Source organism: Diadema antillarum, unplaced genomic scaffold (assembly GCF_040938485.1).
Source record: "Diadema antillarum isolate AM-2024a unplaced genomic scaffold, OU_Dant_1.0 seq00001456_RagTag, whole genome shotgun sequence".
NCBI classification, from domain to species: Eukaryota; Metazoa; Echinodermata; class Echinoidea; order Diadematoida; family Diadematidae; genus Diadema; species Diadema antillarum.
The window spans coordinates 47,361-191,539 of record NW_027272202.1 but is presented as its reverse complement, the minus strand read 5'-3'; the positions used below and the strand labels follow the sequence as shown (position 1 = coordinate 191,539).

General features: G+C 38.0%; 4 protein-coding genes, 1 long non-coding RNA gene and 2 other non-coding genes across 7 annotated transcripts; 5 read left to right on the top strand and 2 right to left on the bottom strand.

The window, feature by feature from the left end:
• Positions 1 to 33,941: 33,941 nt before the first annotated feature.
• On the bottom strand, positions 33,942 to 41,569 carry LOC139709669 (uncharacterized). The gene is made up of 12 exons (XM_071621629.1): positions 41,557 to 41,569; positions 41,082 to 41,234; positions 40,457 to 40,629; positions 39,693 to 39,834; positions 39,285 to 39,485; positions 38,661 to 38,906; positions 37,987 to 38,171; positions 37,522 to 37,751; positions 36,687 to 36,982; positions 35,997 to 36,225; positions 34,701 to 35,740; positions 33,942 to 34,333 (listed from the first exon to the last, which is right to left on the bottom strand). Exons 1-12 carry the CDS (start codon positions 41,567 to 41,569, stop codon positions 33,942 to 33,944), a joined length of 3,300 nt encoding a protein of 1,099 aa, XP_071477730.1.
• A 14,687-nt stretch (positions 41,570 to 56,256) lies between these two features.
• Trnat-agu (transfer RNA threonine (anticodon AGU)) lies at positions 56,257 to 56,330 on the top strand. The gene has a single exon. It is a non-coding gene; the product is annotated as a tRNA-Thr (tRNA).
• A 5,552-nt stretch (positions 56,331 to 61,882) lies between these two features.
• Positions 61,883 to 68,746, top strand: LOC139709665 (mediator of RNA polymerase II transcription subunit 6-like). Its single transcript, XM_071621625.1, has 6 exons — positions 61,883 to 61,907; positions 62,387 to 62,546; positions 63,118 to 63,292; positions 64,186 to 64,297; positions 64,784 to 64,896; positions 66,671 to 68,746. Exons 1-6 carry the CDS (start codon positions 61,895 to 61,897, stop codon positions 67,034 to 67,036), a joined length of 939 nt encoding a protein of 312 aa, XP_071477726.1. The 5' UTR covers positions 61,883 to 61,894; the 3' UTR covers positions 67,037 to 68,746.
• Positions 68,747 to 69,979: 1,233 nt separating this feature from the next.
• Trnat-agu (transfer RNA threonine (anticodon AGU)) lies at positions 69,980 to 70,053 on the top strand. The gene has a single exon. It is a non-coding gene; the product is annotated as a tRNA-Thr (tRNA).
• Positions 70,054 to 76,835: 6,782 nt separating this feature from the next.
• On the bottom strand, positions 76,836 to 90,068 carry LOC139709668 (uncharacterized). The gene is made up of 13 exons (XM_071621628.1): positions 89,863 to 90,068; positions 88,605 to 88,839; positions 87,693 to 88,208; positions 85,956 to 86,664; positions 85,248 to 85,385; positions 83,508 to 83,658; positions 82,536 to 82,745; positions 81,283 to 81,610; positions 80,329 to 80,522; positions 79,659 to 79,790; positions 79,183 to 79,365; positions 77,544 to 77,669; positions 76,836 to 77,006 (listed from the first exon to the last, which is right to left on the bottom strand). The coding sequence occupies exons 2-13, from the start codon at positions 88,807 to 88,809 to the stop codon at positions 76,836 to 76,838; spliced, it is 3,063 nt and encodes a 1,020-aa protein (XP_071477729.1). The 5' UTR covers positions 88,810 to 88,839; positions 89,863 to 90,068.
• Positions 90,069 to 94,947: 4,879 nt separating this feature from the next.
• On the top strand, positions 94,948 to 103,360 carry LOC139709664 (uncharacterized). Its single transcript, XR_011709414.1, has 6 exons — positions 94,948 to 95,096; positions 96,571 to 96,595; positions 97,811 to 97,864; positions 98,537 to 98,611; positions 101,763 to 101,859; positions 102,368 to 103,360. It is a non-coding gene; the product is annotated as an uncharacterized lncRNA (long non-coding RNA).
• Positions 103,361 to 112,226: 8,866 nt separating this feature from the next.
• Positions 112,227 to 142,048, top strand: LOC139709667 (2-oxoadipate dehydrogenase complex component E1-like). Its single transcript, XM_071621627.1, has 21 exons — positions 112,227 to 112,461; positions 114,098 to 114,215; positions 117,918 to 117,988; positions 118,370 to 118,473; positions 119,372 to 119,479; positions 119,897 to 120,008; positions 121,364 to 121,525; positions 123,712 to 123,785; positions 125,599 to 125,748; positions 126,411 to 126,602; positions 127,394 to 127,585; positions 128,034 to 128,211; positions 136,100 to 136,161; positions 136,560 to 136,680; positions 137,372 to 137,511; positions 138,158 to 138,314; positions 138,844 to 139,046; positions 139,393 to 139,538; positions 140,053 to 140,216; positions 141,056 to 141,141; positions 141,779 to 142,048. Exons 1-21 carry the CDS (start codon positions 112,227 to 112,229, stop codon positions 141,881 to 141,883), a joined length of 2,880 nt encoding a protein of 959 aa, XP_071477728.1. The 3' UTR covers positions 141,884 to 142,048.
• The last annotated feature ends 2,131 nt before the right edge of the window (positions 142,049 to 144,179 follow it).

Genomic DNA, 144,179 nt, shown 5'->3' with positions numbered 1-144,179 from the left:
ATACAAACGAGCAATATCACAGAAAAAAACTCAAAACCTGTTCATTATACGATGATCATATAATTGCTTTGTGGAAAATGTTCCAAGAATGAGAGGAATATAATGAAAGGTGTGGAATTATGTGTATATGCAAAAGCCCTCTAAAAGTCCTGCAATTCCAGTTTGATGTATCATATTTCGCAACTACATTACTTCATTCAAGTGTGACATCACAAGAAAGCCTGTAATTTTTTAACAACTATACCATAACAACTCACTTGTTTATATTGATGCATTCCTGGAATGCATATTGACGACTGAGTATAAGGAAAGCTCAAATGTGAAAATTTGAGCACAAGTGTTGTGTTGTGTCAAACAGTACAATCCCCATTGTTTTGTCTTTTCAGGTTAGGCAGGTGCTTGAAAAAAATGCATTGCGAAATTATCGTTATATTCCAGGCTTCATCCATGAATCAAGATCTTCAGTAGTATCTGCAGATTAAAGTCAAAGATAAAGGTTGACCAAATAATCATCTGTATGTGTAGGAAATGGGAGTTTTTGAACGTGCTCACATGAATTAGCAGTGCTTATTCCACAGTGGTCTTTTCATCGACACAGTACATTATCAAAAGCAGAATAAATTTTGTTGTGACTTTTCACTTTTGACCTGTCCCCATATTCAGTTGTTTTGCACATCAAGGTATACCCAATCATGGCTAGTGATAGCCAGGTGTCATTTTAAAAATAATTAATCAGCCTTTCTTATGATGTCATATGTAATGAAGATGAACTTTAATTGCAGAACTTATTTTGAGGAGTAATGTGAAACCTCAATCTTGCTGAGCTGGTGTACTTGGTTATGGCTATGTAGGCCTATACCACAAATATTGCCAAAATTTCCTCGTTACAACAAAAGAAAATGAAAGGAATGGGACCTGCCAAATTACCATGTCATATCAGATATCTCACTTATCCGATCTATCATTGTCTGACCTCTGATAACGAGATTCCACTGTTATACTATAACAGAAAGGTGTAAAATGATCCAGGGAGGTGAGCACACCTCCCTGAATAATCTACCTCCACGGTGCTAGTATTTCTTCCGCCGGCAAACCGTTAGGGTGAGAGAAGGTGACTCTCTCCGGGGACCTGTCTTATAAAGACTTGTGATAGAAATCAATCATAAGTTTTGTGTGTGCTGCAATGCAAGTTGCGATTGATTTGGGGACTTGTGATCGATTTGAAGGCTTTATAAGACGGGGCCCGGGACACAGTGTCCCCTTGAAAAACGAAGACGCCTGTCTTGAAAATGATGATAACAAAATGTCTTCATGACGTGATGGTTCGTATGATATTTCTTCTTATTGCAATGTTTTGACAAAAAATATAGAAACCAATAAAAGTCTTCTTTTATAATGTATCTATACAGTGGCCCATAAGATACTTGGATCTGATGCAGTGCAGTGATGATATTGGTTTTCCCTCGTGTCTCCGACTGACCCTAACCTATAATGCGTTGAAAAACAACGACGACAACAACAACAACAACAACAAAACACACTACATCAATCAAACAGTGATTCGCAACGTAACGTGAGACGTTTTCGTTGTTCAATCCTTGTAGAAAAAGAAAAAAAGACACGTTTCCCTTCTCAGAAACATCGTCATTGAGCCCCGATAATGTGTAAGTCTGATGCATGTAAGTATGGTTGCCCATGCGGGAACTGATCCAAGTTCATCAGAGATTTAAGACCAAAGCTATTGAACTATACCGTATAATCATCCAACAGTATTGAGTGTATATCAATTGACGGTTTACATGTTGGATCTCATATAGGATACTTCTGTACTTATCGCGAAACATAGCGATACATTAAAAGTGTTAGATAGATGAATAAAACAACAAATTGAAGCAGAACAGTATCAAAACTGAAACAATGCAAAGAAGAGACAGAATGATGAGGCATCAACCTCTTTTGAATATACTATTTCAGGAATTTATCTAACAAGTCTCAACAACTCTCGCTTGACAGACAGGGTATACTTGTAAATGTCGATTGAAAGCGAAATTGGGTTGCACTGTCTTGAAAGTGTCATTTCAAGGTATGAGACAGGCGTATTTTACTATACCACTCACTATACATCACTATTACAATCGCCCACCTACTGACGTCCACGTTAATGCAAGTTGGATGTGCGGCGCAAAGGAACTGTTTCAGTTGCATTTCTTCAGAATTTGGAATGACGAAAAGCTTTTGATTCAAACATAAACATAAGTGCACAATTCTAAGATGATCGTCTATACAATATACATGTTATTTTGGTAATGAAATGAATTACTTCATAATAATTAGCTCTTCCTGTCTAGATTCGTACACAGAAAATTATGTAGTATAGTAACGATAATAATCTGTCTCCAGTGTGTGTTTCCTTTATCTGTCATTACCGATATATAATCATCAGTAAGATTTAAAAAAAAAGTTTTAAAAAGTGGAGAATGCATGACCTATATTCGGGAGGCAAAATAAAACGTTAATTTTCTCCTATCTTTGCTATCTTTTTTTATCTTGTCTCATATTACTGGAAAGTGATTGTGAGTTAAGAGAATACACATTCCTATTTTCATTCATTGAAGGTGTAAAGGAGATACAAGTTGTTGTTTTTTCGTCCAATTTTTGTCATCTCTTCATTCAGTTTCAACAACTTCCCATTCAACTCAGAGAATCTTACTGCTTTAAAGTCTAATCTGAAATTTTGTCAAATTATCATCTTTCATACATTCTTTTTTGTTTTTGCTCTTTGTCAATCAAAGTGAGGAATTAAGCATCCAATTAAAATTCATCAATTTTCAAACGTCATGATAAAAGAGAATACTAATTGGCTTACCTCTTTCGGAATGCATATATATATATAGGGAACATATTGCCCTCAAGACAGATTGTGTTTTTGATAAAAAGAAAAAAATAATTGCTTTTAGTCTGATTGTCTATATACACCGCCTATAATAGTGACATTACGAATTGTTACAGTCTTCATATCCAACGATTCCAGTACTAAGACGACGAAAAATTCTTAACTCTTGAATGGATTGTCCTATTTTTCCTCAAACTTTACACTGATATATCCTGCTATAATGCCTTGGATTAAACCACACATGTATATTTGGATTTCAATACCCTTTTAGGAAGTTTTGCAGTGATGAGAGGGAAAGACAAATGCGAATGGAATGTGTTTGAAGGATGCTCGAATCAGGCTTTTGTGAATGCAAAAAGCTGATGTGTATTTTGTTATGTTTATGTGCATTTACATCACGTGGAAATGCCGATATGTGATGCAGTGTCATATGAAGTTGTAGAGCTCAGAAAGTCAACACTCCGGCAATATCGAAACCAGATAGAACAACAGTCTGATCAGTGTTATTTTTTCCTACTGTACAACGCTTGTTCAAAAGTCGGACAGGCTTATCGACAAACTCTTGTGTTTGTAGAGATGACAAGTGTGTCATGTGTGCTGAAACTGAAGTTGTTGACTCGAAATACTGGAATTATCATACGATTTATACGCGATGCACCCGATCAATGTAAGAAACAGGTTACCTTACTTTGGTTCAGAGTGGGGTGGGTTATAGGAGCGATTAATAATACCTCATTGCTTGTACATCTGTCCCATTTTATGATGGCTGATGTTAACTACAAACGAGTTTAGTAATAACAAAACTAATGATGTCCAAAATGTTTCTCTAATTCAGAAACGACAGCCAAAGTTGCCCTCGTCGGAACACATAATGAAGCAGACTTAATGTATAAAATAACGCACTCCAGAATTTATGTAAATTGATTTATCACTTACCTTGGTAACATTGCAGCAGAAGAGCCACAGTAAGCAAAGTCCACCACTTCTTCATCATCGGTTTTTATTCCCTTCTCTCTATCTCTCTCCTTTTTTTTTCCTGTGTAAACAAAGTTAGTTCAGATTTCTTCGTGTAACACTAACAGATTCAATGGACTTCACTCGTGTTGTTGTTCTGACGAAGACTAGAATTTAATTCACGGTTCCCGCGATGTTCCCCTCCTTTTATAAAGTGTGGCATCCTCGGGAACATCGCGTTTACTTTGCCGTCGCCGATACGCACTGTGTGATGAATCAAGTCTATTAATAGCACGCGGGATATCCCCGTCCACCACAACGGAGTCCTGACAGTACAGTGTGTATAAAGCGAGTGCACACGTGCATGCGGTGCTAGTAAGCTTTCGGTTTGTAGACATTGGATACGCATGGCTCTGTTGATCAAGCTATAGTCTGTAGTTTTGCGCATTGCATAATGTATATTCCAGTTTTCCAAGATGAAGAAATTATGTCTTCTGTTATTTTCCATTTAAGGAGTAACTTCACTTGCCACTCTCTTTCTCTTTTATTTTCTTTAATTTGGCCATTCGTATCTGCTTACTCTGATTTCATACAGCATCAACTTGAGTAATACGCAAGACCTGTTCTATAAGCTGAAGGAACAATTGCAAGTGAATATCATGAACCCAGTAACAGTTTTCCCTAAGGAAGTTGAACTTTCCAAATAGTTTAAGTCTTTGGGAAAACTAACAAATAGAAAGTCCATCTTTGCACTTTTATTGTGTACATAGCCTTTCAAAATGATGCTTGTAAATGTTAATTTGAAAAAAAAATCGATCTACAATGATACATTAAAAGTGCTCCTTATTTTTTCCTATACTTTCACTGTATCAGATTAATATCTAAAGAGATAATTTTGTGAAAAACATCTCATGATCATTAATTGCATTACTGTTTTGGGTATCAGAATACTCTGTGGTCTCTTTATATGGTCATATTTTTAGATGTTTTAAGACAACCTTCTTTGCAATCCTATATTTTCATGTTTTATAGTGGAATTAGTGAGCTTACGACATATGTTGTTGTTGTTGTTGATGTGAAGAAAAGAAGAAAGAGAAAAAGATGGGGCCCTATAGAATAAATAATACTGACATGAAATTAGACAATGATAGATCTTAAAGAGATCAAACATTATCATTAGATATGTCTCCTATAGAGGGAGCTCATAATATAAGTCTCCACGACGGGAGCTCATGATAAGACAGGTGTTAAGAAATGTCCCCTGCATCCATATTAACCTCTACTGATATTGATAGGTCTACGTTGATCAAAATATATATCGCAGAGTTTTAATAGTTTAAATATATTTTTCTCCTTTCTCTCTCTCCACTCACTAAGTGTAAGTGCAACCTCCCTCACTTATCTTATATTTTCTCTTTCTTTTACAAGTGAGCTGCCTCGCGTAAACTTGTCAATGTGTGTATGTATATATATATATATATATATATATATATATGTGTGTGTGTGTGTGTGTGTGTGTGTGTGTGTGTGTGTGTGTGTGTGTGTATGTATGTGTGTGTGCGTACTATTCTGTGTCTCTTTACTTTCTCTCAGGTATTTTGCCCAGTTTTTTTTGTTTTAGTTTTGCAATTGACTGATTTTTTTTTTCAATGAGGAGACTACATATACTATGGACAAGACCTGCTTTTTAGCAGGTCCCGTCCTTTGTACAACTTTGTATTGAAATTTGCCATAAAACTTACAAAATGTGATATTTGTATCTTTGTTCACATTTCCTTGTTTTTTTTAAATTGTTGTACTGATTTCGTGTCATTGTGTGTATTCAATGTTTCATTGTATATATATTTTGTTGGAGATAAAAGAACTGTGAACTTGATTTAGATCTGAAGAACTCTCTTGCCTTTCTCTATGCCATCAGTGGTAAAGTCAGTTGAACTAAGCATCACAATGCCTGGTTTTATGCATCTAATTTTGGCTAATGTCCCAACTCATAGTAACAAAATAAACAATATCACAGAATAAAACCTCTGAGCCTTTTTCATTCACGAATATGATGGCCATTATAATTGCTTTGTGGAAAATGTTCCATGATTGAGAGGAATGAAATGAAAGGTATGGACTTGTATTTGAATGAAACCTTAATCTGGCTGATGTGATGCGTTTGGTCATGGCAGTGTATACCACGATGTACTGATATACTTATTTCAGCTGACTTTATACACGTGATGACATCACGGAAGGCAGGAAACATTTTCGAGGGGTTGAGCTCAGTGGGAGCAACATAATCATGAAGATTGAATTAAAGAAAAAATGATGCGCATTTCAATCAATGAAGTCCTGACTTTGTAATGTGAAGATCTATTCCTCGAAACTGAGGTTATCATTTGGACACAAGAACGGAACTGGAGTGCATGTCAAATGTGTAGCACGCAATTTGAAAATGTTCCATGCAAAACAACGCCCAGATTTCAATTCATTGTCTCTTGTACAGAATTTTCAAGATCTATTTGTATGATATAGAGAATTGACAAGTGAAAGCTTGTGTCTTCGTTATGTTGTTGAAGTGTTCCAAAACCCACACGTATTTAGTAGCCTCGCCATTGGAGAATTGTGTCATTGTAATGTTGGCTACTTTACATGGGACTGAAGACACAAAATTATTCAGGTTATAAATGTTATAAAACGTTCAGTTATTAATTTCATATTATTATTTTTGAATTATTCATTTTGAATAGTTAACAGTAAAGAGACAGAATTTGATATCAAAATATGCATAATATTAAGATTATTCGAGTTTTCATCATATTCTTTTCACTCCATCTAAAAAAAAAATGAATGGATTAACTGTCAATAACGTATCCACCCCCATTAGCATCATCCCACAGAGAACTGCACAACATTCCATTCATACAGGGTATGGTGGAGGGAAACCTCGTTATTACGTGCCGCTTATATTTAGGACCACTCAAGTTTCCTCGTTACAACAAAAGAAAATGAAATGAATGAGACCTGCAAAATTACCATGTTATATCAGATATCTCGCCATGTTGTCTGACATCTTTATAATGAGGTTTCACTGTAATTGTAGGAAGGTGTAAAATAATCTACCTCCACGGTGCTAATGGCGTCCCCTTAAAAAACAAGACTCCAAGATGATAACAAAATGTCTTCATGTATAGTAATTCTTGTGATATTTCCTCATATTGCAATGTTTTGAGAAGAAAAAAAGTCAATAAAAGCCTTTTTTTAATATAATGTCTCTTCTAATTGTTGCGCATCTAAAGTAGGCCTACTTGGCTCTGATACTTTTCATGTGAGAAGATTCATACAGTAAAGACATGATAATACATTGTAGCAGATTTATACCTTCAACATTCGCAATTTTTAGTCATGCCATCCGCTTGCTTTGATAACATTAATTTTCATTGTTTTTCCCACGGATACATCGTCTTTATATATACCTGCACCGCTGAGGCACGAATCGGTCTATGCTTAGAAAGAGTTCCAGTGTGATGAAGCCAATATTTCTTTTCTTTTCTTTTTTTTTCTTTTTTTTTGGGGGGGGGGGATGGGGGAGGCATAGCACAACCAGCTCAGCTTGGGAATGTATAAATTGGTTATCCTCTAAATCAGCATAATTCACGTAATGGTAAATCATAATTTTGAGGAGGCTAATAAAACAATATCATATACTAGTTGGAGATTATACCCGATACACAAGTATTATGTCTGCTCATGCATGGACAGCAGCAATTGAATCTGAAAGCATACAAGATACCACCAAAGAAACATTTTGCATCTTGCCTTTTTCATCACAAATTATGGAGATTGCTTCACTGTAAAGTGCAGTAATGTTGTAATTGGTCTTCCTCGTGTCTTTTCCTTGCCCTAACCTTGTGTTAAAACAAAACACAACACCGATCGAACAGTGCAATTTCAGTGTAACGTGAGACATTTTCGTTGTTTCGCCCTCCTTGAAAATAAAAAGAAAGCATACTGTGTATTTCCCCTCTCAGAAATAGCGCTATAATAGCGTTTAAACTCGTCACTGAGCCCTGATAATTGTGTAAGTCTGATGCATGTAAGTATGGTTGTCAAAGCTGGAACGGATCCAAGTTTATCAATGGTTTAAAACCAAAGCTATTAACTGTCTACTGCATATCATTTGATTTAGTACGGAGTGTATTTCATGTAGTGGTTTACTGCATGTCGGATCTTATTCTTCTGTACTCATCTTGAGAGATATAACTGATACTGTGAGAAGATTACAGAGAGAGAAGAAATTAATAAGAATCAGAGGCTGTTCTCCGCTCATCAGGGAGCACGACGAAACGAGACGAGGCGCAGAGTCCTGTAACATGATACAATCTATCCGTCATAAATATATACCAAATCACTTACGTAAGTATATATCAAATGAAACAATTAATGGGTAGGCTTTATATACTCGTTACGATTGGCAATCCTATATTAGCTTGGGTAATATATGAAAACAGCGCTAGACAGATGGATAAAGCAACAAATTTAAACAGAACAGTCTCAAAACTGAAACAATGCAAGGAAGAGGAAGATGAGGCATCAATTTGTTGTGAATATATTTTAGGAATTTAACTAACAAGTCTCAACGACTCTCGCTTGACAGACCACTTTTGGTGTCGATTGAAAGCGAAATTGGTTTGTACTGTCTCGAAAGTGTCATTTCAAGGTACGGAGAGGCGTATTTTGCTATACCACTGACTACATCACTATTTACACGAATTACAATCGGCCGCCTACTAACGTCCATGATAATAATGCAAGTGGGATGTGAAGCGCAAAATAACAGTTACAGCATTGTTATAGCTTCTTTTTTTTTCAGAATCTTGAATGACGAATAGCTTTTGATTCAAACATAACCACCAAGCCTGTGCACAGCAATTATTATCAGATGATCGTCTATGTGTTAAATTATGGTAATGAAATGGATTACTTCATAATTAGCCTTTTCTGTATCGATAGATTTGTATCCAGAAATTCACTGCCAGCATGCCATGGCCAGTCTAGTAATTATCTGTTTCCAACTAATGTGTTTCCTCTTGTGTTGTCCGGGCCTTATGAAGACACCGCTTCCGTCTTTGCGGATTTATACTTGCTACTTTTTAACTCGTCAATTAATAAAATGGAACGCATGCAATGGCTTATAGTCCTGTGGTAATATAAGACTATTGATTTTTCTACCTTGTCTGGTATTATGATAAAGTGATTGTGAGTTATCAGTAGACACGTTTCTACTTTCGTCTCTTCAACAGCCCAGCAAAAATAACATAATGAGATGAATCTGCCGCTTCAATTATTATTGTGTACAAATTGATTTAACGTTTAGTGGAGATACCAGTTTGTTTGGTTTTTTTTTCAGTCCATTGTCATCATCTCTTTATTCAATTTCAACAACTGTCCAGTCAATTCAGAGAATCGTACTCTTGTAAAATCCAATCTTTTGTTTTCTCGAATTGTCATCTGTATTCGTTTTGTGTTTTGGTCCTTTTGGGTTTTTTTCTTCGTCAATCAAAGTGACGTAAGAATTAAGCATTTAATTCGTCCATGCTCTAGCGTCATGACATAAGTGAATACTTGGCTTATATTGTGTCAGAATGCAAGGGGAACGTTGCCTTTGACGTTATGTGGGTAACAAGTGGAAGGAATGTGTTCTTTTTAATTTAAAAAAAAAAATCTTTTAGATATTGCCTTTTTTTTCGCTTGGCGACATTACGAATTATTACGGTCTTCATATCCAACGATTGTATCGTACCAAAACGTTAAAACAAGAAATCTTAACTTTCAAATGGATCGTCCGATCTTCCTCAAACTGCACTGGTTATATTCTGCTCATATCAATGTTTGCATTCTGAGTTTTATTACCCTGCAGTTTTGACGCTGAGAGGAAAGGCATGAATGTATGTACTGAAGGACGCTCGAATCAGGCTTTTGTGAATGTAAAAAAAGCTGATGTGTTCTGTGTGCTGTTATGTTCGTGTGTACATTTTGTATTTGCATTGATCATAATGAAGTTGTAGAGCTCAGTCAACGCTTCGACAATATCGAAACCAGCTAGAAAAACAGCCTGACAGTGTATTTTTTTTTTTGCTACTGTACACGCTCGTTCAACAGCGTTCAAACTCGTTCAAACTCAAGTTGTGTTTGTTCAAACTCATGTTGTGTTTGTTCAAACTCTTGTTATGTTTGTAGAAATAACAAGTTTGCGGGGTGTGTTGAAACTGAAGCCATCGACTCTGAGATATTGGAATTCTTATACAGTTTTTATACGCGTTACACCCGATCCCTGTTACCAACAGGCTACATAACTGTTTCGAGATTGGATGGGATTTATCCACACAGTGTGATTATTTAAAGTATAATACCCCCGTATTCATCAGACATAATAATATACTCATCGTTTGTCTGTCCCTATTCATGACGTAGACTTCGTCTCATTTAGAAGGTCTGCTTTTAATGAGCTTATGAGAGTGCCCAATTAATAAACGGACGCGTGATAATTATATATCTGACTTTTTGTGTGCTCTTCGTCTGGATATGTGAATTCTGACACCGATTACCTAATATTCTCTCTATAGAATGCCGATCCGGTTTCTTTAGTGGCGGGAAACTTAAATCGTCCCGCATAATGTTTAACTTTGTGACTTTTATATACTACAATGTTCGATATAAAATTATCAGGTCTAATTCATGGTTTCTGAAAAGGACACGGAAGCAATACGAAATATAGAAACTGAGATAATTTGAGGTCATTTCCGGTCATTCTCAGTACGGTAAAATGTCATGCAAGAATATTCGGGACCTGCAGGAAATCCGCGCAGTGCATGCATGCTCCTCGAGCACAGAATATAACATTCTAGCATGCTACGAAATATCACCATTTTGGGAGTTTTGATTAAGGTGTAATTTGACAAACTCTATCTACAAGGTTCCAGTCTCCCCACAACCGCACTATATATTGATTTTTTTTTTTGTCAATCGTATACATACCATAAAACGAGTTGAATTTTTTGACTCTAGGTGTTTTCCCGTGTTTGATCCTCCTCTTGCCTTTACAATTACAGATATCCGAGTGCGCACGTTCGCAAGTTCTGCTTGTTGGTTATTTTTTGTAACCTGTATATCGTATATAGTCTATAATGACTATAGCATGTCACATACATGTGCTTTTGGTCATACACTTCTGTATGGAAATTAGAATTCTCAGCGCACAATGAAAAGTTAAGAAAACACATGTTGCTGATTTTAGCTGCAAGAAATAATTTTTGATGTTTTCCCCATTTTTATTGTTCCTCTTAAAATGACACAATCACTCCATGACATTAGTGACAGCACCGGAATCATCTAACTAATGTATTTTCTCTTTTGTTTTTAATATCTGAATCTTTTCTTCTTTTTTTCTCATTGATCTTCTTTGTAACTTGTTCAGTGTTTGTTATTTATTGTATGTCATTGCATATGTTTGCATTTTTGCCGTGTGTATGTATACTTTGTTATTCGATGTGAAACACGGCCTTGCTGAAAAACAGCTGTCCAGCTGAAAGCAGGCTTTTATTTCCGTGTATAAATAAAATAAACTCAACTCAACTCTATATATTGACATGAGTGGCATTGTGGACATATGAATCCAACTATGAGATGAATTACCTGAGTGTGCACTGTTGTTGTTATCGACTTCCGCTGACGTTCGTGTGTTCAACACAAGTCGCAAAAGTACGTCATAGTAATGTCTATACCAATGCAACCCATTTCAGCTCTTGAAAACTTTCACTTTTTAGCTGAAATATTGGTAGATTGTGGATGATTTTCTTACACTGTTAACATTCACTCGTAGATGCGTCAACTCTCTGTATCTGATAACGAAAACTGTATTTCACAGCAACGAGCACAATACCCGGGCATGTAAAGTACACTTAACCTTTCTTTTCACTCCCTCGACGCTGTCTTGGATAGCCACCATGCATGCATGGTTCCATGACATTTGCTCTTGCGACAATTGCTGCCGTGGGTTAATATTTGCACGCTCAGCCAAACATAAATTCTACCCACAAACTAAATCCTAATCCTCACATCAAACCAAACCTAAAACCCTATCACAATCCTAACCATAACCCACAGTCCTTGGAGAAGGTAAGACAGGAGCAATTGTCGCAGGAGAAAATGTCGAGTTGCCATTGCAGTAACCGGTCACCGTATATCTCAAATTTAAGCGAAAGCAAAATTAATGCACATGTGTACGAAAATGCAGGATCTAATTTACCTTGTCGTGTGACATTATAGGTGAAACACTAATTCTAATCCAGAGAAATATTGGACCTACTGCGGTATGTCTGAAATTCTTGCCTCGTATGGCAATGGCAGTTCACGATGTCTAATAAGACACCATGCCTCCCTAATTTCCGAGGTGGTGATGACTGGGGTCAGCACTACCTCCCTGCTAGGGTGGTGATGGCGCAGAAGGTGTGCCATTTTACACCTGGTTGTCAGAATTGAATTGATATTCAAAACAATGAGAACATGTGATTCGTTGTGGTCTTCTCCGATTCCTGATTTTTTTTTCTACTTTTGATTTGGCGTTAGTAAAACATGTAGGCATATATATCACATCACCTGTATTCTGTATACATTATTGATTGCGAAACGAATGCTATCTGTTGTTCGAGATTTCTTGACGTTCGACCTTCGCACCTCTTATCTTGCTGCACGTCCTTTACAAACTCTGCCATGTATAGCGGCCGGGATTGGGCAACGGAGGTGTGAAATATTTATATTTTGTATCTTTTATTCTTTATAGCTTTTATATATCTCATTGAAAAAAAAGTCGAACTGAATTCTTGCATAAGGTCATTGATAACCTCTACAACTAGAAGGGCTTATCACCTCAAAAGAGTTCTGAACTTGTGCTCTTTCATTGATGTATATTAAATGTACAAAATTTTATGAGTTGATCATTCCAGCCACATGGTTGACGAAAGTCACGTTCCACATAATAATAAATAGTAAAAAGTTTGAAAGATACACAATGTTTGTACATTATTATTTCGAAGTAAAATAGGCCAAACCTGTTCATATGCGGGTTATCAAGTCTTAAATTCCTTATTGTTCCAATGCATTCGCTGATTTAGAAAAGAAATTGTGTTAGTATAGTCATGCAATTTGCCAATTGAAAAAAAAAATCAAGGTTCGTGAGGGAAACATTTGAAGTTGACAATTGGTAGACCAGCAATATAGAACTCTCACAAAAATATTATTTTCAAAAGGAATCATTACAAGGAAGTTTCGATATTACCATGTTCTCTATTCCTGTCAAAGAACATGCAACAAACAAATTAAAACTGAAAAAAAAATCGCTTATGTCATTTTAACAAAGACAAAAAAAAAAGAACGTATTATCTAGAAATGTCAATAGTCTCGGCTTTATGTTGGCAAACCTTTATTGAATCTCTAGTTTTTACACATGCCTTGCGATCTTCCGAAAAAAAAAAAACTAATTGTAGACCACTCGTTTTTGTTTCCTTTTCTAATGTCTATCTGTGGTTTGTTCTTCCCGCCAGTTCCGTTCTCGTTTTCGTTCTAGTCGACCCTTGTTATATCAGGGAGGGGTCACCTCCCTGGTTATTTATAGTCCTTTTTCTATGTCCGTTTCGTCTGACGTCATAATGTCAACATTTTCGCACATAGAGTCCTTGACAGATCTCGAGATGTCCTTATCTTCTGGAGTAATTTACAGAATTTACAAGTTAATGCTTTTCTTATGGATTTCTCTTTTCCGTAATCAGTTTTAAAAACATATAATTTCAATCGCTTACTTGTTCATTTATCAAAATATAAAGACAAAATTGTTATACCTACTAAGTAATTGACATTTGTGTGATTGGAATTCTTTACTTATGTAAGCGTTATGTATATTACCTTGTATTACTGTATAATGGGCATTAAGATTGTTTGAATTGGATTGGATTGTATTGTATTGCATTGCAATGAATTGAATTGAATTGAATTATTTTGAGTTGAATTAAATTGAATTGAATTCATTTGAGCTGAATTTTATTGATATGCAAAAACAAAGAGAAGGCAGGAGAGAGCTCGAAAGACTTGCAAACCAAACACACCCGATACATCTATATAGGAGAAATGACACGAGCCAACGTGGGTAATAAACTGCATTACTACAGCTTGTAAGAAAAGTTCAGGAAAACACACATAACTCCAAGTTTAATCTAGATGAAAGAAATTTATCAGGAACTATCGTATGATAATGGGGGGTAAACTGTAAAGACTAGTGTGCAAAATATTCAAGAAATTAGTGGTTAACTAACATATCGTTTCCTCTAGACTTTTGTGGAGTGATAATTGTACTCGTTATTTTTGACTACTTGTTATTGCGTGTCTCTAAAAGGCATCAATTTGTTATTATCTATCTTACAAAACTTATTGGTAATGCGTTATATACTTCACTTGTAGCATGGAGAGGTGAATATCCAAAGTAGGCAAAAAAAAGGGGGGGGTCGGAAGCTGAAGATAAGGATACTTATTTATTTTCTGAGGTTGAAAAGCGCGCGTCATTAAATTTTATCCGTAGTATACTAGAGTAAGTCCGTTCCTGAAATATCTTAAATGCATCGGAATGAACGTCAAATCCGTCGAAATTCCTATCCATGGTTGTAATTATTTCTATGGTCTCCCCGGACAGGCAAAATGTAGAGTACAGTGATGGGAAAATATTGAATGTTTCACGTTTGTCCCAAGTTCAGAGCCGCACTGAAGTGTGCCTAACCGTTGGGGAAGTACCTGAGTGTATTTTAACGCAACCAATGACGGTTCTTTCATTTTTTCTGTTGACAAAAGCATGTGACGTCAAGGCATTGTTCACCCCCCCCCCCCCCCGTTCACCCACCCGCCAATACAGACAGGGATAGCAATCAGCAAAGAATCGAAATGTATTTTTCTCCGTCTTTTCTTTGCATAGACCAGCCGAGCAGAAAACGAAACGATCATTAACTCCTGTTCGCATTGATTTGCCCCGGATCCAAAGCGGCGTACACATGCAGGGCAGTGCATTTTGACGTCAGTCGCAGTTATCATTCTGATTAGAATCCGCAGAGACCTTGCAATACACTCATTACTCAATTGCATTCACCAACTTCTCAAATGTGTAGTGATTACCATAGTGACGTTTACATCCAATTAATGTTTTATCGTCATTTTAGGTATCAATGATTTTACACAGAACGCCGCACCCTCATCATATTCCTTCCTTTTTCCTGTTTATGACTCTTTCTTAAGAGGAAGGGAATTGCATGGGATTGTCTTTTTTTGAGGGGGGGGGTGTTACACTAGAATGGACATCATTACTATAGATAGCGTTGTGCTCTTATGTTAATAATATTGTCTCAATGGAAGTGAAAGGTGAAGGAAATTGCGTACCAGCAGTGAAGACATATACGGCCTTGAGGACCAATAGTGATGCAAATTCATCGAGATAAAAGCTATTGGTATTCTTCAAATCGCGAAAATAATTTGCCATGCTTGTGCTGTTTGTAAGGTAGATAGACACTGCTTGAATGTACGATGGCTCAGAGTTTGGTCTTTTCACCAGCCGCTGGTGTAGCCAAGCTATTTAAACCCGTAATTATAGTGCCAATATCTTGAAGTAGTATTCTCCATTCATGCCATTTGCAGATACTTTTACTAACAAGGTTTACATTAGCGATTATGTAGTTATAGTGGTCAAACGAATGAGGTCAAAGGGCAAACACGATAATGATGGTGAATACTATTGAAGATTATGCTGATGGCGATAATAATATGAATGATGATAATAGTACAAACTTAGTAAAACCTTTCTCAGCGCCCACCTATACCTTTAAACTGCTCTACAAACTCAATTGATGGGGAGATATCCTTTGTATAGAACCTTGCCTACAGCGACCACCTGTCTTAAACGCAGCCAACGGCCACTTATTTGCCTTCTTGATATTCGTTTGGGAGTGGCTGGTAATTTTCTCTGGTATCAGCAGATTTTTATATCTTTATGGAACAAAGTATATATGCATGTACTGACTGGCAGTGGTTATCTAGGGAATTTGGGGTTCATGTGGTCAAAGGTCAGGGGTCAAAGGTCAAGGGCAATACTTCAAAATTTTACTATTTTCCTTGTATTTATGCAATGCCAGCAGGATTATTTTTTTAAAACTTGATGTATGCATGTATAACCCACTAGAGATTGTCTGGGATTTTTTTTTTGCCAAGAAGGTCAAAGGTCAAAAGGTCAAAGATCAAGTGAAAGTGCTGAACTTACTTCTTTCTCCATATCTCTGAAGTGGCTCAAGTTATCTTTAAACTTAGTTCATATTTATGTATGTTCTGCCTGACATTGATTCTCTTATAAATCAAAGGCCAGATGAAAATGATTACAATTTACTGTTCAATACAGAAATTGCACTTTTTCTCCATACCTTGACAATTACTCAAGTGCGTAAACTTTATATGAAAGGGTCAAAGTTGAAGTTAAAGTTCTTAAATCCCTATTCTTTCTTTTGATATAGAGTCCGAGGGTATATGCATTGCTATATGCACAATATTATCACGCCTCGCTTTTTAGATCAAATAACTATTCGCTCGAGTTTGAGGCTAGAATAGAGACTGGGCGCTGTGAGCAAAACTTTTTCGAGAGCTTCCATAGAAATAATCATAATGATATAGTGTCACATTTCATTTTCCACGTTGGCGCTGAGAGTTCTAGGTAGTAAACATGCAGCTTCTGTTTCATTATGACTATATATTCCAGGATGTTATTGTGTAATTTTGCATGAAAATCAATCGGAAACAATATGAAGTCAATATACAGAGTATGAATCTTTTTCGAAGAAAAAAAAAACAAACAAACATGTTATATATTAAGAAAAGTGAGACTTTATATTATGAGTCACAGACAAAGTGAGTTTGAGTTACTACCTACATGATTATTTACTTTATTACAGACAAAATAATGATTTGCAACATTTTATGGTAAGTGTATAACATGACACATTGAGAACACCCTGGATGACTTGCAGTCGAGGGCTTTTGCCACTTACAAGCATAGCACTCAGTTTCTAGAGCGCGTTAACGTCCATAATGTACGACGCTCAATCCAAACCAAATATAGAGCAAGACATGAATATAGACTACACCACCAAAAATCTACGCCTCCGGAACCAAATGGATGCTACTACGCCCTGCTTCATATTAAACCAAAGGTAAATATCATGTCCGTCCGGAAGGTTTTCCGGAGAATAGATTTCCGGAGAATAGAAAATAACTTGAAACTAGGAATGCTTATCGTGAGGAGGAAAACCACAAGAAAATAAAACAGTGCGCCCGATGATCGGAAGTGATAATTTGACGACATTCATCTAAAAGAGAAACTGTTTGCAGGAAAAAATAATGATAATAATAGCTAAACTTTCGGCACAGTGCGGTTATAATCATGACGTTGGCAATGGTTATACGTGTACCAGTGATAGCGGAATATCATTAGGCTTGATTCCGTGAATTACCTTAAAAGGATATTGTCTGACTACTATTCTGACATAAGGTAAAAAGTGTACAATTAACGATGAAAGAATGATTATCATATAGTGTTATCATTTGTCTTAACAGAACTATCGTGTAAGCATGTTCATAATTTCCATTGTCTTGATGACTATTTCAGTGCATCGAAACGGATGCATAAACACTAAAATGACTTTAAAATGTATAAATGTGGCGTCTGTGACATTTTATGAATGTGTGTCAATGTATAGACATTTATACAAGAGTTCTGGGCCAACAAAGATCTCTCTGCTATACCCCTGGCCTGTCAGATGGCAGGGGAGAGGCGGGGGTGGAGATGAGGAGCATCAGATAGTGTTGGGGTTCAATCTTTCGTATTGCACACCGTACGATACCGAGAGCGTGAAGGAGTCAGCACGATGACCCAACCATGAAACTAAATAATTTTCATGGAAGTGGGGGTTGCATCGTAATGTCCACGGTCCTGTGGCTTTCTACACATATCGATAGTCGGGGTAAGGTCACACAGAAGAGTGATCGTAGCGAGTTCTTTGTTCAAACAGCTATTCATAGTTTGGTTTCAGTGGTTTTCGATTATTGTTCCTCATGCCCACGAATATCCGCTATAACAATAATGAGAGGAAATGTCAGACGAATGCAATTGCCGAATGGCGTTATATTTACACTGGCCACGACTAAACCCTGTTTCCGGTGTCATAAGGTAACAACGATTCGTGTCTGTCTGGAAGAAAATACCTATGAATGCAGAGCAACGTATGGCGCGATACGAAACTACATACAACAATAATGCAGCTCTAAATACATCAAGTTACAAGCTTCGTGTGTTGGAGGTTTGGATGGAGACCGTGGCAAGCCTCCAAGAAATACGCACGGTGGTGTCAGCAATTTGTCCTCTTTCGTCGACAGAATCAAACAAAATCAAAAAAGATTTTGTCATTTTGCGATTAGTCGACGTGACATTTTATGTGATCCTGACTGATGCTGACTCTACGTGAGGTTTACTGTAGGCTTTATGTTGTACATAATCATTGACTGCTTTCCCTGGGTATTTTGATACAATATTGGCCCAGGGTTCTCAGGGGTGTCTATACATCCCAAGGTCCAGTAATATCCACCCCCACCCCGAATATGCCCCGAATTAAAGCAGCTCATATCTGTTCAATATCTTTTTATACCGAATTAAATCAAATTAAATTTTACTTCGTCGATCGCGCTGGCCAATTCACACATCTGCCATGCGAGACATTGCGATCGCATATAAGTTTCCACTCACACATGCCTTATATGACATAGCCTATGTCATAAGTCAAAGCCAAATCTAAGGGCTTGTTTGTGGAAATGATCTTAAAGAGACGGTTCCTAAAATTGTCTACCAAGATTTGCTTTATTTCAGAAGAAAGTCGTAAAAGGCATGTCATGCTGTCAAGGAACCAGTGAAAACCAAGAAGTATGACGAAAGGAATATTATTATCCTCAGGGTCAGTACGTTCAATTACACTTTCGTTTTGTGTTTTTACACGATCTCTGAGCAAACATTGAATGTCTTTGTGAATGCTGAATTCAACAAAACAAACAATTTCGAAATGTACATTCAGTCTCCATTTTAGTTGTACTTTCTGGAAGACTTCGCAGGCACTAACCACATCTGTAGTTGTTACAAAGCCTGATGAAAGCTCTCGTCGCTAATTTATTGTTGATGGTCTTCCCCCGAATTATTTTTTGCCCGCAAATTACGGTATTCTTATCATCATCTACAAGCGGGGTCAAGGCCTTAGATGATCTTATTTTTTTTTTTCAAATGTGAGAGTTGTAGGATGTGTGTCACGGTGAGGGATACTTTGAGAGTGACACTGTATCACATTACAAAGTCAAAGACAGCCTAATAGCCACCCGTCGAATGACGTTAGCCGTGGGGATATAACAATAGGTATCGAAAGTCCCCGTTCACGCGTCATAGAATGTTTTGTGTCCTATATCGTCTGTGTTAAAGAGTCCCCTCGTTTGCATGTTGCAATACACATCCAAACGAACGCTTTTCTGTCGATGTTTAGAACTTAAATATGAAAAAAAAAAATGTTAAATGAGGCAGAGGTAGGGGGTTATATATAGGATGACGAAATAATTATGTGAATGGAGGGATGAATAGGGAGAGATATGGGTACCAAAAATAATCATCATATCAGGAGTACCAGCACTGTGGGTTATGATAGAATTACAATTTAGGAGCGACAAAGAGAGAGAGAGAGAGAGAGAGAGAGAGAGAGGGGGGGGGGGGGGGGTCGGCCGGGACACCGCAGTTATGGCGCTGCCCATGCCGATAATACACAAAGCGCGTCACAGAATCGGTCAATACACAGTTCAGCGCCCTATTAAAGAGGAAATCCAGTCCAAATATAAGTTAGTCTGATAAAAAAAGAGTAAAATTTTACGAGTTCAAGGGTAAAACTATGACTGAAATCGGATGAAAAACAAGGAAGTTATGAAATTTTGAAGTTTTGATAATTTCTCCAAAACAGTTCTTGTACAGTGGGTATGAATATGCAAATTAGTGAGCTAACCACATCATACCCTCACAATTTTCCATTGATCGTGTTCAAAATAATTGACAAAAATTCAATGTTTCTGTCACTGAAGTATGAAACATGACGTTATTCTGGGTTGAATAACTTCAGAATAGTGATCATTTAGATATATGAGGATTTGAGCCATGGGCATAATTGCGTTTGAATGAAAAACTGGAAATTTCAAAATTTGATGCACACACTAGGCCTATATGGTAAGTTGTGAACGAATGACATGCTCACTTTGCTATTTGCATATTCATATTGACTGTTCAAGAACTGTTTCCCCCCAATTTTTTTTCTTTATCCTCCTTCGAGGGACTTTATTTCATTTCAAATATCTAAAAAAGTTCACAAAGACATATAGAGAGCAGGATGTACGAACATAGAAAATAAGGGTGCGAACAATTAATTGTCAAAATCATATCATCACATAAATTGATACTTCAAATAGATTTTATCCAAAATATTCTCTGAATGTAACATTACCTCAGCATATTAATTTGTGCATCCACAGGTAATCAAATATAATTCTTATGATCCAACTTTTCCTCTAATTCACAAAGTTGCCTTTCTGTGAAATTAAGTAGCTTTTTTAAACTAAAAATTTCAAATTCATAATGAGCTCCGTTCTAAAATCTGTCAATAGTCAATAGCGAAACTTCAAAATGTCATAACTTCCCTATTTTTCATCCGATTTCGATCAAATTTATACTGTTGAACTTTTGATATTTTACTCTTTCATCTCAGACTAACTTATATTTGGATTCGATTTCCCCTTTAAAGCCAGAGATGTTGGCGTGGTCGCTAATGAATACGTAGAGGGCGCAATGAACATTGGCTGTTTAGATCCGTAAATAGAGCTCTGAGGCTGTTAATATGGCTAATGACATGTTTACCACGTGACTGTAGATCATGCTGCACAGAAACCAGGAAGTACTGTTCCTTTTTTCAAGATTTAATAGTTAGAGTCTGTACAGGGGGTAGTGTGTTGTGGCATTGACCACGGAAAATCATATGAATAAAACGAAGAAATAAAAAGGAAATGGGCAAAATGGAATGATATTGAGTGTTTGAGAAGAAGCTGCGACTGATGTGATATAGACAAAAAGACCCGAAAAATGTATAATTATATAGATACGTACATTTATTTTTTAGTCATTTTCTGTCATAATTAATGATAGCAGTAGATATTTCACGACAGGAATGCAGAAAATTGTTTTCTTTTTTAACATCATGAGAGAAATCCTCTTTCTCCCAGGCAATGTATTATTTTGTATCCCAGTATGACAACACTGTCTCTTTCTTCTCCAATGAATTGTCATGACGTATTTAATCGTCAGTTCCGATCACGAAAGTGACTATTTAAGCATGTTGTCCACTCTTCTTTTTCTACTTCCGTAATTCCAAGTTTAGACACGCAACAACTGCCGGTTTGCTTGACATATCGAAACTTTACGAAGCCTCTTGAGATAATTACATACAATGTTTGTGTATGCCATATATACTTCTCACGATACAGACTCGTCACACCGCACGGTTCATGACGCTGTCAACAATCTCGTGCCTTGTCAAAGTTCATCTGAAGATGGCGCTCTGTTTATAAGACGTACATTGTCATTGACTGCATGTTTATCGGCTGAGGGGCTGTCGTTCTCGTTCGAAGCCAATCACTTGATTCTGTCGTGGTCGAGTGTGACGAGTCGAGTGAGTTTGGAGGTACCTCCCATTTTATGTGTGAATTCAAGAACAAATTATCTTGTCTTCAAGAGCCTGAAAACACTGACCTATCTCACGCGATGTGACAAAATTGCCAGTGCGGACACCACATGTTTTTAAAGGTGCACAGTCATGATTATTTCATTTTGTGATTCTGGTGTTCCTACAAAAAGGCTCACTCTTCCTGCTCAGAGGAATAGTGATATTGTTTGGTTAAGATGTTGTCAACGTTGCAAGTTATCTGAATTCATTCATGTTGACGTGACTCCTGTGTTTTACTCGCAATATTTAGTGTCAATTCTCTTTTCTTGGAAAGCTGAATTTCTCTTGATATTTCTTAATATTGATTGCTAAAAGATTTAGACGGTATATCCCATGAGGCTTATGCAGCGCTCGACACTAACGGTGGCCCGGTGGCCCTGGACCACCAAAATTGAAAGTCGGGCCACCAAATTTCAAAAAAGGGCAAATTTGGTGGCCCGCCTCGGGCCACCAAAATTTTTTGAAAAGTACGTCAATTAATTCGTAACTTTTTGCGCCGGAAATTAGCAGTTATATTTGTTTAAAGGATGGATGAAAAGGACTGAATGAGTGCCTGAGAGTGAGTGTTGCGAGTTTGTTGAGGTTTATTTATGAGTAGGCCTAGATGTATGTCCAACTTCCAATTCTTACTATGACTGGATAAAACTTAGATATTTGACTCATTAAAATACAGGACTTTTAATGTTTTTTTATTGTTTTTTTTTCGGGGCCACCAAATTTTTCTTTCGGGCCACCGAAAATTTGAAATTGAGGATTTTGGTGGCCCCATCGGGCCACCAAACAAAAAAGTTAGTGTCGAGCCCTGGCTTATGTCATGAAAAAGTACTATAGTGGTCTCCTTCTCCCTCATAAATCTAAGCCTACTTAGAGGGGAAATCCGTCACAAGGAGAAAGCTGGTCTACAAAAAATAAGCTATTACTAGCACGACAGTGGGAGTTTGATCAAAATCAGATGAAAATTAAAGAAGTTATTAAATTGTGAAGAAAGATATGACATTTCAGAGATTCGCTAATTTTTTTTTTTATAACAGTTCTTTCACAGTCAATATTGCCATGCAAATAGAGAAAGAGAGAATTGATGTTGTTATCCCTCCACACTTTGACATAAGTATGTACGTAAAATCATGATTTTTTTTTCAGTTTTTTCAGAGTTTTTTTTTCAGTTTTTTTTTCAGTTTTTTTTTAATGCCCCAATCTGAAACCTTGATATACCTGACTGGTCATTATTTTGATATCATTCAATCTAGAATTAAGACCTGAGAAATTAAATTATTTTTTTTTGTGTGTGTGTGGTTTTTGTTGTAAATGATCAAGGGGAAATTGTGAGGTGATGAGATTATCAGCTCACTCATACATATTCATATCAACTGCTCATGAACTGTCGTAGAGAAAAATAGCAAATTTACGAAATTTCATAACTTTCTTGGTTTTGATCTTATTTTACCCAATTTTTTATTGTCATTCATTCTTGTCAAATTGTACTCTTTTTTTCCAAACTCATTTTATAACTGGTCTGAAATACCCTTCTGACATAATAGCTCATTTTGACATGAAGCAAATGCAGTTGATTATATGTTCCGCAAAACAATTTTTATAGGAGCATTTACAAGAATTGGCTTACATAAGCTGCTAATTGTTGGCGGCAGTGAAATTCAAATCGAGATTTAAAAATGAATACTTAAGAGCAACGAAAAACGGCTTTGATTCAAGTATGTGGAGTGCCTTTACGGATGTATTGCTCCTGTACATATAGATTCACATCAAGATGAAGAAACCCTCAACATACATTCAATTCAATTCAATTCAATTCAATTCACTTTATTGATAATCATAAAAATGGAAATATATACAGAATAAAATGTGTCGGGGAGTTCACAAAGAAAGCCAAAGGCTTGAGACAAGTGATCCCCTTTACGAGAGTTGGATACATAAGAATATACATGCAAATGCAGATTCAGAGTTACATTCAGATTACTTCATGACAGTTACAGATAACATAGACAAATAAGATGAAATAAAAGACATATGCTACTACATTACACAAATAAAACAAACAGACAGAACAAGACTAACAAAGATGGACTGATACAATTCAATAGGCATTTAGAAGATATTGTTTATATCTAAACTTAAAAGCACTTTGAGTGGATACATTCTTAAAAGTTGAATCCAAATCATTCCAAAACTTAGCACCTTTATATAAAATAGAATTTTTTTGCTTTATGCTCAAGCGACAAAATGGCAACACAATGTTATCCTTATTTCGAATTTCAATGTTATGTAATGCACAATTCAGTGTAAAAGAACTGTCAAAAATGTCAGGTAAAATTGCATTCGAGTATTTATACATAAAAAGACCAAGTTTGACTAAGACACTGTCAGACAGAGTGAGAGTATTCAATTTTTTGAAAAGTGGAGCGGTGTGGTCAAGAGAGTTGGCGTTTGAACAAATTCGAATTGCTTTTTTCTGTAAAACAAATACAATTGTAAACGACACAAATTGGTTAAGCTGGTTCCAGACCATACGAGACTACAATAATCAAAATGAGGCAAGATAAAGGCATTCCCTTTTGACACCACTCTTTCGTGCCACACTATTTTTGTCTTCCTCCTATTTATACTCTTACAGTACAATCATGTCATGCTAACAAAGTTTCCACACAAGGCAGTGATGGTTATTTGGTATTTTTCTTTATTTGACAGATTAGACTTTTAAATTCTTCAAACCAGTTTATAATAATCGAAATTGGAAAACTGTCAAACATGATGTATTCTTTGGAGAATATTAACCTGAAATCAAACCAATCTGTCCCCAAAGGCCCAGAAATAGAATTATCGAAGAAAATGTGAGGTTGATATCCACGTCTTTCATATTACCCAGTAAGATTATACAGATATAGTTTGGGACTCTAGTAAAAATTAGCAAACAGATAGGATTCAAAAACTTCAAAATAGGGCAGGACGAATTATTTCGAAGATTAATTCATATTCATATGTATCACATCACAAAATGCATTACATTCTTAAGTGGGATACTATTGTTTTCCGACGTACCTGACATTTACTTCAATTAGTCTATAAAACTCTGAACAAATTTGGCACCATTTTATCAGACAAAATGTTTCACTCAGAAAGAAAATAAATATTCATTGCGATCTGAATACATTTGTATAATCTAAGCACCCCAAGACTAAGGAGTGCATTGCAAGAGAATGGTGTCATATTAGGGACAATAGGGCTTTTACTTCACTTCCTCTGATCATCAAAAAAGGCATGCACTTTCAGTGCTTAAAGGGGACTCATAAAAGAGTTTATTTTTTCCTATTATATAGAGTAGGAAATGTGGCAGATATAGTCCTCCCCCCCCCCCCCAAAAAAAAAAATAAATAAATAAATAGAATGGAAAATTGGGTGTATTATCATTTTTATGATATATGATGTGGGAATACGGTGTATGATTTGACGTGTGTGTGTGTGTGTGTGTGTGTGTGTGTGTGTGTGTATGTGTGTGTGTGCGTGTATGTGTCTTTCTGTCTGTGAGGGTTGGGTATGGTGGAAAGGTGGGAATGAAGGTGGTTTATGTTGTTGTTGTCATCGTTCTTTTGATATAATAGAAATTTCATTTCCTGTTTTTTTAGTGTTTGGCTAAATTGCTCACAATTGCATAGGGTACATGCAGGTAATATGAGACTGCAGGTAATATGGCACGCGTGACTTAAAAACCCTTATTACTCCACCTGAACCACTTCCAAAATGCATATAGCGCCATCTATAGTTTTATATCATCACTGTGCTTAGTTCTTGATGATTTTCCTGCTCGCTGACTGAAAGTTTGGTGAGAATATCACCAAATACTGAAAAGATATGTAAAAATTACAGTATTTTTTAGCCTTGATATAAGATTTGACATTTCACCAATTACACTGGTGTAAGTAAAGTTATTGTGTGTGAAATCAATTCTTTGCATTTTACGTAAGCTCATTGATTGGTTTAACCAAAGAAAGTGTGTTTTGGTCTATGTACTGTACTAAATATGTGTTATATGGCTTCAAAGGGGACCAACAAGACCCAACAAGCTGCAGGTAATATGAGACGTCAATATGGCGGACAGGTTTTATTGACATCTCTGATTTCAAGTGACTTGCCTAATTAGATAGAAGCCAACATCAAAATACCTCATTTTCTTCTCTGACAGTTTTTTATATTCAAAGTATATAAAAAATGTATCACAAAGTACAACACACAGCTATATGAACATGTATGTAAATTAATATTTGTGTACTTTAGATAGGGTGCTTCCAAATTAATGCCACACTTAATTTGGTGTGCTATAATCTTTAGTTTAAGTGTTATTTTATATGTGTTAGATACTGTACACGATTACTTCAAACATTTGAATTCACAATGTTCATAGTTTTAACCATAAAAGACTGGGGTCTCAACGTTTTGTGTGATATTTCCGCGGTTTTTATTATTTTTTATTCAATTTTCTTTTTGCAACTGAGCTAGGCCAGGCCTAGCTCAGTTGCCAAAAAAAAAAGAATAATAAAATATAATAAAATGCCCATCAGGATTATCTTTTTTTCTTTGAACTTTTGTGCAACATTTGATACCTATTGTGTAAAAATTAAAGTAAAAGACCTTTACGTAATAATCTCATGTCGGTAATGAAATTTCATGTCGGCGTCAAATTTGAGAATTTCTGAGATTTGTGTACAAACACACGGAAAATGGCGTTTCATGCTTAAAATCAAATATTTGGCTTAAAATTGTGTTATTTGTCTCAGTTTTAGATAATATTCATATGATATCCATTAAAATTAAATAGTCAAACAACACCAATAGAAAAAAGTCATGAATTTAAGACATAAGATTGTCATTTTAACATTGACACAATGTCTACCATGCACAGTCTCATATTACCTGCACATGCAGGTAATATGAGACTTCTGCGATGATGTCATAATTTGCATATTAACTGTCAACAAAAATATTTGATTGGTGCAAATGCTATATAAAAGGAAGGATGAATAGTTGCTAATTCCCAAAAACAAAGTTTGATGGGTTTCTCTGTATGCATCTTCATGCCATTTATGCAAATGAGCTTAATAGTCTCATATTACCTGCATGTACCCTATATGAATTCTGCTTGTTTGTTTTGTAGTTAAAAAGGAATGATCGGATAATTCATTCTATTTCCTATCTTCTGTTTGATATCTGCCTTAAAATGAATTGAATGATTATTCTTGTTTTATGGATTATGGATTATGTCTCATAACTGTAGGAATATCTACATGATTTATGACAGATGTTATGTAGAATGTGTGTAATTTTTTTTTTGAATTGTTATATTCTCAAAGGAAATGGAATTAATAAAAAGATCACTGAAAACAAAAAAAGTGTCTGTCGGTCTGTGTGTCTGTGTGTGTTTGTGTGAATCTACTATAATTTCGTTTGTTTGCTTCCTTTTGTTCTTCCGTTCGTTTGCATAATGTCACATGTATCAAAATAACATGTAAACTGGACCCTCCTGTAAAACAGCGGTGTCATGATGGCTATTCGCTGAATGAGGCTATCCAACCGTACTTATCATTGTGAAAAGCATTATATTGTATTTTCACGATTGTGTTTATTTTAACGGAAATGAATACCAGCCAGCCAACCCTCTCTCTGTCTATATCTGTCTCCCTCTATCCATCTCCCGCTCCCTCTCTTTCTCTTCTTCTCTCTTTATTTTCTATCTCTTTTTGGCGATCTCCTCCTCTCTCCCTCTCTCTCACTTTTATTTCTTACAGATGTATGCCCAAAGGCGAATTCTTTTTTTCATATGGTTTTATTTTGTTGCCCTGGGCCCTGTTTCATAAAGTTGTTCGTAAAGTTACGAACAACTTACGAGCGACTGGTGATCAGTTCTTGTGGTGAATTATTGAAATTCTAGTAAGTATAGCACATCGCAACTGATCACCAGTTGCTCGTAAGTTGTTCGTAACTTTACGAACAGCTTTATGAAACACCCCCAGGTCCTCCACATCAGACGATTTCTTCACATGTAATTAGTAGGCGATCGTAAAAGCTTCACGCGCACACACAACACACACACACCACACACACTTTTTTTTTCAACGATGTTTATTCTGTTCCATTCAAAATAATAGAAAAAAATAACAATTTTCATTTGCTACAATTGAAATGACGAAAATATACATTTGTGATCATAATAGCAAATTTTCTATTGCTGTACATAATGACATAACAAAAATTACATTTTCATAAACAATTATCAATTTACATACAGTCACTTCCCCTATGCTCTCAAAAATTGCTTAAATTTAACAGTGATGATTCAATTCTTCTAGCATTAATCTTAATAATCATCCAAATGAATTATGCAGCAAAATTATACAGTAATAAATAATGGAACCATATTATTTATCAACCAATACCCGTCCACCTACTAACTCATATCCCTTCCTGAGTCCCTATGACCACCCCCACCAGTTCCCTCCCTTCCTGTTTCCTCCCCCACCCCTATCTGTACACATGCAACACACAAACACACACAAACACACCCATACACACACACACACACATACACATGCACCTAATTTGGTTAACTGCTCTTGCCTACACATCACAATATAGTTATATAATCAGCCCGCCAACAGGCTGACAGGAACGCATGGGAAAGGAGGGGGAGAAAATACAAAACAAAACAAGAGAAAAAAAAGAAGAAGAAGAAGAGGAGGAATGAAGGAAAGGAAAAAAAAGAAGAAAAGAAAGAGTGGAATACTATGGAAACATTACTATTTTCATAAAAGTCACAAAATATTTCCATTTTTGTAAATGTACATGTAGCTTCCCAGCCTTGGTCGCAAGGATTTTTTCCTCATTTATTAATTCGACAATAATCTTTTGCATCTTTTCTCCAGTGGGTAACTTATTTCCCGTTCTAGATTTAAAAATGATGTATTTTATTAAAATAATCAAAGTATTTACACATTTTGATCTATTTGAATAACCCGAGATTCCCCCAAATATATCTCTCCAATCCATATTCCTTAACTCATTTATCAAAATAATTAACTATGAATTCCCATAACGGTTTCACTTTAACACAGTGTAAGAATAAGTGCAGATAAGTTTCAGGCTCATGTTGGCAGAAGGAACAAAGGCTGTCTGTTACAAAACCAAACTTCATGTTTGGTTTTGTAACATGTAACATCATAAATTGAAATTCTCTATATTTTCTTATCAATGTACACTTACTTGGTTTAATAAAAAGATCTTTTATTTCTTTATTTGTATAATCATAGCTATTGTGGTCATCTTTAATTTGTAAAACATAAGATGACTGTAAATCTTCCACCATAGCCTCATATATTTTTCTCGATTTTAAAACTTGCAAATTTACTCTCTGACCAGAAAAAATCAATTTCAAGTCAAAGTTTGTGGAATCAACTTGCTGAAGTGTACCTGCTCTCATAAAGTCCTTCCATTTCTGGGGTATAGCATTAAATATATCATTCAGTTTAAACAATTCTTCTACCTTAAAACCAAGACCCAAGCTTTGAAAATGTGACTGAGATCTCAAACGACCGTTATCTAATATATCTTGTATTGTAATTATTCCTGCATCAAATAAGTCTCTATGAAAAAACATCATGCTATGCGTACACTCCTATTATTAAATATTATTGGATTTACAACCTCATTTTCAAATTGTCTATATTTATAGATATCGAGCCAAACCTTCAATATTTCCGAATAAAAAGGTGGTACATTATCTGTCGTAATAGATGAATCAAAGTCACACATAAACAGGAATCTACCTCCTACTGTACTAAAACAGAAGTCAAAAAATAATTTCCACCCAACTTCTTTTTCTCCATATAGAAGGCGTTTTAGCCACATAATACGTTGTGCCTTAACAAATAACCGAAAGTTCGTCATTCTTAAACCCCCAAACTCATAATCTTGATACATAATATTTCTCTTTACACGGTCTTTGCCATGCCATAAGAAATCAAAGGTAATTTTTTCGATTTCTGAAAATACCCACTGAGGAACAACAATAAGTGATGCTACATAATTTAATTTTGACAAGGCGAATGTTTTCATAAGATGTATTTTTCCCATAAGTGTTAAATCTCTTTCTTTCCACCATCCTAAAAGACTTTTTATCTTACTTAATATTTCTTTAAAATTCAAATTCTCTTTTGCCTTGACATCTAAGGAAAAATAAATTCCTAATATTTTAATTTCTTGGACAAGATTCCCAAACAAATGAATATTTGGCCTATCTTTTTCCTCCCCAAGCCATAAGAAATTAGTCTTCCCTTTATTTATTTTGAGACCACTTATTTTCCCAAATTCGTCAAATAAAAATTGTAACCTTTTGATTGAACCCTCATCTTTCACAAACAAAGAAATATCTTCCGCGTATAAGATTTGTTTTATTTCATTTTGACCAAATTGAATTCCATTAATATCCTTATCTTTTCTAATAGCTCCAGCTAAAGTTTCCATAGCTAATAAAAATATATATGGAGACAGAGGATCACCCTGCCTCACACCCCGTTTGATATTAACGTACCCCGTTGAGTTTCCACCGTTCATAACACAGCTACTGATATCCGTGTACAAGACTTTAACCCAAAATTGAAATGAATTCCCGAAACCAAATAATTGCAGAATTTTAAATAAAAAGATATGCGCTACCGAATCGAATGCTTTCTCAAAGTCCACCGCAACTAGATAACCGCAAAGATGTTCCAATGCATGAAAAAGAATGTCATCTATTATTCTTACAGCTTCTCCGATATTTCTGTTTTTCATATAACCTACTTGATCATGATGAATAATTTCCGGTAACACCTTTTGAATCCTTTTGGCTAATATTTTCGATAAAATCTTAAAGTCAACATTTAACAATGTAATAGGTCTATAATCTTGAACATACATACCATCTTTACCTTCCTTCTCTATAAGTGTAATTTCTCCTTGCTTTTGAGATGTAGACAGTTCCCCCCCCCCCCCCTATTATATGCCTCATTTAGCGTTTCAACTGAAATGTCTCCTAAAACTGGCCAAAAAGTATTATAGAACTCCACACTGAATCCATCATTTCCCGGAGACTTATTAACTTTCATTTCCTTCAAAACTTCATAACATTCATTTTTAGTTACTTCACCTTCACGGTTTGATTTTGCTACAACATGCATTTCCCGTAGACACCTGCCTGAGTATACTCGGGACTCGTCCTCAACGGGTTAATTTAGAAATACCAGATAAAAACATCAACTTTTCATCTTCAAAAGTATCACAAACAGAATACAATTTTTCATAAAATATTATAATAATTTTCAAAATCTCATCTTTATCTGACACTATTTCTTTCTTTTCATTGTATACTTCTTTGATAACACTTTTCCTTTTCTTAGATTTCAACAACTGTTCAAAATACTGTGTTTTCTGTTCTCCCTCTTCATACCACTCTGCTCTTGACCTGATTCTCAGACCTTGGCGAGAATAATCATACAAATTGTTTAGTGCTGTTTTTTTCTCTTCAATTTCATCCGTTATGAATTTTGCAGGTAAAGTCAATAATTGAGTTTGTAAATGACTTATTTCTGATTCTAACTTTTCTATATCCTTTCTCCTTTGTTTTGCCTTCTCCTTCGAATAATTAATTATATTTCTCATTTTCATCTTTAAAAAATCCCAAAAAAGTAATTTATCCTGGATTTCTGGAATCAATTGTTCCCTTAATTGATAAATTTTCTCATTCAACATAAGAATTAACAAACTCAAGATCTGCACATAAACTATCATTAAATTTCCAATAAGATTTACCAAATGAAAATTTATCTGCTAGATTCTTAAGTTGTAAGAAAATACAAGAATGATCAGGTGTAATTGACGTAATGATATCACACTTATTAACCAAATTAAGTGCATTAGAGGAAAAAAAACCAATAGTCTAACACACACACACACACACACACACACATTCACACAAATATATACATGCGCAAACAGTCACTTTTTTTTTCTCTCTCTATCTTCTTAGTATATTTTCTGCAGTTCGACCGAGGCAACCAGCTTTCACGTAACAAAAGATTTTATTGAATAAAATACATTTAGTCACTTCATGTCACCAGTACAGCATCAATGTTATTTCTGTTTCGAATGGATATAAAATATGATATATCAAAATATAAAGAGAGCTTAAAGATTTATCAAAATGTACATATAAAATCATACTTACAAGGAGAAATTCATGAGTTGAAAATTATTTGAATTATATGCTTCTTAAATTAAGTGCTCTAGGTTATAATTATTACACTTGTTCATATAAAAAGTTACTCTCTGCAGTTGCACGGAGATTTACACATCCAAAGACTGCCATAGCAATGGAGGCATTGGAGTCATTCACGTGACCACATATGTGCGGCAATCTTTCGAGAGTTGTGTCGCAAGAAGTAGATAGTCCCTTTTTATGTACATGACGGCACCAATTTCAGATGATTGTGGCAAATATAAAACGTGCAGCGCGCTGCCGGGTATTGAAGAAGCAAGATAGTGATTACACAGCGCCACCTTTCGACGCATGTATTGACAGTCGACCAACATTGTACAATGTACTAGTACTTAGTACCATGGCATTGCATGACGAACTCGCATAATCAGTAATAGAGATAATACCAAGCATGTCATAATACTCGGTCGTCCATGACTTGGCTAAAATGACGCTACAGGTAAAGCTCATGAAAATTTAAACTATCCAACTAACTAGCTATCCAACTAACTACACATGAGTTAACAAACCAGAAATAAAAGCAGGTCTGCCCTTTAATGTTCTAGATACTGTTGAGACTCGAATACTTCAGGGTGAATCGGGTGACATGAACTTCAAAATGTACTTTGGACTACCGGTAATACATATCCCTTAGACATCGCTGAGTAAATTTGCAATGGTGATAAATAAACTCTACAGTCTTGATCCACTTTGGTAGATAAAGCTTAAAGATTGCTTAGACTAACATGTACCTCCTGACCAAAGTGTACCTCATAAATTTGTAAATATAGAGAATATGGAGTTGTACGAAACTGATGATAATATACATTCTGTCATTCAAATGGCAAGGTACTCTAAGTACAAATGATGACTAAAATTCATTTGTTCATTCAGCCAAGTTAATACATTATTTACATCGCATTAAAATCAATGACAGACAACAATACCCTCAGGTATGCAGTCACAAGAGGAGACAGGTCATCTTTTACCCCCCCCCCCCCCTAAAAATAAGAGACTGACATTAAGTACAAAGAAATTGGAAACAAAAAGTTGCGCCGGCGCAAAGAAAACAAAGTAACAAACAGAAATGCGAGTGTCATCGTATTTACGAAGAATAAATTGAAATACCAATGTGGTTTACTTATGGTCTATGTCACCACATGCATCACATACGTGATGCTGGTGACTGGTCCTTTTTTTTACGTTTCCTTAAAATGCTTATTGACTAACACTAATGGTTTTGCATAAAAGGCAAAAACAAAATGAAACACAAAATACTGAGTTCACTGCAAGTTAAGGAACCGATAAGCTAATTTTTCTATACTATTAACTGATTCAAAATGGCGGTATACTGCAGCTCTTTATGCTGGCACGACTGTGTATGTTTGCATAGTAATATTATTATGATAAGATGTCGGTAGATGTGCATAATTCCACATCAATTTAACATAGGGAGGATTTTGTTTTTAATACAGACATTGTGCCTGTAAGGTTAATAACAGTCGAGTAGTTCGTGCAACTAATATAGTTTCTTAATATAAATCCACCACTCTTACAAAAATTACCAATCCACCACCAAATCTGATTATTTTTGTTACTTAATCTTACATTTTTTCAATTATTTTGTTTCTGTTATTAATGTGGCTTTGCTCAACTTGAAGAGCTTCACTGCCTCATGGCCTCCTCTTTTTCAATACACACGCATTTCCAGTCCACTTGATGTGATACTAATAACAGAAAGAACTGTAGTAGTATGACTACATTTTTTTAAAATAATATGATGTTAAGTATATTACTTTAACGGTATCTAGTCGCATATTTGCCTAGATGATCCGAACTGGATGTTGATTGTAATCATGATACACTCTGACAGGTCAGCATCCAATTACAAAAGCTCTCCAAGCTGCCTCTGCAATCTCCTTCGAAGCGGCAAAATGACGTCATTCCTCATCAGCCGAAGCACGGACCCATCGAGACGAGAGGTGGCGTTCTCTAGGAAAATTACCACTTCCTGACCGCGCCTCAACCGCCTTTCAAAACACCTGCTGTTTGCTGGAGTTGTCACGAGCACGGAGCGAACCTCTTCTCTCGCGTTGCCCGGCTTGGCTGGCAGGTTTCCCTTCAGTGCGTTCGTGAGATTAACTTGGTACGATGCCGTCGACACCTCCGCGTTCGCTATAGTGCCGACGAAAATTCGGGACTTGGCCAATAGGCCATCGATGCACGACCGCGAGAACGTCCGATCCCGTGACCTTGATGCGCACTGACACTGCAGAGCTAAGGGGAGAAAAGTGATTACGTGAACTATTTGCTCGTGAGTGTTGATTTCCTACTCGTTTTCCTTTCCTGGATTTTATCAGCTTTATTTTACGAGAGTGTATTATATACATACGGCCAAACTGTTTCAGCAAACATTAGACAGAAATTAAATCGCCCCCCCCAAAAAAAAAAAAAAAAATTACATAATTATGCCTACACAAAATAATGCGGCTTTACAGCTTGTACTTTTTATCCCCCCCCCCTTAAAAAAAAAGAAAAGGAGCAAAGAAAGAACACATTGTGATCATAATGCTTAGATTCTGTTTGAATTCACAAAAACATTAAGAAAACACACACTACACACAAACAAAATGTGTACACGTACCGTTGTCGGACATTTCAGTGGAAGTTCCAGGGCATGTTTGTCCTGTTAGTCGAGATACAATCAGATCCTGCTCGCAGCAATGTTCTTTGACAGGCTGGTAGTAGGACCTACCACAGCACTCGGCCCCGTCAACCTTGTCGTGGAGAACGCCTTGGCAACAGTCTGAGTTTCTTGGGTTGTAGGCGACATCCGCGCAGCACTCGGTTTTCCCGCTTGAAGCTTGTGCAGCGCGACCGTTACAGCAGATTACATTTTCCATCAACCCCACAACGAAGTTTCCACAACACATCTGAATGTTGGAGTCATAGAATTGATCACCGCAAATCGATAGTTCGCTCTCCTCCGTAGCATCCGCGGAATCCTGCAGCGGTGCCACCGAACCAGAATCGATTGTCTCGTAGCTGACGGCAAGAACCGTACCGGTGTCTTCGTCACATGTCTGTGACGCCATGGAATAGAGTTCCCCTTGGCAGCAGGCGACAGATTCGCTGTATATGTCGTAGCTCACTCCCCCGCAACAGCCCTGGAAGAAGACGTTGATGACGGTATTGCCGCAGCACTCTGTGTGGCTATCCGGAAAAAGAATTTGATCATTGCAGCAGGTCATCTGGCGATTGTCGATGAGCCGACCGCTGCAGCACTCCGTGTGATCTCCGTAAATCCTTGGTACCACCTTTCCATCGCAGCAAATTTCTTCCCCGGGATGTCGAATCACATCCAGACCACAACACTCGCCGCCGCTAGCGAACATGTGCACGACTCCTCCGCAACACAGATGCTGCGAGCTGTGATACGTCTCGACATCGCAGCACGACAAGGACAACGCCGCCGGAGACGATGCCGGCTCCACCGAAAAGATAAATGCAGCGTCGTCCGTCTGGCAACAACTCTGGCTCTGAGGATTTATGGTCACGTCTCCACAGCATTCAAGAGCAGCGTCCCCGTAGCTCACGTGACCATTGCAACAATACTTTGTGGCGTCTCCAGGCTCATAGACGTTGGTGCCACAGCAGGTCAGTGTGTCACTGGTCCTAGCATGTCTGCATAAAAAAAGAAATAATAAAAGTGTTCATGTTGGATACAACTTGTATAGCATGCATGAAAAAATACAACACACATAATTGAATATATTTTGTAATGAAAAGACGATAAACTGAAAATACATACTGTTCACTTTGGACAATTCTTTAGAGGAAACTATAACAGATATAAGGAACAAACTTCACTGTGGACAAGGTGTCTAACCAAAAACTTCATGCTGCTGAAAGATATAAGCTGCTGCCGAGGAAAACTTACAGAAAACCGTTGCAGCAAATTTGAGAATCCACGTTGTAAGCTCGAGCCTCGCAACACTCGGCGTTGGGAAAGGGGAACACCAGCCCTTGACACACCGTCTCATTCAGCGGGTTGAAGGCGGTGTGACCGCTGCAAGCATCGCGACCACCCTGCTGTGAGTGAGGAGTCCCGTCGCAGCAGATCTCTCTGTCTCTCTCCCTCATGATATTGGTTCCACAACACGTCATATCTATATTACATAGAACCCAAACACGGATTTCAATTAGTCAATAAAGTCAATCCATTTCTTATAAACGGAAAGTACTATATGAAGGTATGTTCAACGCTCAATTTCTATATTACATCATTCATCAGAAATTAGGTCTTATCGAATCTATTGAGAAATATATAGGGAAAATGGGAAACTTTTCATATTTTACCCCTCTAAAGAGAAATAGCTATAGTCGATAATCATTCATATTCGATATCCCGAGATGCTGAATTTTACCTAATGAACTTTATATTGTGTTGTTGTTGATGTTGTTGCACATTCTGGTGGCACGACCTCTGGAATTTCATCGGAAAAGCTGTAGTCTTCGACTTGGGGCAAATACACCGCAGACATTTATCTCTAGATTTATTCATTATCAGCCATTGTTATCCTTGTTGTCATCTTCAAAAGTGCATGCTTGATCGTCGGGAGGGACTCACCTTCCCCTTCTCGTACGTGGACCTCTCCGTTGCAGCAGATCTGTGTATGCGGATCGTAGGCGTAAAAGCCGCAGCATTCGCCGAACTCGACGCCCTCGGGCAGGTGAGCAGGATAACCCATACAACATGGTTGCCCAAAGTCAGTCAGAATACCTCCACAGCAGCTGTCCTCGCTAGGATCGTACGGAGTGAGTCCACAGAGCTCTGGATACATAGCTACCTCCTCCAACGAGCGAACCAGTCCCGTCTCGTGACACATGTGAGTGTTGGGATCGTACGCTTTGGTCTGGCAACATCTGAAGTTCAGATGAAACAACAACAACAATCTGTCACATTGGTGCAGTGTAAATCTTGTCAAAACAATTAGTGTGCATATCGTATCCAATTTCTGTCATATTCATAGATATTGGTTTCACCGATATCTTTGGTGAACCTAATTGGTTTTAAGGTTTGTCTGTTGTCCGTACAGTGTTATTGCATTTGGTTATATATTCGGCGGTCCGTTAATCTGCTAGACTGCCATCAAAGAGTGAGATATTTTGATTAAGACCATTTACATCGAAATGAACGCACGAAGACGACGCACAAATCACACGACTAATATTTTCGTCACCACTTTGGCAAAGCATAGCAGCACACTGGGAGCTTTCACGTACCTCAAAATAATGGCACTGACTAATGTTAGATAGACTTCCTGAGGTTATGTAACAACACTGCTTTGTCTGCGAGTCGATAAAATAAATTTAACATTGTACACAATCTCTATTAGCAAGGCTGAATGTGACCAGCGACTAAAGAAAATGTTGAGTTTTTGTTTCTAATGTCATCAACTCACCGTGAGCTGTTGGTCGGGATGTCGTGGATGTTCCCCACACAGCACGTTTGCTGTGACGGTGCAAATGTGGTCAAAGACCCTTGGCAGCAGACTCGCTCGTTGCCGCTCTGGTCGAAGCGTCCTCTAATGAAGCCCTCACAACACAGCTCAGCAGTCGGATCGTAGAGGTAGGGACCACACACGTCTAGGTTGGCGGATAAAACTTCCACGCTGCCGTCATCCAGACACACCTGCAGATTTCATAGTTGTTTAAAAAAAGTTTTATGGGTGTGGCCTTTGGAGTGTGCATCATGTTACATCAACGTAAGCTAATGCATTAGATTGAATCATTACGTATCTTGACGTGTTAGGGTAAGTTCGTTGGTAATCATATTGTTAACTGCGTTCTCAAAAATAACGAAATTCTTTATTGAGTAACCGTCCTAACCGACATTTACGAATCAATGACGTAAGCAGGCGACCTACCTCTGTCGCCGAGTTGAAAGTGATGCTGTTGAATGGGTCGTTGGGGACGCGGCAGATCGTGTCGTCGTCGGGGGACGTCTTGCCGACGGCGGTTTCGTCGATGTCGTTGCACAATTCTTCATCGGAGAGCAAGAGAGAGCCGCAACACTGGGACTGACTGCTGGGGATTCCTCTATAAAGGACATCTGAAAGGGACAAAATAATGGTCTGTCTTTAGAGAGTTTCATTCACAGATATGAGGAGAGTACCGTATGCAATATTCACGTACTTAAAAGACTGCACCTGTGATGAATGTGATGTAGCATAAGAAATTGTACAGATGAATAATGGTATAATACGCATATGAGAGTCTTGATCACCTGTTGCAGCGAGTTACCATTATTCTATTTTAGTAATGGTCTAAAACATCTCTTCAGCTCTCATACAAATATGGAATTCATTCCATTCATTCATTGAATCACCTACTTTTACAGCTACTTATCATTATTCAATGTCAAAATGTGTTCTTTTTTAAGCCTTCACTCAGCTGAAAGCCTTTTCTCCCTGCAAGTCCCGGATTATTCGTGAAAAGTACTTACTCTCATAGAGAATCAGCTATTCTGTTACGTTCACAAATGGTGATGTCTTTCTACTTAGCTCTACTTAGAAACTCACTTGAAAACACACATTCGTACCTCCAAGCATGCCAGTGCAGCAGGTGTCCTGGTCGGGACGGTAAGCTTGTACCTCATCGTTAAGACCATTCCCGCAACACTCCCCGCCTTGTACGTCGAAAGACCTGCTGACATGTTCGCAACAGGTCTGGATGGCTGGCTGGTAGGTTGATGTGCCGCAGCATTCCTCGCTCGGAGACGACTTGGTGTGAATCACGGTTTCGTCCCCGAAACTGCAGCATAGCTGCGATGATGTGTTGTAAATACCTGTAATCATCAACGCAACGTGATTTTGCAAAGTTTTCTTTATTTGAAACGCTATAAAAGACATAAATCGTAATAATTGTAACAAATCGAAGGCATCTGATGCTCATATCATAACATTTTATAGCCATTTCGATTGGTTAAACAGTTAAAAACTGAAACGCGCACGTCCTTTGAATATTCCGTGACTCAGATATACTTCCAATTGATATTGATCAACCGTTATAATACAGTACCCATGCTTAGCAGACCATGATACACGATAGACAAGCTGCTGTGCAAATTAATGATGAATGCGCACAAAGTTACGCAATGCAATGTCAATTGAGATAACTACTGAAGAAATTTCGACAATCGATCGGTGACTATAGATGGTCTCACCTGCACCACAGCATTTCATATGGTCATCAATCTTATGAAGTGTGTCCTGGCAACAGACTTGGTTTGTCTTGAAGTAGGACACGCCTCCACAACACGACTGCACGTTCGGCACCTCTGGCACTCGCTCGAATATGTTGTCATGACAACAGGATGCCTCCGACGGAAGATACGAATTTTGACCACAACATGAAGCACCGTGACCTGTCATGAAGCAAAGCAATCAGCCGATTAGCGACAATGTTAATGTTTTAACATATTGACAGTAGTGGATATCAAGTAGGGCCTCTGACTAATGTTTCATAACAGTTCATGTCCGTTGGAATATGTTCATCATTGAGAGCTGGAAAGGTCTAATTTAGCGAATAATTTGTTTGGCGAGTGACTTTCTCCCTTGATGCACGTAATTACCTGAATCTTGGACATTTCCCTTGCAACACATTTGCGATCTGGGATCAAATGGTGATGTGTTCTCGCAGCAAGCCTGCGTCCTGATGTCAAAGGTCGTGTTCCCGCAGCACTGAGTGTATCTTGTGGATTTAAGGTTGACGACCTGATGGATAGATCAGATCAAGAAAATGACGGTACATTATCATGACTATAATGTGTGTAGGAGACCTGTAGGAATGTTCAAGCGATTCAGAGTTTTTTTGTTTGCTTCTTCATGTAGAATTTTGAAGATGCGCTGACTAGTATGATTAATGACGACAGCACATCTCGAAAATGACACTAAACCGTTAGATTTTCAGCAACTTGAAGCTTCATTATATTCAGTAATCCTAAAGTTCAAGTAGGCAGTATGTAAAATACAATTCTGCAGAGAATGATTTCTGATGAATTGAGATTAAGATTCCGGATGACGGATATGAAAAATGTTTATAAAGAATCAATTTTGACAGGCAATTCCTGATATCATTCAAAAAGTGGCGGCATGGAATGATTGGCTGAAACATTAATACTATATGCGCTTACATGTCATATTGACTTCTTTTGACTCAATCCGAAATCATACTCAGTTTTCGTATAGAAACCTCAATAAGAACTGCATCGTGATGTTTACTAAGGAAGAAATCTGTCATTTATACCTGAATTGTATTGTAGAATTTTAGCAGGGCAAAATAAATATGACCGTCCCGAAGGTCATGTATATCCTATCATGGTGTGAACAAACTTACCCCGCTACAACAGATATCTCGATCGGAGTCGATGACTTGTCCAGCGCAGCACTGACCGAGTCCACGAAGTGGCGCCATTTGCCCCCACTGGTATCCCAGTAGGTCTGATGCCACCGGGCAACACGTCTCTTCTCTCGTGTTGTATGCGGTGCTGCCACAACATTTCATGAGACCTAGGTGTGTCATAAGCAAAAGTATACAGATAGGATGAGAGATATGCAAATGGAGGGTTATACATTCATTAACGAGTCGGATCGCTCGAAACATAATTATTGTTCTAAAGCCCCCTCCCCCATTAAGTCAGTGTATCCTGTGGGAGGAAAACATATTATGTGTCAAGTAAAGTTTTGAAGTTTACGCGTTACCCAATTTGGTGTGCGGTGAATCGCCCAATCATACACGGAAATACAATTTCTCTTCTGCATTCTTTCAAGTAATGCAAGTATACTTCCTTCTTCGCTCCCCCGAAAAAAAAAAAAATCGGTGGAATCAATTTTGCGAATTTCAATGTTTGCGTCAGTATTTTCTTAGAGACGAATCAATGTAAAATGACCACTAAACTCTAAACAAACTTCCTTCTCCCTTTCAGCAGATGATCGAATCGACATCTCATCGATGCACGTACCTTCTTCTCTAGACAGCACGGCATCGCCGCAACACATATCGGTGACTGGGTTGTACCACTCCCTGAACTGGCAGCACTGGAGGCGGGAAGATTTGGGCCTCACCTCACCTCCACAGCACACCTCATCCCCCGGGTTGTATACGTTACTTCCACCTGTGACAAAGGAAACGGAAAGTTTAGCATGGCAGGTAGGGATTTTCAGGCGGGTGTTAGAAATAATGATTGTCAAAATGATGCAGTGAAATAACGCGTTGAATGTATATCGACACAGTGACATTATTGAACACGGCTAGGGCTCCCTCTCTGGTTTCATGATGTCCTTTCTTGAAGTTATAAAATCAAGTGCGCACTAGTGAGTTCCAATACTAATAATTGCATAAAGTAAGTTGCACCGTATACCTACATAGCGTTAATCAATCGGTCAATTCTGTTTAGCGTGCTTCAGTTTCAGACCTGACTCGTTATATAGGCCTACCTGTTAGTCTCATTATTTCGCCTTTCCGACAATCGCGTGGTGTATGTAACACTCATTTTATGTTGTTAATGATCTTATACAAGCGGAGTACGCTGTGGATTCCATACTCACAGCATATAAATCTCGTGTTTTCCTCCAGTGGGAATACCTTCCCTCCGCAACAGATGTGAGACGACAAGTCATAGCGCTCTTGCTGTCCTGTGGTAGGATTGGGGCAGATTCCATGCCGTGCTTCTACTATCTTTACGACTGCAAGGGACCAAAAGAAGAGAAAAAAAAAACAACAACGTGACCGTCTTGTCACTGTTCATTCAACGGACAGGACACATAACAAAATTTAGACATTACATTGCACTATTAAGATTTTCGAGGTTCATATTTACTTCAGGTAGCCACAGTTGAAACATGCAAATGTTTTCTGATAAACAACCACGGGACTGTCTGCTATAACCCCCCCCCCCCCCCTTACGTGTCTTATCTAATTTATCGACTTTTGCAGAAGTTATTCGCATGTGACTTTCCCCAAACCGACTTCCAGTTTCGAGATGACGACAGTCATGAGTGACTTGAAGAGGTCGATTAAAATGCAGATGAAAGTAGAACCAATGTCAGTTTCAAGAGAAAATGATTCTCAACTAAAGTGGTTTCATTTTGACGCGCCTCTTGCACCGTCAATGTCTTATAGCTAAATTTAGTGACGCAAATGCTCTGCAAACGTTTCTGGATTTGTTCGTTCATCGAGTGTTCTCCCAACACTTCACATAGGAAGTGAAAGGACACGAACCTCTGTAACATTCCACATGGATCACACCTAGAACTCTCAAGATGAATGTAAGAGTTGAAATTCTAACGCCGTATACTGAAGATGAAGACCAGTTTTGCGTAGCATGTTCATCCCATATCAATCCTCTGTATCATATTGTTCAAAATTTTGTTAATCACTGTTATTCATTCAGTTATTCATAATTTTTTAATAAGCGGCTAACAAGAACCAGATGAGCGAGGTATTTCCGAATGAAACCCCTTCAAAACAAAAACACACTAAAAAACAAAACAAAGCCGGATTGTATAAGCAGAAAACAATAGATGTAATGCATCATGAGAGAAAATTACTATGATGGTGTGAAATTTTCATGTTGGTGTAATATATTCTTATTCATCAAACTCCTCAAATAAAATGAATAATCCTCATTCAAGTGGCTCTTCTGGTTTTGCTCCCACCCACAGTAAGCGGAAAGTGGGAATTTTCGACAAAATGTGCCAACGCAAGCCGAGATTATACTCTCGTTCACAAGCGAAGCGGGGTTTTCCCGAAAACATATATATATATAGATAAGCGCACCCACTCACCCGACAGTACGCCACCCTCTTGATGACAATCAATTTAAGGTAACTTTTTATCCCACAGATTAGTGACACGAGGGTCATTTCGTTGTGGGCATTCGATCGCAATCTTATGGTGTATTAACGATACAGCACCTGATAACGGCAACGCTAACACCTTTTATAGTGATAATATCTGAGGATACTGGAAAACGTTGTTACAGTTATCACTGATTTTTATTTAATGCCACTGGTAACACTGTTGTTTCAATAGTCAATTTAATGTTATTACATGTGTTATCATCATTTCCATCATAGGAACCGTTCTGCTTTATCATTCTGATTGTTTCCACTGTCACGGCAAAAGACTAATGTCACGTATGCTCCCACATTCCGTTATTCGGAACGCTCATTAATTGTATTCAAATAGACCCGCCCACCATGCACCGGCACCCCCCCCCCCCCCCCCACACACACACACACACAAAACCTGTAGGACCACCCCTGTAATCTCTCGCGAGCGATTGCGAAGGGTGGTGGTAATAGCACCCTCTTCTACTCATCCTATAAGAGCAATGCATTACCCACGCTCATTACAGTCGGAACTTTATCGAATGACGTATTTTGCATAAATTGCCATTCAAACTGCAGTTTACGTAAAGGGCACTCATGACTTACTGCGTAGGAATGAATTGTGCACAGTCATTTTTCTCGCGTTCCGACACATAATTGCTTTTATGTGCACCTTAACTTCACACGGTAGGCAAACATACTCTAAGAATATTAGTTATTTTTTCTCCATGAGAGGAACAGAGCCCACACGGTGTTTGAAGAAAATGTTTGGGTTTTTCAGCCACTTCTAACTTGCTCGTACATGTATAATGTTTGCGCAATCTACATGTATCTTACAAGGAACATCATTTAAACTTCAGAAATCTTACCCCTTACTCTTCCGAAAAGCTTTGATTTGGGAACTCTCCTGTCATTATCGCAGGTCTAAATATATGCACAGTGTAATTTGGCCCGGGGTGTAAAGTTCAGTTATGACGTAAAACGAAGTGAGAGAATGTGTGGAGCTGTATTGTATTTTATAGCGTCGAAGTGAGGAAGACTCATTATATTTGTGTACTCGGCTTGAGCGAGGTACAGCGTTCCACCCCTCCACCATTGATATCCAAATATAGGCAAATATTGGGTGTTCTTTGTCATTTCAGCAAAAGGGGATTTTCCGTAGGGAGAGGGAAAGTTTCCCCTGCCCAGTTTTCTTGTCTTGTTTTGTCTTGTTTTGATTTGTTTTGTTGATTTTATTTTGTTCCACTAATGAAACACGGTTTTTGGTTAGAACTTCATGCTACCCAGCTTTCCGTTTGTTAATTGCTTTTATATCAAGACATAATGTCAAAACGTACCGACGAAAAAAAAAAGATACCTTGTTGCATTTTCTGTCTATACAGCGTGTGTGACACTCCGGTGAGTAAAGTTTTCGCCATTGTCAACCATTACTCATGTAGAACAAAGCCATTGTCCAAGATGAATTTTACTTTTCATTTCACTTCTCACTATCAAATATTTCACTCCTGACTAACTAAAATTAAATAACTTACTTTTATATAGCAAAGCGAAAGCACGCCGAAGTTTTTGTTGGTATTCACCACTTCAAATTATTGTATTCGATAGGAAAATAAAGATTATTTTTATGGCGGATGCAATCACATGCCTTCTTGAGACCGGTAACGTGAATTCGCTTTCAACTTTCATTAGCTTTCCGTTGATGCTTATCATCAGATTCTGTGCAACCCACATTGATTATCACCATTACGCCATACAGGGAGTCTACGTGCATGTTTATGATAATGCATCTATCACTGGAAGTTTGAAAATATCCATCGCAGTGAATTATCTTCAAAGTAAATAGCCTAAGCTTCATATCATAAGCGTGCAAATGACATGAGATGATTCTGCATAGGCAGGAGTAGATTGTTCGTATTTTAATTCGAATTAAATTGATCTCAGTTAAAAAAAAATGATGGATAAATTTTCGTTCCATTTTGTATGAAACGTGTCACAGAATTTTTGGAGATGAATATTTTCATTATGATTTTGTAGACATGATTATTATGTTTTATTCAATTCAATGAGTTCAACAACATTTCTTTTCTGTCGTGTACAACATTTTACAACGAAAATACAAAACGATATAATGCAATAAGAAACAAAGACAAGTATGCATATTTAGTTTGCTATTTGCGATACAGTCATGTCCATATAACTCAGAGAGAAAAACATTGGTTTAATGAATCACAAAGATTGGAATTAGCTAAGGTTAATCCAGTACTTTGTAGCTGTGTTGATTCTGTGTAGGCGTTTAGGCAGAATAATGATTGTGTAGCTTGTGGCATTCACGTGATTTAATGTACAATTTCTTTTACGTTTTTGTCGAATGAAGTTTAAAGGGACATTCCGGACGATTTTCATAATTTCACATCATGTGGTACATAAATCAACAGCTCCATGTTTAGATTCGTGGAATTTGTTGTGGTCCTTGAGCAGAGAAACCAATAAATTGAAAATCTTAAACAAATTACACTGAACAGTGTCGATGACATCAGAGCCTCATATATTTCAGAAATGTAGCAGTGCAATTCCATTACAATACCACTTGCTCAACAAGTTCACCTGTGAAGAGTCTATGCATGCCTTCTTCTTTTGTTCTGCTTCCTTGAGCCCCAACTCGTGCATTCTTATGGTGAGGCTGCCATGTCATCATCCTTGTTCATTGCGATTTGTTATAAATTTTGAAAACATTCTCATTCTTCATCCCAATCACTATAAATTCTGAAACTCTGTACTCAGTTTAACTGATTTATAGTTTTTCAAATGTAAAAGTCTGAAAATCATCCGGAGGTCCCCTTTAAGGAATGCTATCTGTATAACATGATCAGGTAATGTGTTCCCTGATGTAAGGTCCACCCGCGCATCTTACGATGAAGTTACTAGGTATTGTTAATCCTTATAATTGGGATATTGATTCATCGAGTGCTGAATACCCGTGCATTATTGTATGAAGTGAAACTATTTGCACTAGATTTGTTTAAAAAATAAGAATGTTGATTTAGTTGGGATGTGAATGATTGCCTGAAGTAACCCACCGATACCGTGGCATCGTGAAAGAGACTTTTGCTATACCATTCAACTCCTGAGATGTATAGTAAGGAAGAAACACTGGCCGAGATGTATAGTAAGGAAGAAACACAAGTCTAAGCATTCATTCACCCATACAGTATCATGAGAAGAAGTCAGCTTATCAACGTTGGTGCTCTGCTCATAATGCAGGTAGATAACGTTGATTTACAATCAGAAGCCTAGGAAACGCCGGGCCTATGAAGAAACTGGACGAAGAAAATCGTTGTTTGTTTCATTTTTTTTTTCAATTTCTGTTCAACACTACCTGCTCTTACTTTTCGGAAGGGAGGCCTATACAGAAGGCCATCTACCATCATGCAGCCTACATCTCTTTCCGTCCATTAGCTTATTGAGAAATATTGTACTGCCAGTATGACGCACACCACTCCAGATAATTACATCACTGTTAATAAAGGATATTTCAATGAACCTGGCTATTGCTGCAGGAAATGACGTCAGAGTGATTATCATTAGTATTCATAATGATTCACACTGGGTCATAGTCGTGATCATAGCTGTAAATACGAGTAGGCCTACTTCATTAATCTCGTTGACGTCACCAACGAATACCTAATGCGACTTGACAATGACTATTGTTCAACCAAAAGGCATGTCGCTGGGCCAGCACGATATTGCTCGATCTAGTTGCCACATGTCGGCGCAATTGTTGGTTTCACAACATCAGAGCAACTCCTGCACCGTTAATTTACCTAACATCGCATTCGATCAGCTGACATGTCTACCATTATAAAAGTTTATCATTTGCATAACAAGAGGAGATGCTTTATGTTTGTTTACTATGACGGTCCTGGCAACATGGAACATCTTATAGAAGAGAAATGAAGCAATTTACTATTTTATGTATCTAAATGATAATTATAGAAGTTGCTTGTGAAACTTGATTTTCGAAAAAAAAATCACCAAAATCTATTGCTGTTGTTGTTGCATTTTCGTTTTCCTGTTTTGAACTGCCTCGCATCGTACATCGATGGAAATTTAGAGCGTATCGACCAATAAAGGGAAAGAAATAAAGAGGAAAATGGAATTCAGATGAGTTAAGAACATACAAGATTTTTGTTTGATTTTTAGTAATGAAATTAAAGGATAATCTCTTTTTTCAAAGTTAAAAAAAAAAAACGATGGAAAGTGGCGCCGTGTTACCTGCGTTTTGCAAGCAGTCAGTGCATCGATTTCTATTCGGACATACCTAAATATCTTGCAACATAATATCATATCCAGTTGATATCGACAATTTCACGACGCATAAGTTTTGAACTCATTCGTCAAGTCACAAATAAATGAACACTTAAAAAACGAAACAAGAATACACCCGGGCGATAGTTATACAAGTTATGAACAACATCTCGGGGTTATCACAAACTTGCTGCTTAAAGGGGATGGCTAGTAACAGTGGGAATCAGTGGGAATGCTGGGGGATGATTGTTCCAATCCTTGTGGGATTCATTTAAGAGTATAACATATCTATTGTGTGAAAATCGTTTGCTTCAGAATGGTCTCATATTCAAGTAATGTGCAGTTTAATGTTTCCAGGTTATCATGCCTGTACAGTGACGGGGTATTAAACTGCACATTACTTGAATACGAGACCGTTCTGAAGCAAATAATTTTCACACAACAATAGATAATGTACTCTTAATTACAGAATTGGAACAATCATCCCTCAGCATTCCCACTGATTCCCACTGATCAGTTACTAGCCCTATATGGAAGACCAGCTACTGCAGCTGATTATGGTTTATTCAGTCATTTTCTTAGATGGAAAAATGAAACAGATGAAAAATCAAACTCACTCAGGTACCAGAACACCATTTCAGATAAGAAAAAGATGCTACTTACAAACAACATGCAGATCTTACCACAAACGGCACACGCAAGTGCTGTGAAGATCCCTGAGGAGTAGGATCTGGACATGACCTTTCTTTCCTAGTCTGAAGCCCCTTGAGTTTAGCGATTGATTTGACCTGCTTGTGTGTGATCTGTGAGAGATCTGTGCGTATGGCGTCCTTTTGTCGGGGAGGTGCTCTTATAGACTGGTAGTGCTAAGTTGCACGCTTGAGTTGGCGTCATCGGCTAAAAATAACAACACAGGGAAAACCCCTGTGATTCGCTAAGGGCCAACCCAAGCAGCACCAAGGGAACGGGAAAATTTCGTAACACCCCCTCTCCACGATTTTTAGGCATACCTTCAATATTTCTACTTTTCTGTGATATTTGTAATTGAAGTCTGAAGAAAATAATGACATAATGTGATAGGTACATGCATGTCCACAACATTCAAATGCCTATTTTCTTATACTGTTATTACCTTCTTTTTTTTTGTCAGAATGCAGGATGTGATAGACAAATATGACATTACTTATCATGATTATAGATTACGAAAATATGATGATAAAGCGATAATGATAGCAGTAGCAGTACAAGTAGTAGAAGTAGTATTGGTGGAAGTGGTATAGTAGTGGTAGTAGTAGTAGCAGTAGTAGTAGTAGTAGTAGTAGTAGTGTAGTAGTAGTAGTGTAGTAGTAGTAGTAGTAGTAGTAGTGTAGTAGTAGTAATAGTAGTGGTGTAGTAGTAGTTAACAGTATATGACTTAATGGCAATAACAATGATAATTATATTGCTAATGATTATTGCTAATCTAACCCCCCAAACCCCAAATTGTCTCAAGGGGGCGACCAATGTTGTACAGAGGCGGATAAATGTTGGTCTGGTCTGTTAGCTTCTCTCTGTACTGGTCGGGGGTTAGGTAATCACATAGACACCAATCATCATCAACTTTCAATACCAAAATTTAAAAGGGGCCTAATATTTCTCCACAGGGGTGAGGACAAAATATAAACAAGGGTTCAATTTTGTATAATTAACTCTAATGCTTCAAACAGCATATTTATTCACCGGCCTTCCCGTAGGCCTGAAATAATGAATGGCTCACAAACAATTTCCTTTTTACAACTCATGACACATTTTCTGCAAATATCTACGGAATGACATTTTGTCACCTTTGCAACACTAATCAATAATACATAATATAACTGGACCTCTCTCTCGCACTCATCTCTTTAACACTCATTAACAGGAGACCCTTTACGACCATTTTTCTTTACGGAAGGGGAAGGGGTTTGGTTAGTTGGGAAAATGAAATTAGTGGGGGTGTGGTCACTTAGCTCGACGTCTGTTTGGTCGACGCATGAAGACCTCCTCCGCATGTCGATCTCGTCATCGTCGATGAGCTGGGGTGTCCAGTCGAAAATCTGCCCTTATCACAAACTCGTATACCGGTTCATCACCAGGGGCGTGGGGGGTCCAGCATCAACACAGTTGCTGTCACTTTACTTTGCCCATGGACCTACAACAATAGGTCCCTGCTTTGCCTCAGTCGGATGGAACGCTCCGACCATCATGACCATGACGCCAGTCAACCAGTTGTCGCTCGAGTTCATTACACTCTGACTTTGGGTGAGCCGAATTAAATCAGGTGAACAGTCCGATTAACATCATCGTGATGACACTCACAGTTCTATGTCAGCGAGGTACACAGTGTCAGTGCAGGTTAATAATTAGTTTGGAGAGGACATGATGGGTGAAGGAAGGGGGTTTCCAACTCTATCTTAGTGGTCTCCAACCAAAAATCTGCTCCTGTCTCCTCAAGCTTCAAACAACTCTCAAAGTTCCAAAATTCTGTGACGCTCTTAATTGCTTCTCTACATAATGTGTAGGAGCTCGGTCGAATTTTGCTTGCCACTTCTCTCTTCTCAGCTCAGTCATTCACCAAGTCTGACACTCACCAACTTTTGACACTCGCCAACTTTTTAAACAACTCTCAAACATGCTCTTTTATACCTGATTAACTATTCACATTTTCTTTTCCTACCACTATTTCATTGGTTAAATCTGATCTTTGGGAGTGGTCTCCACAAAATAATAAAACCCCATTGGTGAAATGTCTCATTAGCTCCTCCCATTATTTTCTATGCAAAATCTTCTGTAGTGTTTCCTGTCAATTTCCGCTTACAATTAACGATATCAAACAAGGGGCAGGAGACAAAGGGCCAGTGTCCGCATTGCTCACCAATGGTCTCTAATTTGTTTGACTACTTCTTAAGACACCGGAATCAGTGCACATGAAAATTAGGGTGTGAGGCGCCTCCTCACACTAGTTTCGTTCAGTTATTTGGAGTGGGGCTCTGGTGCTGAAGATTATGGACCTGTTATGGGGGAGTTAATTGCTAAACTCATAAACTGCTGTCAATCACTCTTTTCTTGGGAAGGGGCATTGAAGACGAGAAAACAAAGGAAGTCTGACAGGAAGCAAAACAAAGGATTTCATCAGGGACCTCCCTGATTGCACAAACTCAAAGAAGGGGCTGTGTACTTTTGCGTCACCGGGCAATTTTGTGTGGTAGTAGCCACTGGGCTACACTAAGAAAATACTAATTAACTTAATGATAATAATAATAATAATAATCATAATAATAAGGTCTTATTTACCCAGGGTAGCCTCTTCAGTGTTGCCACTGCTCTACCAGAGGGCCCTGCTATCATTATTACCCGAGCGTTGCCAGGTAATGATGCCAATAATGATGTGGTATATCGTAGTGTGAGCAATGTAAGCCTGTCAACGAAATACCCGAGTCTTTGAAGGGCATTATTGATTTAACATCTTGTCAGGGGAGGTATATTGCGGAATCATGCAGGATTCGATCCCAAGGATTTCCCGGGTACGACTCTAGAGCCCTATCCACTTGATTACCCCCATGAAGAGTGGTAAAATACTGATGATGAATGAAAGAAAGAATATCATTTCCGTGTTTACCACGATCAATCTTTTGATGCGCGGGTATTTGTCACATTCTGGAAGTACTTATGCAGACTTTACATTGCTGTTCTTCATATTCCAAAAGCAGGGATCTTTGGCAAGATTTTATTTTGATACTACAACTCGAAAAAAAAAATGGCTACCCTGGATCTAAAAATGAGTTGAAAAAAAAAAACCTTTGTGGAAGTACAAACTACAGAAGAGTGAATAATGCGTATTGTCACAGTGACAGAAATCATAAGTTTTGTCTATAGTTGAGGTTCCCCAAAAATCCCCACTTCCTCGACCACAATGTCACCAAATTTCCCCGCAATATTATAGTGACTGGCAGAGAAAATTCGAACTCATTTCTCTGACTTTCGAAGTCTTTGCAGTGGTTAGCGATTAAGTCTCGAACTTAATGTGACTTTGAACAATTTGACTTGCTGAGACGTTTATGTTTATACTTACATAAGATGGCAATGACCATGAAGTTTTCAAGGCATATACCTATAGTTGTCGGTCAGTTGCATTCTCAGTTATCGAAAGACATGACGTGAACGACAACAACTAAATACATTTTTCACTGTTTACAGTCATGCACTCCCCACCGAAAGCATGTTAAAACGACATTTTGGTAAACGGGCATCTTAGAAGTAAAAAATAAACAAAGGTTATGCCCCTCCCTGGTTACAAAAGTCATGCGAAAGAACTCTCTCCTTGGAATCCACGGGTCTTGATCCAAGGAGACCTCCGGATGATTTTCAGACTGCTGTATTTGGACATCTATAAATTGGTCATACCGGGTATACGTATACAGAGTTTCAGAATTAATAATACTGATTGGGATGGAAGATGACAGTGTTTTCGAAATAAGCCAGTTCAGAGCTCATGTGCACATTGGTACAAATGATTTTTTTTCTCTCATTTGATTAGGCATTTCACTCGTTTGCAAAGCGACATAATGCATAAGCTTCCCTTAGGTAGCAATTTATAAAATTCATGTTCAAACCGGAGACGTATATTTCTATTATGCCCTATAGCGTTTAACGAAGAACTTGCGTATAAGGCCGTGCTGGTGACCAACGTGACTCACTTTACAAAAGGTTTTTCTGCTCATGAGCCAGTTCGAGCTGTGAACTGTATAGTCTTCAAAACATTCGCAATGAAGGAGGATGATGACATAGCAACTTTACATAATACATGAGTGGGTGCTCAAGGAAGCAGAACAGAAGAAGAAAGCATGCATAAATTCTGCACAGATGAACTTTTGTTAAACTAGTGGTAATGTAATAGTATAGGCTTACAGTCCGGTACGTTACGAAAATATGAGCCTCCTTTATGCATTGTTATATCATCATCCTTGTTCAGTTTACGTTTACTGTTAATATCATGTTTTAGGGTTTTTGGAGGAAAGGACCACGATAAATTCTACAAATCTTTGGTTACTATCAATAATGTTCTGCATGATTTGAAATTGCATAAATTGTCTTGAATGACCGTTTAAAACTATACTGGAACAATTTGTTTTTCATTTATTGTTAAGGTCTTCGAGAAGTATCAAGATTGTGTCGTCTTCATTGATGCTGTGATATCGTTTATACCCGACCCGCTCGGATACTTTGCATGACAATGAATGTTTTCTGTAAACAAACAACCTCAAAGTATGTTGTCATATCATTGCTTTCATTATCATTATCATTGTTGATATTTGGTGGTCTAAAGCAAAATGTTGTCATATCTATCATTGTAATTATTGATGTCGTAATTCTCTTTAACCCTGATTAAAAAACAAAAACAAAAACTCAAAGTGCATTAATATATGTATAAAACCAAGGAATTTACGTGTAATTCTGTGCACCGGTCTGTTGGTTTTGGTTAGTAAGCAAGAAAACGAACGGTTCCTATAAAGTCATATCCGTAGTTTCATGTAAAGCTAAACTTAGATGGGAGGTTCGTTCTAATCTGTGTTTAAATTGATTCACTGTAAGATATCCGTCAACATCATGACTGTACTTTAAGTACCTTGGCTTATGCACAGTCATTTGATTGTGTGTTGACCATGATTATTTAGTATAACTCAACTGAACTGGACCATGAATATTATACCAGCTAGACTCTGACGTAAATTTACTACGAAAACGCATCCGTCCTTGCAGGTTGTACCTTTTCTCTCAAGAAAAAAAGGGGGGAAGGCTTGAACGTTTCCGCATCCCATGACATGCAGCAAGCGGTGATGCCATGTCACTATTCTCGTGAGTACGTTGAAACAGCAAATAATGACGGAGCATTGTGTGTTCATGTTTTCTGTTACTTCTTCTTCTGGGTCCGCATTTGAGTAACCCCGGACTTGGAGACCTAATATGACACAAATAAACAAGTAAATAAAAAGATAGACAGGAAATGCCTGTTATCAATGAAAACTATATGTATCTACATTTGTTTGAAAGTTTCTCATGCACAGCTGATGCGATGAGAATTATTTGCTCTTATATGAAATACGATCGATCTAGAACAATGTCCAGTATAAAGTATTTTCCTGTTCTGAATATTCAATGTTGACTCAATACACGTTTGGGCGATTCGCAACGAATATGATTAATCTGGTATCTGAGTTAACACTATACACTCTAAAGTGCTATACCTCCCAACAGATAATTAACACTCCGATCACGACCTTAAACACGAAGAAATCCCACCTGTATAGGAATAATGATGCCGTGATGATGGCTGATAACACATCCCCGTACAAAACAATGAAGTCTCTCATTTCACGATGTTGCATCGGCTCCTCGAAGAACAATCATTCTGAGCAGCAAAAGCATCAGAACAGATATTGACGTTACGATCCCCCTGGCGCAGTGCCGCGGACGATGTCACCCTCTGAAAGTGGATCTTCCGATAATAAGGAAAAAGTGACATGTAGTGGTAGCATCGCATGCCAAGAGGACATTCTCAAATGCAGATCCGGGTCCTCACATTTCATGACGTGTTCGAAATTCCATATGCATTATTGATAAATGCACTCTCATGCTCAGAGAGCAGATTGTCGAGCTGTGCAATTATTTCTTCTAAATTTCGTTGTCAAGATATCCGTAGTGATACTCTTTGTGGCAGCTCCGTTGCATGTCTTTATGGGGGGGGGGGAGCTATATTTTCAATATTATTGAGGATTTTTTGTTGTCGTTATTAGTATGGTGCATCACTTTCTTATTCAAGATTGGAAAACTCAAATTGCATACGAGTAAAACTATACTTTTATATTTTTATTTCGTGTTTAAAGATTACTTTGCCTACTCCCACCCCACATAAAAAACATGAAGATTCGTGACGTAAGTGTGAATAATTAATAAATGCTAATCCAAAGTGTTCCTTCAGGATATTTGCATCCTAGGTATGAGTGTAGATTATCGTAGTTTGTAATAAGACAGAAACTCTGTCAGTTGATAAGCATTTTAATTATATTTTTTAAATTCAAGTCTTTGCTCGCTGGACGTTTTGCTGGAGTTTTTGTATAAGTAACGTCTATAGTAGACAATATGTCACTTTAATGTGGACGAATTCAGAGATATTTCTTTGCCTAAGGATCAATATACATGTACTACCAAGATAATCCATCCAACTATACCTACTTTGATGGAAGAACTCAGTTCACGTCCATTAATGGTTATGCATCCCATAGTAGTAGAGTAACATGCGGTGTACCACAAGGGTCCTTGCTGGGACCGTTATTGTTCTCCTTGTTCGTCAATGATATGCCAAATAGACTGCGATGCAATGTATCGCTATATGCAGATGATACGTGCCTGTTTACGTCTTCAGAGAACATACCTGAAATTGTTACTAAACTTGATCACGATTTAAACAGTCTATCACTGTGGTTAAAGAAAAATAAATTGTTAGTGAATGTGAAGAAATGTGAACTGATGTTCATAGGAACACAACAACGTTTGAAATATGTTCAAAATGATCTGGCTAACTGTCATATTTATATTGATGGTAATGAAATTAAACAAGTTAAATCTTGCAAATATCTTGGTGTGATCATTGATCACAATTTAACATGGAACAAACATATTGATCTTGTAATGAATAAAGTTGTGAAGAATATGTATCTGCTTCGAAGACTACGTCCATATATTGATAAAGATGTTGCTTTGACATTCTTTAAATCTTTAATTCAATGTCATTTTGATTACTGTAGTTCTGTATGGAGCAACGCTAGCAAATCGCTTTTGAGAAAACTGCAAGTTCTTCAAAATCGATCTTTACGAATTGTTATGAATGTTGATTATAGATATCCTTCAAATTCATTGTACACTGAACTGAAACTCGACCGTCTTGATTTACGGTGGTGGAAACAGTTAGCATGTACTATGTTCAGAGCTGTGTTTAATTTTTATCCGCCATATTTATGTGAGTTATTTTGTTACCGTGAGTTAGTGTATCGTACTAGGTCAGGTGAAAAGAAACTACAACTTTTTCGACCAAACACTAATTATGGGAAAAGATCCCTAAGGTACAGAGGAGCTAAATTATGGAATGATTTGAATTATCAGGATATACATTCTATCCTATCCTTCAAACGATTCATCCTGACATGTAATAACAATATATTTTGAAGTGGCAGTGATTAATTATTTTGGGGTTTGGGGGCTTGGGTTTTGGGTTTGGGTTTTGGGTTTTGGGGTTCTGAACTGATCTGGATTAAGGGCCATGGGGTAAAAGGTCATGGAACTCATTACATATAAAAACAGAAAAAATGTGTAGCGATGGAGGCATCCTTTCTTTTGTGTGTTTTTTTAATGATGTAATGCATATTATATTGTAATGTATTGTATGTATTTCTAAGTATATTGCATATATTGTACAAATATTTTTTCTATCTCTTTCTTATTCCTTTTACGTGTGTTTCAATGTTTGTACATTTTAATGATTGTATGTTGTTTTTTGTGTGTTTTTTTCTTTTGTAATACTGTATATGGTCGGACCCCTGTGAAAAACAGCTCTTAGCTGACCAGGGCTATCCGTCCCATGAGTGGAGAACAAATAAATAAAAATAAAATAAAATAAAATAAATAAAACATACACAATGCATTTCTGTGCTGAATTTGCATGCATAATGTTTTTGCTATGTCGTACAAAACAGACAAGTCGTAGTTACTATGTCCCCTTTTTTGTCAGGAATAACCTTTGCTTCAAAGATATGCTAAACATTTGAATATACTCTATAAACCGGTATATATATCTAGTAGGTGCTGTATGCATTTGACTCATGTATAGCCAACAGCTAGAATGACTGCTTCGCAAAAATGATCACCATGCACACAGTCATTATCTAAAAAGTATTCCTCCCGAATCAACTCTCCCGAGCTTCAACTGGCGCTGTGGCTTAGTCGGTTAAAGCGCCTGTCTAGTAAACAGGAGATCCCCGGTTCGAATCCGGGCAGTGCCTTTTTGCTCTTTTGAGAAGTATGGAGTTTTTGTCATTTTTTTTTAAGGAAATGAAACCAAATTGCAATGCATAAATGTGGATTGAGTATAGAAATACAGAAATATAAGCCAGTTCGGAGTTTGCTCATGAGCACGTTGGTACAAAATAATGACTTTTCTCTCCCTCTCCCTCCCTCTCTCTCTCTATTTCTCTCCCTCCCTCTCAATTGGTTACGCACTTCGCTTGTTTTCATTAACATTAGTCATAAGCATTGTATACCCGACGTACAAACTTCATGGATTTCATCAATTATGTTCAAAGTCTGTTTGTTTGTGTCCATGTTTGTTTGTTTGTTTGTTTGTTTGTTTGTACATTAAAAAATACGCAAAACAAAAGATAAATCATAGATGAATCATAGATGAATCAAAGAAAGATTACAAAATGGATGGATTGCCCATTTCAAATTCATTATTATATAATGACCCCGTTCTTTAAGGGGTCCGGTACACATACTCAAGTACATGATAAATGCTGAAAAAAATCATGTGAATAGTACATAAAGTCAAACATATAATACAAATGATACATATTTCATTCCCCTTGCAACTAAAAACTGAAAACAATAGAAAATATAAAATGAATTGATCTATCCAAACATTACCCTAACCAACACAATTCTCACATTATTATCTGTAACAATTATCATATCATATCCACACAAGCCTATCAAACATGATACTTAAACATACACATTATACCATGCTTATACGTTAATACAAACCTTTACACACCTTTCACCGTGGTCAGTTCGGGTAGCGGTTTTTTTGCCCGATTCATAGTTTTACCAGACCACGCCATCCCTCGTCCAGATCACTCAGTGTATAGGTCGGAATTTATGTCAGACCACCTCTTGTTTTGGTCTTCCATGTTTCCTGCTTCCTTCATAGAATTACTTTCATCTCGAATACTCCTTCATGTCTTCATCACTCTCTCGGCAGCATACCATTCCAGCCTACTCTCTCCCGTGAGATCCCTGCAGGGTATTTCTTTTGCTTCATTCGCTACGTTCACATTCCCACATTCCATGCATAATGATATGTATTCTTTATCCCATCAAAATTCACCGACCTCACCGTATACAAAAGTAATCATGAAATAATCCAGAAAACTTCGTACCAAGGGGTGACATGCTTGGACACACCCACAGAAAGACCCCTAAACAAAAGACTCAGGTCGTGACCACATCTGCCAATCATCGCCAAAGCGCCAACATGACCACGAATGGACTTGCCTACACCAGATGATCAGAATGGTCCATCAATGTCAACACTTATAAGGTAGCATTAATTTCTTTTTCAGTAAATTCAACAAGGTTTCATTTTCATGGAAAGACTCCTTCCATCTGCTGCAGACATTATGCATCTCCCTGCTTTCTGAAAAAAAGCAAGCCAAGTGACTTTTATTTCATGCAAGAAAATAGTTGAACAGCATATATACAGCAGGCAAAAATAACGGTTATGATTGCACAAAAAACATACACAAACTTAACATATTATTATTCTCCTTAAAAAAAAAAAACCAAGCAAACAAACGCACACACCGAATGAATAAACATACAGCTAGGTCAGTGGATTTGAAATACATGATACCAGCTATATACTGTAGTCCTGGGTTATAAACATAACATATAAACACGCAATAATTTATTCAAAGTGTATACAAACTTCTTCACTTCATTTTACAATCGGGGAAAGACCCTCTCCCCAGATGAGGGGATTTCCGCAACTCACTTCGTCCCCCGACTAAGGAAGGGAAAACCCCTTTTCCTGCACCTGTTCCCCCCTCAACACTGTAAGTACCTAGCACAATGTATTATAATGTTTACCTTGTGACGAGTGCGACCTTTGGTATAAGAATATCATGGGGCGGCTTTATTTTGCACCCTGGATGCACCAGATCATTATTTTTTTCCAGGGTGGGAGCATGCAGAAAAAAGTATTACAAGTATTTTGTTCTTATCCCTCCCTCCCCGACTTCTCTCTCCCTCCCCGTCTATCTATCTATCTAGATATCTATTTGTCTGTCTTTCTATCTATCTATTTGTCTATCTATCTATCTATCTATGTATCTATGTATCTATCTATCTATCTATCTATTTGTCTATCTATCTATCTATCTATGTATCTATGTATCTATCTATCTATCTATCTATTTGTCTATCTATCTATCTATCTATCTATCTATCTATCTATCTATCTATCTATCTTTCTATCTATCTATCTACCTACCTCTCTATATCTGTCTATATAGGAACTTTCCACGTGTTGGACTTCGAATGTTGTAATGATAAGAAGAACGAGTCTCAAATACGCCATAGATCCAACAAGAAGGTTGTAATAAAAAAACCCTTCTTGTTGGATCCATGGCGTATTATATATATATATATATATATATATATATATATATATATATATATATATATATATATATATATATATATCTCGATATATATATATTGATATATTGATATATTATCTCTATCCCCCTTACCTCTGGCGCAAAGACATCCCACACAGGGAAGATCTTTTTTTTTAATAGCTATAGCAGCATAAATTATTGATCACCCAACCCTCTCTGACGTTCGCCCTTCCCTGTCAAGTCTCTTAAAGGATACACATAGCAAATTATAGTAATAGCATCCATCGTGGGGATATGTAATGCCATTAGCTACTATGTTAATGACAGGAATTTTCATTCTGTTTTATATTTTACCACAATCATCATCAAATGTGTCTGTATGTCGGCTTACTTCATTCCATCACCAAATGGAACGAAGTATACAGGCCATGTACGTCAGGTGGAGGTACATAGAATAGCTAAGATTATGCTCCGATTTGTGATTCAAAACGGAAATCAGATTTGATGTTGTGATATTAGTGCTGCAACTTATCATAATGATAATTATAAGCTTTTTGCGGATCTTTGATCCAGTCATATTTTAGGAGTCACGCATGCATATCAGTCCTAAGAAGGTATACATGCGTATATTTTTTTTTATCTTTATTGTGGTATATAGTCTCATGCCTCACGTAGGGTAGAGGTTAAATTGGAATCGGGTCAAACCTTGAACAAACCGCATGACAAACCAATGCAACAATTTAATATAGGATAACCTTTTTGATTATTACGTTTGATTTTAACCGAAATGATACCACCTTTATAACAATACGCGCCGATCACTGGACGCTATCTTTTGTTTTTATCGATCTGTAGACTTTCAGATATCGTGTAAAGGACTTCTTTTCCATATCTTTATTCATTCATAATCATATTATGTTACATTGTTATGTTTTCTTTAGATCCATCTGCTTATTCATTCAATGTTACATTGTTATGTTTGCTTTAGATCCATCTGCTTGACTTACCGTTATCAATCATCATGCACGATTAAAAAAGAGGAAATAATCCAAAAGGATCAAAGAGGTATTTTTATGAATTGCTGTTCACGAGGTCATCACTGTGACAGCAAAATCCTGTCAATAATCATAATGAAATAAATCACAAAAGTGAGACAAGACTAAGATTTTTTTACCGTAAGCCGAACCGATGAGTAAAGTCTGCATTTCTGAAGCTTGGAAAAGACATCTGTTCATTTCACATGCCTCCCGAATATAGTGCCTGTAGGGTTTAGGATGGGCCGGATTACACTTAAATTATGTAATCAGTTTTTATAGACAATGGTTTCTGTCATTATCTAGTGACGAGTTATTAAGTTTAATATTCCTACTGAATACTGTAATTTCAAGTACATGGGACGCAATTTGTATGACTGTGATAAGACCGCTGCTGCGTTGGGCAGTATTTCTGAAGAAAGCAATTTATTACAAAGCCATTTACAAGATTTTATTCATTCGTCTCGTAGATAAATTTACTTAAATTTAATTGAATTCAGTGCACAGTATCATGTAACAAGAGTTGTCAGTACAGGCATATAAATACTGACCGGATCCAGGGGCGGATCCAGGAATTCTGTAAAGGGGGGGGGGGGGGGGGAGCGCAGCTAATATTTCCGGTGCCACTTCCGGGTTTCATTTCATTTTTTGTCTTTTTATTTCTTTTGTTTTTAACGACGAATAAAGGGGACGTGCGCCCCTTGCGCCCCCTCTGGATCCGCCGCTGGGACCCTAGGTATTTAAATCTATATACTAATAAATTTAGGGGAAAGAGCAAATTACATAGTTGTTTGTTAGACCCTTAAAGGTAAACATCAACGAAATGGTCCATTGTCTCTTGACTATATAGAATACACACATGGACATCTTATATACGTTTGTCAAAGAGGGGGGGGGGGGGGATTTATCAACGAATCAACGATTTGCGCCGTATAGTTTTATGCAGGGGGGTGAGACCGTCCTCACTGGTTTCATGCCAGTATGGTGAGCATGGTAACATTGAGAAGATCGTTTGTTTTATGCGGCCACTTCAAGTACTTTTTTTATACTCATGCAGCTCTTTATTATTTCTTTTTACGTTGCAAATAACAACTGAATTCTGTCAACTATTTCTGCAGTAATAGTACAGGTGACAATCAAACTGTAGCTGCAATCATTGCAACTTTACAGTAGGCCTACATGTCATACTTGCAAATCCCCATGTGTCATTCTTCTGACATCGTGAAATCCTTGCATACATATTTCCTGTATGCACCATCCCTTCCCCTCCACTGCCCCTTCCCATCTTGCTTTAAAAAAAAAAAGAAGACAAACAAATACATTAAAGTCTATGGTGCAAAATTCGCTTATAACGAACACGGTCATAGCGAAATTTCCGTTATAACGAAGTCTTTTCCGAGCGCCACAGACAAAGAAAAACAAAAGAAATGTGCTCCGTTATAACGAAATGCAAATTGCTTTCGAAAATACGTAGCGGAACAAGCATTTATAGCGTCTCTGCATGGGTGAACGCTCCACACCACTGTTTATTCGCTCCTTGTGTCACACACAGTTTCTGAATGGAACATGCTTTTATTATTGTAATACAGTTGTCCCATCACATTTCACATAGCTTTCCAGTGTATGATGAGTATTCAGCAAACAGAATATGATATATGTACGTGGTTTCCTTGTTTCCGTCATATATTGTATTTGTTCGGTTATAACGAAATTTCGTTATAACGAAGGAAAACTGCCGGTCCCGAGCATTTCGTTGTAAAGGGAGTGCACTGTAGCAATGTCCATCTGGAACACAAAACTATACTCTTACTGAACACATAGCGTGTTTCCATGGATATGGCGACTCCAGCCACATCCATGACAGAGGGTCGAGAAAAGCATTGATCAAGAGTTAGAACTCCCCCCCCCCCAAAAAAAAAAAAAAGGGGGGGAGGAGGAAAAAATGACATAAGAAAACTCTCGTGCCTCGCCAGAGGTCTAGGGCAAGCAGCTGGGTGGGGGACTAGCACAAAACTATGGGGACTGTCAACTGCATGCAGCGCACCGAACTAAAACATAGTTCGGTGATGCAGCGTTGGAAAACGCCCTCTATAATTGCATGTATCACAACCATCCGTAACATCGCGTAACAACATGTCTTCTGACGGTAAGAAATCAAAAATAATTATTGCTATTTAACACAGTTTCGTGGACGGTTGTTCACATATCATCGACATTTTGATACCCCAGAGTAATTCGAGGAAGAATCAAATGCAACTGCTCTCTTTTCAACCAACTCGGTCTCTCGATATCAGTGATATCGCGATATGATTTATCTGTCTGCTGGGGTGCTGATCTGTTGTGCTAGTCCCATTCGTTCGTATTGAATGTGGTGATGACAAAATAATGTCCCCCCCCCCCCCCCCCCCCCCCCCCCCCCCACCCCCCCCCCCTTTGCTGCGGCCCTGTGTTTGGATTAATGACAAAGAGAGCATTCCAGTAATCCATAAATGACAAACCATAATTCATTTTTTCTCTGTAATTCCCCGCATTGCAACATCATGTTGTCGTTCAAAGCATGAAGGGATAGGCAATTGTTACTACTGTTAACGGTACTAGAAATCCACTATTTGTCTCTCCTCGCAGACAACCCACTCCATATTTCCTGGCACGACTCTGCTTGGATCCCTCACTTGAATGAAGCCAATGTTTTGGAGTACTTCTCCAACCGGAGCAATCCCTTTTATGACCGAACCTGCAACAATGAGATCATTAAAATGCAGAGGGTCAACCCAGAGCAACTCAAGTTAGTTTGTGAATTTATTTTGCTGCAGATTGTTTTTTTTTTTTTAATTAACTGGATCCATACATAGATCGCTTGAGAACGTATTTAGTCACGTATACAGGAAACCCCATTGAAATACAGTCAACCTTGCTTTAAGTTAAGTGAAATAATCACTAAGGTCTTAATTTTAATTTTCGCCAAGTTGAAGCTATTTCTTCAGTCCAAATAGATTGGACATAGTTGTATAGGCAAGGTTGACTGTATTATGAATTAAATGTTTCACTGGGGCTTGCTTCCATAACCAGTCAAGACCCAGAAACCAAACTTCTGTTGTTCAGTAAGGTAGCTTTAAATTCTAATTGTCACACCCGATACTTTCTGTTTTTGAGGTAGATAAAACCTCTTCCATTTGAGTCCTTTGTCAAATATGAATTATGCTTATGAATGTTTTGGAGTTAGAATTTCCACTGCCGCAAAGTACCCCTTTCCTGTCTGACTTTGAAGTTAGTGTAGGTGGTGTTTAAAACAAAAAAATAGATTCAGTTTTGTGTCTTTCCCAAGTTGTTTTTCCTCCATTTCTGTTTAAAATCAGATCTATGACAGGTCTGGAGTATGAACTGCTCCATGTACAGAAGCCTATCTTATATGTTGTGAGGAAACAGCATCGACATTCCCCAGAGGAGACAACACCTCTTGCAGACTATTACATCATTGCTGGCAGGATCTACCAGGCCCCTGACCTGTGCTCTGTAATCAATGCCAGAATGGTAGGCTGCTGTGTAGGCAATAAGATTTTTCCTATCGGAGCCTTGTACTGTTGCCTTCCCTAGTTTATGAGAAATGACTACATGTGCAATATTGAAAGTCTTCTTATCTTTTAGTGCTTCTTGCATGTTTCAAGAAACACAGTCACAAGGCATACATTCTAATGTTAGTGTTTTATTTTGAGCATTTTTTAAAAGTTGTTTGCTGTGTACAATATACAATGTAAGTCATCATTTTGAGCAGCTTATACTATTGTTATGTAGTAAGCTTTTTCCTTTTCCTCTTTCTGAGCTTTCCAAATGGGAATTTCCACACCATAGCTCTGCTTTACAGCCATACTTTAGGATATGAAAATACTCTTTTATAGGAAAAGTGGCCGCATTTATAGCTGAACTGAATACTGAATAAAGTCTAGAACCTAACTTACTCGTGAAAACTCAGTGGAGATCACAATAATAAGCCCTTAAAGAATAATGATAAAGCATCATGCCGCATTCAGGTGTGTGGGACAATTCTAATTACATTTTGAAAGTGATAATGGTACACTGTACTAGAAATTAATGAATAGACATTTTGTCAATATGTGATTCTTTTCAAAAGCATTAGTATTGATGGATAGCATTCTTTTTCTGGATTTGGGAAAGTAAAACCAAAGGTGTTTTTTTTTTCCCTCTATGTACTCTCTTTCAGGTTGTTAAAACTGTAAGTAAATTTTAACATGAACCAAACAATTCTAGATGTTAGAAGGTCATGATAATGACATAAAAATGTGATATAATATAAATTTTGCTGTGGTGCCAGTTTGTATTTCATCTTTGTTATTCTAAAGAAATTTTCTATGTCAATGAGAATATTTTCTTTAGTTACCAATGATGACATGATTACTTTAATACAGACCACAGCAGTCCACAACATTCAGACAGCTTTTGAGGAATGTATATCTTACTCAAGATATCACCCAAGTAAAGGATATTGGTGGGAATTCAAGGAAAAGGACAACGAAACAGGTGAGTTTGTACATTCATAGAAAATTGTGGAAGCTTCCCATTGTTGATAAATTGTCGTATAGGTTTATATAGCAAGGAAAGACATTGATTTGTAATTTCCATACATTTCATAGTTTTGGGCATAATTTCCACATCAGAAGTACACTGTATGTCTTGGAATGGTCTACTCTGAGACAAGATTGATATTTTAAGGAAGGTGAAATAACCTGACATTACTGTAAAACACGATATTTTCGCGGCATGAAATTTTCACATATAGGAGCCGACGGGCTTTCTCCAGGCATGAAATTTTCGCGAGTTGCCTCTAACATTCAATGCATATAGTGTAGACAAGAGCTTTCACATGCATTTTAACTTCGCAAATCTTGGCTCTCACGAAATTCGCGAAATTAAAAAGCACACGAACTTTCCTCTTCTTACAGTATACTGCTCTTCCATGTTTTATGCTCAAGTGGATTTTTTTTTGGATGCTGTTTAATCTTTTAGAGACAAAGAAGCGGAAGAAACCCAAAGAAGAGCTGAGCTCGGTGTTTCAGCGAAAGAGAGTGGATGTGCTGCTTGGAGACCTCTCCCGCAAGTTTCCTTTCAAAGTCATTCAGGTAACTTTGTTTTCTCCTCTTCCTCCTCCTCTTCCTTCACATCATCTCCCTCCCTCTATTCCTCCTCCTTTTCATCTTGTTCTTCCTCTTCCCTCTTTTCTTCTTTCTCCTCTTCTGATACTTAAAGATATACTACTTTATCTTATCTCGTCAGTTAATCAGCATAGGTATTAGGACAAATTCTTGTCCCCTCAGTTCGTGTATGAGACTGCAATTGTGTGATTGCGATCTAACACTGAATTCCTTTGTTTAAGGTAATGCCTTTAACAAAGAAAAAGAATTCTTGTATTTAAGAAGCAAAAAGAAACACTTCACACATGTTCAGTATTGCAATGCAATTGTTTTTAGTTTTTGTTTTGTTTTGGCAGTGTGGTATTTGTGGTATGTTACATTTGTGTCTGTATGTATTGTTGCGCAGATTTTCGTTTTATTTGAAGTGAAACTGGATACTTGTGTTATAACTAGGCCTACAAAGTACACTAGTAGATGAAACAAGAATTTTGGCTTAAGGCAGGAGGCCAGAGCATGCTGCAAGTAATCAAAACAATGAGGCGCACCGAATGCTCTGTCTTCTACGTAATTAACTTTATTGGCCATCTGTCATTGCACATTTTCTCATTGCTAAGCCTGTGTTCTGGGAACTTCGCAATCTGTGTTTTTCCGCTTCTGCTGACAAGTGCCATGGATTACTGCTTGCTCTTTACAGAGGGTAGATGATGTGACAAAAATGGTATGAGGAAATGATGTTGGGGAAATATTTTTGTGAAGTCACACCCTAAAGAGATGGAGAACTGTCGCATCATGTTCAATGGTTTGTAAATATTGTTTTGAAAGCTTTGGAATGCAGAGATTGTTTTCCAAGTGTTTGGAATGGGGATTCCCCGGGGTCTGTGGCTGTGATGCAAAACTTTCTTTTATCTTCTTGAAGTGATGGAATTCCCATGCATCAACTTGTGGGGAAAACCAGGCATAATTTTTTGGCACTTACTGGAGTTATCTGGCAACTCTAAAACAGATGATTTGAATTAAAAGTATTTGTATGAATCACTTGGGAATGCGAATGATATGATTCATTTAGTGAAGTTTTTTGTACATAGTAGCCAATGGGAGCATAAGAGGTTTATTTCCAGAAATATTTTGCTTGTTTGGATTAATAAGGGCTAGGAGTAAGTGCTGGTTTTATGCTTAGCACCTAAAAATAATGGAGCAAAATCAAATGAAAGAACACTGGCATGTCAAGTATCATGGCAAAACCAACTTTTTCAGATTCTAATGTGTAAACCAATTTGTGTAAATTATGCATTACAATATTTTCTATTCGCTTCTTCTTTTTGTCCAGCTGCAACTGACAACAATGCTCTTGGATCAACAACAAAAAAAAATATTTCTATGCAAAACGTTTTCGTTCATGAATAATTATATGATCGTCATCTGGGGAATATGAACGATAACATGAATCTATTGTTTGGAGTGTCAATATTTCGGAAGCACTGTGGGGAAATGTCAACTATTAACTGTGGTAGCTGAGTCATAGGCTTTCATTTGTTTATTTGTGGTGGTGGTTATTATTGGTCACTATATCAACATAGTTGTCATGCATATTTGCTCTGATATTTTAGTGCAACAGATAGATGAGTGCTGGCCAATTTGTGTTTGTTTGTCTTTTTCTGCTGTGCACATGAGTGATGATTGTATTTAGTTTTGATTCATTGAAATTAAACAAGACAAACATGCAACTAAAAATTCCTTCTTCCATTCTCTCCCAACACCACAGCCCAAACCTGGGGACAGGCCGGTGCCCATCGATGGCTCAGCCATGGAAGCCCCCTCCTCTAGAGTGATCCCAAAAGAGGAAGTGAAGGAGGAGAACAATCAATCTCAGAACAATGCAAACAGTGCCGCAGTGGGTGCCAACATGCCAGGACCAACCGGTGGGATGAGTGGAGCAGCGGGGGCAAGCGCTAGCAGTGTTGGTGGGGGAATTCCAGGGGCTGGTGGCGGTGGTGGAGGTGGGGGCAGTAGTAGTGGACTGGGAGGAGCAGGGAGCATTGGCGGAGGAGCAGGCAGCTTCTTCACCAGTGGAGGACCCTCAGGCATGAAACCATCCATGGCTAAGAAGAGGAAGCTCATGAGCAAATGAGGAGAGCTGGAAATACAAGAGACTGCTGGCCAGAGAGTATCCAAGCTTTCCAATCAGTGACACTTTTGAAGAGTGTGAGGCAAAACAAAAAACAATATTTCAGCCAGATTACCCCATGCCGATGCCACCTGTTCATAAAGTTTCTTGAGGTTGGGCCAATGGCATTTAACCTCTGTCATATCCAAGTGCCACTGAACTGTATGTGATATTTATGGTATTCTGAAATGTTGGTCCTGAAAGGGTAAACTGATTGGTCATTGGTGCTGTGTTGATATCTCTTTCATAGACTCCACTGTGTAATGGTTGGTACCAAGAGGATGAGTGGCAGGTAGTCAGGTAGAATAAATTTGATTCACTTAGGTAGAATATGATAGGAAATAAACAGTCATAGGTGGGTTCATCTAAAAAGTTAATTTAGGGATGTATGATCACTTTGAGGTTACATTGACATAACAATTGTGGTTTTACCTATGCACTCAAGGTTATAGACAGTAGTCCATAAAAGGTGATCCACAAATTGTTTCTTTCTCCAGATGGCTTGTTTGCCATTCTGGTATGTGGTTTCTGTGTCTTTTTTTCATTCTTTCTTGGAAGGGGTAGTGCACATGGTCAATATATGCATGACTCTAAAGTGCAAATTTTGTATTTGGACTTCTGGTTTGCAGAAATCCCCAGCTCAGTCTAGACAACCCAGGCCAATTTCCTGCATGCACACTCTTCAAAATTTTCTGTGTCATGACCTATTAAGCACTGAATGTAAACTGCCCAACTCCATAAAAGTACATAACCAGTGTTAAAGAATTTACTATTGAATGAACCTCACTGAGCCATAAAGTCAATGTTGACCATTAAAGACATGTCATTAATTTTACATAAACTTGTTTGTATACTTGATGCAAAGAAAAAAATTATGAAGAGTGATAAAGTCCAAGCCAGGCATTCCATGGCTGCTTTATGGTTGAAATTAAAATGGCAGAAATATTCAAGGGCGGTTATTTTATTTGCCTCACAAGTTATTATTTGTTTATTCCTAATGTGTACAATTCCCGTCCCATATGCTTGCTTAGCAATAATCAAAACGGGTTGTTCAAGGATTTTCAATAGACTTGACCACAGACAGACTATGGGCATATACACCCGTTGAGTTCACAGTGCTGTAACAATTCCAGAAATGTATCATCAGTCAGATTCTAAAATAAGAGTCTTTACAGTCTTGTTTTTTAATGCACAATTCTGCATTAGAGCAGGTGAATTTATGTAATGGGTCTTTGCAGACACACTGCCTGACAGTAATCAGGTTAAGAGGGATGGGATTACAGTAAACTCTGATTAAATCAATATTCATGGACTGGAAAAATCTGTCGACAAGAATGTTGACTTATGCGGATGTCAACAAATAGCAAATATAGAGCAAAGAAATAGCAAAAATTTTTACATAGCGTCGATTAACTTGATTTATCGACTTCTGCGATGTCAACTCATGCAAGTTTCACGGTATGCAAAATATGGAAGAGCTACTTGTGACCCTCTTAAAGTAGATGTCATTCAAGAAACATGGATAATGTGTTTTTTAGGGAATGCCACTCACAGAACGTAGTGTGTGTGTATTGCAGAATGGTTGGGGAATTCCAACTATGCAATGCAAAATAAGAGCCACATAGCCTTCTAGAAATATCCACAGCATTTCAGAACATACCTGGCTGAAATAGATTGTCATTTCATACGCACAACATGTCTATGCATGAAAGAAGTGTTGTGTGTTTATTTGATGTGTTTGTCTTTGCTGATGGGAGTGGACAATCTCATCTTCATAGTTTGTGTTGTAGAGGTTGAATGCAATTTACCACTTGAATAAGGAAATACATGTACATTGTACAATGTAGTTATGATCATTATCCATTTGATTTCAATAAAGTGATTGGTTTATTCTCCAACCATTTTAATATACAAGAGAGTTTGATGTAGCAGAGGGATTGAATAGCAAGCGAGAAAAGGTGTTGCAAGTTTTCTTTTACATAACCTAACCTAAACGTTGAAACTACACACGTAAGTACAAGCAATTATTGTAATCTCTGAAGTTACCATTACTCTTTAGTAATTTACATTAGTGAAACAAAACAAAATAAAACTGAAAAACACAAGCAAACAATGTAAAGTCATACATGTACAATGGGGTCATTATACTAGTTATGTACAGACCTCAACATTAGTGGTAAAATGAATGTCTGGCCACCAAACTGTCAAAAAGGTTATCTTTGGTGGCCTGATTAGGCAGCTAATATTTAATTAATTGTGTCATACAGGGTATTCCCTTTGATGTCAGGCCACCACATTTTTTTTCTTTTTTTTTTTTTTTTTCACTTTATATATGTGTGTGTGTGTGTGTGTGTGTGTGTGTGTGTCTGTACCTGTGTATGTCTGTGTGTATGTAGGCCTATACATATTACATAATTATGATTTAGAAACATTAATAGAAATGTAAGTGGACAAATACATTGGGACATTGTACTTCTTTATGTGTGTGTGTTTGTGTGTCTCTCTGTTTGGTGTGTTCAATGTTTATTGTTATTTTTGTCCTCTGTGATTTCATGACATATCTTCAACATATCGCAAAGATAAAGAGACAGCCAAGGAATAAAATGAAAAGATTTAAGAGTTTTCTTTGATCCCCATTCAAAAAAAAAAAAAAAAAAAAAAGATTCACCATAACTAGGTGAAGATATAGCAGGGATTTTCACTATTTCCAGATAAGCACACAAACATTACTGAAGTGTCTCATCAAGACACTCTTGTTCACACAATAAATGAAAATTTATAGCTGCACACAGCAAAATATTAGTTCAATCAATATTGAAGTCGTAACGCAAACACACAATCAATTTCAATCAATTCTAATGGCATTGATAACAATTATTAAGCTCAGCATGAGTGATCATTACCAACGGCGCTGTGGCTTAGTCGGTTAAAGCGCCTGTCTAGTAAACAGGAGATCCCCGGTTCGAATCCGGGCAGTGCCTATACATGTAACGATGTTGCTGCTTTACTTTTTTCCGAGTTCTGACGTTTCATATGTACCCATGAGTAATGATTTAGGAAGAATGACAATTAATATTTTGACAACAAGCAATGTAGGGTTATAGGTTAAAGGTTATAAGGTTTGAATATTTTGTACAAGATAATCTATACAGGTATCACATTTCAGTCGTTTTTATGTGATACTTGATATCTTTTGTTCATTATTTCCTAATCTACGATTCCTCACGATCCATGCATGTCATAATTATAAAGAAGATCACAGAAAAGGGTTTTTCACTGCAGCATGTGAAACCATTTAGAAAGTTATTCCTATTCATTTTGATTTTGTTTTACTACAAACGAACTAGCACCTTTCTCCTAATCAGGATGGCAACCCTTTGGTGCTTCCAGTAACAATACAAATTGTGCACAAATTGATTGAAACACATTTTGAACATGATCTTGTTTTGTACTTTCATGTGAAAAGTCCTAGATCTATATCGTCTGGCGGTCGATTTCTGCAATGTCCATTGATTTCCTCTATCAGAATAACGTTTGTTGATGCACGCTCAAAATCATATTTACAAAGCATTTTTGTTTTCTTGACCTAAGTATATCAATCAACTTAACTTAAGCTGACTGATTATAATAGCTAGTGCATTAAAATCGTTTCAGTTTGTTTGATTTTATGTTTGTTTGTTTGTTTGTTTGTGTTTTTCAGTTGTTTGGCAAGAACTGTGATAAGAGAAATGTATCGTATGTCTACATCGTCAAGATATCGGTCATGTTCCACAAAGGACTAAAATAATGTCGATGGTTAGGTACGTGGGCCAGGGAGGTGGAAAGAGGATCTTTCTTTCATCTTCCTGGATGAACTTATAGATGAAGTATAGGCTGTTGTCCCCTCCCCCTCCCCGATAATGTTCTCGAGTAAAAGAGAAACCATTTCTCATTACACGTACATAATGTTCTTGGAATATATGTTGCATGCACGATTTACGTATATGTATTTTCCTCCTTTTTTTTCAGTAATCCCCTTTATCCATGTTCAGTTGAAATGCTTTGTTTCGTGAGTCGCAAGCCTATGATTTTAGTGTGTAATAAATGGAAAGAGAACATGGAAAGAAGATTACCGCCTATTATGGCAGATAACTTTTTCAAACCTTCTTTTCATTTGAGCTTCACTGAACTGTGAGGCCACGAATGTCCTGGATTACATTTCGTATTCTGAGTAAGCCTACCTCTCTTGATTTGACGTTTTCCTCCTGTCTGTTTTTTTTTTTTCACATGATTTAATTTCAAAGCATCGACAAAGAAGCGTTTTCTTGGATGTGTATTGCGACATGCACACGAGGGGACTCTTTATCACAGACAATATACAAATTGAACGTTCTATCGTATGACGCGTGAACGCGGACTTCCGACACTCATCGTAACGTCATTTCACGGGTGGGTGTAAGGCTATCTTTGACTTTGTAATGTGATTGTGTCATTGTCATCCTACCATCCGTCACCATGACACACATCTGGTAACTAATAAGATGTTGGGGGGGGGGGGGTGGTAGCAGTTTGGTGAGTGAGAATGCCTCGGTATTTCGTTATAATCAATTTACTTTTTGACAGATTATGATTACTTTTTCTATCTTGTTGGTTTTATAGACAGTTCGAAAAGCATATACACTGTATTAAACAAGATTATTAATTCGAATGCAAGAATGATTTTTATTATCCTTTGAATATTGTTTCTTATCTCACAGTGAGGGAATAAGGCAATCTTTCTTGGTTAGCAATAATAGAGTCAATTATATACAGGTGTATGAACAAGATTGTTAAGAATGATTTTCACTTTCTGTAAGACAATTTCCATTGCATTTAAATGAAATTGCAATTTTGGCTAAAAGAAATCAATATATGCTGCTAATGTATCGTCTTTCTTTACTTTTATCCTATTTCTGTTCTTTTAATCCCACAGAGGTCTATATGGTCTGTGGTCTATACGCTGTATCCTATTTTTGGTGTCTTTAAACTACATCGGATTTTGATCTTTTCATGTAAACAAATTGCTTGTATTTTTGTTCATCAAATACCCCATACGTGGAAGTCAAAGTGTTCATTGAGCCACGTAAAAGCGTGGTCTGAGTTTTACGGTGTAGAGCATGCCCACTGATGAATATAACGCATGATACTTCCAGCAAAATATTAATATAGGCCTAGCATAAGCCACTGGGGAAAATTCAATTTGATGTTTTCTTCCACAGAAAAACAAAAATGTTGTCAGCTTTTATTCCATATTTTGTGTTGAAAAGGAGAAGACGCAGACTGGCCAGACCAATGTTTAAGAAAAACAAGCAAACAAACAAACAAAGCAAGCAAAACGACAAGAAAAAAAAACCATCAAAACAACAACGACCTTTTTGTTTCATGCTTATTGTGCCCAATCCTTGTTTGCTTTGAACATTTCTGAACATTTACTATTTTGTACTTCCCGTGAATATCCGGGTGAATATGGGGCCCAACAGAGATCAAGGAAAAGTGTATTCAATGTTTTGGAATTCTTTCAGCGTATTAAGGCATCAACTTCCTTACGCCTTATTCTTGCGAGTGACTACATGGCAAACTTGGTTGATATTTTAATGTTTGTAATGTGTGCAGATTTAGTCTTACTAGTAAGGAGACCGAGATAAAAAGTATAATCATTCTACTGCAATCCTTGTTGTTCAGGACAATTTGGCCAAAAAAAAAAAAAAAAAAAAAAAAAAATTTCCTGGCAAAGCAAAACTGATGTGAAAACACACTTCGAGGTTTGGTGAGGTCATGCATTAGTGTGAATAATATACAGTGAGGGTGATATTTCAGTGTCAAGCTTACAACTCCTATCATGTGGGGATGAAAACCAAAAAGAGAGAAGGAACGTTATCAACGGGTTGTTTAGCCTTAATCTTGCTGTGCTCCATAATGCCTGCTGACAACTGAAGCAATCAAAGTGGACACAGACGTTCTTCATTCACTATGTTGACTTCTTTTAAAGTCTCTATCAAGATTAGTAACACTGAAACATATCAAGCTTAATTGATTGAAGCAAGTAATGTAGCATCTCATCTCTCTACCACAATTAAGCATGCACACTGACACACATACACACACACACACACAAAAAAAAACAAACATACACACATGTATCATCTACACGAACATACAAAATATCAGGTGAAATTTGTATACTGGCATGCACATAAGCATCACGCTCAAGTATTGCACTGGAGTGAATTTTAATTCATTGTTCACAACCTTTATTTCATCCTCTGCCTTCCTCAGGATGCACATACACTGCATGATGCACTGTGAAATGCTGGATAAATTTCAGAAATTTGTGTACCCTGTAATGACTGAAGAAACAACATTTTCACATAAAAATGGAGAAAAAATTGAGCTTAACTCAAATACAAAGTACATTTGGTATACTAGTAATCTCCCAAATTCCCGTGACAGAAATATTTGAGCACGAGTACGAAAAACATAATACCTTCATTGAGATTTTAAATACTGTACTCATACGAAAAGTAGCACCATGCATACATGTAACATGAGATGGTGAGGGGTCTCCCAGAGACATGGTCTCACAATAGATAAATTGACGTTTGGTGGGTATACAACCCATCATGCAGTTCATAGCAATGCCATGGTATCACGCTTGATAAAGCGACCCTCAAGAATGGGAATCCCCTTAAGCCTTGCTGTGCCCTACTGTGCCCTAACTAAGCTCCTTAAACATGTCAAAGAGGATCAATTGAGACTGTAATTTAATTTCCAGCTAATGAAATCATGGGGAATTTGAAGGGAATTTTGGCACACAATCTCTGCAGATATCCAAGCATATCTGTAGACACAATTTTGTAGAAGTGCACAAGGTAGGACACTGCCCTTGAAGGAAGCCAATGTATATATATATATATATATATATATATATATATATATATATACGTATATATACAACGTATATATACAGCTAAGTGTGAGAAGAAGAGCATTTGTGGACGTAGCTAGTGATCAACGTGCGTGTTTATTGCCGAGCTTTCGGTCTCATTCTTCTCGCACTGAATATAAATAATGAAGGAGCTACACTGGTGCTGTAAATGGTCGGGACCCTTTCTCGCACTCTACATATATATATATATATATATATATATATATATATATATATATATAGAGTGCGAGAAAGGGTACCATTTACAGCACCAGTGTAGCTCCTTCAAATTCCCCATGATATATATATATATATATGTGACGAACTCGCCTTCTCGTCGTGAATTAAGAGAGTGTATTTGACTGTCTATACAAATGCCTCCGCGAGCCGTGTCAGGATGGCCGAGTAGGCGGGGTTCGTTTTGTTGCAGTTTACAACGATCCCTTTAAATTACTAAAACTACTAATCTGTATGCTACCATGTATTATGTTGTGTCAGAAGCAGCTCACCAACACAAGCGGCACACATACCAAGTTCAGCATCACTTAAAGTATATGTCACTCCCAAGCGTCACTTGTAGAGGATTTAAATTGGTACACTTATTTTGTTACCAACTTTTACTACCAACTCTTGCTACTAAGTTCTGCTACCAAGTTTTGTTACCAACTCTGCTACCAACTTTTGCTACCAACTCAGTCACGCTAACGTGGAACACCTTTCACAACCATATGGTGGCACAGGTATCGTTGATGGCACGGGGTAAAAGTGCTGTATCGCACCGTTGCCAACTTCCTCAGGCGATGACTGGAACTTGGATTGGGGCACGGACTATGCGACAAGTCACATTACCACTATACCCGAAATCCAACGGCGACGTATTGGACGACTGGAACTTGAATTGGGCACGGACTATGCGACAAGTCACATTACCATTATACCCGAATCCAATGACTTGCTAGTTGGTCTTCTCAGGAACGGCACTCCAACTCAGGAACATTTACCACCACTCTGCACATCGCTGCTTGGTGATAGAATTCTCAAGAAGACACAGAGCGGTCAAGATTTAAGGAACACATGTACAGTTTATTACACATAGAAGTGAACACTAACAGATTAGATATATATCATACACGGGCTACTTGTTGCGGACTATGTCACACAACGGCCAATTTATATGCCTCTCCTCCTATCGCGGAATGAGGAGGCAATCCCGCACGGCCGTAAACAAAGTGAAAAATACCCGAAGTAGTCGTTCAAGTTATTTACAATGTTGGCGTGGTTACAAAATTTGTACAACGATTATACATTTTAGCAGTATCTCTTGTACATGGTTACTATAATTTGGCATGTATCATCAGTCTAAACCGGCGTTGGTATTAAATAACCCAAACTTGCCCATGACAAACAAGTAACCATATATTTAATAACAAATGTTAAAACTCATAATAATGCACTACCACATTAAAATGTTTGTCCAACATTCCGATAATCGCCCATTTTCTATGCTGTAGGCACAATCGATCATAACAAATTATAATCGAAACGGTTAAATTGAATCGGTTCCACCGAATTTCGTTACAATATATATATATATATATATATATATTTTTTTTTTTTTTTTTTTTTTTCACAAATGCAGTAACATCAATCATGGCACTTTGTGGGGCACCACCAAACACTTTAAACAGTAAGTATTGAATTATGCATTTTAGGGGACATTTAAATCAGGCAAACATAAAACAAAAGTCTGATATCAGTTCAAATCCACTGAAAATTTAACTATATTATTTTTCTGTTTGTTTTGATGCAATACGTATAATAGATGCATGCTTTTAAAAATCAGATAACAACAAAGTAGAAAGTGCATTTGGTACACAACCAGAGTTGATAATCTCTGCAGATCAACAGAAATATGATCTTGCAGGGTAAAATGAAACATATATATCTATATACATGTTATTTTCTTTTGAAGAATACTTCCTTTTGAAGAAATGTATATATTATTTTCTTTGAAGAAATATATATATTATTTTCTTTTGAAGACAATATCACACTTCGGTCAACAAAAAATGGAAAACTGCACATATCAATCATGCACAATGAAATCTCAGAAAAAAAAATATTCAAAAAAGTGTATCTTTATATACTTTCTTGAGAGAATAAAACTGAATATTGCAAAAAAAACAAACAAACCCAACAACAACAACCAATATGCTAGTCAGCATTTGGGTTTAAAGATGGGAAAATTGCACGTAATGCACACAATACTTAACCATACTAAAGACAGCTTAAAACATGATTTGCATATAAATTCAATTCAATTTTCATTTTCCACTCAAGGGGTGGAACAGACAAAGGCTTGTTTTCAGAGGGGTCCACACATACTTTCTTATTTTTGATGACAAAATCATATAAAAAATGGTGACTGCCATATGAAGTTGACAGCTCTGGATAGATCATCACAATTATGGTATGAGATCTTGCACAGTAAAAACATCCTGTGAAATACACTTGTACATCACAAGTGTTATATTGCAAACGACTTTCTGTTGAGTTCAGATATCACATGACTTTTCAACATTCACTAGATTCCACTCTGAACATACTGAAGGTAAATGAATTTTATTGCACTTTCATCCATGCAGATTTCAGTCACAAAAATGCCATGCCCTAAACATTGCCTCCCTTCTTCAACAAATGGGAGAAAATGTTGCAATTCACACAAATGTGACCATCAAGCACACATCATGCTCTCCTTCTGCCTGGATTTGTTTGCAGAGGCCAACGATTCTCCCTGGGATGATGGCTGCTGCTTCCTCTTTACTCCCTTGTGACCTTCACCCTTTGCCCTTTGCCCTCCAGCCTTTTGTGCACCAGGGGCATGGCTCTGGCAATGTCCTTCACACAGGACAAACCATTCCTGACCAGCAGGCCGAGTCTCCTCCAGATCTGCCCTGGTGGTAGGTGGAGATCTTGCTGTCCATCAAGTAGCTGCAATATGGGTAAAGATGGGTTAAGTGAGAGGGTAAGATCTTCCATGCCATGGATGAATTTGGATGATACTTTATAATTCTGCGATATAAATTGTTATATCAAACCACACACATATACTTGACAACTTCCTTAACCCGAGAGGAATACAAATGTTATGTAGCCCATCCTTAACAATTTCTCCCGATACACTGTGCATCCTGAGCACAAACACACCTCACAGTCTAAGACAAGACGAGTATGAAAATAACTGGCTCAAAACCAACGATCATCATAAAATGTCAAACATACTATCTGGCTATACTTTGAAATGAACGTGATGATCCTACCTTCATGAGCATTGATAGTATCTTTTCAACACCACCAAATGACCTTTTGAAATGCAAGTTTTGGTTCAAAGGTCAATCAAATCCATGAATGGAAAATTATCATGTCATATTAAATCCAATGGCAGCTATTGCTGGATGGTTGTGACACCTGACAATAGTCATGGGGTTCATGTAAAGTACACCAGGGTTTAGAGGTCACTGCACTCACCTCCTCAATCTGGGCTACGATGAACATCAGTCTCTTCACCATTTGTCTCCACCCACTCTGACCCAATCTTAGCTTCATCGGACCTTTCCACAGCAAGACACACAGGTACTCCAACAGTCCTCGGATCTGCGTTTGAAATTAGATAGCACCGTTGGAACTCAAAATTTGCAACCTGAACGTAACAATCATGACAACATAACAATTATGACTGCATAAAAGAGTGTTCTTACTTTTGCATTTCAAATTGCTTTTCTTTTTAATATTCCACACATAGTGGAGTATGAATACCAACAGCTATATAAGAAAGACCTTTCAAAATACAGCTCAGTTCAGTGTATTCACAAAAAGTTGACACACTTCTACTAACGCATGCTCCACATATTAAAGATAATATAAAGTTTTGGTACCTCAAAAGTTTCCCTGACTTTCCTTGTCCTCTAGTTTGTGTTTCAGGTTAAAGTACCTTTCATATACTGTAAAACATGATATATTCGCGGCATGAAATTTTCGCGAATTGGAGCCGACAGCCCTTTTTGTGGCATGAAATTTTCGCGAATTGCCACTGGTGTTCAATGCATGTAGTGTAGGCAAAAACTTTCGCGTGCATTTTAATTTTGCGAATTTTGGCGCTCGCGAAATTCGCGAAATTAAAATGCACGCGAAAATTTCTCGTTTTACAGTAACTAACTCTATGAGACTTACTCGCCCCAAAGTGCTCTCATGTCTTAGTAATCATGCAATAATGGTTTCATACCAGAGCCGCCACCGTATGGCGGCGAGGTAGTACACGTATTGTACGAAACCATTATTGCATGATAACTGCGACCAGCAGCGTGCAGCCCCATATGCATAGCTAACTGCGACCAGCAGCCCCATAAGCATAGCTAAATGGGGCTTCGCATTGTAGCATACAGGATCATGACAGATTTAGTATCGCGGGTAAATATCAACTTAAAATCCAAAAATTTCTTCAATTTGAAGACTTACCAGTTAAGTTGAAGTATTGAAAACAGGCTTCCGGCAACGTTTGGTTTTGCCAATAGTCCCTTTCTGTTGGAATTGATGACTGAATGTGACTTGGTCGAGAGGACCTTGGAAGAGCTACACTGAATTGATGGCCAGCGCATGCACACACAAACATCTTATCCGTTCATGGATTTGAAATATGTTCGCATGTGATGTGTGCGCATGCGCTGGCCGTAGTAATCAGTGTATGTAGCTCTCCCAAGGTCCTCTCGACCGAGTCACATTCAGTCATCAATTCGAACAGAAAGGGATTATTGGCAGAACCAAACGTTGCCCGAAGCCTGTTTTCAATACTTCAACTTAATTGGTAAGTCTTCAAATTGAAGAATTTTTTTGATTTTAAGTAAATATTTACCCGCGATACTAAATCTGTCATGATCCTGAATGCTACAATGCGAAGCCCCATTACGCTATGCGTATGTGGCTGCTGGTCGCAGTTAATTGCATGATTACTAAGAAATGAGAGCACTTTGGGGCGAGTAAGTCTCACAGTGTTAGTTATATGAAAGGTACTTTAACCTGAAACACGGAAATTCAGGGAAACTTTTGAGGTACCAAAACTTTTTATTGTCTTTAAACAAGAATGGAAGCAAGCACAAATAATGGCTCTTACCTCCACTGAGAAGATGACAATATTATATGCCTCGCCGAGGAGCTCCTTCAATCTCTGCTGCTCCTCTTCACTGTTGCACCATGTCATCAGACTTTCTTGTCCATCGCCTCTGAAGTGACCACTTGTGATGACCCTGAGGTCATCCTGAAGTCCGGGAGATGACTTGCAGTCTGAGTTCAAAAACTGGGGAAGATAACACAGAGTAAGAGATGAGTATAAGTGGTATGAAGGGTAAAATTTTAACCGGATCATCAAATTCTTTGAGACAAAAACTTAAAAAAAAAAAGATGTGTCAAATTTCAACTTTTAGATGAAATTCTTTTAGGCTAGACGGCCGACTGCTTTTCAAAGCTCACACCCACCAAGTCCTGGACACATGAACACATTCCTCAAGAATACTATGAGCACTTTCCTACAATCTCTATCAGCCACCTGCTTACGAAGTTACAGCTCATAACTACACCAACCAGGCTTACCATTCTCGCAGCAAGAGCCCGGGCTACTCTGTGCTTCTGAACGATGACCTTGCGCTTCACTTTTAATCGGTTCTCAATGGCATATTCACTGAAGATGGCTGCAGATCGCCGCCGATGGAAGAGCCATATCGTCTGAAAGGGTAAATAGACATACACACACACACAAAGAAAAAAAACGAAGAATAGGTGAAGTGTTCATTGAGACTGGTAAACAATTATACGATTCATGCATACGATTATTCTACACTCACTCACTATGATATCCATTCTGAAAAAGGCCTCTTTTACAGAAAAAAAGACTTCCCGAAACAAGTTGAAAGTGAACAATTTCATGTTTATCCACTCCTGATCAAATACAAAATTTGTTGTTGTGTTATCATTTTGCAATTAACTATTATGTCCAGCACTGAAAATGTGGAATATTTCAATGCATGAACTTGAAAAATTGATATAATATAATATGATAATATATATATATATATTTTTTTTTTTTATGGGGGGGGGGGGGGGTATGCACAGGTAGAACGTCACTGCCAAATCATAAACAAATGACATTCAATGAAACTGGCCCACCCCAACATGAGCAAAAAGTGCCAGGACATTTAAACATCTCATGCAACAACTGCTGTAAGATACCTGAATTTACAGCAGCAAGAAAAAAGGGACTCACCTCCAAATTTTCGGGATTCTTGGGACACGGACTGTCAGCTCTATCCCATTTGTGTTCTTCCCACGCACAAAGACATTCCCAGCAGAAGCTAAAGCCACACCTGCACATCATGTGAGAACAGCCATGGAACTTCTCTATGGGATACTGGCATTTGGCACACCTCTTCACATCCACACTCCTGACCCGCTCACTGTCTTCTTCAGCTGTAAAGGGATGTACAACCAACGGTGACCAACAACTTAGTATCTCAAGCAAAGAATTCATCTAAAGGGTGTTTTCAACCATGTCTCCAAGAGTTCAATTAGCTGTAAAATCAAAGAAGCCCACTGCTCTCTTGCAACCATATTTGGTTACTTCATTTTCTAATTCTTTCAAAACATGGAACAAGTCAAGTGATATTTCTTTAGGGTCTAGTTTCTCTGAAGGTTTGGTTTATGAGTGTTTACACTCCATGCTGGTAAAAAATACAATCAATAAATGTCATCTACTAAACAATAATTTCACAACTCATGTGGGTTTCCAAATATGAGTAATTCCACATGTTTAGTTTCAATACTAAATCTCTCTTGTATGTATGGTTTTCATAACTTATTCAAAGTGACACATTTGTTTTCTAACTGTAACAGTCCCTCTTTTTCCATAATTATGGTAAATGTGCAAAAAAAAAAGTGGCAAGTGGTAACTTGAGAACAATTTCATAAATGAACACATTTAGATATGAAGCAAATGTATTCTTATCCAACTTTTAACAGTGTACAATGTACTACACTTATATTACAAGAGGACAAGTCTGACCAGATGAGTCCAAACCCTAACCAGTTGAGGATGGGCAGATTTTGCTACAACACGCATTTCCCATAGACACCTGCCTGAATATACTCGGGACTCGTCCTCAACGGGTTAAGATATAATTTCCTACATTTTTCTCTCAGTCTGTCACCACTAAGAAAGAGCTGGAGCAGTTCTTACCTTTTACATCCAGGGCTTCCCAGTGTTTGGAAGCTTGCCTGCAGCTAGCCGGCCAGTGTGCCTCCTTCTGACACAGGGAGCACCACCTCAATCCACACTCACAGAGGACTGGCAGCCCTACACCACTGGCTGAACCCAACTCTGGGACTCCAACCTTGACGAGGCGACCACAGCGGGAGTTTGGGCACCACTTCCACTGCTTGTGGAGGCTGATGCGGTTGTCCTGGAGACGAGCAAGGTGGAGGCTGACCAGACTGTCCGGCAGCATCGAGAGCAATGTGGTCCTGTCCATCACTGTCTGGCACTTGTACGCCTATAACCAAAGGAAAAGTCATCATGAGGGTCAGGAAAAAAGAGTTATCTCATCTGTCATAGACCATAAAAAACAAGACAAAACAAAAACCAAAGAAGAAATAATAGCCTCCACTGTGATCTTCTCAGCTGCCATGGACTCTGAAGAATGGGCTCATGTTTATAGTCCATACAGCACCAAAAACTTACACAAAGATCTCAGAGAGGTGATATATAAAAATGAAAAAATTATCAAATACAATTGGCAGAAACATACAATCCCAATACATCATATAATGGACGCTTACATACAAATGTCTTGGCTGATGAGGGTACACATGATGATGATGAAGAATAACTCACAAAACCCACACAATATAGCATACAAAATACATAGAACACTAATGCCAAAGATATATGCAAGTAAGGAACAAAATATTAAGAACTGCATTTTGAAAACAAAGGTAATGGGACTTGATGTTAATCCCAGCTTTATTAATTTTGATTTCAGTGAAACCTCTCTGTTGTGACTTCAATGATATGTCCTTACCTAAACCTTAATTTCTCAGGTAATTTTATCCAAAACTTACAGCACACACATATTGCATGTCTCATTAACTCATGAACTACAGCAGATATAATTTTTTTTTTCTTTAGTGGGTTGTCAATACTAATGTTCTTGTTTAGATCACCACTATTAAATTTTAGTTTCCTCTGCAGAAAAGCATAAATGATTCAGACGTGACCAAAATATGTCCATTCCGTGCAAGCTACTGTTGGATGGTTAGATAAACAGAGACAAATAAATGATATTGCATATTAGTGAACTTCTATCACATTTTTTGTATATGACACTTGAATTGGCATATCCAAAAAAAAAAGGGGGGTCTAATCCAAGTGTATCATATAAAAAAAGAAAAAAAAGAAAAATCAACTCTGAAACTCACTGGACAGTGAATGACCGTCTCAGTCATCTGGACCCTGCTCACGATATGCTGCACCCAGCATTCTTCACAGAACCAGTGTTGGCATGGCAACAGGGCCAATCCCCCATCACCACCAAGGCAAGATGGAGCTGATCGACTCTCATAGCAGATTCCACAGAAGTCCTCTCTCGAACCCTCAGAGGTGCTGTGGTCTCCCAACACTGTGGCGTCCTATATGAATGTAAAGATGACAACATATCAGTTCCTGCCTGAACGCTGAATGCCCCTACAAGTCAACTAAAATATGACAGGAAATTCCATGTTGCAATTATTTTGGCTACATAAATTGGAGATGTCATAGTATTACATGAACACAAATTCTTGTCAAAGCAATTACACAGCATTATTTCTTCTCTGCACATGTGAGCATTGATTAGTATGCATACTCAGTCAGTGTTTTAGTATTTTGCACGATAGCTATTACCCATGTGTATTAGCTACCGGAAATTCTGCACTTTGTGAACACTTGATATCCAGATAAGAGTGTGCTCAAACATGGAAAGGGACCACACGTCCAAATTATGATGGTAACGTGTTTCTTACTGTTATTTACAGGGTACACGGTGCATTTCAAAATGTTCCTTTACCCCGTACTTATTTGTTCTGCAGTTGGTCAATTAGCATAAAACTCTGGCATGATTATTGATTGTTTTCAAATAGCAACTAATCCTCTCCTCCTTTGGCCATAGTGTATCCTATTGTTGCTATCATTCTTGTTTACTTTCACAGAGTTATGACATCAGACTTATGGGCTAGAAAGGAACAGTGTATGAAGTGTTTCTATGAAAATCATCACAGTATGTGAAATTCAATGTACTTGCATTTTTATTCTTTTGTTTTTGTTTTTAGTATACCCTTAGGTGATTGACTGCTGCTGATAGAAGAAGTATCTGATAAGCCCCTGCCATTACATGGTTTCTATTTCGTCCTTACCGATTCTTGTGAGACAGCTTCGGCCTCAAGTTGTAAATGGACATCCTCAGTTGTGCCAAAGTCTGTAGTCCATCCCATAAGAGACTGTGATATGTTCCATGTCATGCCTGGCTTCACTACTGCTGGATAGACACAGTTCTCTTTTCCTTTCCTGTTGTGCAATATAAATGATGAGTAATACAAGTTACATCACGCTCCACACTGAGTAACTCTAAATAAAAACTTATGAATCTTGCACAAGTCTAATTATTTTGTCATCTGTTCTGTCAGAGTTCATGCCAAAATAGATAAATCCTTTATTCATTCATTCATTTAAATGATAGTACCAAGTATCATTAGAAAACTAGAAATGTCGCTATGGCGACTGATGCCTCCGCCATAATGCATGATTCTCCCAATAGATGTATAGTACAATGTCTTCACAATGTGTGATGACAGTTTCACATAACTGGCAAAATATCGAATTAACAGGTTTGTCAGAAATATCTTGAATGATCACTTTCCACGAACTGGGTTTGCTATAATTGTCTATTAAAGAGTGCAGGTACACATATTTGGGGAATTGAAAATTTTTACTGGACTTCTGACCGACCTTATTATAAGTTTATGCATTGAGTATAATCTTCAAGGTATGAAGAAAGAGTGTAATTACAGTACAAAATATATATTTTTTTTTCATTTAAACCTGACCTTTGACCCTTAACCTTTGACCTTTGACCTTCTGGCTGGAAATTTCCAAGAGAATCTCCATTAAGTAATACATGTACATATATTAAATCTTAAAACTAATGATGCAATCATTGCATATACTAGTATATGAGGGAAATAGTAACATTTTGAGGAGTTGACCTTGACCTTTGACCCCCTGACTATTGACCCATGACCCCTAAATTCCCTAGATAATCCCTGCCAGTCAGTACATGCATATGTACCAAGTTCCATGAAGATACATTGAACCATTTGCGAGAAAAGTGATATTGCAATATTTTCACCTACCCTTTGACCTTTTGACCTTTGACCTTATGACATGAAACTCTCTCTGGAGAATCTTTATGCAGTAGTACATGTCTACACTAAGTTTCAAGAAAATAACTGCGGGCATTGCATAGATATGGGGGAAATAGCAACATTTTTAGCATTTGACCTTGACCTTTTGACCTTTGACCTCTTGTCAATGTCACTAAAATCTACTCAACTAATTGTCCCATCATACATCATCCTTGGACCAAGTTTGGTGAAAGCTGCTTCATCCAGTTTTGAGTTATCACGTAAACAGATAAATTTTAGGATTTGACCTTAATCTTTGACCTTTGACCTCTGTCCGATTTCACTGAAAAACTAATTAAGTAATTGTCCCATCATACATCATCCTCCAACAAAGTTTGGTGAAATTTGCTCCATCCAGTCTTGAGTTATCGTGTAAACGAATACAATTTCATGATTTGACCTTGACCTTTGACCTTTGGCCGATTGCACCCAAAATCTAATCAAATCATTGCCCCATCATACTTCATACTTGGACCAAGTTTGGTAAAATTCCAGTAAATATTACTCAAGTTATCACGTAAACGAAAGCGGACGGACGTACGTACGGACGTACGTACGGACGTACGGACGGACGTACGGACAACCCGAAAACATAATGCCTCCGGCACCACTTCGTGGCGGAGGCATAAAAAAATAAATAGATAATGCCTCTGACACTATTACACTGAGGAAGCTCAAAATATGACAGCATACCGCTCAAGAGAGGACACAGCTTTTTGCACCTCCTGCAATAAGGGCACAAGAGACGGAGGGTCAGTTTCTGGACATGACAGACCCTGTCCTGCAGAGTGTAGCTCATCCAGTGGAATGTTTGCATTGCAAAGTCGCATCCTGGAAAAAGGGATGGGGGAGGGAGAGATTATAAGTTGTGAGGATTATTTCTCATACCAGTACCAGTCATATTCACTGTATTCTATCAAGTCGACTATCTCACACGCAGTCAAATCAACAGAGTCATCATATAGTATTGCAGGAGTTATTTTTCATAAGTGCATACATAGTAATGATATCATTTATCATGTAATGATAACTATAACATTAGTGATACACAAACATGCATGAGAAAAGAAGAAGAAATAACAGTGAGATGACATAAAGTACATAACAGATGAAAAAAAAGCTCCTCATACTCTTAAACCTGTGTAAAAATAACATTCCTGTTATAGCAAACATAGTTCTAAGAAATTTCATTGCAAAGAAGTAAAAATTAAGGTCCAAAACGATTATCTACATATCTTTGTACACTTTATTTGGTAATAATGAAATCTGACATATATAACAAAAGAAAATTGCTGGCCTCAAGAAATTGGTTTAAATGGGAGTCACCCGTATAGGACTGCTTACTTAAAGATTATATCTTATATCATACAAAACAAAGTATCACAAATTGTCTGCAGCTACCTCAGATTAACAGCATCAGAAGGCTTTTCGGAGAGGTCTTCCTGAACGGTAAACACAGCTGTGATGTACCCGATGCTGCTTCCTTTGACAGCCACAGAAAACCTCCTTGGATCGGCCATTCCTTCCACGTAGCCATTCGCAAAGTCCCTTTTCAGCGAGTCAGGAAGCACAGCGTCTGACGGAATCCTGCCGAGGTCTATCCAGGAGACGACAGGATCCTCCACCAGGTTTGTGGGCAGGGAACCATCAGAGTCGAAGCCACTGTCAGACGCATCTGAGGTGCTATGCTTCGCCTCGTCCTGAGAGTCAACAGTCTCCACAGTGAACATTTCCTTGGGCTCATAGATTGCACTGCCCTTGCCATACTGCATTGTTGGATGCGATGTGGCAGTGTTCGAACAGTCTACAAACTCAGCCTCTCCATTTCTTTTTGGCAGTCTCGATTTCCTCCTACCTGCACCATTTTTGGATTTGTTACGACGTCCTTGCGTGATGAATGAACCGAGAAATGTCTTTACGTCTTCTCCACGTTTTATGTACTCGTTGCACTCATCTGTATCGTTGGCTGAAAACAGTACTTCGCCTTCCTCATTAACATAGCCATTGTTAGAGACTTTTCCATCCCATTTTGGGTCATCCCACAGATCTGCTTTTTTCCTTTTGACAGGCGGATGTCCTACTAGGTCTGCTTCACGTCTTCTGTACCACCCTGGAAGAAACACCAAACCACAAAAATATAAACCTCGTACAAATCAGCTGAAGTCATATATATGCATGTTTCAATGATAGAATGCATCAAGCAAACAGTAATTGCTCAGAACTTGTGGTATAACTGTGATAAGAACTATATACAGTACTTAAATGTGGCTTTATCTTTTGATGACATTTTCATATTTGTAAATATACTGTATATCCACTTTGAGGTATGGCTATGTTTGGTTGAAATGCCTAGATATGGTTCATTTTCAATCTGACTTTGTCATCTCATTTCTTTTCTGTGCATAAGAATCACTTGCTTACTAGACATGTGAATAAAAAAAAAAAAGATAAGGACAAATTTTACTTTACCAACAATGGCTGCCACATACAACTTTTGTGTAGGATGTATGAATGCAAACTGCATGCAATAACAACCCATTTATATTCTGCTGTGTATGCACTACAGTTTTAACCTCTGTTTTGAAATTTGTGTGTGTTTGTGCATGTTTTTTGCCCTTTTCCCTTGAAACCCCCCAAAAAACAACAACAAACAAACAAACCTAAACTTGAGGTCTGGAAATTATTTTGTTGATCACTTGATGCTATCTTTAGATGATTCTATAGACCTAACAGGTATGTATGCTCTATGTTTATTCACTACATACATTTAAGTAGAATAATGAGTGATGTCTCTTTTATGATTGCATATTTGATTTCATTTTTGTGTGCATTACCATCACAAGTATTATATTACTCACATTTACTTCACATGGAAACATTAAATTTCTTGATAAATGAAAGAAAGATATTATTCAGAGGGGTGAAGGTTCAGGCGTGAGTTTCTTCAGTTTGTCTCCCTCTACAAATTAGATTTGTTAAGATCACAACTTTTTTCCGACATGTTTGTTAATTTACAGATCAGCAGTTGCGATCTTAACAAATCTAATTTGTAGAGGGAGACAAACTGAAGAAACTCACACCTGATTAAATTTCTTTGCTAAGCCTGGCAAAGGAAAAATGCAATGCAGCGCTACTTACGTAACCATCCAGGACTTGTTAAATCTTCCAGGTTCTGTTCCTTCTCAGTGTTCCAAGGGAACTGATATTTGTGCCTTGGTGTAATAACTTCATATCGTATCTCTGCTTCTCCTGGCGCCACCATCCCTTGGTGGTGGGGCCTGCGCCATCGTGGGATCCTGCCCTCAACCTCAATCCTCCTTCCTGTGCGCGCCCGCTCCAGACGGCGCTCTCTTAGTTCTGCTCTTCTATTACGTACTGTTGCCTGGCTAATCCTAAGGTCGTTTTCATAAGAGAACCTGTTTCCTCTCGCCTTCCTGCACTTCTGTGAGGCACGCGAGTTGTGGACAGCTTTGCAATCTGCCACTGTGCTGCTGCTGAAGCGGGAGTAGAGGTGCCGTTCAACCAAGGCAACTCTGTAATCGCGTTCCTCGTGAAATGCCTCATCTGCAATATTCTCTGCAATGATGTCGGGCAGGAGCCATCTCTTGCGCTTATTCAAAGAGTACAAGACTAATTCCTGTCTGATCCAGACATCTGGCATGGAAATCAATAAAAGAACTCACATCAATCAAAAGTCACATTAGATATGTAATATCTTTGTTCATGTGTGACTAAAATGAAGGCCTGATTATTTCACTTCATGACAATATTAGACAATATCAATATAATATGTTTACATTCATAATCATGCACATGAAGGAGAGTACTTTTCAGTGAATTCAGAATTTCAGTGACTCATTTCAAAAGATATCCTGTGAAATGCACAAAAGAGCTAGGATATTCAATCCCCCCCCCCCCAACAAAAAACAGTCATACCTTGTTACTTTTTCTTAAATATAACTCCATTCATTACCAAGTTTTTGCTGCATTGTTGCTCATTTAGGTGATTTTGGGCATTTACAATGTAGTCAAAGGGGGGAAAATACTCACCTTCCCTGGTTGTCTCCAAACCCCCATCATCAACTGCTGTGGCATAATCCTTCAACACACTATCAGACCCAAAATTGAGGGACTTCAAGATGACATTCTGGTCTTTAAGGTTGAGGCGAGGGCAACACTTCCGGCGGACACACAACCAGTTCCGCATTGTTTGCCCTGTTGCAACACCTAATTTTTTTCCCCGACGCTGCACCATTTTGGCCAAAAGATGTCACAGTCTCGTTACCTAAATTGAAAGAAAATGAGTTGTTGGGAGTTGTAAACAGTATCTATAACATTTTGAATGACTGGTAGAGGGTGTAGCCTGTAGAGGTAAGGGATTGGGATAATCGAACAATTGGAAATTGGATTCTCATCCCAATGTCCATGTCTGAAAGTTTCAATGTGCATCTTTGGAAAAGTTTTAGATGTTCTACCGGTACTGAAAATTCTGGTTCCACCCACCCTCTCTTCTTCTTCTTCATCTCTAAACTGCAAATATACAATTCACCATTGGGTGTATGGTCACATTATCTGGCAGGTCAGTAATTTTTTAGAGTCTATTGTATTGTGTACGTACAATGCCCATTAAGCATTTCAGTGAAATATCCCCCAGGGGTCCAGGAAGCAGACTGAAGCTTCTGGACCAATGATGAAGGATGCATTCTCTCCTAGTCCTATTGTCAAGTCCAAACATTTCAGCCTGCGGGCAGGCTGTGCTTTGAGGGATATGTAGCAGTAGGGCCTACATGTTCCCCAAACAAGCAAGTATACTCATGAACCCCCTCATGCAGACTTGTCAACAGAAAATGTATCCGTAGCGGTACTATAATGTGAACTACATCATGCTGTAAGCCTGTAATTGGATTCTACCACGGTCAGTACCAGTCTCTAGCTACTCCTCCTGTACGATCGTGGCGTGGAGCAGTCTTTTTCTTATGTCATCGACTCCTGTTTATTTAGCTATGAACTAGACTAGACAGAAAGATCCGTCTGTCCGGAGGAGTCTTTTATTTTTTTGCCATTAACGCTGTCCTCCAGCAGGGGATCCGTGAAGCCAGACGCAGTCTCCGCGGATACATTCCCCGACGGACAGATAAAATTTACAGACCGATCTTTCGGTCAAGCTATGAACATGACACCTGCCTAGTATACTTTGTAATGTTTGGTTACGGTTTAATACGCCTTTAAACTCCTATTACCGGTAAATTTTACCGGTGCAATAAATTCATTTTATATTAGGCTATCTTATTTATTACGAAGAACTTACTTGTAATATTTCTCGGTCTGGTGCCACACAAACGAGCTTTAATAGCAATCCAATCACTTCTTCGGGCATTCGCGTGTTCCACAGCCAGGGGCTGGGTAAAAAGTGGTTGAAAATGCATGGTATCATCAGTGTTTATACTTTTCAGTACGTGCAACGGTGCTCCCTCGAAATTGGACTACACTTTCTTGCTGTGGCGCAATGCCGCTTACCTCGTTTGTGAATGTACGCGACTGATCAATACGTACGTTTCTATTTGTGTCCAAAACAAGAACTTCATATGGAACGCCAAGAAAGTCACTATAAAAAAAAATCCACATTTTAGCTACAGCAGAGACAAAGCAAGTGTGATTTTATAGGTAAAAAAAGGAAAGAAAAGAAACAAACTTTATAATTTGACAGACACTACAAACTTATCTTTAACTTCGTATGTAAAATTACGGCCAAATAAGGAAAAATAACTAAAAAGATAAGGAAAAGGACAAGGGACTTAATCATTGACCACTACGGGGTATCTGAATAAAATGCCAACAAAAGAGTCTATATCGCTCATGCATATACCGGTAATCATTTTACTTTCTGTTATGCTTCATGACTTCGACAATCTTATTTTGGCAGAGGTTTTCACTGTGGCATCGTTAAAAAAAGATATATATATATATATATATATATATATATATATATATACATATATATATACATACACACACACACACTTACCGGTACATGATTTTTGCCGCACTTGCCGAATTTCATGTTGATATCCGACTTGATGATTTCTTTTTATATGCATACATTTGAATAATTTGTTTCAAAGTTTTCAATGAAATCAGTGCTTTGTCAAAACTCTGACTTCATATCTTGGCGCTATCCCAATCCCCCCCCCCCCCCGGCACACACACACACACACACACACACACACACACTCTCTCTCCCTCTCTCTCTCTCTCTCTCTCTCTCTTATTCACTTGAAGATTGCTGGGCCTCTCGGGGTCTTTGTTAAACTGGCCAGATGACCGGTGTTGTTTCTTTTTATCATGGCTTCGTATTTGAATTGCGAGTGGTGTTTAATGAATTATTGCTGGTAGAGTGAAAAAAAGACACCAACCAAAACAAATGCCTTAATTGGCAACGTTATGATGAAAAGAAATAAAGTTGTTGACGTTTCTCTTCTATACTCAAAGTTGGCATTTTTCTGTTTTTCCTGTTTTTGTGTGCTTGTTTTTTTTTGTTTGTTTGCTTGTTTTGTTTTGTTTTGTATTGTTTTGTGTTTTGTGGTTTGTGTTTGTTTTTTTTTCTCTCTCTGACTTCGTGAAGATTTCATTTTAGCCGGTTGTGCCGGGGGCGATCCATCCTTCTTTCATGGACGCTGTGTTAGTGTGAAAATCAGATGAGTGCATGCGATCAGTAAACAACACTAAAACTTTAATATTCGATTTAGAATCCTTTCGCGATCCATAGATAGATGCCATGTTGCGCAATGTTTTGACCTATAAACCATAAACACGGAAGTACACGTTGCCACTGCACAAACCATGTACAGACATGCATGAGGTGCTGCTGTTGCTGTTTTTGAGTTGTTCGCGAATTATCTTTGGATGAATACAGCCAAGGTTCACATGCTGTTGAACCGAAGTAAATGGCTAACAAAGCTCGCCGAAGCGTTGATTGCGATTGCAACAGCGAGAGGGCAGTTTGCAAATGTAACAAAAAACGGAATGTTCGAGAAAGTTGTCGCTTGATCGTTTATTTGAGTAGAATACTTTATAACCCCGGGCACTGTTTTAACAGGGAGGTGTTAGAAAAGGAGAGACAATTCTTCGTAATTCATGCAAACACATGTTTGCGTTCAAAGCGTTACAATGGGATGGATAGCATTCCACTAATACGCTTTGAAGTCATGCTCTGCACCGCTCTAGTTACAAGGCGGAGTTCGGAGACGAAGAACGCATTTCACCTTTCGTTGAATTACAAGCTTTATTTCCCCGTAAAATTTTAAATGAAATACTCGAATTAATTAAGAGTAGTTTAGGAAAGAATTCAATATCATAAACATGTAATTCTAGTTTCTTCGTAATGAGCAAATCGAAATGAAATGAAAATTAGGCCCTCTTAAAAATCTAATATTTTGCTATAATGCGCACATTTCCGCATATTAGTTTTCTATCATTTTATCTGGGATATTTTGATCTTTCAAAATACTTAAAGTACTCCGCTAAAGCGTGCTCCAGCGTGCTTTTAAAATATTTGCTGTTAAAATTGTCAGTTTTACGCTGCATTTTGATTCGCTGCTCCAATTCAAGGTACACAAATTCTTTGTTGTCATCACATTGAAAGAGAGAGAGAGAGCGAAATGCAGTAGGGGCAAGTATTTCTAGATGTGAGAGCGCTAGTCCCGATTATTGATGCTCTCTTTTGTCAAAGCACCTGATTTCCACCTGTAGTTAAGCGCATAACTTATCGGCGGTGCCGCGCATGACTTCAAAGGAGAGCAGGAGTTGTCTCTCCTTTTCTAACACCTTCCTGGTTTTAACCAATAACAGCCTGACACGTACGTGTTGGGGTCGCTGGTGCGGTTACTTACTTTACTTTAACAACGATGATATAGGACAATGTTTGTTCATCGATCAAAACTTACTTGGTCCAGGGAGGTGGAAGAAGCCCTGCTTGGTCATGGTCTAAGCAGGGAGGTGGAAGAGAGATTTGTCAAGTTGAATGTGTGGGAAAGGACAGAGATGTTCAACAAAATATACAGCCTATAGACCTATACTGATTCATATATAGACATTTTTTTTAAACCAGTAGGGCTGTTTATCTAATCTATTCCTGAAATCATTTACAAACGTTACTGAGACGACATATTTAGGAAGACTATTCCGCAAATCAACAATTATTGCTGAAAAAGTATTTCCTTACATCAAGCCGAGAATACTGTTTGACCAGTTTCATACTGTGTCTTCTGGACTTCCTGTGAGCTGAGTGTGTGTGTGTGTGTGTGTGTGTGTGTGCTTTTTTTTTTCAGCAAGTGGAATCATGATTCACAGCTAGTCATGAGTCACACCAGGGAGGTGGACTTCCACCACCCTGGTCACACAGGATTTGGAACACTGACAGTGGGGAACCGGGGGTTCCGTGTTCACCTGGACTTGCAGACTATTGCCTATGCAAGGAGAACATGGCAACTTATGAGGAGCTTTATGGGGATCTCCTCCGGGAGGCGATCTATTTGCATAAGTATCATAGTCGTGCTACTGGCATGCGATGTACCTACCAAGTTTGGAGAACTTTTGACTATGCGTTTTCAAATTAAAAGATCAGAATGAGAACCTGGTTTAGTATCATACTGGCTCCCAATTTGGCCCTGACCTCGGGGGATCACTCCTGGCCATCACTTAGATATTATGGAGGGCCTTATATTGTATTTACCCATGGTATTTCTGGTTTCAAAAAGAATATCCCCAAGTGGATCATTCCTTCCACATATAGCGGAGAAAAAAGTGATAACGTGAAAAATTGGCCCCAACTTGGTCTGTCCCCCTTGCAACAACAGTCACCAATACAAGCAGAGCTGTAATATTAATAATAAGCTCTTTCATTTCTGATTCGCGAGAAAAAGATTTCATTTTGGGTGCTTTTGGGTCCCTATAAACATATGATTCAGATCCTACATATCAGTCACCCGAAGGATGCCTGTCAAGTTCGGTGGAAACTCATTATAAGGTTTTCAACAAGAACTATAAAGATACAAATTATGTGAAATCTGGGCCCCAACTTGGCACCTGTGGCCTCCAAACCCAAACCCCTCCCCCCCCCCCCCCTCACCTTGTACCTCCACCACCCCGGGGTGGGGGCGGAGGTCATGGTGCCCATTTTAACAAATTAAGATTCTATCAAATAAAGACAGAATAAACTGACCAGAAAGAATATAAATTATTAGTGGAAAAGTGAGCAAAGAAAATGGGATTCCATCCCGATGGAATCCCATTTTCTTTGCTCACTTTTCCAAATTAAGATTCTATCACTCTAGGGATGCTACCTGCAAAGTTTGGTGAAAATACATCAAGGGGTTTAAAGAAAAAGCTGTAAATATGAAAATTGGGCCCAAATTTGCCTCTCCCGGGCCCGGCCCCAAGGGAGGCACCCCCGGATTTGCCATGAACACTCTTGAAATATATTAGTCACCAATGCAGAGCTACCAAGTCTCACGCATTCTGCGTGAGACTCACGATCTCACGCATGGCACCCATTTTTCTCAAGCATCGGGCGAAGTCTGCAACTTGGGCCTATAATAATGGGCAAAGCTCAAAAGATTAAAGTGATAGTTGCAATTGAAGGTATATTTTCCATGTCTTTCAAAATAAGTAAAAAATAGTCATGCACCTGATCGCACCATTAAGAGATAAGATTAATTTAAGAATTGAAAAAACTCCCCACCGAGGCCGTGGGAGGCCACTGGGGAAAAAAACCCCTCCCACACCCTCGCTCGCGCGCACATTCGCTCGCCGAGATGCCGAGTCATGAAAATCTCACTCATAAAATCTTTCTGAACTTGGCATCCCTGCCAATGTACTTACTCATAGGACTAATAAACTTGATATTAGCTGGGGGGGGGGGGGGAGGCGGTGGTGCCCATCTGAACTAGGGAGGCGAACTGATCCTTACAAAGAAAAATGTTAGAGACAAAGTTTTCTCATATAAATTTAAATGACAATCGACCAGGTATCAGTTTATATGCATTATTTTGTGAGGTCTAACTCTAAAGGATGCCGGAAACCTACATTTTGTTTTTCTCCAAGTAAATAATTACTCCTCTTCACCTTCAATCCCAGCTCCTCGAGATGACATGCTCATTGCACTGTAAATGTGTGATTTGCTGAGCTGACATCACAGATAATGCGAGAGAGTGTACGTGCGCCTTCGCTTCGGCGAGATATACACTGAACGAGCTATGAAGGGTGGTGCGCTAGCACGCTTTACGTACTGCAAGTCAGTGCCATAAAAACCAGTCACGCAGTGTGAGTGGATGTTGTCAGGATAGGGAAGGCATTATTATTTTAAGGTCATCGGCATCTCGTCCTATATTAGCCAGACAGCGACTTGCTGTGCATCGACTTGTGAGGCTGTAGTTACCTTGGGTACCTGAAAAGAGATATTTTGAGGATCGGGTTTCTCCTTCAAGAATTCTGCCAGCGATCGACGTTCGGCAACATGACGGTCAAGGTTAAAGTGATTTATTGGTAAGGACACTGCAACTTTGCAAGCGTTCCACCGCTGTTGATCATGACGATGTTAATTTGATATCCGTATAAACTTAAAAATACTTATAGTAGGTCATAATTATTATAAGCCCTCCAGACATTTTTATCATGTGTGATCAATGGAGATGGGTAAGAGATTGAGTAAGAAATCTACAAATGCAGAATAACCTACGTTGTAAGTGATGGAATGAACGACTTTGATAGGAATAGACTGCTCTGTATGATTGATAAAGCCCTACTGTAGCAATTAAATAGTTAAGAATTTAACTGGTGATTGACGTAAGACGCGTGTGTGAACACAGTGAATATTCGATACATGTGGTTCAGATGGCAATCAAGCATATATCTATCTATATATATATATATATACACTTGTGTGTATATAAAATAGGCCTTCGCTTTCATATGCTTCTATGTATTATAAGTTACATTTAATAACTAAGTAGGTGATTATGTTGCATGTGAATTTAAATTTAATTTCATAGGCCTACCGGGTACCGGTACTATCTTTCTACCCTCCATACCTCTTCTTTCCTGTCTCTCTCTCCCTCTGTCAATCAACAGTGGATTGACTGACACGTAAATATATATAGATCTTTACATATATATATATATATATATATATATATATATATGTATCTATTTATGTACCGGTATTTATTTATTCATTTATTTATTGACTTTGCTCTTTGTCTTGTCCACCCAACTTGCCTCTAAAAAAGGGACTTTACTTCGATCCCCATTGCGTATATGCATGTGCATTCACACTTACTGAACCACTCCTGTTTATTTTCTCTATCTCTCAATCCTTCTGCAACATTGACATTGCTCTCTCTCTCTCTCTCTCTGTGCAGATGGAGTGACCTTGTGTGCCCATTTATGCTAGGCACACATTGGTGACATTGCATTTTGTCAGTTTGGAAAGGGTGTGCTCTATTGTTGCCCTCAGGGTGTGCTATATTGATGGCCTCTGTGTGTGCAGCAATCACACAGATAGCTATACACAGCCTTGTTGCTGTACATGGTGTCACATGGCGTCTGGTCGGGCTATATCACACAGAATGCCATCAATAGAGCACACCACCGACCAGATGCTTTGCAAAGTACAGTGTCTCTTCGTAACAGTGCTATGTATAGTTAATAAATGACAAGGTGATAATGCTACCTTGTGCAGCCTTACAATAATTTGCAATTGAGAAAAAAACAAAAACAAATGAAAAGTGTACTGTACAGTTGTCTATACATTATCTACAATCAAACCACTTGTTTTTATCAATTTAGTATGCTCTGTGTTTTCAGAAGTACATATACTGTAGTAAGGTAATTGCATCCAGCTGCCTTTCATGGAGCTATCCTCTGGCTACATGTTTTGATATATTATGTCGGCACACTGGGAACCTTTATTTATGCAATGATTAAACTTTATTCTCACTGTCTTGTTTCTTCCTTCCAGTGGAGCATGAGGGTATCGCCCCAAGGTAAACTAGTTTAAAGGACAAGTCCACCTTCATATACATAAGGATTGAGAGAATGCAGCAATATTAGTAGAACACATCAGTGAAAGTTTGAGGGAAATTGGACAATCCGTTCAAAAGTTACGAATATTTTAAGTATCTGCGCAGTCACTGCTGGAAGAGAAGGCTACTACAGTGTATGATGTCACATGCGTACAACTATACATGTATAAGGAAAATAAAAAGAGAATTTCACAAAACTTTACTTTTTGAATAAAGTACACAGTTCTTTGACTTGCTACTGACATATGTTAAGGGTAATATTATTCCCCCTGCCTTCTGAAAGAGAGAAGTCGAGTGTTCTTTTGTTATGCTAGAAAAATGGAAATATGTTGAATTTTCTTTATTCTTTCTTTATATCGTTGTACTCATGTGACATCACAAGCTATAGTAGTCTTTTGATCCAGCCGTGACTGAGCAGAAACTTCAAAACTTCATAACTTTTTAACGGATTGTCCGATTTTGCTCAAACTCTCATTGATGTGTTCTACTAATATTGCTGCATTCACTCAACCCACATGTCTATGAAGGTGAACTTGTCCTTTAATTACTCAAAATTTCTGATGTCTTCAATGGATGAAGAATGATGTCTGTATTTCGCATCTTGTTTTTCCTCTCTTTTTTGGGGGTGGGGGGGTGGGGGTGGGGTATAATTTTTAATACTTACTTTATCTTTGTGTGAAAGGATGAATTAAAGATGTTTTGGAGATTACTTACCTGATCTACATGTACTTTTATACTAACCTGTGATGTATGCTAATATTATCTCTGTGCTTCCATATGTATGAAGATTGGTCCTTAAAAAGTCACATGAAGTGTAAGAATTCAGTCTCAGAAATTTCAGGCAAACTAGCTTGCATTGAAAATATTTCGACTGTGTTGTAGGATGACATAAGGGTGTATTAACTAAAGGGAAATATTTTTCACTTAGTCGTGCATCACAGTAGGGTTAGCATCCCTGCAGCAGTAGTGTATAATTCCTGGATGTTGCAATGCCATCTACAAAGTTATCAATAACATGTTTCAATAATAACCCTTAAAACTCTAGAAAGATAATATTTGGGCCTATGCAAGTGCAGTTCAATTTTAAACAACTGACTGCAAATTTTAAAGCATTCAACACCTTGATGTAATATTGTGACCATGCCTTTTTCTTTCTCTCTTTTTCATTGGTCTCAGTTTCAACGGCTGGCTGGACAGCTGAAGGATGAATTTGGGGATGATGTGGAAATGGTAAGTTCCAGTCTAAATTTCAAATTTAAACTAACCTGTTAGTGTGGCCCCTGAAAATGGAGCAAATAGTACTAGAATGTTTTTTTCTCTCTCTTTCTTTTATTTGAACAAGTTGACTTGAATTTGTCTCCTGTCTGTGTATTGTGGATGTCATTTAATGAATTGTAGAAAAACATAAATAAGAAAAAAAAATAGATGAACGCAAGATGTGATATGTACTGGTATGTGTGCCTTCTGAATTTTTAAAAAAAAAAAGGAAAATGGAGGCACAAACCTGTCGAAAAAGGCAAGATTTAGTCAGGCTTTAAACAGCTCTTTTGGTGACTTATTTGAGGAAGATTAAATTATGTATTATAGCTGCTCAGGAATGTAGTTTTCACATGTTGGTGCATACCCCCCCCCCCCCCCCCCCAACAAACAAACCAATTGAATACAAACAGTTCTCCAGAACAGGTTTTGTTGTTGTTTTTGTTGTTATTTTTTTTTCCAGACAAATACCAGAAAAAAAAAAACATTCATCACGGAAATATTGCTGCTTACATACCATGAATATTTCACCTGAATGAAGGACTACTTACCATTACATCAATACATTCATTCATTCATTTGAAAGGAATCTTTGGATCTATGCTCATTGTGTATTTCATTTAATTGTTTTGTTTCACCCCACAGATTGGAGAAGGAACCCCAGAAGTGACGGGGAAGCTAGAGGTGTTTGTCAATGGCAAGCTCATCCACTCCAAGAAGGTAATGTTCATTTACATCATCTTTGAGTGCTAAGTTGTTACAGACAGATGTACTGGATATATGATATACCCCAGTAGAAACATGTAGAACTAGAAAAGCACTCTGAGAGCGCAGACCTCCGCCAAGCATGCAGCTCATTTCCACCACTGATCTTGTTCTTCCATAGAGATATCAGTGATTTCCACCCATATAGATATGTACCGCCCGATTTCCTAATATAGAAGCCTTTGTTACGTCACAAACCCTCAGCTGCATGGTGCCTCGCCCTAGCAGAAACTAGAGCACGCACTTTAGTGCGCACATGCAAACCTCAAATACCAAAGAGATTATAACACAAGAGGGCGTAGTCCAGTGGGGAGGCAGCCGCGCGAGGTAGCTGCCATTTCCCGTTGTGGGAGCCGCCATTGCACGGATCCTGGCAGCGCACTGTTTAATGCGCTCGACTTGAATATTCGGGGCAGTGACCTTGCGTTGCTTTATTGTGACGTCACAATGGTCATCTTTAAGCGTCATAATGGTGCTGAGGTTGTTTGATTTTATGGCTTGAGTGGGAATGTACGCGAAACAAACGTCATAATGCTCAAGTACTGTCTAGTCTACACCCAAGTTCCCACTCTTTATTTTGCGAACAACAAAAAAGTCTGGACTCTACCAAATGGTTCAAATGATGTGATACCATCGTGGAAACTAATATGCAAACAATTAACGACATTGTGATTCTGAAAATGAAAATGTGTAATGAAGAATAAGAATCATTCCAGATATGATATGAGAAGATATGACTTGAACGTAGACTTAGATCCAGTGCCAGGAGCTGAGTGTGCGCTCCCTCTTCAATTTTGGACCAAAGAGATTATACCACAAGAGGGCGTAGTCCAGTGGGGAGGCAGCCGCGCGAGGGAGCTGCCATTTCGCGTTGTGGGAGCCGCCATTGCACGGCTTCTGTACAGTAGATGGCAGCGCACTGTTTATTGCGCTCGACTTGAATATTCGGCGCAGTGATCTTGCGTAGTTTTATTGTGACGTCACAATGGTCATGTTTTAGCGTCATAATGGTGCTGATGTTGTTTGATTTTATGGCGTGAGTGGGAATTTACGCGAAAAAAACGTCATAATGCTCAAGTACTGTCTAGTCTACACCCAAGTTCCCACTGTTTATTTTGCGAACAACAAAAAGGTCTGGACTCTACCAAATGGTTCAAATGATATGATATCATCGTAGAAATTAATATTCAAACAATTAACCACATTGTGATTCTGAAAATGAAAATGTGTAATGAAGAATAACATATCATTCCAGATATGATATGAGAAGATATGACTTGAACGTAGACTTAGATCCAGTGCCAGGAGCTGAGTGTGCGCTCCCTCTTCAATTTTGGACGCACTATTTGTACGCACGCGTATGGCGACTACTTACTCTATAGGTATAATCTCTTTGTTTTGGACGCACTATTTGTACGCACGCGTATGGCGACTACTTACTCTATAGGTATAATCTCTTTGTCAAATACGCACAGCCTGAACTCCCAAGTTCATTGACCCTACTTGCCAAAATATCAAAAATCCTTCATAAATTCCCCCAAAATTCTCGGATCACTACCAAAAGTTAATCGTTTGTTACTTGTGTCATTCTCAACCTTTCCTGCAAATTTCGTCCCAATCCGTTCTCTACTTTTTGAGTTATTTTGCACACGGACAAACGAACTAATGAACTAACGAATAAACCAACGGTAACGAAAACATAACCTCCTCCCTTGGCGGAGGTAAATATGTTGAACAGGAGATGATCATTTTTGCTTGGAGAGTAAAATACTCAGTTTGGGGATTCTTGAAAAGGGAGAAAGAATTAAATACTCAGTGGTTATTTCTTGTGTGCTGGGATTCTGCCCTGATCCCGCTCTTATTGTGCTTCCATTTCTGTTTAGGTGAGTACATATGGTTCAAGGTAGTGATGTAACAGTGCCATGATGAGCATCATTTCTAACGAGCTTCAGTGCTTCATTAGTGACCACTATTGCTATTGTTCTAGGTTTGTGATGTTGTTGTTTGGGTAGGGAGGGAGGAAACAGACATATGACTTCATCTACAAGTAGATCTGTGAGATAATGAGGAGAGTGTCCTTGTCGTACTTAAACCCAGAGAGAAGCCTCAGTTTCTTGTCATGAAGAGATGCACGCAACTTGCTCATTACCGTAATCATAAATGAGTCATTCTGCAGCCTGTGCAGCAATCTACATGGAATAATGGAAAACACAGTGGAATCTGCTTAAACTACACCTAACAGTGTTCATTTTAGAAGTCATTGTACAGTGTGTGCATGTTGACATTACAAAATATGTTATAGGCATGTAAACAAAACAGTAGAAGCTAAATTAGATTAGAAGTGTGTGCAGTGGAATTTAATGATGTCACATGACTTTTTTACAGTACATGTATTATTGGTTGCAACTACAATAATGTAAAAAATTGGAAAACACAATTTGTCTTATAGATTTGCTGTGAGGCAATGGTACCCTCTTCTTCTGTGTAAGCAGGAAGAATCTAAGGATGAAACCTTTTGAAAATATGGCTGGTGTGATTTACCACCCCCATATATATATATATATATATATATATATATATATAATATATATAATTAAATATTTTTTTATACAGACACACACACGTGTGTGTGTGTGTGTGTGTGTGTATGTGTGTGTGTGTGTGTGTGGTGGGGGGAGGGAGCTGCTGTCTCCCTCTCTGTATTCCAGTCTCTCTATTAATTCCAATTCAGTTACACAATATATTAACTTTTTTTTTCATCTCAAAACGTGAAATTAATTTACAAATTATGTGTAGATTTGGTAAGAGAATTCTTCAGCAACTAGAGCATAACCTTATCACCTCATTGAATCTGCAACAGTCACCAATATCACTGTTTTGCAAGAATAATGTGAAACTTCCAAATATGTAACTTTGTGATAAGACTCATTCCTATGCTGTTGGTTTTTTTTTTTGTTTCCTTTGTTTTATACATTATCAAAGTCAACTGAAATTTACATTGAGAGTTTCACTAAAAACTATCCACAGTGTCACCTGGTATGACTTTTTCACCAAAACCAAATCTAACTGTTCATGCATTACTGTAGTTTACCCTTTTTTCACCTAGGGAGGGGATGGCTATGTCGACAGTGAGGCAAAACTCAAGAAGATTGTTGATGCTGTGGCAGCAGCTCTGTGATTGATGTTTCAATTCACCAATGCAGGTACATTTGGAGCATATGTTTTTATAATATCATTTGCTCTTAAAAATAGATATTCAATGTTGCTTTTCCTGTGTTTTATTTGTACATGTGAATGATGCTGCATTTCATATAAACAAATTTCAGTAATTGAGCACCAAATTGTTTTCTTTTATATTTTGTTTTATTTTGTTTTGTAAGGAAGTCGACTCCTGAAAGCTTCAAAGATTATCATACTTTATTCTATATATAGATTCTTTATGTTTGGTTTTAGCTTATTTTAAAAACTGTTTTCCTGGAAATGAATTTGATAAGTGAAATGGAGGTAGGATTTTTTTCTAAGGTCTTAAAATCACCTGCAAAAGGTTTCACATAGCAGAAGATGTTGTTTTATTTCGTTTCACTCTTATGTTATATCAATGATTTGTCAAGCTTACCTCATCTGAATGATAAAGCATAAACCACAACATTGTGAAGATGTATAAATGTGCTCATCTTTTAATTTGCTTTTTTTTTTCCTTGTGTGTGACAGCTGAACAGCTCCAGCTCGTGCATTATGGCTATCCTTATCATGACGGATGTAACCCAAAAGTAGTTCCAGCTGCTCGGTTTCATCTCGATTATTCCAGAAGGAGACACCAGATTGCCCAAGCTTGATGGATTTCAGCTGTACATCACTTCTCATGTCATTTCAGATTTTTCTTCCTGTAATATTTCTTGAAGTTTGGCAACATGGAAACATGTGGTATCGTAATGATAATGATAGTAATGCAATGCATCACTTTTGTATTGTACCAGTACACATCACTGAAGCAGTTCATTGTATTATGCATGTACATGGATGCCTTAAGATAAAGGGGAGAAGATAAATGATTGAAAATTATGTATGCATTAGATTCTTTTGGATCCAAAATAAAGTGTAAGCTGGAGGGGCATACTACATTTATGTAGTGAAGAAACCTGATCAAATGTTGTAGTCATACACTGATACATGTAGTGTTGTTTGCTTGTTTGTTTTTGCATTTTAGTATTAGCTGCCTTTTTCTCCTCTGTTTTAACCTATACCTACAGCTTCACTACTACGTACAGTGAACTTGAAGTCTTGGAAACGCGGCTACAGGAATCCCAAGACTGGAGAACTTTCTCCATATGAATGACTTTGAAATTTAAAGTAATAGAACATACTTTAGAGCACAATTATGTTCATTCTTGGTTTTTCTTTTGTGTGTGTGTGTGTGAATCCCCCCCCCCCCCACAAAGCCTTGAAATAAAATCTGATTCAGCTATTCATTCAAAGCAGCAAATGTAGGATGAATAAAAACCATACAGTGTAGATAGTGTAGCTGACCTTGCCTTATTTATAGTCTTCTGCATGTCATGTGTGCAGACATACATGTACTTGTAGATGCCAGTAGTTATCATGAACTGTAGTAGCTGTAATTTAGACATTTAATTTTTTCTGTTTGTGATGCATCTCTTTTGTCAGCATGTAATAAAGTGAACATGAGAGAAGACAAAACCCATATCAGACGTGAAACTAAATGGTTCTTTTGTTTGGTCTGCATACCAGTAGATAACCTAGCTATGAAAAATATGGGCTCTCTAATGATGTGCCGTGTAGATACCAGTATCAGTGGCAGATCCAGAGGGGGGCGCAACCGGCGCAAGCCCCCTTTTATTTTTTGCTTTTAAAAAAAGAAATAAAAAGAAAAAAAAATGAAATGAAACCCGGAAGTGGCACCAGAAATATTACAGTAGTTGCGCCCCCCTTTACAGAACTCCTGGATCCGCCCCTGAGTATGTAGGGTGAATGTTCATGCAGTACACCTGATGTGGAGACAATTAACCTTATACCTGTCTGTAAAATAATTGTGTGGGTGTGTGTGTGTGTGTGTGTGTGTGTGTGAGTGTGTGTGTGTGTGATTTAAAGGGAACAAGAGACATAATGTGAATGTTTTTGCATTTTGCAAACCAATTTCATTTTTTATTTCATTTCATTTATTTCCACATTAAAAACAACAATTATTACGTTTCAAGTCATAGTATAAACATATTCATTGTGGGGGACCAATTAAAGCCTTTCAGGCTTGTTGGGAATAGGCCCCAAAGTAAATACAAGACTTTCTCAACTTACAATATATAGGTACAAAATGAATAGAACACAAATGGTGCACAATCAAAGCAGGATGAAGAAGGAAAAAAGAAAAGAGTAAAATACTGGCAAAATCTAAAAAACCATGTTGCTATTATACATACGGAAAGTGCGTCTAAAATTGTTTCTGAACTGCTGTGATGATTTGCAGTTTTTCAGTTCCTTTGGTAAAGTATTCCACAAAATGGGACCTTGATAAAAAATTGTTGACTTGGCTAATTCGGTTCGGTAGAGGGAAGGATGAACATTTTGGTGGTTTCTTGTATTATAAGAATGAATACTGCTGTTGAGATGAAAACATAGTTGTATACAAGGGGGCCTGTAATGCACCAAATAAATACTGTTGCATAAAAATTCCTGTTTGGAAGCAGATTATATCTTGAATTGGTAATATATTCATTTCTTGGAATAATGCAGAAGTTTGTGACAAATAATGTGAGTGAGTTATACGAATAGCTTTCTTTTGCAACAAATGAATACGTTTCACATTCTTTTTAGTTGAATGGCCCCAGACGAGAGTACAATAACTCAAATGAGATGAAATGAAAGAATGATATAACAATTTCAACACATGCTCAGGTAAGAATTTCAGTTTTCGCAATATGCCGATATTTCTCGACAGTGTGTTGCAGAGCATATTAACATGACTATTCCAAGACAGTTTATCATCCAACATAACACCCAAAAACTTTATATTTGTTACACATTTAATCATATCACTATTATAATATAAAACGAAATTATCAGTACACTCACGAGTCCCAAATATCATAAAATTAGTTTTTCCTGCATTCAAAATTAACTTATTTGCCTACATCCATGCATCTAATTTCTTCAATTCTATATTCATATTGTCAAATAATAATGATAGATCATTGTTACGCATAGAAATATTTGTATCGTCAGCAAACAATATATAATTTAACTATTGGGAACAGTTTGGTAAATCATTTATGTAAATCAAAAAGAGAAGAGTTCCCAGAATGAACCTTGAGGGACTCCACATTTTACAACCTTATAATCCGATTTGAAACCTTCTATTACAGTATATTGCTGTCGATTATGTAAATAACTTTCAAACCACTTTAAAGCCACACCCCGTATACCATATAATGACTATAAGCTTATGCAATAGAATACCATGATCAATAGAGTCAAAGGCTTTTGACAGGTCAATGAAGACAGATAAAGTAAATTCTTTGTTTTCAATCCCTTGGATGATATTTTGCATAAATTCTAATACTGCGGAAGAAGTGGAGTGCCCGTTTCTGAAACCATACTGATTTGGAATGAGTGTATTGGAATCTTGAAGAAATGCGGTAACTCTATTGTAAATACATCTTTCAAACATCTTAGCAAATGTATTAAGATTAGATATGGGTTGATAATTACTCATAATACTTCCATCACCTTTTGTTTTATATATTGGGATTACACGTGCAATTTTCATATTATTTGGGACTATACCAGTTGATGAACTTATATTGAAAATGTCACACAATGTTCTCACAATAAATAGTATATAACTTGTTTCACAACCAAAATACTTATAAAATCAGATCCTGCACTAGTGTTATTTTTCATCTCAGAAACAATAGACAAAATTTCACCACGCAGGGGTGCTTAAGAAGGATATAAACTCACCATCATCTTTAAAACCTTGATTCATTGACAAATTATGACCAATGGTTGAAAAATAATCATTGAACACATTTGAGATTTCAGCTTTATCTGTGACCAACTCATTGCCTATCTTTATTCCGTGTGAACTTAAATTTCTATTCTCATTATTTTTTATGAGCCCATTTACACATTGCCAGGGAGGCAAACACTTGGAAACAAAAGAAAATGTTAAGTGTGTTTGAATGATAGGAGAGTCATGCAGAAGGTAAACAACTCAAGACGAGAAGAAAAGACCTGTGTGTGCGTGTGTGTGTGTGTGTGTGTGTGTGTGTGTGTGTGTGTGTGTGTGTGTGTGTGTGTGTGTGTGTGTATGTGTGTGTTTAGCTTGAACAATAGACATCAGAGAGTTGTACAAGGGAATATAAAAGGGTCTTGTATAACATTGAAGACCAAGATTTCAATCAACTCATTCAGTATGTATATAGATTCCAATCAGCTTGTTTATATGTATAGTGTAACATAAATTATGATGCATTTCAGTGAACTACAATGAATTTGAGGTCTTCAAGTGGCCAATCCAAGACCTTGTTGCTGGAACTCAAAAGTGCTTTTTCAGCCTTTGTTCATGAATTATTGGTCATTAATTGGTCATTTGAAGTCTCAATATCATTACTTGGTAACTTCAGTGGTGACTGCTTGTCTCAAACTCCAGTCCATCTGTCTGTATCTTCCAAAGAACCTATCATACTAACTTGTCAGCAAAATTCAGCCGCTCGCGTCTTTTCTTGACTGCATTACTTGAATTATGGTACCGGTACCTATGGGGATGCTCAGTAAGTCAAAGACTTGTGGAGAGCCATTCAAAGGATCCGATTCTGAGCCTGAGGAGATCCATGTGATGTATCTACGGGGTGGTCAGTTTATGAATTCTGGGTTAAAGGGATCATACAGTTTTGGTTGAGACCTATAATTTCAGGTTTCTAACATTTTTTGGTGAAATAATGAGAAACCTCTTATGAAATATGAAAGAGCATGTAATTCTATGAGGAATTCAACGTTTATTTGATGAAAATTGGTTTTGAAATGGCTGAGATATCCAAAAAAGAGCGATTCTAATAAAAGTGTGGGACCCACACTTCATTACGATCGCTTTGTTTTACTTTGTTTTTGGATGTTTCAGTCATTCCAAACCCGATTTTCATCAAATAAACTTTGAATTCCTCTTAAAATGGTATGCTCTGTACTATATCATAAGTGTTTTCTTGGTATCTTGCAAAAAGTTAAAAGCCCAATTCTCATCTCCACCAATACTGTACCATCCCTTTAAATTTGTCATGTTTCTGTTTCCAGTGATCATTGAGCTTATAGCCTTGAAAGCGTGTTAACTCGTCGGCTTCCGCACAAAGGCTATTCCAAGAATTTACTACTCTGGTTAAAAGAGTTTAACCTCTTACTAGTTTAACACCTTCCTTTATACAACTTAAACTTATGACTGCATGTAACTTGATCATTGATAACAAAGAGAACAGCTAGCTGGATCAAAGTCCTGAGCATATGGCAAATCATATCTGAACTTTCACGTCGAAACTCTAGGGATGGAATCCCAAAAGACTTGAGTCTCTCAGAATATGACAGCGATTTCACTTCAATTTAGATACCGGTACCAACTTCGTTGCTCTCCTCTGAATTGATTCAAGCTTTAATCACTCTTTGTAAGTTCGTTTTATACACAAGAGCAATGCAGATCTCACGATTAGCAGATAAAAAAAAAAAATGTGTGAGTTCTTTATATAGCAATATAATCAAATATTGAATCGTTTTTCTTTATTTTTCAAGCCAAAAATAGGAGGGATGCCGCCCATCCCACCCACGGCCGCCGTGATATTGAAATGATATATTTGATGAATGAACATGCGATATTAAAATCGACAGCAACAATAGGCCTAACCATGCACCTCCGTGCTTCGGCGTCTTTATCGACCACTGACGGGAAGGGGGAGGGGGGGGGGGGGAGGATGATAATTTCATGAAGGGTTTTGTCTGACAAATTGGTAGGATAAATTTGCTCTCAACCAATAAGATGCAAGGATTTCAGTAGCTTATAACAGTTTGTCAGAAAAATACTAGTATCCGACCAAAACGTTTTATGGAATGCCTCCCCCCCCCCCCTAGTTGAGGACCTCTACTTCAGTGCAGTGTAAACTCGACACACCCCCAACACACCCTCGCGTTTGTCAGACTCCGTTTAAGACTAAAGCAAGTTGTCATTTTTTTGTGTTGTTCTCGAAATTTCATTTCTTGATTTGTCGTTGACTTGAAATTTTGTGTACATTATTTTTGTAATGTAAAATATATTCGACATTGGATAGAAACCGTCCTGTTAGTTGTTTACAATCAAGTTTACAACAGAGTCCATGCACTGATGGCTTACGCTAAGACTAGGGATTCGTGCTTGGTATGGTACGAGCATGCATGCAGATCATAGTGGGGTGGCTTAGTGACAAATATACTGATAATCGTGACACGCCGGACAAAAGTGTCATTTTTTCCTCAGACATTTGTATATATATGAGGATCAAAATTAGGGGGTGCTCCAAGAAATCCGCTAACAGAAAAAATGAGAAAATGCCCTTAATTTGTACATAACAATAATGTCTGAATTCAAAGACTATACACAGGGCATTCGCCAGGTTTCTGTACAATGCAATGCAATGTACATGGTTGCTAGTCTTAAAATTCAGACCCATAATTCGACATATTATGTGCATGTTACCAATAATACACCATATTTACTGGTGTTCCTATGGTAGCAGGTGGTTAGTCTGTGTTGCAGACCTGAGGGAGGTGTGTTGGAATAGTCCAGTTTTCTTAAGCACCTTTTCATTAAATAATTTGATATAATTTCTGGTAAAGGATTTTTTTTAGTACTGTCTACCTCCTGTAGAGAAATGGCAAAGAGTGACATGTGACTCTGGCTCAGATACTTTAAATCTTGGGCAATGACTTAGCCAGGTGTAGGACTATGTCACAGCTCATTTTTTCTCCCAGAACTACTAGTTTACCAGTAGAAGAGCTGCATATTCCATTGAGAACTTAAGGTTTTGGGTATTACCCTACATATTTCCTAACAAATTTAACCTGTTTCCTCCAAGATTGTGTGAATTCCATAGGTTTAGCGCAGGGATTACCTGGTTCCCGTAAGCAATTTTTATAGTCCGCACTTCCCCTCTCTATATGTTTCTTATTTCTTATGGGGGTCATTCAAATGTTTAAAAAGGTTAAAAGTTTGTTTTCATAGATGAAGTTGAATTTAGACAATTTGAATATTCTTAAAAATATATTGATATTTGTAATTTCACTCATAAAGACTTAAAGCGGTTTGAATATTTTTGGTCTGATAGCTATGTATAGACATGTTATTAAAAAGTAAAAGCAATGTTTGATTGGTTCACATTATCCAAAGAGGGTGGGATGTAGTTGGCTGGTGAACAAAGTCTATGGGGGAGTTTAAAAAGTTGATAGAAATAAAACAAAATCGGCATAGAGCAGAATCTAAATCACAATACAATATGACAAATTTCCCGACCCCAAAGGCGGTTGATTCTATGATGCTTTATGTCAAAATACATTCCACCCAAAATACATGTGATTGACAGGAGGAAAAAGTATAGTACATTAAAAACAATATAGTTCAACTGACCCCATTAGTCCAGCAGCATAATGAAATGATTGTTAAGTTTTATCGCCTTGTCAATTGAAGATGATGTTACATAATGACAATTATCAAAGTTAACTAGATCTACTAGTATATCAAGAAACCAAAAAGAAGGGGTGGGGTGGGGAGAGAAGAATGAAGTAAGTTATTAGTATCTGTAGTTTTGGTTTTCAGTACAGCTGTATATTCATTTTAATTTCCTTAATTTCCGTTAGGTCATCATGGATTGGAGCATTTGTGTACTAGTAATCTGCCAGGAACAAACACAAGAAAAACTTAAAGGTCCTATATATACACTTTTGGGAGAGTGACTTGAAAAAAAATGTTCAGGATATCACATTTTATGCATAATATGTGTAGGTCTGGGGGCATTTCATGAAGCATTTTGTCTGACAAGTTGTCGGACAAATTTGCTCTCTGCCAATCAGATGCAAGGATTTCTGTAGTTTGTAACAGTTTGTCAGAAAAATATTTGACCAAACTGCTTCATGAAATGCCCCCCCCCCCCTGTTGTATCACAAGACATCCTACCATATACAGTTTTTGCAATCAAAGCAAACATATAAAGAGATATCAGTATTTTTCTCATTAAAGCATAAATGCGGACGGTTTAGTCTGGAAACATGTTATCATAGAAATATTGTTCACATTTTGTGTTATTGACAATACTTAACATTGATTATACAGATTCATTTTTACAGAGGTTCTTTCTATCCGTAACTACTCACACTTAAGAATAATTTTCAAGCACTAATTTTGGGGTTTTGCCTTTAATTATCCACAAAAAGGAGGACTCAATGCATAAAAGGTGTATGCTTTATTTTGGGAAAATGTTGAGGAGATCAGGAAAATTATATATATTGATGTAGATTTTGGACCTGAAGGAGCAGGTGAAGCATTTTTAAGAAACAATGCCTTGTGGCATCGTTCTTATCATCAAAAATTGATAATGACAAACTCAAATGAAAATTGGAGGGGGGAAGAAAAGACGAACATATTGACATGAGACAGCTTGGTAAAGATTAAACGCTAAAATAGACAATGCAGCCTCTTTTCTCAGTTCATCATACTTATCCAGAGTGTGTGCTTTCTTTCCAGTACCGGTATTATTATTTAGATAGGTTAGAAGAATCCCTTTCAATTGTGTGATACATCATTTTACAGCTTACAGTCTGCTCTTTTGAGGACAAGTCCACCTTCATGCACACATGGATTCAGTGAATACAACAATATTAGTAGGACACATCACAGAAAGCTTGGAAAAATCGTACAATCCGTTCAAAAGTTATGATTTTTAAGGTATCTGCACAGTCGCGGCGGGATGAAAAGACTACCACAGTGCATGATGTCACATGCGCACATTCTAAGGAAAATAAAATGAGAATTTCACAAAACCATACTTTTTGAATAAAGTTCACATAGTTTCTTTGACTTGCTACTGACGTATGTCAAGGGTAATATTATTCCCCCTGCCTTCTGAAAGAGAAGTTGAGTATCCTTTTGTAAGCGGAAATAATTTATGTTGAATTGTCTTTATTCATTCTTTATATCATTGTACACATGTGACATTACAAGGTATAGTAGTCTTCTCATCCAGCCTCGACTGCATGAGCAGAAACTTCAAAAATTCATAACTTTAGAACGGATTGTCCAATTTTCCTCAAACTCTCACTGATGTGTTCTACTATTGTTGCTGCATTCACTCAACCCACATGCTATAAAGGTGACAAATCTTTGTCTGGCGACTTTTTTGTTGATCAATTATACCAACCCTGATGGAAATCTCTTCAAATTCATAAGTTCTGAAGTCTCCTTTAAGTTTAACCAAAATCTATATATGTAGTTGCCATGGCAACATACCACTTAACACTAATGAAAAGTATTTCAAACCTGTATACATCCCGTCGATCAGTTGTACCTATTCAAATGGAATCTCTTCCAAACTGGAAAATAGCCTCCTGTAACTAACTTCAATTAAAAACCCTAGTTTTGGGTTGCCATGGCAACGCACAAATCAACAATTATATTTGACCCCTGGTTTATACTCTTAGTACCTTCTATACAACATTCATATCAAATTTTGTGAAAATTGAATCTTCCTACCTGGAGAAATAAACAAAAACATGATTTTTAGAAAAAGTTCATTGACCTTTGACCTTTGACCTTTGGAAAATTCACCGCAAATTCAATCAAAATATTTTACTTGTTCTCAATATTCTTCCTGCCAAGTTTTATCCAGATTTGATATTCCTGACCTGAGAAATAGCCAAAAAACCTGTTTCACAAATAAAGGTCATTGACCTTTGACCTCTGACCTCCTTCCCAGCATCAATTTTCTTGGAGCACCCTATTTTTTGAGAAGGTACATCATGAAGTACCTTTGGTGAAAAAATCATGCTTTTGTCCGCCGTGTCACGATAATTTCACTAAGCCACCCCACTATCAGCGGCGCGGCGGCAGCAGGAAGGTGGACACTGAATGCGACACACAGTGTAATGTACTTGTAAATGTACGTGTACTAGTAGTACCGGTAGTATCTATAGTACACTTTTGTATTACTGAGTACATTGTATGTAGCTGTTTTGATCCATAGCTTGGCCGTAGCTAGCGCTGTCGAGGTCGTCTCAGTGCACCGCACCGTATCACGCGCACTAGTCTCACAGTTGACGTACATGTACATCACCGCAGTTACTGTGCGAAGATTGGAAAACTCGATGGTCACAGTTCAACAAGGCTGACAACATCAACGATCTACGAAAGAGGAACGTGCGCAATTGCCGAGGAACGTTTGTTGTAACCGAAACTTGTCCTTATCCTTCTACATATCATTTCATTAACTCGGGCTTCATGTCTAAAGGCGCTGCTTACAGGCCATACAGGTGACGTTGTCGTTTTCCCATCATGTCGTATCATGTCTTTCGTCATTCGGCGCGGTTGTATTTTGCGCTGAGCCAACCAGCCGCGAAGTACATCCAACTCGCACGTCACGTTCCATCGGCCGTGGACGTGGTGGGGGCCGGGGTGAGCCGCCGGAGATACCGCGCCTGTCGGGATGTGTATGGGTTTCGTGCCGCCGCTTGGAAGCCCAACAATCTTGGTGGTCTGCAGCACCAAGAGGGAGAAAATGAGGTGTCCAGCACCTCTTCCCCGACTATAGGTAACATTACATTACAGTACGGGGGGGGGGGGGGGGGGGGGGGGGGCATTGATTTCATGAAGCATTTTGTCAGATATTTTTCTGACAAACTGTAAAGCTACTAAAATCCTTGCATCTGATTGGCTGAGTCTGTGAGAGCAAATTTGTCCGACAAGTTTGTCGGACGTTACCGGACAAAACACTTCATGAAATGCCCCCCTGGCAGGTGGTGGCGGAGATCTCTCTCTTTTGAGTATGAACTTAAAACATGTAATTGATTCTTGTGCAGTTTAGTAAAGTCACTGTTCCTTAATTCCCACTAGGATACTCCGTAAACTTTTAGTTTACTCACACACGAGTAGTCGAGTGCGATACAGGGTGTCCCAAATAAAAATGACGCACGACACACCCAAAATGAAATTTTTACACTGCACTCATGTTACAATGAACATGATTATAACGAAATTCTGGTTGCAATGAAGTAAAAATTAAAGCTGCAACATTAGCTGATCTATTTAGACCCCTTCTATGTTTTTTTTTTTTTTTTGGTATTTATTTAATTTGTTTGATCATATAAATCAATATAACGAAATTTCAGTATATAAAGGAAAGAAAACTGTTGGTCCCATGCAAGGACTGATATTCGATAATGGGAGTCCATTGTAACAAATTTTGGAAAGATTTTGGAAAAAGATCCTTTGGGGACAGCCACCCCAGTCATACTACCTGCTAGTGATAGTAGGAACCTAGCTGTAATGGGCTGCCCTACCTGCCCTTAATTGTTCGCTTTATACGCGCACATATATTTGGCATAGTAAATTGGAGTAGAGTTTTGTGTGGCTGCCCTCAAGGGAACGCGTGCCAAATTTGCATAGTGTGGATACTGTTGGGTAGAAATTTTTACTGTACGTCAGTTTTTACATACAATGTATTTTGCTCTAGACTCTGCTTTTGGCTAGCTTGAATTCTAGAACCCGCAAAATATATCTTCACAATTTTTTTCTGCACATTCTGAATGGGTTCATCAGTGGCTCCTCCCTGGTTCGACTTTACGTTTGTGTGTGTGTGTGTGTGTGTGTGAGAGAGAGAGAGAGTATGATGTGCATGTGCCCTAGTATTCATTTTAGTGCATGTGTGTGTGTGTGTGTGAGTGGGTGTGTGTGTGCGTGCATTACTAGAAAGTACTTGGTTTCTGTGCAGGCTGTTTATTTGAATGGTTCAGGCAGCATGACTTTTCTGTGAATGGATAAAAACACACGAGTACATAAAATCACTTGTGCAGTGCAAATTCAAAAACCTGCAAATGTGTTTTTTAGCCACTCAAGAGACTTCAATACATCAGAAAGTTCCTTCTATCTTGAAGTGAAGAAAAACCAAGTTGCTTTAGCTTGTTAGATATTCTAAAAGTGTTTTTTAAAGAGCTTAATGAAATATGATATACTGCCTCAATTGAAGTTTGATGCCAGACTTATCATTGGTTTCTTGACCTGTGAAGGTGTTCCTGTAATGTTAATGCATGCAAAACTCTTTCTATACTTTCTAGAGGTCTTTTGCTTGGATTGTGGAAATGTTGCACACACAATGCATTACCAGTATAAAATAATTAATGTACTATACTGCTTTATCATCTGTCTAGATGCAGCAGTGATCCAGAACAGAATTAGCAATGCCAACCTCCTGCGCCTGGTTTCAGCTTACAGAGAACATGGACACAAAAGAGCCACCTTGGACCCACTGGGTTTACAGACAGCCAGGTACTGATCTTATGCTGTCATAAATGATCACTAAACTAGAGTTTTAATGCCTCTGTGCAGTTTCCCATGAATGCTTGGAACATTTGATATGTTGACATTTCATATATACTTTTAATAAAAATTTCTTTGACATCCATTGGTCAAGTTTATGTGTAACTCTTGCTGATAGTAGTTCAAAGAGTAAAAATTCTTGACAAACCCTGAAGAATCAGAACTTTGTGGTGATCTTTGAAGGTTCGAGTGAAGAGTTTGTTCAGGTATAGATTGTCTTCTGGATCTTTTACAGCCCATGTTTAGAAAAACAAAATATGATAGTATTTTGATAGCCAGGACTAGAAATTCATGATTGTTCAGAAGCCCAGGGCAACTGAAAGCTAGCATTTGGCAGCACATATATTTTGATTGCCCCATGATGTTACCTGTGGCACTTTGACCAATTCACAATTGGTTTGTCAAATTAAAAAACAAAAGTAGTAACAGGTACCAGGTATATTTTTATGCCTCCGCAACGAAGTGGCCGGAGGCATTATGTTTTCGGGTCGTCCGTCCGTCCGTCCGTCCGTCCGTCCGTCCGTCCGTCCGTCGTAGCGTCCGTACGTCCGTCCGTCCCGTTTCGTTTTTGTCGATATCTCAAGAACTGTGTGGTGGTTTTACATCAAACTTGGTATGAGGGTATATCCTTGGGGGATAATACTTTGTGTGGATTTTAGGGTTACAGGGTCAAAGGTCAAAGGTCACAGATTATTTTGTGAAAAAAAAAATTGAAATTTCATGTTTTTCTCCATATCTCGCAAATGGTTCAAGGTATCTTCATGGAACTTAGTATATACGCTTGTACCGATGGGCAGTGATTATCTAGGGAAGTTGGGGGTCATGGGTCAAAGGTCAGGGGGTCAAAGGTCAAGGTCAACTCCTCAAAATATCACTACTTTCCTTAAAATGCAATATGCCTGAAGGTTTTTTTTTTAAAAACTTGATGTATGGCATGTATTACCCAATATATATTTTGGGGGAAGTTTCTCGCCAAAAGGTCAAAGGTCAAAAGGTAAACTAAAGGTCGAGTGAAAGTGCTAAATTGCACTTTTTCCTCCATATCTCGAAAGTAACTCAAGGTATCATCATGAAACTTACATAATTATGCATGTTCAACCTAACAGTGATTCTCTTTGGAACTGTGAGGTCAAAGGTCAAAGGCCAGGTTTAGATAATGCTATTTTCCCATTTGATACTGAAATTATACTTTTTCTCAATACCTTGAAAATTACTCAATGCATAAACTTATAAAAGGGTCAAAAGTCAAGTAAAAATCATCAGTAGTCCCCAAATACCTGCACTCTGACATTTTAATCATTCATCCAATTGAACCTAGTTCTAGGAAAGTGAACATTCAGCACATTTGTGTCAAACCTGTCATTTTAATATTTTGCCAATTGTGTGAAACTGTCATCACACATTGTCAAGACATTGTACTATAGACCTATTAGGAGAACCATGCATTATGGCGGAGGCATATCAGTAGCCGTAGCGATATATCTAGTTATTCCATATTTTTTATGCCTCCGCCACGAAGTGGTGCCGGAGGCATTATGTTTTCGGGTTGTCCGTCCGTCCGTACGTACGTCCGTACGTCCGTCCGCTTTCGTTTACACGATAACTTGAGTGATATTGACTTGAATTCTACCAAACTTGGTCCAAGTATGAAGTATGATGGGGCAATTAGTTGATTAGATTTTGGGTGAAATCCGCCAAAGGTCAAAGGTCAAAGGTCAAGGTCAAATCATGAAATTGTATCCGTTTACGTGATAACTCAAGACTGGATCGGGCAAATTTCACCAAACTTTGTCGGAGGATGATGTATGATGGGACAATTACTTGATTAGTTTTTTAGTGAAATCGGACTGAGGTCAAAGGTCAAAGATCAAGGTCAAATCCTGAAATTTATCTGTTTACGTGATAACTCAAAACTGGATGAAGCAGCTTTCACCAAACTTGGTCCAAAGATGATGTATGATGGGACAATTAGTTAAGTAGATTTTAGTGACATTGGCAAGAGGTCAAAGGTCAAAAGGTCAAGGTCAAATGCTAAAAATGTTGCTATTCCCCCAATATCTATGCAATGCCCGAAGGTATTTTCTTGAAACTTGGTGTAGATATGTACTTCTGCATAAAGATTCTCCAGAGAGAGTTTCATGTCATAAGGTCAAAGGTCAAAAGGTCAAAGGTTAGGTGAAAATGTTGTAGTATCACTTTTCTCACAAATGGTTCAATGTGTGAGACAGCAAAGTCTACCTCCTTCTTTCCAGTATAAGTTTGTTATGTACATGTACCTCAGTTGGGTTAGGTTTTTAGACAGTCCCACATCTCATTAATTTGTATTTTATTTCTGTCCCACCATTCTCATTCCTTTCCCATCCATGTTATTCCTTCCCCATTCATGTTTACAGTTATCACCCTTGCTTGTTGTCACATCTGATCCTTTTGTTTATCATTCCATGTCTGCAGTTCTCACCCCAGCTTCTAGCCACAGTCATCCAGTGTGTTTTCATTGGTTGTCTTCATGAATAGGATTCCTTCATTTTAGTTGGTCTCTTCCATTTCTGCTACTCCTATTGGTCCTCTTAGTTCATTTAAATATGTAAATATGTAAATACAGTTTATGCAGATCATGTTCATGATGTTGAGTTTTGCTGAGGGCAGGTCAGCCTGAAAATAAAGCAGTGTGCTCCTCAGGACTTGAAGCGTGCAGGCCTCATGTTTACAGTCTGTGTCCCTAACCCTGTAGCTATCTTACAAATGTATCTTCATGGAACTTGGTACATACGCATGTACTGACTGGCAGAGATTATCTAGGGAATTTAGGGGTCATAGGTCAATAGTCATGGGGTCAAAGGTCAAGGTCAACTCAATATTTTACTATTTCCCTCATACACTAGTATATGAAATGCTTGCATTATTAGTTTTCAAATACATGCATTACCTAATGGAGATTCTCCAGGAAATTTCCAGCCAGAATGTCAAAGGTCAAAGGTTAAGGGTCAAAGGCCAGGTTTCAATGCCCCCCCCCCCCAAAAAAAAAAAAAAAAAAAAAAATCTATTTTGTACTGTAATTACACTCTTTCTTCATACCTTGGAAATTACTCAATGCATAAACTTATAAAAGGGTCCATCAGAATTCAAGTAAAAATTCTCAAATCCGCAAATATGTGTACCCTTCACTCTTCGACAATTATAGCAAACCCAGTTCAAGGAAAGTGAACATTCGAGTCATTTCTGACAAACCTGTCATACCACATGTATCAATATTTTGCCAGTTTAAATAAGTGAAACTGTCATGGGTCACACATTGTGAAGACATTGTACTATATGCCTATTGGGAGAATCATGCATTATGGCGGAGGCATCAGTCGCCATAGCGACATTTCTAGTTTCTTTATACAGAAGCACCGTGATGCATTGCAGTTAAACCCTCCATATTCCTTGGCATGATTGAATATAAAGTATATGTGCATGTCTGTATTTGATTGATTTAATGAAATGGTTGACTTTCAAATACATATGTCAAGCTTTGCACAATTGCTGGTTTGTTGCCTTGGTTGCAGCTGCACCTAAGGATTTTGGCAATCACGATTTTAGCTGCCAACTTTAGCAACAGGATTGTGGGAGAGAGGGCTTGTCAACCATTATTGTTTCCTATCTTTTCAGAGCTGTTCCTGAGTTGGACCCAAGCTTGTATGGTTTTTCAGCTAACGGCGGCGAAACATACAATGTAACAGGTACTGTATCTCAAACATACAATGTAACAGGTACTGTATCTTGAACATAAACATGATGCCCATCTTGATGATAATTATCATAACAGTTGTATGAGAAGGCATAATTTGAGTGGGTTATTGTTTGCATGGTACTTGGTTGTGTTGTGAACTTGAATGTTGTGGAATCATTGAATCAGAATGAGGATATTATTCCAAAGACTTCACAATGTGTTAATTCCCCTTTCGTTTGCAACAGATGAAGTTGATCAGAAATCAGTTAAAGACCAGAAATCAACTGAAGAGAACCAATGCTGAAGGAGTTTTAGAACATCATTTTCAAGAGTATGTCTTCTTTTTTTAAAATTAGATGGCGTTCTGTTTTTAATATTTTCGTTGTTGCAGGTATATTGAACATTGGAAAGGAAACAGCAACACTCCAAGAAATTCTTGATCACCTTGAAAAGACATACTGTGGTACTTTGGCTGTAGAATATTCTCACTTACTGGTAAGCACTATTCTGTATTTGAGTGTTTCTTTTGAAGAACATAGAGTAGAACACTGAATAATTGCCATATTGTGTATGTTAAGCGTGGTGAGTCATGTGTTTAAATCTTAAGTCACAGTTTTCACCCTATATCTTGTAATGATTTTGGCTTACACAGGTTTTGATAGGCCTAACAGTTGCCTCACTGTAATTGGGTTGTCTTATGCCTTGGGTAGGAAATGCCACTGTTGGCATTATTTTATTCCTTTGAAAAGCTTTTTGTCTTTACTTCCATGAACATTGTGACAATCATAGTTTGAAATCATAAAGCCTCATATTGGGACACCGGGTAATGTACTGATAGAAACATCTCATTTACAGATCAAAATTATCAATCATATCTTTTGATGAATATTTCTTTGAAGGCCAAGTGGCAAGCAATCAAGAACTTTTTGCATGATTAAAAATGATTAAATATGAAGAGCATCATGCTGTTAAAAAAAAAATGTATACAGTGCACTCCCGTTATAAAGGACACGGTTATAGCAAAATTCCAGGTACAGTGAGGTAATAATTCAGACTGCAACATTATCTGTTGTATTTTTTTATTGTTTATTTGATCTATTATAACAAAATTTTTGATATAACAAAAGAAAATTGCCAGTCCTGAGGACTGCGTTATTATGGGCGTCCACAGTATCTGCATTTATGTAGAGCAACCACTACTTGGTAAAAGGTAGAAAGATACATATTGAAAGATGTCTCATAATGGAATCTGCACTTATGGTACTCAAGAATTTTTTCTTCCCAATCTGCACTATAAAGTCTTGAAAAAATACTGAGTTTATTCTTTAATGTGAGGCAATGGCATATGGAGACTGTTCGCATGCTCTAAATGCTTATCATTCTGTTGAAACAGACGAGTGAAGAAAAGGAATGGTTTGCTGATGAAGTGGAGCAGAGTGTACAGTGGACTGTGCCAACTGATACCAAGCAGAAAATAGCACAGAGTATGGCTGAAGCTCAGGTATGTTTTTTAGTGCATTCATTGTTCATTGTTCAAATAAAATAAACACTAATTTTTAATAAACTGTAATTGGAAGGCCATGTATATGAAGGCATTCATGTCATGTGTTTTTATGAAATGTCGTCTTCGACTGGTAAGTGTCTTAAACATTTTGAATACCTAGCTATAACGTGTATTGCTATCAGCAGTATATGTTACGGGCCATAGAACGTAAAGTTGAAACTTGTATGTTTGCAGAGAAGAAAATAAAAACAGCACAAATTTTGTATAATGTATGTCGTATTATTGAAGCAAACAGTGTAATGTGTGTATGAAATTCAGGAAGATTTGTATGCAATTTTTCAAGTTTGCTGAGGGTGTGTCACCTCACCTGGTTAATTTTCATTCACTGTGCGCATAAAATGTGTTCACTTACAGGCGTTTGATCAGTTCTTGACCATCAAGTTTGCGACTGTGAAGCGATATGGAGGAGAAGGAGCAGAGAGTATGATGGCATTCTTTCATCAGCTTTTCTCTCAGGCTGTCGAAGGTGAGATAAAGGAAAGTGTTTTACGTTCAGATGTCATGAATAAAAAGAAAACATCTCTGTGTACATTTAATGTATCTGTATTTCCATGTAGCTTATAGTGTTACTAGCTCCAGAATCAGGCATATTGGTGTGCATAAGGACTTTAAAACTATTTTGCTGATACATTGTATGGAGAGAAGCTTCCAAAGAATTAAAATGAGAAAAAAAAAATAAAGAATTCTCTACTGTGATATTTTCAGATATTCAATCACTACAAATGCTAAAACTTCACACAGGAGGTTTATTAGGGTAAAGACAGCTTGCTAGGAACATAAAGTCTGTTGTCTTGAAACACTGTTCAACCTCCTAAATTGTTTCAAGTCAGTTGTGAGAATATCTTCTTCATGTTTCAGTGTTAGCTGATTTTGTCTCAGGTCCATGATAATTTGTTATTCGGTTTGTGTGTTTGTCTCTTAACAGTGGTGGTAATAGGAGCACTAGTATGTTTCCAACACATTTCATGCAATGTTAACTTACTCTTGTAAAAGCTTTCCATAATTATTTCTGATAGCTAACCTCTGTGATGATGGAATCAAAAATCTTGAGTTCCAGTTTTGCCCAGAACGTAGGTATCGTATTCACCGGCGATAAGGCGGCTGCACCAGATAAGCTGCATTCCAACTTTGGTGATGAAAAGCAGAAAAAAAAAGTTGAAGGGGTTTTGTTCTGATCAATTTTCTCTGCATTATGTTCATGAGAAATTTTTTAAATTTTCCATCTTTCCAAGGCCTTTCTAATATGTTTGTTTTTCTGGTTGATGCAAACTTTGTGTCAGGATTTTGAATGATATTTCTGTGTGTAGGACTCTAATATGAGGAATGACTGAGCTTGTGTACACTCACACACACACACACACACACACACACACACACACACACACACACACACACACACACACACACACACAATTGAATAGCAGATTATTGCAGAGATAGTGCTGTTGTGTGATATGATTGTAATCGCTGCAGTGGTTATGCACACCATCATGCAGTCTCTCTGTGCTTTCCTTTTTATACTTTGGAAAGACAATAGTTTGCTTGCATCGGCCTGTAGGCCTCACCCCGACTTTACTGCTTAATATTTGTGAAAAATAGTGCGGCCTTGTCACCGGTGAATACATTACATCCTTCTCAACAAGATATCTTATCCATAACATCCATCTTGACCCAGGTATATGAATCTTTATTGGGTAAGGTTGTGATAATCATGATGGCTGGCCCTGTGGAAGACTATAGATTGTAAACACTATGATATGGTTTCTCCTTGGTCAGTCAGATAATATTATCACCACTTGACCATGACCAATCTCTGTACAGATGGAGTGGAAGATATCATTCTTGCGATGGCCCACAGAGGGCGCTTGAATCTGCTGATGGGACCACTGGGATTTCCCCCCACTGTTCTCTTGAAGAAGCTGAAAGGGAGGCCTGAGTTTGCCCCTGGTATGCAGTGCAGTGGAGATATACCTACCCACCTGTGTAAGTGATTTTTGTAGGTATTTTCGTCTCGTACCATAGTATTTCATTTGATTATCAAACTCTTTACTTGATCTGTGCAGACTGTTTTTGTATGTCATTTAAGAAATTAGGAATTTGACTATCTTGTTGACATTTATCACTGCTATTGTTATTGATGGGTTCATTTTGAAGTTATTGATTACAGTGAGGATCAATTTTTTTCATCCACTTATTTGATGGGATTACAAGAATAGATAGAAACTACATCATTCCTTTGTCTTTTGAAGGAAAATGTTATGTCTGCTATAGTTGTAACTTTGTGACCACAATAATGTGTTTTTTTGACTATGCCTCTTCATGTCAATGAAATAATGTGAGGTTCATGCAAAAAAAAGAAAATCAAAGTAGGTCTTATTTTGAAAAAAAAAATGGACCTGAGAAATGATAGTAAAACCCCATTTACTTGCAGAAGAAGACTTCTGAAAAAAAAAAGAAAAAAAAGGGACATTGTGGCTTCTGTAAAAATAAGAGGAAGAATCGTTGCAATGTTGTGGTGTAAATTACCAGAAGATACCCGTATTGTATTTTTAATGAACACATCTCTTTAGCTGTTCTTTGGTTTTACTACTCTGGTCTTTCTACTCTGCTTCAGTTGAAGATAACTACATGTAAACTACTTTTTCTATGCTGAAAAGAATTGAAATTACTACTCTGCTCGGTATGCATTATAACTGAATAATATGGCATGTAATATCCAGAAGTCTGTATCAATATAATATGCAAAGACATAAAAGGAAACCCTCCCCAATCTTCTTTTTCTTTCTCTTTTTTTTTCTTTTTTTTTTCTCAAGAATATGGGCCAACTGCTTAAGCTTGTTAAGTTCTCAAAACTGTATACTTATTGCTATGGTAATTTGCAGTGATGATATGAACGCAAGATCCCTCTGAGGGCATTAAATCAAATCATGACATCCGTTAAGCAGCATCGTATGACTTAGTTATTGCCCACTCCCAGGAAATACTCGATAGTAGTCATTCAATCAATGTGCTGTGATATTTTTAATCTGTGAGTATCATTTTGTGTTTGCCTCCCTCGACACCTCAATTATAAACGCATCTTTGTTGACGTATTTGTTTGTTTCATGCCAGCAAGACATGAAATGTTCAGGTTTCTTTACGTTCAATTCTTTTATTTTCTTGGTGGTTTGGTGACTATAAATTGTACCAGAAAGTAATGATGCAATTTCATCACACTTCCATGAGAGGATTAGTTTCAGTTGCTTTTTAGACAAGTTTCTGAAACACAACTCTTATATTATTGAAATTCGTTTCTATTACAAGGTGCTATTGTGGTAACATGCTCCATGAAGCATGGCTGTGAATTTAGGAATATATTGCTGTCTGATCCGCTGATAGAGCAAAATCCCTAAAGGCAATGCTTTAGTGATTGACCAACAAAAAACATCTCAGTCATTTACATCCAATAATAGGGGATTTTCCACAACACTTTCTTATCAAATTACAGAGTTAGTCAATCTCTGGAATTATTTCCTATAGTAGGAGGTCCTTCTAAGTCATGATGTCCTAAAATCTTTTCCCAAAATGTTTACATCTTATGTTATGGAGAGGAGAAAATGGGCAAAAATGTGATTGGATTGGTACATGGGGTCTTCCTTAAGCTACCCCTTACAGGCTGTTAGGCATGCCTGTTCTTCTCTTCTCACTCAAACTTTAATGAATTTTGTCACCCAGCCTGCAAATTTGGAATAAAAGTCAACATAGCTCAAAATTTAATGTGGGACAGAACAGTCAGAGTGTGATTAGTCACATGATCATTTCAGGTACCTCAGACTTTTTTTTATCTTTTAATTGCTCAGTGTTGTTTAAACCAGCTCTGTATTCCAAGTGCATTGTACTATGATATACAAACAAGGCAAAATATGCTGCTTCCTGTCTAGCGACATACAGCATTGACATTTCCATTTTTATTTTGGAATGTTAGTACAAAGGTTATTCATCAGCTACACTGTCTTTTTTCTGAGATTTAAATTGTGTGGATGAATGAGACATAAATGTAAAAACAATGTAACTTGACTGTTGACCTGGGTGATGGAGAAATATAGGGTGAGTGTAAATGCAACCCATTCCCTCTGTGGAATGGGTTGGCCTCAATCACAATGTGTTGTGTCATTGGTGTGTTCACACAGGGACGACAGTGGACCTGGATGTGGACGGCAAATCGCTCCATCTTTCTCTCATTCCTAATCCATCCCATCTGGAGGTATGACTCTGGATGCTGTGGAGTCGTTCTTTCTCAAAAACCTATACCAGTTGCCTAGTCAGTGACAGGCATGAAATTTCCTGAGGTGTTTTTTTTTTTCCCCTCAGTGCTCAATTCTATAGAAAAAAATTCATTTAGTCTTAGAATTTTCTCCAAGAGCAAATTTAAGTTCAGTGTCAGTGGGCTTTTGTCTTTCTATTTGCTGTGCTAAACTGTGATGTGGTTTTGGAGTGGAAAAAAAAGTGTTTGTATGTGATAGCAGAGATATATCTGATACATTTTTTCCCCTATGGCCCAGATGTAAAACAACTGAAAAATATTCATCATCAAATTATATCTTATCACTTTTCATTATTGCATTTCAAAGTGCATCCATCACATGCTCTTGAAATTTCTTCATTTAATTGATTGCAATTTCATTTCCCTGTATTATGAAAATTCAAGTTTTAGTAAAACAATATTTGCAAGATGCCATGTTTAAAAAATTATCTGAGTGACATCTGTGCTTGAAACTTATCTTATGTGTTTGAGCAATGATATCAATGAAAGAAATATAAATACCTGGTGTTAAGTCAAATTTTCCAATTCATTAGAAAAAAAAAAAGGTGCCAACTGAACTCTTATGTCTTGCATATAAAACTCGATTGATATGTTTTGTGTATGAATAGTTAATGCTGACAAGGTCGTGGTCAACTGACTTAGTAGCACAATCAGAATGAGGCAAAGTAAATGTTGTTGTCCTGAAATAATGATATTTGAGCAAATGCTCACTTGAAAATCATGGCATTGTCGGTCCATGTCCCAATCTGGCAGAGTTAAATCCTGAGGTTATGATATTTGGTTTGATTATGCCCTTGTGTGAGTTAAACAAAATTGTCACAGCAATGAATCTCCACCTTCGGTAAAAAAATGTGATTTGTAAGGTACTTTAGTGGAGAAAAGATATATAGCATTAGATTATTCTCTTTTATTATGATTGTTTATTTTGAGCAGTCAACTAGTGACTGGTGGAAATTTCACTTCGTGAAGTAAAAGCACATGTCAAATATGTGCCAAATGTTAATTTTGATCATGAGAGTTTGAGTGATTACTGTTTTATGTCATTAGTGTGTTTATCGTACACTTTTGTGGAGGTATGGGTTTACCAAGGTACATTTACTTGGGTGAGACAGTGGGAACGTATATTTGTTCCTGTCACAGATTCATGTGTGGGCAAAATCCTGCAAACTCCGAAAACATATGAATCATGAATATTGTGTATCAACACTTGTGTAATGATTTGTAAAAGGGAATGTTGAAACTTGCATTATGATACATGAAATGCCATTGTCCTCATATTTCGTGCTGCAGAAATGCACATGGACATGATGTATTTGAAGCCAAGCTTTAATATGTGGCCACAGTTCAGTGTTTGTTTTATTCCACCCCTTGTTGATCATCTGTGTGTTTCAGTCACTATCTCATTTCACATCATATTCTTGTGCTAGAGTACAGTTCTTGCCTAGTTCATGCATTACCGTGGAATCATATAGTTCATAGAGTCATCATTAAAAACAAAAACAAAAATCAGTTTACATCACTGGTATATTCTAAAGTACTGACAATCCAGCAAATGAATATGACCTGTCTGGAGTAGAGAGAAGACAGTTTGTGGTACTGCTACACACATTGAAGTATACTTCATTTGTATATTCCAATCCATTTACTGTTGTTTTCAATAACGTCACATGAAGTTAGCCTATCAATGATTCAGACTGCGAAGAGACAAAAGTTTAGCAGTGGCTGATCCAGACTTGTGTCCTTTCACACGCAGGCCAATATTCCGGTCGGCATCGGCAAAGCCAGGGCAAGGCAACAGACCAAGCAGGAAGGAGACTACAGGCCAGAGGAGGACTCTACAAGTTGTATCGGGGACAAAGTCCTGAATGTCCTTCTCCATGGGGATGCAGCGTTTGTGGCACAGGTAACATCTACTGTCTGTGATTTTTGCTTCATGCGGACATCCAATTCCAGTCTTGTGAAATCTCATTGCATGATTTAGTTTCTGCTGATGTAAAAAGAGTCTTCACTTCACAATTGATAAATTATTTTATTGAAATGCATATCAAATATGTATAACATTTGATTTTCTTTTCTCTTTCACCCACTAATCTCCATCCCCCAAAAAAACTTCTTGACTTTTGTTTTGTCTTCAACGGTAGAGTCAGCTCATATAAGCACCACAATACCTAATGGTATGCATGATGCGATGCATGCATGTGCAAAGATGTGATGTAAAATTCTGTTTCTTTGAAACCCAACCTCAAGAAATGTGCACAAAAATTCTCAAGGGCAAAACATATTTCTTTCCAAAATTCTTGCATCATATAACTTTAATGAATGAAAAATGCAAAATTGTGATTAGTTATTGATAGCATGCACAATATTGGGAAGGGGGTTGGACATATATGTATAAAAATCATCAGTGATGATTGAAATAGGTGGTTAGCATTCTTGGTATACTTACCACCAAGAGAGCTGTGATGCATGCTCCATTAGAACAGGTTTTTTTTTTTTCTTCTTCTTCTTCTTCTTTTCAAATTGTCATTTTTGCGCCATCTGTGCAATCATGTGATCTTCCTGCAGGGAGTCATAGCTGAATGCTTTGCCATGGCCAATTTACCTCACTTCACTGTGGGTGGGTCTGTCCACCTCATCATCAACAATCAGCTGGGATTTACTACTCCAGGAGAGCGAGGGCGCTCTTCGCCATATGTCAGCGACATTGCCAAGATGAATGGGAACCCTGTCATTCATGTGAATGGGGAGGATCCAGAGGTACAGTACACTATGTTGCAGTCGGTGGCAGAGGGAATGTCACAAAATATTTTTAAATGTGAAATTAAGTGCAAAGTTTTTGATTTTTTTTTTTCAGGTGTGATTTCATTTCATGTTGGAAATGGAAATCAGATGTTATTGCCAATTACAGTCAGCTAGTACCTGAAATATTCAATTTACTTGCTGTCTGTTGTCTAAGTCAGGCCCATCAAAGAGTGAAGTAGTGGAGTTCCATCTTTAATCTTGTCAAATCAAAGCAGAAATATGCTTCCGCATGGACCTGGGGAAGAACAGTCTCCGGACTGAAGTATGTTGCCGTTCTTAAATAAATGAATGAAATGAAATGAAACGAAGATGGAATCAAATTTACCTGTTTTAATTCAGGTGATTCTCAAACTGATCTGCGTTATTTATTACTAAATATGGAATCTCTCACATCTTCCGTATTTTTGGTTCAATTCTCCTCAACTTCATTTAGTGCTTCAAACATAGTATGATCCAGGATAAAGAATATGATATCTGTATGTTTGTATCTCAAATGTTGGTATGGAGGAGTCAGCAGTAAGCCAAAAACCTTTGAAGTGGCTGGTCTGTGAATCAGATAATAGTAATAATTGATAGTAACAATCATAGTGACTATATATTTGCAAAGTGCACATGTCTGCTGAAGGAGACATTCGTAATGCTAACACAAAGAAACATATTAAACATAAGTAATTATAAACACACTATCAGCAGCATATTATTGGTAGTCATATTATCATTTGTAGTCAATCTCCCACCCCTGCCAGGCTGTTTTGAAAGCCTGTCGGCTAGCTGTTAGCTACCGGCAGCGATTCCGGAAGGATGTCCTCGTAGATCTTATGTGCTTCCGGAAGCTTGGTCACAATGAGCTGGATGATCCGTCCTTCACGCAGCCAATCATGTACGAGGCCATCAGGAGTCGGCAAAGCATCCCTGACAACTACATCAAAAGAGCCACAGTGAGTTGGTGTGACATGATAGAAGCCTTGCAGCCAGCAAGACATTCTTGCTTTACTGAAGAAGTTTTGATGTTGTTATTCAGGAGGAATTTTCTCCTTAACCCTCCACCCCCCCCCCCCCCCCCCCCCCGAAAGTGTAGAGTTCATGTAGTATAGGATGCTATTAAAACTGTGGACCCTTATTCTGGTTATGAAATGTGAAGATGATGAAGATGTTAATGAAAATACTTGCTATGGAAATGATGAAGTTATTAAATAAGAACAAAAAAAACTTGAAATGATGTTGGGATTAGAACAGAGGTAAAGTGTTTAAAGTATTTTTCATGCAGGTTCTTGGTAATATAAACTGACCTATAAATCTGTTTGATATGTATTTGGTTAAAAACATTTCAAGGTATTCTGCAATACTGTTGAAGCATGAGCATGTTTTTTATGTTTGAACTTGCAGGGTGAGGGTGGGGTAGATCAAGAGGAAATCAAGAGGAATGTTGTCGACAAGATTCAGGAGTGGAACCAGTGTCTTGGGCAGGTGGATAAGACTGAAGACCACGCCTACCAGTCTATTCGCACAGGGCGCTGGGCATCCTGTGAGCCAGCCCCCTCCCATATAGAATCGTGGAATACAGGTAAATGGCTGGCTGGAAGGTGATGAAGATGTGAGGAGGAAAGATTGAGAGACCAAAAAACAAACTCCTCCTTCCCTCTCCCTTCCCCCGAAAACGCAACACCAAAAACCAACAATAAAAGCAAACAAGCTAACATACAAACAAAGAAACGAAACTATACAAGGAGATGTAAGTTTCATGTCAGCAATTATTTTTATGTGCCTTGTATGGTATGACAATGTAGGAAACTGGAACACCTTATAAATGCAAATGTGATGTCATGTATTGTTAAACTACATTCTTTTTTTTTGTGTGTGTATGATAAATTATGTCCTCATTCTACACGAAACCTGACTTTAATTCTTGCAGGGAAAAATTGAAATCATCCCAAGGTGATGGATTTAGCAAGAGGTGTTTGAAGTCTTTTACGATAGAAAGCAGAAAGGCAAGATGACTTTAAAGGCAACATGAAACTTTTCATCAATCAGGTGTTCTGAATTTCTTTATCTCAGTAAAAGGAGGCTGAAAATCTGTGGTTAGAAGCCTCTTTTGACAGAAATATGTCAGCAAGACTTCTGTGCATCCTGCTACACTTACCACCAAGTTCATCTTGTGTCAGATAATAAGAAGAATGGCCTTTGAATACCTTATCTAGGAATATTATATTTAGAGCTTTTGCTTCATGATTCTGAAAGCTTCATTCGTATAGGCATGATTGCTTGGAATGGTAACCAAATTCTGTGGTGTACAAACTTAGTGATACTTAATGGGACATGTGGAAAAGTGCAGCAGAGTGCTGATGTGCAGTGAATGTTTTCACACTTGTGGGTTAATGCACCAGAGAATTGTGTGTGGCGGATTTAGTCTAGTGGGATTTGGGGAAAATATGACTGTCAGAGGCATTTTTTAGTAAAAGTTGGGAACCGGCCTATTTTGTATAATTCAAGTACGCTAATTCCAAAAATTCCGGTTCCCAAGCGGAATTTTGAGTTTAAGAGCATCTAATTTGCATAAACAAAATGGCCACCAATTCATTGCTTTTTAAGGTGTTTCGATGATCTAATTTTCATAAAATCTCCCTAGACATGCAGAAAGAGTAATGATTTCAGAAATCAATGTGCAAAGACAATATCTAGGTCATCAATTGTTCATATCATTCACTTATATATGCAAATTAAGAAGTGAAATATGCAAATTAGGAGTTGCCGCTGATACAGCAGTGCATTACCGCATATATACGCACATGTATAGTACCTGCGTGTTCACTTCTGTTTTCAATCATTTTAGCAAGTTATTGGGCAAACAAAAAGTACATGGTGTCGCTAGAGTCGAATCAAAATTAATCAATTCAAAAGAATTGAATCACACTTATGCAAATATCTATGCAAATTGGTATACAAGAGGATACATAACTGGCAGGATTCTAGATTCTACAACGCATTGCCGCAATATATGGATCTGAATCATAATTCTGATGATAGTTATCATCTGTTGAAGTTAATATCAAGTGGCAACTTTCATAAATCTCGTCATAATTTATGTGGTTTTTTAGCTCACCTGAGCCAAAGGCTCAAGTGAGCTATTGCGATCGCCCTTCGTCCGGCGTCCGTCGTGCGTCGTGCGTCGTGCGTCGTCCGGCGTGCGTCGTCCGTCGTCCGTCGTGCGTCGTGCGTAAACTTTTTACATTTTCATCTTCTTCTTGAAAACCCCAAGACCGATTTTCATCAAACTTGGCAGGTAGCATCCCTAGGGGGTTAGGAACTCAATTTGTTAAAATGGGCACCATGCCCCACCCAGGGGGCCCCCAGGGGGGCCCAAACCCCCCAAAATTAAGGAATCTGTAAAAATCTTCTTCTCTAGAACCAGAAGTGATAGAGCTAAGTTAATACTATGAGTTAGTACATTGATGACTGTAGTTTCAAGTTTGTTCATGGCAGAATCAGGGGTGCCCCCCTTGGGACCCAGGGGAGGGGGGTGGGGAAGGGTTCTAATGGGGCCTAAATTGTACATTTTCATCTTCTTCTTGAGAACCCCATGACCCATTTTCACCAAACTTGGCAGGTAGCATCCCTAGGGGGTTAGGAACTCAATTTGTTAAAATGGGCACCATGCCCCACCCAGGGGGCCCCCAGGGGTCCCAAGCCCCCCCAAAATGAAGGATTCTACAAAAATCTTCTTCTCTAGAACCAGAAGTGATAGTGCTTAGTTAATACTATGAGTTAGTACATTGATGACTGTAGTTTCAAGTTTGTTCATGGCAGAATCAGGGGTGCCCCCCTTGGGACCCAGGGGAGGGGGTGAGGAGGGGTCCTAATGGGGCCTAAATTGTACATTTTTATCGTCTTCTTGAGAACCCCGTGACCCATTTTCACCAAACTTGGCAGGTAGCATCCCTAGGGGGTTAGGATCTCAATTTGTTAAAATGGGCACCATGCCCCACCCAGGGGGCCCCCAGGGGTCCCAAACCCCCCAAATGAAGGAATCTTTATAAATCTTCTCTAGAATCAGAAGTTATAGAGCTGAGATAATACTATGAGTGAGTACATTAATGACTGTAGTTTCAAGTTTGTTCATAGGAGATCCAGGGGTGCCCCTCTTGGGTAGGGGGGGGGGGTGGTTGGAAGGGTCCAAATGGGGGCCTGAATTGTACATTTTCATCTTCTTCCAGAAAACCTCATGATGGATTTTTGTCAAACTTGGCAGGTAGCATCCCTAGGGGGTCAGGATCTCAATTTATCAAAATGGGCACCATGCCCCACCCAGAGGGCCCCAGGGGGCCCCAATCCCCCCAAATTAAGGAATCTTAAAAAAAAATGGGCCTTTATTGTACATTTTCATCTTCTACTTGAGAATGCCTGGTCAAATTTTGGTAGAGCTGTGAATAATTTAGGTTAGTGACTGCGTGAAAGGTGAACTTGCGATACTCAGGTGAGCGCTAGACCCGCGGGTCTCTTGTTTTTAAATCTATCTCTCCACCCACTCTGCAGGCTCAAGCACAAAAAAAAAAAATTAAGAAAAATCCTGGTATCTCGGACAGTGTCGGAAACAGAAACGAAGGATGAACTTTGTAATTCTAGTCATCAACACCTTTATATTTTGGCTGAAAAGAAACATAATCTGAGTCGAAAAGTCTATTTCTCAATTGAGTTAAATTGATCTACATTCATGCAAGTTTTGCATCATCACATTGTTGCTAACATGCACACACTGCTGTACATCGTAGGCCTGATTTGTGACATTTGCATCGAAATGTTCTGCTTTGCTTTTGCATGCACATGAAATCATCTCAAGGCAACTTTGCAGGATTGGAGCTAAATATATCAGTTGTACAGGCTGTAGACCAGTTCAAAACGTTCCCACCCATTGTCTACTGGTGAAGAAAGATCAGGTCTGGCACAGTGAGCAGGATTTTCTTCTTTTTTAAATCTTTTTTAATACAGGAGTATTGTCGTTGAACTTCTTCCGCGAGCGTTCAGTATACTTTTGTCGGTAAAATGACGGAACATATTTTGTGCCAAATGAGTTTGTGTGACGCATCTTTTGAATCAAATATAAGTTTATTCTTATAAAGACGATTGATAACAACCATGTTCTTGGAACCCTGTAGTTTTCTTCTCGTACAAGCAGCATCCTTGATGATTGTGAGTCATTGATCACTTGCTTTAATAGGCTGGCAGAAAAAGCACAACTCCAGTATCTACGGAAGAAGGCCTCTTTAAGGTAGCTATCGGATCGATGTTATCTCTCACAGGAACAACAGTAACTTCATATTCGCAAGGTGGTGGAAAACCCAGGTCCTCCATAAAAAGATCCATATCCTAATTCTTGGGCAGAAATTCAAATGAAACGTGGATATTCAAAAACTATACTTGATAAAGCATACAATGAGAGGCAAAATGGCGACCATTTACGTCTGATTTGAAGTGGAATCTTCTGTATGTAACATGGTTTCTAATGAGTATTCATTCTTCTTTAGTTCTTACAATCCACTGGTCCTTAGAGCTAGAGGCCTGTTTGCTAAGAGTGTATTTCTATGATCTGAATCACACCTGGTGAGATATATCATAAGTCAGACAGACAAGGGAGCGTGGTGTCCTCCAGTTAAGAATAAATTGAAATGCATCATACTTTGTGGTTATCACTGGCGGCATGTTATCCACGTATATTGAAAACAAAAACAACAAGGAAAAGTAGAAATTACGCGGTGCGTAATATATGTCCCCGCCGGAAGTAGCATTTAGTAGCAAAATGTACAGTGTAGGTAAAAAGATGAAGGTCAAAGGTCAAAGAAGTCAAAGGTCAAAATTCTATGTAGAAGTTTTGAAGCCCTCACCTAGTGCCATCACATAAAGCAAACGGAATCGAAATCGGGTTAGAAATGGCGAAGGAGTAGCATTTTGTAGCAAATGTACAATATAGGTAAAAAAATCAAGGTCAAAGGTCAAAGAAGTCAAAGGTCAAAATTCTGTGTAGAAGTTTTGAAGCCCTCACCTAGTACCATCACATAAAGCAAACGGAATCGAAATCGGGTTAGAAATGGCGAAGGAGTAGCATTTGGTAGCAAAATGTACAATACAGGTCAAAAATCAAGGTCAAAAATCAAGGTCAAAGAAGTCAAAGGTCAAAATTCTGTGTAGAAGTTTTGAAGCCCTCACCTAGTGCCATCACTTAAAGCAAACGGAATTGAAATCGGGTTACAAATGGCGAAGGAGTAGCATTTTGTAGCAAAATGTACAATATAGGTCAAAAATCAAGGTCAAAGGTCAAAGAAGTCAAAGGTCAAAATTCTGTGTAGAAGTTTTGAAGCCCTCACCTAGTGCCATCATATAAAGCAAACGGAATCAAAATCGGGTTAGAAATGGCGAAGGAGTAGCATTTTGAAGCAAAATGTACAATATAGGTCAAAGGTCAAGGTCAAAGGTCACAACTGAAATTCTGTATAGAAGTTTCAAAGCTCCCATGTAGTGCTATCATATAAAGCAAACAGAATCAAAATCGGGTTAGAAATGGCGAAGGAGTAGCATTTTGAACATTTTGATCACACACGGACGCACACACGGACGGACGGACGGACGGACACACGGACACACACACGTACGGAGCCCGTTTCATAGTCCCCTGCTCGAACTCGTTCGGCGGGGACAAAAAGGAACAGGAAGGTGTAAACCCCTTATTTCGCAGATTGCATTGGCCGAGGCAATTTCAGAGTTCAAATTGTCTTGGAAGTTGACTAAGTTACATTCGTATAACAGATGTAGAAGGATCAAATATAGGTAGATGTGTGCCACACGTCTTTTTTTCCATTTCCTCTCCCTCACTGCTATTCTAACATCGTTATTTAAGTTTATCATGATAGGGCGCGGTCAGAGCGCGTGGCAAAAGATCGCAAATTTGAATATCGCAAAGTCTTCACGATCTTTTGTTGTCTGGTCACACTGGCAAGAGATCGAGAAGTTTGGCGAGGAGAGCATTATAAAATGAAATATCCCTAGCTGTAGTGGGAAGTTTCGCGGAAAGTTTACAGTCACACGCACTTGAAAAACTTCAAGATCTTAAAGATAGCGATCTCAAACTTTTCGATAATTTGCCAATTTGGCCGCGCCTTTTGAGATCTTGGAGATCGCGATCTTAAACTTCTTGATCTTTTGCCAGTGTGTGATCGCGGCTATTCTACAAGCTTATAACTTTCCAATGGATCTTTCTCCAGTCTTAAATATATATATATATATATATATATATATATAGAGAGAGAGAGAGAGAGAGAGAGAGAGAGAGAGAGAGAATTTCATCTCACGGACTTACAACATAATTTTGTTTATTCATTGGGGCATCAGTAATGTTTGTATGACATTAAAGGTATTTTTCGTCGACTTGCAAGAAAAAAAAAACGCTTCAAGAGAAAATAGAATAAAACCACCTATCCCATTTCAACTTATAGATGAATGTTTGCTATATATAATCATATGCAATCATTTATATGTATGATTACCATGCTCTGGTTAGCTGGAAATAGAATTTCCGTGCTAATGCTACAGATTTGCATATTGGAACAATACAATAATGGATGTTGCATATATGAACAAAATGGCATTGATCAATGACATCCCCCCCCCCCATAAAAAGTTGAGTCATGATCCGTGAAGAGAGAGTTTCCATCAATTCGTTTTGCGATTATCGATGTACTACAAATATTTTTCATGGAATTAACAATTTTATGACAATATTGCAGCTATTTTGTATGTATTACGCAAATTAGATGTCAAAGTTCATTCGCTTGAAAAAGACTGGTTTTTTGTTTTGTTTTGTTTTTGTTTTGTTGTTTGTTTTTTTTTTTCCCTAGCGCAATCACTATTGGTTAAGAATCGGGTTCCTAACTTGAATTCTTTAAAAAAAAAAAATCCAAAAGGAACTTTTTAGAGGATTTGAAAAAATAAAATTCTACTAGAGTATATAGGCTATATTGAATGAACTGCATGCACATAAAACTCATGAAGCCTACGTATAATTTGCATATCAATTACCATATTTGCATTTATTTTGATACCACTGAGATGGGATTCTGGTTTTTATCTAACCCTCAAAACCTTAAAGTCTATATATCTACAGTGTTTTTAACTTCCCTCTCAAGAAAAAAAAATACAAAAAAATCTTCCATTGTTAATATATATTTATCTTCATATTTCAGTACTAATTTGCATACTAATTATGAAAGAAATATACTTTTTACCACCTGAGAAACGTTAATCCCTCAAGTTGTTAATTCCATTCTATGTACATAGATTTCAAATCACTTTTTTCCAGCTCGTTTACAAAAAAAAAAATCTAGAAAATGCGTGTCTGAAACTCACAATTTCTGTGGCTGGGCAGCCATTTTGTTTATGCAAATTAGATGGTCAAGATCGGTGAATTTCGCTTGGGAACCGAAGTTTTCCTAACTCTGTGAACCTTAAAGTCTACATATTATTTAGTGATTAACTTGCCTCTCAAGAAAAAAAATTGTAACAAAAACTCTTCCAGTGTTAGTATATATTTATCTGCATATTTCAGTACTAATTTGCATAATTATGAATAGAATATACTATTTACCATCTGAGAAACGTTTATCCTTCAAATTGCTACTTCTATTCTATGCACAAAATATCAAATCAGGTTTTTTTTCAGCTCGTTTGCAAAGAATTTCTAGAAAATGCGTGTCCGAAACTGACAATTTCTGTGGCTGGGCAGCCATTTTGTTTATGCAAATTAGATGGTCAAGATTGGTGAATTTCGCTTGGGAACCAGAGTTTTCCTAACCCTCAAAACCTTAAGGTTTACGTATTTAGTATTTAATTTGCCTCTCAATAAAGAAACAATGTCAAAACTACTCTTCCAGTGTTGATGCATATATATATATATATATATATGCATATTTCAGCCCTAATTTGCATAATTATGAATAAAATATACTATTTATCACCTGAGAAACGTTTATCCCTTAAATTGGTAATTCTATTCTCTGTACAAACATTTCAAATCACTTTTTTCCAGCTCGTTTGCAAAGAATTTCTAGAAAATGCGTATCTGAAACTGATAATTTCTGTGACTTGGCAGCCATTTTGTTTATGCAAATTAGATGGTCAAGATAGATGAATTTCGCTTGGGAACCAGATTTTTCGGACTCAGCATACTCAAATTAGGTGAAAGAGACCGGTTTCCAACTTTTACTCAAAAATGCCTCTAACACCATTTTAGAGAGCCCTTTTTCAGAAATCCCACTAGACTAATTGTATTATATCTGTCTGTGTCATCATTTTTTGTTTCTTTGTTTCTTTGTTTTGGATGTTTTGTTTTGTCTTGTTTTTTGTCAGTGTGGTCATTCTTCCTACATCAATGTGGGTTTATGGACAATGTGTATTTGTCTTTTGAACAGGCACCGATACAGAATTACTCAAGTTCATTGGAGCAAAGTCAGTGGAAGTGCCAGAGGGATTTGTGAGTATCATCACTGGGAAAAAAAGAAAGAAAAAAAAAAAAGCTCTCCTTTCCAAGTGACTACTGATGCACATTGTAATGATTCAGCAAAGACATGTCAATCATTATCTCAATTCTGGTATCAGTGAAATAGGTATTAAACTGGAGGTTCCCTTGTCATCAATATGATATCAAAATTGAAGTTGAAGTCACATGTGTACTTGATATCTTACATCATATTGATTAATGCAGGGCATTTCTGAAAAACGGTTGTTGAAATGTGCTCAGTGCATAATGTCTAATGAAAGTCATTTTGTATTTAAAGTTTGTAATATTACACCATTGAACAGTCATGAAGAGCAAATATCAATGGCTGTCTTGGTGTTTCATTAATGATATTTCAAATGTTAACCCCACAGATCCCACACTCACACCTGAAGAAGACATTCGTGGATGCCAGACTTAAGAAGCTGGAGGATGGAGCTAGGATAGACTGGGCTACGGCGGAAAGTTTGGCCTTTGGGTCCCTCCTATACCAAGGTATGATCAAACCATCATGATCTAAACAAAGCAATGCATCTAAGTTTTGAGCAGACAAACCAGCTAATGATGTTACCAGGAGGTGTACAACTCTATGCCAGTTTGATTTGTTTACTGTAGGTATACTCAATACTGCTAGGATAGGATTCAACAGAAGTGACTACTACAGATCCCCATCCCTCTCCCCCACCCCCCCCCCCCCCCCACCCCTTTTGAACATGGTATAGTGCAATAAAGGTATGGTGGATAAAATTTAAAAAAAAAGAAAAAGAGGAAAAACACTCTCAAATACATTCAGTACCTTGAGATGTAGTACGGTTAGCACACATTTAAGATAGTGACTCATTTCTGTATGTGGTTCGTGTTTCATCTGTACGTGGTCAGCCTTCTTTGACTATTTTCAGATTTTGTTGGCAGGTTAAGGATTTGTAGGACTTGGCATCTAAAATCAGAAGCTCATATAAGCAGTTTGTGCCTCATTATTCCATTTCAACAGAATGATGCTGATTAGATAGTATGAAATATTGTTGGCGTGGTAACTGCAGTGTTTGTGTCATCTCATATGGTGTAAATTTTCTTCCCATTACAAGTATTCAGCTGTCTGTAGATCAGAATAAGTATTGGTTTATGTAACTGCTCATTGACATCTTGTCCCAACAAACCGTCATTGTGGTTATCAATTTCTTTGCAGGGTTCAATGTGAGACTGAGTGGCCAGGATGTCGGGCGGGGCACGTTCAGCCACCGGCATGTGATGCTGGTGGACCAGGAGAATGATGACATGTACATCCCCCTCAACTACATCCACCAGCCCCATCAGGGCTTCATTGAGGTACGGCAGCAAGGTCAAGTTACCCTCCAATACATTATCATAGAAGATTGTAATGGATTCTCTGACACAATACAAGAAAGTCAGAATAGTAACCAATTACATCTGCAGTCACCTGGACGGATATCCATTTACTTCTTTCAGGAGTAGTGCCATTTCCAATTGTGGTTAATTGGGGCCCAATCTCATTTAAAAGATGTGTGTGTATAGGAGAGGGAATAACCGTGATTCATCCAAATTTAATAATGTTCTCCCATGGAAAATCCTCTCAATACCTTTTGCAAACACACTTCATCTTGAAGGTGATGGGTACAACTTAGTAGGAGTGATGATGGGACCCTTATTTGGGCCACTTACTAGCACCCCACCATAGAAGCAGTGGATGTTGCTGTCTTGCCAATCTTCTCCATTGTCTTACCTTAACTTATGTATTTGTTGTAGACAAGCATTTGTCAATATTCATATACAGATATCTGCACCTATTGCTGCTGTATACCTAGAAATGCATCTTTCAGTCATGTTCAGACGGAACAATTTCATATCTCTTTTTTTTTTTTGGCCCCATATCTGTTTTGATTTGTTCGTTTGTGTTTTTGTTCTAATGACTGGTTGTACACTTGTGTCTTTTTGTTCCCCTCTGTTCTTTCAGGTGGCAAATAGCCCCTTGTCTGAGGAAGCTGTGCTGGGCTTTGAGTATGGTATGAGCATCGAGAGCCCACAGACACTGGTGATATGGGAGGCACAGTTTGGGGACTTCTTTAATGCTGCTCAGACCATCATTGACACCTACGTCATGCCAGGAGAATGTGAGTTGGTTTGACCCTTTGTGTGCCTGTTAGCACAGAAATTAAATTCCTTAAAGAAACTCGAGTACACACTGTCCAAAGGCCCTGGCACATAAAGAGTTAAGGGAAGGAAGAGGGAGGGATGCTGATTAAACCAACTTGCTGCATCAGCGGGCTGTCTGATATCATTGAATTAGCATTGTTCTCAGGAGTTTGTATGTCAAGTGCATAATTGTATTTTTGAGTTGATTGTATCCAGTGTGGCCTCTTCACTGTAAAAAGGTGTTCACCAGATCGGAACAGCCATCATTATTATCACTCCAGCATTGTCAGGTAGCAGTACAAACACTTAGTTGAAGAGATATTAAAGTAGAAGGTAAAACATCTTGTGCTGCAAGGCAGGGTTAAACTTAGACTCTCCGATGAAATTGTACAGAGCCTTGTTCAATTTTCAATAGTGCTCTGCTGTATACAATACTGGACTAGCTGACAAAAATGATGTGTGCGTGGTCTAATTTTTGTCTGTTTGTCTAAAATGTTGTTTCCATAGTGAAATGGCAGATGCAAAGTGGACTGGTCATGCTCCTACCCCATGGTTTTGATGGTGCGGGGCCGGAGCACTCCTCATGTCGTCTGGAGCGTTTTCTGCAGGCCTGTGACAGCAGCGACGAGCGTGTTGACGGAGAGAATGTCAACGTGCAGATCGCCAATCCTACCACACCAGCTCAGTACTTCCACCTTCTCAGAAGACAGGTAAAATCTCATTCACTCTCTCTCTCTCTTTTTTCATTGTCTTAATATGTAACATTACAAGGGAGAGAAGTGTTTCGGTCATAGAATCAGAGATTTAAGAATACTTCAGCTTCCCATGACTCATGCTGATATGTTTGCATTCTCACAAAAAATAATTTGGATGATCATAGCAAGATACTCTTATATAAACAAAGAAATATAATGGCAAGTACCTCTTGCCTCATGTAGGGGGTTCCCCATTTCCGTAAAGTTGCATAGCTATCTTGCGGCAAATGTATAGAATTTACCCGGTATACCCTGGTACCCTGGAATGCTTGGAGCACTGATACTATCTTGTCTCCGTTAGATGGTTCGTAACTATCGCAAGCCCCTGATTGTGGCTGCACCGAAGATCCTCCTTCGCCTCCCGGCAGCCATGTCAGACCTGGGCGAAATGGGACCTGGAACCAGCTTTAAATCGGTTATTGATGACACAACCACAACCCCTCAAAGGTATATATGACTCACCATTGCCCTTAATGCGATTAAACTATTTGTAGTTACAAACCTCTGTTTATCAGTCCTTGCACTCTTTGTGAAAATGACATTGAGGTTAAGTACTCAATAAAGGCACTTTTGTATTGATGTATTCAAGCTTACATGTAAAAATCTTAATAATAACCACCCTTACAGTAGTAAGCAACATTCTCTGAATTACAAAGTTGTTAAATGAAGACAATTGATTATGACCAATCTTTACTGTGACTCGTAACTTTAACCAACAGCTCATTGGATTGAAGTCCAATAAAAGATTCATGCTCTATATCGAGTGACAAAACAAAAGGAGAGCAAAGAAACAGAAAAGCCTTGTGAATCAAATTCACCGAGTAAAAATACCAAGGTATGGTAGATGATAGATGATACCCTCTACACCAAATGGCACTTGACACAATAAGTATTTTGAGTGACCGCCTGAGCCATTGCCAGAGATGAACATGCTTTTTCATTATTTCTCACTCTCACACAGCATCCAGAAGGTGATAATGTGTTGCGGCAAGCATTACTATGCTTTGGTCAAGGAGAGAGAAGCAAGGCAGGCCAATGACATGGCCATCATCAGGGTGGAGTCTCTGTGTCCGTTCCCAGCCGACGCCTTACAGAGCGCCCTCGCAAGATACACCGATGCAAAAGGTGAGGATGTTTGGCATCATTGCTCAGAATTGGTGTGAAATATACCAACTGGAGATCTAACATCTAAGATGACTTGTAGATGCAGCAGTTAGTCTGCTTAAGTTTACACCAGCTTACTAGCTGCAATCTTAATTGGCCATTATCATTTGGGGTATTGCTGGAATACCGACACATGGTCTTAGTCGCCAACTTTGCAGTGTGTTAGGCACCTCAGTCTACCACATGCATTCCATATTTTGCGGTCACAGAAAATAGTTGACTGTGTATTTAGAATATGGGGAATCAGTTTTCTTTTGTAATTGGTGTTATGGTTTTCTTTGTGAAATATGACCTCATTTTCCAATTTCTTCAAGCAGTGAAATGAACCAGAGGCTAAGACATGCACTACTGCCTTTGATGCCTTCTCATGATAGTTAAGTGATGAGCCTACTATCTCTTCCTCAACATAGAATCCCACAATATTAACACAAAGAAAATATCTTTTCATGTCACTCCTTTCAGTTTAGAAAGCATCACCACAGAAGCTAGCAAAAGTCCTTACTGTGGCCAATGAAGAGATTGCAAGACTTTGTTGCTCAAAGGTTAATGATTTGCTTTCCAGGTTACCAGCTAGGGCTGCAAAGAGGGCTCTTCTATCTTGTCTGCACAGCCATGTTTGCTAAAGAAGAGAGGAGATTCATATTCATAATGCATTTCTGTGTCTGCACAAGGTGTGTAGTCAGTGCATGCTCTCTGCTGATCTTATTCAGTTCCATGATATGATCTTGTCATTACTTGAGATGTGTAACTTTGCATTTTGTCGATTTACGTTTTCTGTCGTTTCGTCTCCTGCTGCACAGAGTTCATCTGGAGCCAGGAGGAGCACAAAAACATGGGAGCCTGGTCCTTTGTGGCTCCCAGATTTGAGAACCTTGTGGGCCGCAGGGTGAGTGCTCTGTGTTTGGTAGCCAGTTGCATGTCATGGTCTCGCGAGCAGGGAGCCCATGTCAATGCCGTCTGGTGACCCCCCCCCCCCCCCCCCCCACCCCACTTGCAAGAACTACATAGCAATGTACCTTCAATGCACACTTGGTCAAGTAGAGCAATGTGCAAAGTTTCTCTGTAGCAGCAACTTTACTCGTGCTCTAATAGGAAATATTTTCAATGTAGCATTATATTAGAATCCATTCTTTGTAAGTTATTGTACATAGCATACATCTGCAACCCCTCCGATTTTCCACTGACATTTTTTTTCTTTTTTTGGATGAAAGCTTTCATACATGTTCATGAAATGTGCTGCTGCTGTTTCATTCAGCTTAGGTCGAGTTCAAAGCTGCCATAATGTAAAACGAGGAGTGTTTACGTGCAGTTTAATTTCTCAAATTTCGCGAGAGCCAAGATTTTGCGAAATTAAAATGCACATGAAAGTTCTTGTCTACACTATACGCATTGAATGTTAGAGGCAACTCGCAAAAATTTCATGCCACGAAAATACCATGTTTTACAATACTTTAACTTAATTCCATATCCTGTCCTTGCTGTAGTATTTCTATCTATTCTTTGCTTCATTTGTTCCTTGGCAGTTGGTCTATGCTGGACGAGATTTCCTTGGAGTTCCAGCGGTGGGAGCTGGTACACTCCACCAGGAGGAGGTCCAGGTAGTCATGGCACGGACATTTCAGATGTAGCTAGCTGCAGACTGCAATGGAAAATAACTGCAAACTAAACCTGACATGTACTGCTGCTGTGTAGCAAGATTGTCAGTGGTGGTTGCCCAGGCAGTGGACTGCGAATTGATATCTTGTGCTTTGTGTCAATTGCGACAAGAAGTGGGCTGAAGTTTTAGATTGAATATGTCAAACTACAAAAGAGTCATCTGTTGATAATTGTGCGTGTATGTGTATATATGGTTATGTGCATGAGTGTGGTTTGGGACTTTTTGTACTTGCTCAATTTAAATGGTGAGAAAGCGATAGAGTGGGTATCTTTTAGCAATTTTAGGTATCTAATCATGATTGAATTAAATTTCTCATTACAAAACATACATCTATTGAGAGTGAGGAAAACAAATGATGTGATGTCTGTTTAGTGTGTGTAGCAATCAGCCACCTACAGTCAGTTCAAAGAGTCTCAATTAATGCTATATGTGAATGATAGTGAGTCATTCAAACTCAGCAGCAGTTGAAATGAAGGCCTGAATATCACAGATGATTCACATAGTTATTACATGTATATGAAAACTGCGTATAGTGATGTGATATGGCTCTTTACTCACAAGCAAGAGATCCAGGGTTTGATTTCGCATGATGTACAGTGCAGATATCAAACCTAGGATCTCTTTGGACAGGGTATTTTGCCTGCACTGTTCGTCTTTATGCAGATGCATGGCTCTGCCGTGGCAGCTGTGATTGCAGTGCTATTTTTCTTTTTTTTCAGAGTAATGTCAACACACTGCAGAGGTTTAACTTTAATAACAGGTTATTCCTTGTGTTAGAATGACAGAATGTTCTTGTATATCAAGTGAGGACAATTTTCAAGGGCCACTGGAAATGAGTAGCATGCTCATGCGGATATTCAGTCGTCTAGGGGCAAATGCAAATATTTTACATTGTCTGACATTTAGGCGTTTTCACATCAGCCCGGTGTTTCGAAATAGCGCGCTATTTTCTGACTTGGGAAATTTGAAAAAAATATATCTCGAGCTTGGATTTTTATCGGGCTGATATGAAAACGCCAATTGAGTATTTTATGCAGTGAGAATCCAATGTCATTCTAGCCAAAAATGATCTGCCAAATTCATGTTGTAGTGTTTTGTCTCCTGGAATCTCCATTTGTATCTTTCAATGATATAAGGCGATTATGTTCATGCAACATTAGAGAGATATGGTAACAATGTTACTTGAGGACAAGAAAACAACAGAAACCTGTGTTTGACTTGTAAAAGTGTACTTTGTCATGGCATACTGTGACAAGATTACTGGCTGTATTTGTGAGCTTTTAGAAGAATCTCTGTCTTACAGTATGAGCTTTGAATATAATATCCCATCACACACATGTGGAGATTTATGTAAACACTCATTTTTGCTACCTCATGGTGCTGTTGGAAATTTAACATTTGATGAATTGTGTGACCCAGTGCAAGAAGGTAGCAGCAAATTTGCAGTGCTCACCTATGCAGGGTGTTTAGTCTATGAAGGTTTGATTTAAATGGATTTGTCGGACCTGTCTTTCCATTTTGAGATGTTGGTCAACTAGGATACACTAGATTTCCACTTCTGTTCTATTGATCCCTTTGAAGAAATGAAAGCATGCATCCATGTCAAGTTTATGAAAGCCATTTCAGTAGACTGGCCATTGTAAATCTGAATTTAGGATTTAGGATACACTGCCATTGTAGATGACGCTGCTTAATTCAAGTTAGGTGCAAGTTTATATCTGCTTAATGCTGAAATGAATGCTGGCATAAGGCAATGTGTGCTGAAAGTGCATGCCATGGAGTTTAATTACCAATAAATTTTTGTATTATGCATATTTAGAAGTCATTTACCTGACATTTTCTCAGTTTTAGTTAATTGTACAAGAATTCCCTGTTATGGTGAATTTGTCTGAAACAGAACATAATTATGACCAGGGCAGTGTTCTACTTCCTCTTCCTCCGCCCTCTCTCCTATTTTGAATAGGGAATTAACCAGAAAATGTTAAAAGTTGGAAAACTGGTGCTTTTTCTAGGCCAACATTATTTGTAAGATACAGTAGCCCTTATTTGCACAGACCATTTGCAGTGTAAAGTGATGAGAATATAAGCCTTACATAATGAAATACACCTGTGCAAATTGGGACTCAATTTTCACTTTCTTGTGAAAATGCATGGTCAAATTTTAACCAAACTTAGCTGGAATTTTTGATAGGACAATAGAGTATATACAAATTGGCACCATACCCTCTTGGGGGAGGGGGCAAGGGCCCAGAACCCCAGCATTAGAT

Coding starts and splice junctions, on each gene's coding strand:
- LOC139709668 (XM_071621628.1), bottom strand. CDS start 88,809: ATGGTGCAGCGTCGGGGAAAAAAATTAGGTGTTGCAACAGGGCAAACA. Junction 80,523..81,282: donor AAAAGGTAAGAACTGCTCCA/GCTCTTTCTTAG, acceptor CAGCTGAAGAAG/ACAGTGAGCGGGTCAGGAGT. Junction 79,366..79,658: donor GGGCTCTTGCTGCGAGAATG/GTAAGCCTGGTT, acceptor TATCTTCCCCAG/TTTTTGAACTCAGACTGCAA.
- LOC139709667 (XM_071621627.1), top strand. CDS start 112,227: ATGTCGTATCATGTCTTTCGTCATTCGGCGCGGTTGTATTTTGCGCTG. Junction 139,539..140,052: donor ACAACCACAACCCCTCAAAG/GTATATATGACT, acceptor ACTCTCACACAG/CATCCAGAAGGTGATAATGT. Junction 140,217..141,055: donor AAGATACACCGATGCAAAAG/GTGAGGATGTTT, acceptor CCTGCTGCACAG/AGTTCATCTGGAGCCAGGAG.
- LOC139709669 (XM_071621629.1), bottom strand. Junction 39,835..40,456: donor GAGATATCTGTTGTAGCGGG/GTAAGTTTGTTC, acceptor TCTATCCATCAG/GTCGTCAACCTTAAATCCAC. Junction 35,741..35,996: donor ATTTGCTGCAACGGTTTTCT/GTAAGTTTTCCT, acceptor TTTTTTATGCAG/ACATGCTAGGACCAGTGACA.
- LOC139709665 (XM_071621625.1), top strand. Junction 64,298..64,783: donor GGAAAAGGACAACGAAACAG/GTGAGTTTGTAC, acceptor TTAATCTTTTAG/AGACAAAGAAGCGGAAGAAA. Junction 64,897..66,670: donor TTCCTTTCAAAGTCATTCAG/GTAACTTTGTTT, acceptor CCAACACCACAG/CCCAAACCTGGGGACAGGCC.